The following is a 144,179-nucleotide window of genomic DNA, read 5'->3' as shown; positions in this document are numbered from 1 at the left end:
CTTTTTATTACATACAAAAGACCGTACACTTTCTAGAGAAAAAAATCGTTTGTTCTACCCAAATTTTTAAGCGCACTCCGTCGGAGTGTTTATTGAGCATGCTCATCAACCTAGCACAAAAGGGTCTATTCTGTTTTATAAAACGAATAAGCTTCATACCAATTTAATCATTTTTACCTGTTTCCAGCAAAACACGTGATATCATGTTACTGCGTAACAAATCAACCCGTAAAAAATTTAATGATAAATGATTAATATATCGGAAACATTTAATAATAATAATCAATCACAATGAATGATCAGACATGATTATCACTTCAAAATGGTTAATAATTTGAGTGATACGGTTTACTTTAAAATATATTGTATTATTCCTTTTGCAACTATTTCAGTGTTCCCACTATTATATCTTGTTATGAGATGCAATGAAAATGCACATGTAACTTTTGTGTCGCGTAATATTTTCTTTCAAATATTTACATTGAATTTTTGGAATGATTACTTGAATAAATTATTCTGATGGAAATATATTTAATGTCAATATAAACTTTGTGGACATGTAACAGTTGCGTAAATGATGAAGTAAATGCCTCTGTATAATTTACTTGTTTTATACTTATAAAAATTATTGTCTACAAATGAATAAATGCATATTTGAAAAAAAAAGACCAAAAAAAATGTCTGTGAGTCGTAAATTTGACAACAAAATCTAAAGTTCACATTAAAAGAAAAAAGTGCTTAGTACAGAATACACGACATGTCGAGCTCAATAAAATTGACAGGTTATGATAAAAACATAATAATTTGAAACAGCAATAAACCTATATCAGTAGACATGTTTCGGCTATTAAACACTGTTCATACATAAAGATGACATTACATTACGGATGTGGTTAAGTAAACACTGGTCATTTGAATAATGACCAATTTTAATAGACAGTGATCTATATATTGCTGTTTATTAGGAAACATTAAATGTCTAATGAAGTATAGAGATTTATCCGCACTCAGCGTTTCTTAACTCCAACGCCACACTTCATTACACCTACATCGTCGTATATGTGCACTATATATTGTAGTTTTAAATACCAGTTTATATAAAATTCAGACACTGCTTTTTGTGAGGTGATTCGTGGTGTAGAAAAAGCACACCGAACAAATGATGCTTTTTCTAATCAACATTTTTTTCGTAACGACAGTCCATTCTGTATTTGAGAAACTAAATATAAACTTCATATCCCACTAAAATCAACCAAATCAAACCAAATCAAGAACGACAACTCATGCAAAGTGCCGAATTCATACACAATCTTTATAACTTTTATCTTGAAAATGCAACTTTTAAATGAAACTTTTTGACTGTTTATGCAGTCTGTAATAATTAGAAATAGAAAAAAAATGTGAATTAGTAATATGTATGAAGCACCTCTGCCTGATGACATAAATACTGCTGTTTAATATATCATATTTATATTCAACGGTTGGATGGTTTTACAAACACACACACACATACACACACACACACAAACTAAAGAAGAAAAACGTCCATTGAAATTTTTAATATATCTTGGTAAATTTTGTAAATTCTTGATTGTTTTTCATGTCCGTGTACAATTCAAAAGCTCGTGTAACTAAATACGAACATAGGTAATCATTAAAATCCCGTCTTTATACAATTACATAAAAATGCAAATAAAAATATATAGAACATAAGTTTATATTTAACTGAAGTTTACTTATGAATACAGCAGGAAAATATAAACTCCTCAATTGTGTCTATTGATTAATATCATTAATTAGAAAATAAATGTTCTTGTTAAGTTATTTTAATAATTAATTCATCTATTTTAATCTTAGTTCACATCTTATTTGAATGCTCCAAAACATTTTTCTTTCATTTTGTAACTTTATTCCTAGATAACTTTACATTAATATTATTTTAAAATATACATTTCTATTTGTATACCTATATTCAACACACGTTAAAAAGAAATATTTAATAAAAGTTACTTTCGATTTTGATACTGATAATATCATGTGGAATATATAAACGAACACGAAAGTAATTATTATTATGTTAATCGGTTATCTATCAATGACATTTTTGATCATTTACTTTTAACAAAACTTCGACGTGACGTCATTTTCATTCAAACTCCAAAGAATGTTTGGTGACATCATAATCATTCCCAATGTTTTGACAAATAGTCATGTACAAATTGTATCTGTCGACAAGATAAAATAAAAAAAAAAAAAAAGATTGAATAAATATGACATTTGCTCATTAACTTATAATTTCAACCTGATAGCATATTTCGATATCGATGCTGAAGTTGTCTTCCTATGTTATTTTTTTAAGACTCTGAGTACTTTTTAATACCATTTATGTTTTTTTAATTCTTAATTTGGTTCTTATGCTGGTTATGAGAGGTTAATCTTTGAAAACATGTGTACAGCATTCCGAAATTTGCGATATTTATATGATATGTAAACAATAGCCAAAATGAAACCAACCGAAAAGAAACAAGTTGAATGCAAAAAAAAAAAAAAAAAAAAAATAGACAAAAACAAAGAAAATAATAAAACCAAAATAAATAAATAAAAATAAAAAAATAAATCAATCAATAGTAAAAATAATAATGATAATAGAGTAAACAAACAAACTAAAACAAAAACACAGACAAAAACAAAAACAAAAACATAATTTAAAAAACACACACACAAAAAGCCACTCACACACACACACAAACTGGCACAACATAAAACAAGCACCAGGTCTCGATTTCACAAAAAGTCGTAAGTGTAAAGTTGATCGTAAGTAATGACGTCATAAACTAAAATAATTTCACACTTACGACTTTTTTGTAAAACCGACGCCAGATGCTGAATGTAATCAGATAAAGCTATATGACATTTTCCTATTTCCTGTATAAAGTCGAACGGAAAATGATAACTTTAAATTCTGTGGTATATAATTCCGAAATAATTTGTTATCAGACGACTTCACAGCATTTGTTAACGACTTACTCTGCTTTTAAAATTAGATTCAATGCAATGAAGGTACAACTTAAGTATACACTTTTGCTCAACCTAAATATTTCTAGTCTAAATTTTTAATTTTTTTTTTATTCAAATTGAAACATAAGCCTTTCTTCTGCGAATGATTAGATATCCCAACATTTCACTTTTTTCTACTTTAGAGGGCTTACCCTACCGGTGCACCTGGTAAATGATCCCAGTTTTTAGTGGAGTATGAGTTGCTCATTGACCTGTTGCATTTTACGTATTATTTTGTTTATTTTCTTTGTTGTGTCTGTTCCCATGTCAGGTCTTTGTTCCTGAATCACACTCGTTTGATTTCTGCCAGGATCTTGATTCCCTTGACTACTCTTTCTATAGTTTGTATGTATATGTGTATATGGGGAGCAGTTCCCCTTCACCGAAGCCTGATTACATTCTGATAATTACCCAATTCCCTTCAGTATAACTACCATTCCTACTTGCAGGAAGATACGTATGTAGTTTCCCCAGAATTGTTTAAATATGATATGTATTCGTAATTTAAAATCAAGTAGAAGCTATCAGTAATCTTGTGTTCATACCGAGCATTGCATGCAAGGCTAACGATAGACAGACAACCCGACAGGCCCTCAGAAATGGTTCAGGTAAGTTAAATTAAAGTGCAAGTAACCTTTCAGTTGATTTAAAATTAAAATATGCAAATAAAAACCAAGAAAAAATAAGAGTAATATTTACAATATATAGATCTGGTACGTCGAAAATAGGCTAGGCTGTACCATACTCATATAAGCGTGTTCATGTATGAATTGGACAATACCTCTCTTAGCTTCGACTTGCATATAATCCACTACTTATATCATTCTTGAACAATACAAGATGCTGCCACATATTGTTGTCTTCAATACCGTACACTATTGTAACTGTACTCTACCTACCTGAGTACGAGCCTCATCTACATGGATAGCACAAATAACTAATCCAACAACACAGAGAAGAAAAGTCAAACTCCGCATTTTCACAGGAAATGGCAAGCCTTGACTTTTTCTAATCGAGTCGTCCCAACAGAGTGAATTCAATAATGCTAACTCTATTGTTTTATATGAAGTATCTTATCAATATGCGAATGTTTATGGCCATAGTGTTTGGTATTGACAGATTCATGGTCATTTTGTTATAATTTTGTATATAATTGACACTTTCTATGGCTTGCTAGACAGAAAATAGGTAAATTGGTAAAAAAAACTTTTGCCTTAGTTTCCGCTTTGTATAATGGATTGGTATACAATAAAAGTAATATCATTAATCTATAAAAATATGCTAACAGTGTCTGTTTTAGACAGATTGAACAAAGATAATAAATTAGGTGTCCTTAACATTCCTTTTTTTTAAATTTCACCATCAGATGTTGAGGGATTTTGTTTTCATCAATGATCAAGTCCTTCTAGACAAAAATAAAAAATAAAAATATACAAGTCTTTGTAAGAATGAATTTACACAATGGGAAAATCTGAAACACTCATATCGGTAACCTTTCAATTAGACAGTGTTATTATACTTAATTACTACTATAAGCTTGGTTATCTGTTATGAACAACGTGTTTTCAGAATATTAGAAAATTAAGTAGCTGTCCTTGTAAAAATCATGCAAAATCTGAAATATGAGATACACCCCAAAAAAGGCTACATATTTGTATTTCTGTAATTAAGTTGTTTTATGGGTCTATACTATGAAATGAGTAATTATTCATTCAAATCTGCCTGCTCTTAGGAGAAAATCAACATTGAAAATCCGGTAGATTTTATTGTATTTGAGCGTCATTTACAGAGTTATCTCCCTTAATTTTGAAATCTATAGTGCATACTGTATATTTTGTATCTCCTAAGAGCACGGGTAATATAAAAAAACCACATGTTGTTTTCTGTTTACTATGACATTTCAAACAAAACATCAAAAATAAAAATATGTAGGCTTTTTACCCATGAATGACATTTTGCATGATCCTTAGCTGGAGTGCTACATAAGGTTTGCTACTGACTTGTCTGTCTTATATGTGTTCATTTGCAGTGTTTTTCAATGGAAGAATAACTATAAATATCACGAAAATTAATAAATATATATATATATTAATATTACAAGTTGCGTTTCAATTAACTAACAACATTTTTTTCTATATCACTGATGCGGAGAATGGAATAAAAGATCACAAATGCACAAAAAATTGACGCTTTAAGGAGGTAAACATAGAGTAAGGGACATAACTCTTGAAATCAGTGATATGTTTGTATAATATTCAATTTCATCAAGGCTTAGCAAGCTTTCATTTGAAACACAAGGAAATAAATCCAAGTTATTTTGATGCATACATGATATTGGTGTAATATGGTGAACACAAGCTTTCCAATGATTTGTTAGAGTTAAGTCCCTTATCGTAGGTCTAACTCCTCAGCAAAAAAACCTGACCGCAAACCATAGTGGTGCACCGTGTTGGGAAAGATGTCACGTTCCTCGCACTTTAAAGAACCCTACTGTGGTATTCTCCCGGAGTAGGAACCATAGGGTTCCGCCACAGGAGGCTTAATTGCCCGACCCTATCCATCTCTCCCTATTTCCAGTGACAATCAAAATTTGTCGACCCCATTGTCCTTGTGTCCCATCCCTTTTTCATTCCATCATCATTTCATGTTCATTTTATCACCAATTTCATGTTCATCGTCCGAATATTGCTGAAATATTGCTGCTTGGACGTTAAACCCCAACAAACAAACAACAAACATAAATGATAGGAGGGAAAACTTTTTGAATTAATGCCGAAACTACTTTGATAATGCATTGTCACTATTAGATGTATTAACCATTCAAAGATTGGATTTGAGAGAAATCTTTCAATAGTCTGTCTTATTAAACACTGTGGATTTTTTTTCAAAAGAATGATATGCTGTTCCATCAAAGAACTATAGATTAAGGCCCAAAAGCTTTTGAAAATATTTATCCAACTTCAAAATGGAATGAATAAAGTGATATGTCTATTCTAGATATGGGTGTTTCTAGAAAAGCAGAGGACGCTTACCCTACCGATGCACCTGGTCCATGCTCCCAGTTTTTAGTGGAGTCCGAATTGCTCATTTGTGTTTGTTACTTTGGATGTATGATTTTAGTTACTTCATGTTCTTTGTTGTGTATGTCTGTTTTCCAAGTCTGGTCTTTTAGATTCCTGGATTACATTCTTTTGATTGCCGCTATAACCTTGGTTCCTTTGATTATTCTTCCATTCACTGTGTTATCGGCTCTAAACTCTCCGCTCTCTTCAAATGAGTAATGTAGGGAACCAAGGTTATAGCAGTAATCAAAAGAATGTAATCCAGGACACGGTATTCAGAAATACACAACAAAGAACATAAGGTAACTAATATCATACATACAAAGTAAGAAAAGCAAATGAGCAACTCGTACTCCACTAAACACTGGGAGCATGGACCAGGTGCACCGGTAGTGTAAGCATCCTCTGCTGTTCTAGAAATACCCGCCGAGTTGGTCATAAAAAGTCAACCGGGGTAGACGAAAGAGGAAAAGAAAACTATGGCACGTTCAACAAATCTGTTGAGACCCAAATCTCATCGCAAATTATTCAATAAAAATAGAACAAATGAGACAAACTTACATCTGCACTTAATGGCCACTATTTGAGCGGGATGTTAGGCTAGTCACATAAAAGTGATTTTACTTCGAATGACTTACCCAAATTAATAGCAAAGTACCTAGATTAATTTTGTATCCTTTATTTGGCCATTTTCATGATAATTAAGCTTTTGTCACTTTTGCCTTAAAATTGCAACATACATTGTGCAATGTAATTTTGTTCAATTCAACAGCTCTTTTCCAAAGTAAAAGCCAAAATATTGTCAAACAAGATGAAACAGTAATTTAATTAAACAAAAACCATGAATAATAACGAAATTACTGTACCTTTAATGTATTTTATTGCATTAACCGACCTTTTCGGTAACCTGTTTCCTAAAATATCCTTGAACGGGTTGTTACATAACCTAAAAATAAATACACGATCAAATTTGTAATGCAAATGGTGTGCAAAATACTCACCTTATGGGGTCAGGTTTTGGACTTCCGTGTTATCAGATATATCGGAACCCATGAATTATTTATAATGTTCGTTTCCTTGTATTGGGTCTTACTTAATTACACCTGGTAACCTCGTTTAGTGATAAAATAAGAGCCTCGTTTTGGTCCCTTTTCAGTTACAGTGTTATATATAGTTATTAACACAAGTTTGTATAAATGATGTAAATTATATTTCCAAATTTAAACCAATTTGAAATGTTTTATATCAGCCTGCAATTTTGCAACAGGGCATAAACGTTTGGAGTGGTAGATAAGAATAAAGCTCTCGTATCAAGTGAACTCGATGATGTTACATGTTAGAAATTATATGAAATTGAAAAACAGTAAAATGCAGAATACCCGCTCTGTAAACATCAATATCCAATGCCACCTTAGTGTTGACGGCTTTTTACGAAGTTTCCGTGAATAAATCAAAGAGAATGACGATAAAAATGGAAAGGTATTTTTTTACTTTGATTTGTTACATTATTATGAATCATTATGACAAGAGCAACAGAAAATGATGTCAATATAACATATAATTTACTCTTACTTTTAATACAGAAAAAGTCGTTGAACATATTACTGGTCTAAGGTTTACTTTGTTGTTGTATTTTTAGATAAAATGATATAGATTGTAGACATCAGTTTGTAAAATGAACATTATACACACCGTTATATTCTCCATTATAAACCAATGATATTTTAGGTAGAGTAAAAGTAGTTGTAGGTAAAATTGTGTATCGCTTTTTTAAAATGTTTTTGTAAATCTTGCATTTTTGTTTATTTAACAGCATATTTAACAAAATATTCAAATTTTCAGTTCTTATCTCCATAGTATGCCATGTCACTACTAATCATATTCAGAAGTTACTCATAATGCTGTTCGCAAAAAACATCGTGTAAACATTTACACATATTAAAAATAGGAATCTTGCCAAAAGTTCTGGTATTCGGTTTGTTAAGTCTAAATACAATTTTATTTTAGCAATTAATCGATTGCAGAAAATAAAAAAAATAAAAAACAACAAACAAACAAACAAACAAACAAAACTAAACAAAACCACAAAAAAAAACTAAAAAAAAACTTATAGAAAGGATATTTTCCTATATGCAACCAAGGATGACCACGATGAAAACTGTCAAATGCAGAATACCCGCTCTTTAAACATCAATATCCAATGCCACCTTTGTGTTGACGGCTTTTTACGAAGTTTCCGTAAATAAGTCAAAGAAATGACGATAAAAAAGGAAAGATTGACATTGTATGTTTTTGCTTTGATTTGTTACATTATTATGAATTATTATAACAAGGGCAACAGATGTAAATCAATAGCAATTAGCCAGAAGTCATTATTTCTATAATTAAACATATTCGACACTAACCTTTAATAATACAAAGACCTGTCTGAACCAGACAATTTTTAAAGTTACTTTATATCATTTCAATGTTTTTTTTTACTTATCTTTACCGAAAACCAGTCTAAACCAGACTGATTCAAAGGTCAAACAGAGTTAAAAGACAAATGGAGTTCGGTTTTGACAGTTATACGTAAAACACCGAGACTTCCTTCCTTGCATTGCATATGGTAGGACCTCTCGGTGATGTATTTGGCTTTCTCTTTCGATAGATTCCGTTATGAGTACTTCTTGTATACAACTAACATTTTGATTATAATCTTCCTACATATTTGATTTCAATGCTGCTGATGAGAGGTTACTCCTTAAAGAACGTCTAATGTCGGCTTGGAAAGGTTAGGAATTTGGTATACACACATTAAGTTTACACTCAATTTGTCTATCACCTTCCTGTCGTAGTTACATTTTTACGTGTTTCTCAGCAATTCATTATTGAATTATGTATTATAAATGAGATTATTTCAAACTTGGTTTGAGATTTCAGTTTGATAAATATCATTATGAGGATGGGAAATCAAAGAAACAGGGACTCGAATGATAGTAATAATAAACATATAATCCAATGATAAAAAGACCAAAAAGAACAAACGAACTCATAAAGAGAAACAACAGTCAATGAGAAACCCAAATTACACTTAAGGAGGTAGACCTGGGGTAAGAGGCATAAATCTTAAAATTAGTGATATGTTTGTATCACATTCAATTTTACCTAAGCCTGTCAAGCTTTCATTTGAAACAGAATTAAATCAATCCAAATTACTTTGATGTTTACATGCGATTGATATAAAGATCCAGAATACAAACGTTCCAACGATTTTAAAGAGTTGTGTCCCTTACCTTAGGTCTACTTCCTTAAAACTGGAAGCACGGATCAGGTGTTTAAGCGTCCTCAATTGTGTAGGCTAGTGATTTATATATATCTTGTTTGAAGTCATTTGAATATGAGGAATTGTTTTATTCAAGTCGTACAGTTGTAGTTCATGAAAAACAAGAATGGCAGTTAGAATTTTGCCGGTGGAATTGTATTTTAGATGAAATTGATGATGCGGTAGAATTTATCAGAGTTTTATACAAAAACATGGCACAGAAAAATCCAGGGGTGTGGGAGAGTAATCAAGGGAACCAATATTCTAGAGGAAATCAAACGAATGTAATCCAGAGAAAAAGAACATACATGGAATTAGATAAATACAAAAAAGAACAGAAAATAACCAAAATAATACATACAAAGTAACAAAAGTAAATGCGCAAGTCGGTCTCCACTAAAAACTGGTAGCAAGGACCAGGTGCGTTATTTTGGGAACTTTATTGTTAGTTGAATGGATGCAGAGCTGACAAATTGACTCAATTTTCATTTTTGTTTGTGTTTAGGTCATAAAATTTAGGGATATGGTACATATAAGAGTGTATGTTAAGACAAAGAAAACAAAACAAAACAAAACAAAAACAAACAAAAATACAAACAAAAAAACAAATGGTTCAAGCTCTAGTTGAATTGACACTAACAGCATATACAGCCGGGGAAAACATGGTGTGTAGCAAAACAACCCTCATTACGAAATAACCGACACGTGTATTTAGTTAAAAATAGTAAACTGACGGAATTTTTTTATATAAATTTTTGATTATATCACATTTTATTCTGTTAATTAAGTTTTTAGAAAAGTATGTTATTAATTTAGAATTGATATGGTTGTATATCTAACATTTTGGTTTAATAGTTATCATGACCAAGGCATCATAACGGAGGGACATTTCCGAAACATCCGTATCCAAAGACATGTCCAAAAGTAGAAAACAAGATACAGACGGTCGATCTACATACACAATAAATTTCAATTTCATATACATCAAAACAACAAGATACGACAAACTATCCTAATAATTTACAATATGGAATCCCTCACAAAGATGGAGTGACAACAATGTTTCCGTAAGCGAGCGGTACTAGTCAATATTAAATTTGCAAGTGGGTAAACCCTCTAAATTTGGTGGGTTGTTAATCAGGTACGATATAAATATAAATGAAACTATTTTGTCTCATCTGTTTACCTATATTAATATAAACTTTATATCGGTAAATCAAATTGTGGTAACGGCCATAGTCAACAATTAACATAGGCTGAATATACCCATGTTTAGGAGAATATTCTAATAAGAATAAGTATCAGCGTTCTAATAAGAGGTTCAGCGTAACTGTACATGCATTTGAGTGACAGATCCATTATGGAATGTATACTTTGAGATGTGTTGGTAAACAAAAGGCGTTCATAAGTGAAAAGCCAAAATCTGTACGTTTGTCATTTGAAGGTCTAGATACATTTTCTGAAGAAGGAAAAACATGTATCAGTGGTCTGTTTTTTTTTTCAAACTCACTTGAGTAGATGAGTAGATTTTGAAATGTAACCTTATCCAATCAAGGTAAAACACATGTGACTTATAAAAACAAAGTATTGATTAACAAAAAAAAAATGAATTTGAATTTAAATGCAACAAATTCATTTCAAAATTTTTCTGGATAACTATAAATGCTTTGTTGTTCCAATTATCTAATATCATATTATATCTGTGATATTTATAAATGGAAAACTCCTAGAACAAAGCTTCAAAAAGGAAATTTGAACGTGTACACAGATGTTTACATCTGTCTTATTAGAATCGTTGTTATAAGTTCTATCCCCACTTTTGTATGTTGTAGGAATGATTTACCATGAGAGCTTCTATAGACGCACCTGGTATACTTACAGTACAAGGTAACAGTCCGGGAATCCCCTCATATAAAACGAAACACGACTAACGTTGAAATTTATCTTTCATTTTTATTCTCCATCTGTCATTTATAGTGATTAACTGTTACAATGTCTATTTAACCTGATGGACAGGTCTATGAATGCATCACACTCTAAGGGAACCATAACACGCTAAATGTAATGTGGTTTATCAGTTAGATCCGTAGGTACTTTTTAATGTGATACAGGTACATGTACATGCACTACATATCATATTTTTGAACATCTAATAACAATTAATTTACAGATGTTTTATTTTTGTTGTAAACAATGGTTCTGTTTAGAGAAATTTGAAATTGAAACAGGTGTAAGACAAAAATGCCATCTTTCAGTCTTTTTTTTTCCGTCTGGCAACACATTTTTTTTGGCAATGAATATTACATGTATTGATGAAAAAAAAAAAGAACATATCGGGGATCAAGATTATAAGGTGTAGTGAAGAGATAAGATCAAAACGTTAGAATAAGCCTAAGACAAAACTTGTTTTGTCATTAACAATGATATGTAGTGAAGTAAATGATGCAATACTTTAGGCATCAAAGTCCATCTGAAAAGCAGAGGCTGTATTGTTCAGTGGAGATGAATTTAAGGAGGTAGGCATAGATAAGGAACATAACTCTTGAAATTAGCGATTTGTTTGTATCATATTCAATTTCATAAAAACCACCAAGCTTTCGTTTGAAATAAAATGAAACAAGTCCGAGTTTCTTTACTTTGATGCTTTTATGAAATTGATGTAAAATGCAGAATACAAATGATTTGTAAGATAAGTATCCCTTACCCTAGGTGTACCTCCTTAAGATGATTGTTAACTCAATAGATTGATCAATGCGACTACATAACTTTACATGTTTTTTAATACTATGATGTGCGCAAACTATAAAGACCTTGATAATGTATAGATCAATTTTGTTGGCATGAAAGACGACTATCTCTATTTGATAAAGTTATTACATGCATTTTGAAATTTTAAACAATATCAAACTTATCAACGGAATATTATAATATAACATGAATGAATATGGACTAAATTTGTAACATGACAAAATTAAGAATTATTAATATTATTATCTTTGGTCCTTCAAAAATGAAATAAAAAAGTCATTCAGGGACTTCATGTATTAGAGCATAGAAATCTCCTACAATATCTGAACTATACACATCAAATGATTGCCTTAAGTATTATAAGTTTTGATGTTTTAAGTCCAAGTCTAAGAACCTGCCAAGTTCAGCTCACTCGTGAAATCTAAGCATTCTTCGGCACTCGTGGTAATATTTTGGTTATTTATTCTTTCTTATTAATTATCCTATTATTATTGAGAAATATATAAAGTAAAACCAATGAGAAAATTATCTTCTTCTCGTGTTCTTTGTTGTGTTTTTTTCTGATTTCCATGTCTTAGAAGGAATACTAAGTCAATAGGATATGCAAGTCATGATAAAAATGTTAAGGAAAGCATAAAATAGAAGATTTTGCATCGTGATGCAGCGTTTCGATTTCCCGGAAGTAAACAATAAAATACAGATCGGTCTTCGGATTTCCATACGTTTTACATCGGAAATTGGGGAAGGGAAACTGAAACTAGAACGAGACTTACAAACCCTATGGCAGATATTAAAGAGTCACATGACTTTCATAATTATGAATTACTGTACACAAATTTATTTTCGCAAGCGGCCTATTTTCACCGTTTTTATGAACTATACAAAAATGGCAAAGACCAAATGCTGCGAAAAAGCTTAAGCCTTTTTTGTGATGGAATAGATGAATGTAAGTCGCAAAAATAGATCAACAAGCGACATTGGTTCAATTCCGCGCAAATATGCTGATCTACATTCGGATTTGTTTAAAAGAACCTATTTATTCCAACCACTTGTCAATAGGATTGGTTTACAATGCGTGTATATTCCACAGTTTTACAGTATCTGTATATTCAGACCACTTATCATATGGAAAGATGTTGTTAGACCCTGTGATAATGTTGCAGTTACTTATTTATATAATAATGTGTAGATTACATGTAGCTCTCTCATCTAATTTGTTTTCATTCACTGAAAAAGCTTGTTGGTTTCGGCAATTCGATCTTAGTCCTGGTTTATTAGGATAAGAATATAAATATTATTATTTTAACAAGCCTTGACATGATTTGTCTTTTGACAGTACAAGTACTTTTCTCTAAAGGTCACATCAACATTGATCAAATATGATATACTTAACAACTTACTTTGACATCGTTCACCAAATAAAATACAAGAAATGACATGAAATTGCTCAGATCATCGTCCGAGATGTATCACAGAAAATAGACATCGTCCATCAACCAAACTAGCTTACAACATTCCAAATATATATAAAGACACAAACAAAATTTGGAAAAAAATTCATTTGAAATGGAGATAATTGAACGAAATATGTAAACAATCTTCCCGTTTGGAACCGGGAGAATTGCAACGAAATTTTAAGAGAATGACAAGGTGACACCAACGCGTAAATTTGGAGTATCAAAATTCAGAAATTGAATTCATAATATCCAATTGATTTTTTTCTTTTAGATCCAAAATAAAACTATGTTCTACCCTATAAAATGTTTGCCCAAAACTTCCAAAATTGATACATAATTTAATTACTTCCATTTTCTGGCCAGTTAAATCAAGTCCCATATCCCTTGTCGCTTTTGCATTTGCTCCATATCAATTTTAGTGTATTAAAACAGACGACTCGCACTTTTATATACTGTATAAGCAAATTTTGATCATGTAAAAATGTTCAGAAAGGCTTGATCTTTTTTCAATAACATTTTTTGTATAGTGTAGTTGTTTTTTTGTTTTATTCCTGATTAAGCCGTTAGTGCCCTGCAATTTTCAATGTATCTTAGATACTATTTTAAAAAGCTGTGAGTACTTTGTTGCTTACTATACCTCCATTGTGTTTCGCAAAGAATTGTGCATGTGATTCATGCATACCTCACTCCATAATACAGTTGTGACTCATCAAAAGTTATAGCATATATATTGTTTTCAAAAATGGAAGTCTCAGAGAAGGTGTTAGCTACATTTGAGTTGAGTTTCACTACAGAAAAATTTCTGCTAAAATTTTTAACATTTTAGCCAGAAATACTTCTTCTCATTTCAAAGGTAAAAACAATACAATGATAAAGTCAAGGTTCTTGAAATAGCTCAACGCTAATTAAATCAAATAACAAATGGTGAGGAATCATCCTGCTTTTGTGAAAGAACAAAACAAAACCTCATTTTTGGAGTATTTTGATTGTTAATCAGGTATGACAATATATATATATGTATTGATCGGGTGTTCTATGAAATCTGAAGGAAGTTCTTGATCGAAATTGTTGGCATTGATATTGATTTCTATTCAGAACTATGCCATTGTTTTTAATTTGTTGTCGTCACTATATTCTCAACCAATGTAAGTGCGTTATTATGTCACAATTTGATAATGTCGAACACAACATTATTCATTTGTTTACATATTCACACAGGGGCATTTTACATATATTTTAAACCTAAAAATGGAAAGCGGCAACTTAAGGAGGTAGACCTAGGGTTAGGGACACAACTCTTACAAATCAGTGGAACGTTTCTATTCGCCATTTTACTTCAATCTCATGTAAGAATCAATCTAACTTGGACTCAATTTTATTCTGTTTCAAAGGACAGCTTGAAAGGCTTTGGTGGAATTAGGTATGATACAAACATATCACTGATTTCAAGAGTTATGTCCCCTTACCGTAGGTGTACCTTTTTAAAACAATGTCACATATACATCATAGCTTAAAGCGACAATATACATCTATTTCTTGTGAACATACTTTTAATGCACTTTGTGTGGTTAGATAAAACAATATTTATCACATGCCTTGCCATATCGTGATGTGATTCATGCATACCTCACTCCTTAATACAGTTTTGACTCATCAAAAGTTATAGCATATATATTGTTTTCAAAAATGGAAGTCTCAGAGAAGGTGTCAGCTACATTTGAGTTGAGTTTCACTACTGAAAAATTCCTGCTAAAAGTTTTAACATTTTAGCCAGAAATACTTCCTCTCATTTCAAAGGTAAAAAAACAATACAATGATAAAGTCAAGGTTCTTGAAACAGCTCAACGCTAATTAAATCAAATAACAAATGGTGAGGAATCATCCTGCTTTTGTGAAAGAACAAAACAAAACCTCATTTTTGGAGTATTTTAATTGTTAATCAGGTATGACAATATGTCACTGATTTCAAGAGTTATGTCCCCTTACCGTAGGTGTACCTTTTTAAAACAATATCAAATATACACCATAGCTTAAAGCGACAATATACATTTATTTCTTGTGAACATACTGTTAATGCACTTTGTGTGGTTAGATATAACAATATTTATCACATGCCCTTGCCATACCGTGTTTACATTTCCCAATATCAACATAATCGCCATAAAAATAAATCCAAGCTGAACCACAACCAAAAACATACAACGGAACATTGTATATTTGTGAATAAAAGAATTGCTGTTGTAATACTGTAATAATGAAACTAACACCTACATACAATGTTACCACGGAAGCTATACATACATTAGCATTTATCCTCTTTGGAATATTGGATGTTATCTCATGTAATATTGCATAATTCGAGTATACATCGATTGTGGCTAACAGTTTTACAATGTTATTTTAGACATTTCCTGTACTTAACTATATACAGGAATAAACATGATAACTTAAACTGGGTGATACATATTAATGATTAAATGAATCATAGCTGAAATTGAAAGAAAATGTAATATTTGCCTTTAGAGGCCTACAATGTATTTTTCCTATTGAAAGTAACGAGGGACAACATGCATATGCAAATCATTTAATCCTGACATATGAAACTCTTCAGAAGATATAGTTTGAAAGTGCAATCAAGGGAACCAAGATTATAGTGGTAATCAAAGAGTAATCAAGGGAACCAAGATTCTAGCAGAAATCAAAAGAATGTAATCCAGGGAAAAAGATCAGACATGGAAGAGTAATCAAGGGAACCAAGATTCTAACAGAAATCAAAAGAATGTAATCCAGGGACAAAGACCAGACATGGAAGAGTAATCAAGGGAACCAATATTCTAGCAGAAATCAAAATAATGTAATCCAGGGACAAAGACCAGACATGGAAGAGTAATCAAGGGAACCAAGGTTATAGCGGTAATCAAAAGAATGTAATCCAGGGAAAAAGACTCACATGAAAAACAGACAAACATAACAAAGAACATAAAGCACCTAAAATAATACATACAAATTAACAAAAGCCAATGAGAAACTCGGACTCCACTAAAAACTAGGAGAATGGACCAGGTGCACCGATATGGTAAGCATAAACGTCATATTTTGATTTTTTAAAACTACAAAGGTCTTACAAATATAAATGTTTACTAAATGAAAAACTAAACGAACCTAAACAAGTGGTCACGACCTGTAAAAGTGGTCACCATATTACTGTATTTTGTTCTTTTTGTAAATGCAATGCAATTATAGCACTCAAATGTGTGAAATGTATGGCATTCATTCCATAAATCATTCAAGCAACGGTATAGTCGCTATTCAATACTTAAATGCCTCTTCTTTGCTTGGTTATTTGTTCTGAATCCTTATATACTGCATTACAATATTCTAGTGTTCCATTTATACAGCCTTGTTATATCGAACGCCTTTTGTTAAGAAGGTCTTAAATACAATTTCTGGATACAACAATGTAGAAATGAGCTTTGCTTCACGTCGTCGAAAACTACTGCAATTGTTCAAATATTAACGGCAAGAAGTATCAATATATGAAAAAAATAACTAAAATAAAGATAAATGTGCTAATTAGTAGAGGAAAATATAAGATACTAGCAAAAACGGTTATGAAGGAAATAAGAAAAGAAGAAGTTAACACTCATGCTACTTCAAATGCACCGAAAGAAGGAGTCATTATTACACCAATATTCGTATGAAAGACTTAAATATGAAACTACTAGACAAGCCACCAACCTTAAATATGTGACCGCCACACACCAAGATCATGTCACAGACACATAAGATAAACCATAAACTATAATTCTGACATTGATATTTGAATGTCCAATCGAAACCGAGGCAAACTAACATTGAATAGTGTCAGTAATACAGTAAATGTCAGAAAGCACCTTTAAATTAATACGTCACAATCCCTCAACTTCCAGCTGATATTTAATGGAACAAATTTTTAAAGTGTTCGTCCCATGAAAAGGTGGCATTGATCAAGCATATACGTGACATTGATGGGTTTACCGACACTATTAGTGTGATTTATACGGGTGACCAATAGTCAAAAGACTTGTTTTGTCTCAAACATGACTGTGACATATATGTAGGCTAATGGATATCATACAAAATGAATAAATTGTTCTGTTTTATATGGTAAATTTTATCTTTTCTAACGAACTTAAAAATAGGTAACAACGATATTGTAAAGAAGGCGTTGCAAAATTGTTTCATTACTAATAAGACAACAGTTAATAGCACCATAATAGTCACAACTAATTTTGGTAAAGATCGTTCGATATACGTGAAATTGTAAGTAGGACATGCTATAAATTTTATTGCTCTGCTTGTCGGTGACTGATTTGGATTCGAGGTATGATGTATTGGAGTAGAGGGGTTTTGAAATTTAATTTATATTTGAAACTGTTTGTTCAAAATTAATCTTTTAAATATTTGAATTATCCCTCTAAGAAAACTTTACTTTAGTTGTACACTATGTATGGTATCTGTCAGCTCAAATGATTAATACTTATGAAGGATATATTGTTCATCGTTCATGCTATAATGTACACAGCCAAATATGACACATAATCGTATGGGGCTTCATTAATATGGTAATCATTGAACAATCATATGATTCATATATTGTGTTAATTTTGACTAAGAAACATATGATAATCATACTGTCGTGAATAAAAATGATTATCATATGTTAGTCATGTGCAAATCAAAATAATGTATACCAATACATTTGGTATATTGTGCTCGATCCCTATGATAACCACATGATTCTCACATGTGGCACTTTTGTCTTTGTCATCTAATTATGCCGGTTTTACACGGGCATTCATATTGCGTCAAAACTTTAAGATAACGCTTGTTCTGTTCAGATGTGAAAATTAATTTCAGTGATAGAAAACCCTAAACAGTAATATGGTGAACTCATGACTTTGGTAACTACAATTTTGTTCTTTTTAAACATTTTAAAGAAATATCGGTCTTATATATATATGTGTACTATAGTGTTTCTAGACATATTAGGTCAACAACAGATTTACCTAAAAACCTTGCATAATGGTACAAAATAAAATTTATTAATTACCTTTGCGTTGCGGAACTATATATTGCTTGACTAGACCCTTTACTGTGACAAAATAATGTGGAATTTTCATCTAAAAAACTCATACACATTTTTAATCAAAACCACTGAAAACTCATCCTATGATATAAAGCATTTCAAGGTCAACAAATATCAGAAGAAGCATTAAAGGAAGAATTATTACACATGGTAAAATTAAATTGTCTACTGTATGATTTTTTGATGGAACAGTACTTTTATTTAAAACAAGAAACAGAAGAGAGATAACTACCTTAGTTCTTTTTTTACAAATCTAACAATTCCTGGTGTAAGTTCACGTTATGGTCAATGACTGTCAGAAATGGCGATTAATATTTTCTCGCGTATAGCGTACTTCACACAATAAAACACAATACCATCTGTTGGATTTAGGATCTCTGGTATACTTCTCTGAGTAATGACACTTTGAGAATTCCTTTGAATTGTGTCATGACATATAAACTTTACTATTCAATAGTGGTCAAAATATACGTCAGTGTTGTCGTGACTAAAACATTTTATATTTTTAAGATGACATCTGAACCAAACAAACGTATAAATTTTATTATAATAAAACCTACAGATATTTGTATGCTGGTGATAATACAATGAATGAAAATAAAGGTTCAGTGATTGTTCAACTGAAACATAAGTCGTATGAAATATAAAATTTTCTGTGATATATGAATATCGTTCAAATTTATTTAGAATTGTACTAATTCCTGGAATCTACAAGTTAATGTTATATACTTGTCACAAGATAGTCTTGATTCACTGTTCAAATCTTTGAATATTTATTGTAAGAACAGCTATGCACATAAAGTAATAGACAGAAGCAAAATGAACACAGTTATATTGCCTTAAAGTATCTTAATCTAGTCAAAGTAATTTGAGAGTGGAAGCTGCTTCGGAGTCTTGCTCTTGCCACATACAATATACTTCCTTCTTCATTATCATAATCGAATTCGTCGAGGCATTAATTGCGTAAACTGTTGAAAATAATACCATGTAAAAAAAAAACTACCTTGACTGGATGTTGCTATGAAAATATCGTGTATACAACTTAGCAGTGTCAAAAACACAACATTGGATATGTAGGTCAAGTCAGGGGTGAGATGACATTTTATGACGAAGCCGTAAAAAGTTTTAATCTTTGTATGTTGGACGGACAAATATGAAACATGTTATATGCCAAATGAAGTTACAAGTTAAGAAGATGTATTGTTAAGGTTATAGTTCGAATTGAAATAGAAGTTCCAAAACAATACCCATTCACTATTTATAAAATAATGATTATTAAGAAATAAATTACGAAAACTACATAATATCATTGCTTTATCACGGGCTGACTGACTATTTATGACGCATTGCGTTATCCCAAGCGAAAGGGAGGGGTTAAATAACGATATAAAACATTTGTGGTAAAACAATGATTAAATGGAGTTTTTGTGATTCGTTTTGATTCTAAAAGGGCTAGTTTCTTCAGATTTTTAAGTAGACACAGTCTATGTGTTGCACGGAATGGTGATTGCTATGGAGTAACATTGATGTGCTAAAAATAATTCTCATTCACATGTGCATTGAATCCGCTGAAATAAGAAACGAAACAAAATATTACTGTTAAAATAGTTTACAGGTCATACAAACTTTAGGTAAAATAGAGAAAAAAAAACAAATTTATACATTCGGTTATCTTGTTCGCATTATCACATTTTGTTTTCAGAAATATTTATTAAAATTTTTGATTGATTTCTCCTCAACGACAGTCCACATACATATATTGAATATTTTAAAAAAGGCGTCATATTTATGGCAGGCATTTTTCCTAATTTGCGACTGCATAGAAGGCAGTGAATTTTATATGGACGCGGACAAGCTCTTTTTAAAATTACACAAGTCTAGATCCATGGAAATGTTTGACCATATGTGCAGAATATAACGTAAGTCTCTTTCAAAAAACACGTCTGTGCATTAAAACAAAAGGTAAATTTTTTGCATTGAGTAAGCTAAACCGTGAAGTACAATTGTAACGTGGAAAATCGAATAAGAAAAACAGGAAAGCCGAAACCAGTGATAAAACAAAGAAAACAAAAGAAAAAACAAAACAAAATAAATCTAAAACAAAAACAAACAAACAAACAAAAACGGAGATTTGAATGATAACATAGTGCACTAACAAAAATATAATGATCCAGAACTGCGCGAGAATCATATTTTTTTTAATATCTTTACTCATTGAGTGAAAACCAAAAACTATAGCAGGTCTAAAATAACGGAATAAAACTTTTAAAACATTGTAAATGCATTATTTCTTGAATATTCAGTCAAAAGCGCAACGATATTGAATAAAACTCATTCATAATAGGATAATTTTTTAACCGTTGATTTAATCATTAAGATATTGCTAAAATGTACTTTATGACGTCATGATCAATGTTCTAAGAGACATTATTTAATACCTTTCTTCAAATATTCACATGGATACAAAGGCTGTGACTTTTGATTGCCAAATGAGATTGATATACTCTTAGGTCACATTGACTTTTAAAATTAAAAAAAAAATTATACTTCATAAAAGGATATTTTATTTCCCTGCATCTTAGATAAAGCCCGACTTTACGTACTAAACGTAAAATATTTTTTTTATTTTATACTTTGACCAATCTAGTGGATATAACTTGATTTGGAATCATATGCCAAATTGCCATCTCTCAGTACAAACCACTATAAGGGCACTATGACAAATGTAGTCATTGTCATCTCTCAGTACAAACCACTATAAGGGCACTATGACAAATGTAATCATTGTCATCTCTTAGTACAACCCACTATAAGGGCACTATGACAAATGTAGTCAGTACAAACCACTATAAGGGCACTATGATAAATGTAATCATTGTCATCTCTTAGTACAACCCACTATAAGGGCACTATGACAAATGTAGTCAGTACAAACCACTATAAGGGCACTATGACAAATGTAGTCAGTACAACCCACTATAAGGGCACTATGACAAATGTAGTCAGTACAAACCACTATAAGGGCACTATGACAAATGTAGTCATTAAGTCTTCAAAACATATAGTAATCAAATAATTAGTAATTCATTCAAACTAAGTGGACGTTTGAATTTTTTTACGCTTACCCTACCGGTGCACCTGGTCCATTCTCCCAGTGTTTAGTGGAGTCCGAGTTGCTCATTTACTTTTGTTACTTTGTATGTATGATTTTAGTTACTTTATGTTCTTTGTTGTGTATATCTGTTTTCCATGTCTGGTCTTTGTCCCTGTATTACATTCTTTTGATTACCGCTATAACCTTGGTTCCTTTGATTACTCTATTTAATAAATTGGGGAACAGAACGGTGGTCTTCTGTACTGTGCAGTGCACTGCATTATCAAATTCTGATGCTAGCTTCTTAAAAGAGTATTCATAATGTTCATAAGCAATGATATACAGGTTATTCTTTTTAAAAAATGCTTACATTTGAAGTCTATATTATTCTTTTAACGATAGAATATTACGGCCTCGATTTTCATAACCTTAAAATTGTTCATATCCCAAAAACCGAGTTTAGAGGTAAACCTAGGGTAAGGACACAACTCTTACAAATTATCATTAGAACGTTTGTATTCAACGTTTTACAACAATATCATGTAAGCATCAAAATAACTTGGATTCATTTTACTCTGTTTCATTTGAAAGATTGATAGGCTTTGGTGAAATTGAATATGATACAAACATATAACCGATTTTAAGAGTTATATCCCTTGCCCATAGGTCTAGCTCCTTATACAACTTTGTTTTTATGTGTAAAATGACTATTATAGTATTGTGCAAACATATGTATAATTGTCTGATGCTTTGTTCTCAGTTCTATGGAAAGGACTAATATAACCTGCATAGGAGCCAAATTCAATTTATAATGAATGAAAACGTTTAATGATTAAAATTAGTCAAGCAATATTTTCAGTGGTTTCCTGATTGAAGAAGGGTAACAACAAAATTTCTGAACACTAATCCGATCTATAATCAAGTCAAGTCCAAAACAAATTTGGCAAAATAGATGTTATTCCACCCTAGCAGCTGGTACCACAATGATCATTACTTGCTACAAACGTTTCAAACGAAATGATGGGTTAAATCTAGGTTTTCAAAAACGCTAATTGTCCCTCTGCCATTATGGTGTGAATAAACCAGTGGTGATTAAATAGCATTTGCATGTTTTTGCGTCATCATCGGTAAATAAGCGGTCAAATCAGCACAAAGAACAATTTCAAAAAAAATCATTACTCATACTTTTAGAAGAAACTTTATATGTGTCAACCAAGGACTGATATCTAAAAATGAGACGCATTTCCTAATAGATAATTGTTAATTTACACTACATAAACTTATTCCTAAACATTAAAACTTCTAAAATTGAAGAATAAGATATGAATAATAAGCTTAGTTATTTAATAGTGTTATGATTCAAATAAATCACGACTCATCAATGAAGTTTTATGTAGAATAAAACAACAAATACTCATAGGCGGGAAAAAATTTAAAAGCTTATGGTTCCTTGGTAAAGTCTAGACTCTTTGGTAACAATATTCATAGACGAGAAATGGACAAAAGATTATTTTAAAGAAACTATTGTGCACCGTCTTTCTTGAAGTCGTTTTCAACATAAAAAAAAACTATTATCTCCCTTGGTTTTGGACTTAACAATTGTGTCAAATAATCACAGTATAGCATTACCTATTTCATTAGACAAACAAGTCATTAATGTTTTATTGAAACAAGAGGGTCAGTATATATATGAAAAAAAAATATGTTTTCAACCTATCGAACATTCAACTGTGGATTGAAAGTAGGCGTGTAGCTACGTAGTTTTTTGTCATACGAATTCATCGTAAATGCCTTATATTGCTCGTCAATAAACACGAGCATATTGGAATTTAATGAGCGACACTATTAGTGAAATAGAAAATATACCTTAAACACCAAGGTCAATACTTATTCTTTCTTTAAAACATTTAATAATATAAACTTAAAGATGTATAAAAAAATAATAACGACCGTTAACTCAGACGTACAATGTGCTATATAGAAACTCTCGTAGATTCCTGTTGGTCGTGACATCAGCGATATAACAATGAAGCGGTGAATTTTCAAGAGAGTCAATTTATTTAGACAACACATAGCTATCTCCCTCGTAGGCAAAACCTAAAGCCACACTTTATATATCGGAAATGGTGTACTATTTCTTGTAATGACTACAAAGTTTTTTTCAGTGCAATGATTTTCGATGGGATAAATACACTAACTGAACATATTTAGATATGGTTAAATCTATGCCAGATATTAATTTACAATATTTTATGCTCGTTATGGTACTTCTCTATACAAGCAGGTCACTTGTATTACAATGGGGATTAATTATGCTCACCTCATGGCGAAGTTGTTCCTTTACTGTTACGAAAAACGGTTCATGGATAAACAATATAAAGATCCTTCAAAAAAACATGACATAATGCGTGAATTCGATAAAACTTTTAGATATCTTGATTGTTTTATTTTGTCGTAGAAAACCGAACACAATGTTCTAGATATCTACAAAAAAGAACTTGAGATAACCATGTCTAACATTTCTTGATTAAGACATAACACTAGTCAACAAATGGGAGCCTTCATACAAAATTTATGAAAAACGAGACGATTTTGGTTTTCCCATTGTTAATTTTCCATTCAAAATGGGAATATTCCCGAACCGTCCTCCTATGGTATTTATATTTCACAAACGGCCCATTTTACTCGTTCTTGTAACAAAATCTCGAAGAAAAAGTTTTTGCACCAGGTGTACCGATTTAATAAACTTCTAAAAAGCATTTGCTAACTTTTCTGTAGATACAAAAGTTTGATACATAAATATAACAGCACATGTAAGTTCTTAATTAAAAAAGATTTTGTTCACCCAGTTTTTAATGGAAATATAGTATGTTCTTCTGGTTCATTTTTAACCTTACATTATAGGGGATGGTTAAGACCTATCAGTCTATTCAACCCTACCGCAGACTTGCGCCTGTCCACAGTCTGGAGATGTTGGTCATCAACAAGTTTTCATGTCGTTATGTAGTCATATTCGACAGGAACTCTTTATATATATTTTAATTGAACATAGAATGCACAACATTGGGACATTATATCCATCGTCCTTTGCTCAGTAAGGTTTTACTCTAATAGAAAAAGTCGAGTGTACAAGTTTTTTTTTCTAATTCATTTGATAATGGCTAGACATAATCAGGTTTGGAATTAAATAAATGCTTTGATACTAAAATTGAATTATAGAGGATGACTGTTATTATTTTTTTATTTGAAATAACCTCAATACTCATTGTTTGCACTTGAAAAAACCTGTCATGCAAGAGGTCATTTCTTTATAGACCAAAATATATATATATATATATATATATACATATATATATATATATATATATATATATATATATATATATATATATATATATAAAACTTTCATTCCTTATGATTTAGTTCTAGTAACAAAACTCAATGAGTAAATCATTTTTTAAAAAAAGGTGATGACTACACAGTCACATTGCAAAATTTGGTCTTTAGATGATTGACACAATTGTTTATCCAATCAGAAAGAGTGTTACTTCTGAAATTAAATTGTTCTCCTATAACACCAACGTAAATTACCCTGGCTTTCAAGAAGATTGACTACTAAAACACGGGAACTAAAGTCATATAACAGAAGCTTGTCGCTCCCTTACGTTTCATCAGAAATTACGTGTTGAATATGTTTTTTTTTTTTTTTTGCCATACAATATATGTATATATGTCCTATATCAAATCGAAGTTGTGGCTTGAGTGATAGTAACGTTTGACAATGATATTTTTTTTGAACTAGTGACCCGGTCAGTGAGTTATGTTACCTGTAAAACATTAAATATAGCACACTTACACTGGTAGAATATTAAGTATCATTTTCCTTTTCTTTACGGCCACAGAAAAATATACATACTTGTTTCTGCTTCTATGAAACTTAATTCACTGGGTTTTGAAAGCGATGAACCATGTTTCGGACGCTAATCAAAAGAATTTAATCCAAGTATTACGAATGGACAGGGAATCGACACTCAACTAAAAATATGAAATGACCAACTTAACATGAAAGTAAACAACCGATACTCAAGTAAAAAAACTAGAAGAATGGACCAGGTGAAGCAGTGGGGTATCAGACATAAATTTGACTCAATGGTACTTTTAAAATATCCTGGCGTATACTTGAGATATCGTGAGATTTACTGTCGACATAATGATCTCTTCGATTGTAATAGTGTGTCCATCTCACTTCTTCACGATGTCGTATTTTTTTCCTTAGGAGGTATACCTAGTTTAAAGGACATAATTCTTGATATCAGTGACATGTTTGTATTATACTCAATTTCACCAAAACCTTTCAAGCTTTTCTCTGAAACAGAATGAAATCAGTCCAAGTCACTTTGATGCTTACATGATATTGATGTAAAATAATGAATACAAACGTTCCAATGATTTCTAAGAGTTGTGTCCCCTATCCTAGGTCTACCTCGTTAAGGTTTTATTCTGAATAAGATATACAAGAACTCAGTGTGCTATTTATTGACAGTGGTTCGTATACCATATTTACAAAAAAACCGACGTGGAAACGATATACATTTTTTACGTTTTATTGCCTTAAGGAGAAATGATTTTTTACATCACATAGAAAACGAAATCGAGAAAGGACTTTTTTGTTATATATTGCAATTTAAAAGTATAAACGACGAGAAACGAGAATTTGTATTCATATATCTTAAAGTAGATTTGCTTTTCTTAATATATTAACAAAGTCGATGGCATTACAGGTTTACTAGAGGTATCGATGGTATCTCCAAGACCAGTAGTCAGACTTGAAGAACATGAAATATAGACTATTAACCTACATTTACAGTATCACAAAGTCAAAAACTCAAAAATAGCGAGGGGCACTCTTTCGTATAACACACATTTGAACTTTTCCTAAATGGATTTGGTTTATTGGTTTCAATTATATTGGTAATATTTACGTGTATTATACAATTCATTTTTTAATTCTCGATCCCTCTCTGACACACGTGCATTGCAACACGTGTATATTTTTCAGAATTCAAATAAGACTAATATTTCGTATTGTAATGTACATACCAATCGAAGCTTGCTTTTTTCACGAAAAGTCAGCCTACATTAACAACTGAGAATATGACAAATTACCAGGATTCTTGAATCTTAACAATGCCATACGAATTACAGTTTGATCGAAACACAAGATGATAGTTTTTATTAATGTAGAGATATAAACCTCCTTACAAAAGTTTACAAGATTAGTGTTTATCAATCATTGTACAGAGAATGATGTCAATTCAACTGTCGTAAAACTCCAGAAGAAAAAAAGATTTACTGCATCTGGTCGACACGTCATGTCATAAATATCCTACTTATCAACTCTGAATATTTCGTCATTTGAGGATTTATAATAGCGTATGTTGGGACTATTTTACGCTGTACTGGTATCTTTGCAACAAATTGATTCGATAATGGGAGGTATAAAGGTACCTGAAAATCACTATGAAGTTGTTGAGTGGGGGAAGCACGGTGGATCCTCCCAGTCCATTGACTATATCTTGCTTTGAAACGTCCTGTTAGAAAATACAGGGTAATACAAAACAACTCCAGACAATAGTTAAAAGTAGCGATTAAAAAAAAGAAATCCATATACAATTGTAAATAATGGTAAAGGAAAAATTGCTGCCCAATATTCCTCACGGTACAGATATTTCCAAAAATATAGCTTTAATTTTTGTCAAATGTCTTATGATGATATCATTTAGAATACCAGAAAACAATGTTGAATGTCCCATCAGTATATTAGGAAACACTCAGTTTTACATGCTTTATATCTATCATTTATGAATCCTACGTTTTTTACGTGTTGAAAACTAAAACTTACACAATATTAACATATAACATTTTCCTATATAACTATTTTCTGTTAATGTCAAGACGGTGGTTTAACTGTTGTGTTCATGTTTATATGCATATTTTCAATCTAAAAATATTGTGTTGATTTTATGGTGCGTTGGCCTGAATATGGTACTTTTCATTGCTGTGCACGTTTTTATAGTATTCTGATTTTCCATCTGCACAATGAAAACTTATTTATTCAACGGGTCATAGATTTCCTTTCCTCGTTTGTCTACCCCGGAGTGACTTGACTTTTTATGAGCAACTCGGCGGGTGTTTCTAGAAAAGCAGAGGACGCTTACCCTACCGGTGCACCTGGTCAATGCTCCCAGTCTTTAGTGGAGTCCCGAGTTGCTCATTTGCTTCTGTTACTTTGTATGTATTATTTTAGTTACTTAATGATCTCTGTTTTGTATGTCTGTTTTCCATGTTTGGTCTTTGTGCCTGGACTACTTTCTTTTACCGCTATAACCTTGATTCCCTTAATTACTCCTTTAAACTGATATATAATGGAGATGGACGTATATAATAAATGCCATAAGTGAAAAGAACGGTTTGTTCTATACATTTTACATACTAATTGTCTATCAACTTCGAACAATACCATCACTGACGTAGAAAATAATGATGTGGCATTAAGAAGATACATTGATAAATCAACAATAGGATATCATTATCATTACAATAAAACTTTGATTTGATTTGTAATAATTCTTCTGATTGCTTGGGTCCCTTTCTTTAGGAAAAAATGCAAAATTTTGCATTTCAGGCAGCCAATCAAAGCATTCACGGTATATCTGTCAATCCAATGTATGGATCAAATTCTTAATGAAAAAGCGAGTTCAGTACTGGTTCACACCAGACTCTGATTGGTTACATAGACTTCCTTTTCATTGAGGTCGGAGGTTTGTGTCAGTGTAATGATACAAAGTAATTTGTAAAATCTTTGAATACATATTAAAACGCAGTAAATAGACAATCAATATCCCATAATTCTCTATATATATTCGAATAAATATAATAAAAATGACAGATTGCGTCATGTGTACAATAAAACATATTAATCAAAATTCATTTTAGTGAATTCCGGCAGTTATGAATATAAATCATTTCTTTACTTCCTCGGTCACGAGTGGTTGTGTTTGACTGAAGTCGGATCATTCCGTTAAATTGCAGATGAATACTGTTAACGTATTGATTTTCGCGGTTGCTAATTTTCGCGGATTCTGTCAAAAGAGCATTTTTGCGGGCAATAATTTTCGCGGATTCAAAAGAAAATGATATGCGTTATAAAGTGTTAGATTTTTCGCGGTTTTTGGTCAACCGCGAAAATAGCGAAAATTAGTACGTTTACAATATATCTTCAATCAGGGGACGCCAGTTACTGTTCCCGTTGGCAGAGTAGCATTCGTTGTAACTTTTAGAAAATAGATTATTCAAGCTTTCATAAAAATGAAAAATAAATATATAAATAAATGAAAAAAAAATTCACTTCAATTTCTTGTGTACATAAAAATCAGGCACTTGGTGGCACAAGACAAATTTTGTTTTAATTTTTTTTTTTTGTTTCGTTTATTGAAAATCGCAAATGTATCTGTTTCTCAAACTATGATGCTGGTTTTACATCACCTGCCATGGGTAAGGAGAATTCAACTGCATGTACATAAAAGCATTACAATTCATTGAAAAAGGGGTATAACTCTTTCTTCGGGAACTATAAAATCATTTTTTTTGAGCCATTCATCCTTGATCTAAAACCATACTATTTGACATACATATGATATACATTACAATGGAACATAGATTAAGTAGGATGAAATTTACCCTGTATCACCCGTATAACAGATTTCACATGGACAGCCAATTAAATAGATAAAATCTTCATTACAATTGTTAGTTTTTTTCAATCATTTCTTGCAGTTGCGAGATGAAAGCGGCTGTATCACTAGTGAGCCATCAATAAAACATTTCATATTTCCCTCCTGTTGGTATTCTTAACCCATTGAATATTGTGATTTTAGTCCTTGAAATTAATCTGAAATAGGCGTCAAGTACGTCGTATGATCCTTAATGTTACAAAAGTGCCTTTAATTAAAATATCTTGATCGTTATACATCTATACATATAGGGGAATATATGCACCATATAGAAACAATCTGCTTTTATTTTGTATTACATGTACAATGGTTTTTGTAGTTATTATATGATCTTACAATATTATTTGCTGTTGTTGTTACTTGTGAAACATCGATCTTCAATATGACTGTTAAAGATTATAAATGTAGGCGTCAGACAATGTCTCTAACTAGAGATCGTACATTGTTTGCTTATAGTAAAATACTGTATATCTAGAATTATCTGAATAGTGTGTGCAGTAGACGAGGTACGTAACATTTTAAAGATGAAGTATTTCCACCTGTTATTAATTAATTCTTCTATACATGTATGGGAATACATGCGTCATACAAAAACATGCTGTTTTGATTATCTGTTACATCTACAAATGTTTTTGTAGTTTTTATATAGCCTTAGAATGAGTTATGGGGTCTCTTACTAGAGATCGTGTGTTGTCTGTTTATAGTAAAATCTCATTGAGGGGAGGATTTTGGTCATGCCCAACCTTATTGCTCATTATACGCTTAATTCGAAGGATAGGGGATATGCTGTTAAACACTAATCCGTGTGTCTAAGTTTCCGTAACACTTTGTTCAATCAGTTTTTTTCAAAAGCTACTCATCACACTGCTAGCAATTTTGGCCATGCATAATTGATTGTAGCGTGGGCTCTGTAATGTTGTAAAAAATTCAGGAAACAATTCAGGAATACAAAAAGAATTTAATTCGTATGTTCTTAAATTTTACTATGAAAGGTAAAGGTTAAGCAACTTGTAAATACACAAACGTGCACATATCAACAATTAACATGAGCTCTGAAGAGCTTTTAAACCGACGGCTAGATTTACGACTGTTTGGCTTATATGAGGTTCTTGCGTGGTCGACATGTTAGTGGTGGAGGAAAGCACGATATTCCAGGTTGGAAAATCAGTAAAATTCCCAGGGTTAGGATAAGTGTCTGGAAATCTAGACTCATGTGGGACTTGAACTCACATTGTTGTCGACTTCAATATGCAGTTGCAATCACTTCTAACTTCTCTTCAATCCTGTAAGGATTCGCCGTCACAAAACTGTTCTAAACTGTCAGGATCTGTTCTGACCCGCGACACACCTTGTCAGGGTCTGTCAGGGCTTTGAACAAGCTCTGTCATAATCGGGCATGCGTCCTGACACCCTCTTGTCAGGAACTGTTCTAGGTAGAAGAGATACGTAGATTAGAAGAGTTGCTGACAGATTCTGGCAGTCATTAGCTCGAAAATACTTCTCTGACTGAATTACATACAGAACATATCCGTGATTTCGGAATCCCGACTTGTACGACGGGAGGGAAGCCTTGCTATGTTTAAATTTCATCATACAATGGATATGTTTTTTTTTTGGCATACAATATATGTATACATGTCCTATATCAAATCGAAGTTGTGGCTTGAGTGATAGTAACGTTTGACAATGATACTTTTTTTGAACTAGTGACCCGGTCAGTGAGTTATGTTACCTGTAAAACATTAAATATAGCACACTTACACTGCTAGAATATTAAATATCATTGTCTTTTTCTTTACGGCCACAGAAAAATATACATACTTGTCTCTGCTTCTATGAAACTTAATTCACTCAGTTTTGAAACCGATGAACCATGATTTAGATGCTAATCAGAAGACTAATATCAAGGATTACGAATAGACAGGGAAAATACACGCAACAAAAAATATAAAATAACCGAACTAACATGTACAAAGCCACAAAAGAAAATAAACAGGCAATATTCAACTAAAAAGACTAGAAGAATGGACCAGGTTCAGCAGTGGGGTATCAGACTTAAATTTGACTCAATGGTACTTTTAAAATATCCTGGCATATACTTGAGATATCGTGAGATTTACTGTCGACATAATGATCTCTTCTATTGTAATAGTGTGTCCATCTCACTTCTTCACGATGTCATATTTTTTTCCTAATGAGGTATACCTAGTTTAAAGGACATAACTCTTGAAATCAGTGACATGTTTGTATTATACTCAATTTCACCAAATCCTTTCAAGCTTTTATCTGAAACAGAATGAAATCAGTCCAAGTCACTTTGATGCTTGCATGATATTGATGTAAAATAATGAATACAAACGTTGCAATGATTTCTAAGATTTGTGTCCCTTATCCTAGGTCTACCTCGTTAAGCTTTTATTCTGAATAAGATATACTAGAACTCAGTGTGCTATTTATTGTCAGTGATTCGTATATCATATTTACAAAAAACCGACGTGGAAACGATAAATATTTTTTAGGTTTTATTGCCTTAAGGAGAAATGATTTTTTACATCACATAGAAAACAAAATCGAGAAACGGACTTTTTTGTTATATATTGCAATTTAAAAGTATAAACGACGAGAAACGAGAATTTGTATTCATATATCTTAAAGTAGATATGCTTTTTCTTAATATATTAGCAAAGTCGATGGCATTACAGGTTTACTAGAGGTATCGATGGTATCTCCAAGACCAGTAGTCAGACTTGAAGAACATGAAATATAGACTGTTAATCTACATTTACAGTATCACAAAGTCAAAAACTCTAAAATAGCGAGGGGCACTCTTTCGTATAACACACATTTGAACTTTTCCTAAATGGATTTGGTTTAATATTTACATGTAGTATACAATTCTTTTTTTAATTCTCGATCCCTCTCTGACACACGTGCATTGTAACACGTGTATATTTTTCAGAATTCAAATAAGATTAATATTTTGTATTTTAATGTACATACCAATCGAAGCTTGCATTTGTCACGAGAAGTTAGTCTACATTAACAACTGAGAATTTGACAAATTACCAGGATTCTTGAATCTTAACAATGCCATACGAATTACAGTTTGATCGAAAAACAAGATGATAGTTTTTATTAATGAAGAGATATAAACCTCCTTACAAAAGTTTACAAGATTAGTGTTTATCAATCATTGTACAGAGAATGATGTCAATTTAACTGTCGTAAAACTCCAAAAGAAAAAAAGATTTACTGCATCTGGTTGACACGTCATGTCATGAATATCCTGCTTATCAACTCTGAATATTTCGTCGTTTGAGGATTTGTAATAGCGTATGTTGGAACTATTTTACGCTGTATTGGTATCTTTGCGACAAATTGATTCGGTAATGGGAGGTATAAAGGTACCTGAAAATCACTATGAAGTTGTTGAGTGGGGGAAGCACGGTGGACCCTCCCAGTCCATTGACTATATCTTGTTTTGAAACGTCCTGTTAGAAAATACAGGGTAATACAAAACAACTCCAGGCAATAGTTAAAAGTAGCGATTAAAAAAAGGAAATCCATATATAATTGTAAATAATGGTAATGGAAAAACTGCTGCCCAATATTCCTCACGGTACAGATATTTTCAAAAAATACCTTTAATTTTTGTCAAATGTCTTATAATGATATCATTTAGAATACCAGAAAACAATGCTGAATGTCCCATAAGTATATTAGGAAACACTCAGTTTTACTGCATATTTGTGGCTTTTTATCTATCATTTATGAATCCTACGTTTTGTACGTGTTGAAAACTAAAACTTATACAATATTAACGTATAACATGTTCCTATATAACAATTTTCCACTTATTTTCCGCTAATGTCAAGACAGTGGTTTAACTGTTGTGTTCATGTTTATATGCATATTTTCAATCTAAAAAAAATGTGTTGATTTTATGGTGCGTTGGCCTGAATATGGTACTTTTCATTGCTGTGCACGTTTTTATAGTATTCTGATTTTCCATCTGCACAATGAAAACTTATTTATTCAACGGGTCATAGATTTCCTTTCCTCGTTTGTCTACCCCGGAGTGACTTGACTTTTTATGAGCAACTCGGCGGGTGTTTCTAGAAAAGCAGAGGACGCTTACCCTACCGGTGCACCTGGTCAATGCTCCCAGTCTTTAGTGGAGTTCCGAGTTGCTCATTTGCTTCTGTTACTTTGTATGTATTATTTTAGTTACTTAATGATCTCTGTTTTGTATGTCTGTTTTCCATGTTTGGTCTTTGTGCCTGGACTACTTTCTTTTACCGCTATAACCTTGATTCCCTTAATTACTCCTTTAAACTGATATATAATGGAGATGGACGTATATAATAAATGCCATAAGTGATAAGAACGGTTTGTTCTATACATCTTTCATACTAATTGTCTATCAACTTCGAACAATACCATCACTGACGTAGAAAATAATGATGTTGCATTAAGAAGATGCATTAATAAATCAACAATAGGATATTATTATCATTACAATAAAACCTTGATTTGATTTGTAATAATTCTTCTGATTGCTTGGGTCCCTTTCTTTAGGAAAAAATGCAAAATTTTGCATTTCAGGCAGCCAATCAAAGCATTCACGGGATATATGTCAATCCAATGTATGGATCAAATTCTTAATGAAAAAGCGAATTCAGTACTGGTTCACACCAGACTCTGATTGGTTACATAGACTTCCTTTTCATTGAGGTCGGAGGTTTGTGTCAGTGTAATGATACAAAGTAATTTGTAAAATGTTTGAATACATATTAAAACGCAATAAATAGACAATCAATATCCCATAATTCTCTATATATATTTGAATAAATATAATAAAAATGACAGATTGCATCATGTGTACAATAAAACATATTAATCAAAATTAATTTTAGTGAATTCCGGTAGTTATGAATATAAATCATTTTTTACTTCCTCGGTCACGAGTGGTTGTGTTTGACTGAAGTCGGATCATTCCGTTAAATTGCAGATGAATACTGTTAACGTTTTGATTTTCGCGGTTGCTAATTTTGCGGATTCTGTCAAAAGAGCATTTTTGCGGGTAATAATTTTCGCGGATTCAAAAGAACATAATATGCGTTATAAAGTGTTAGATTTTTCGCAGTTTTCGGTCAACCGCGAAAATGGCGAAAATTAGTACGTTTACAATATATCTTCAATCAGGGGACGCCAGTTACTGTTCCCGTTGGCAGAGTAGCATTCGTTGTAACTTTTAGAAAGTAGATTATTCAAGCATTCATAAAAATGAAAAATATATATATAAATAAATGAAAAAAAAATTCACTTCAATTTCTTATTCTTAATAGGTGTGCACATAAAAATCAGGCACTTGGTGGCACAAGACAAGTTTTGTTTTAAATTTTTTTTTCGTTTATTGCATATCGCAAATGTATCTGTTTCTCAAACTTTGATGCTGGTTTTACATCACCTGCCATGGGTAAGGAGAATTCAACTGCATTTACATAAAAGCATTACAATTCATTGAAAAAGGGGGATAACTCTTTCTTCGGGAACTGTAAAATCATTTTTTGAGCCATTCATCCTTGATCTAAAACCATACTAATTGACATACATATGATATACATTACAATGGAACATAGATTAAGTAGGATGAAATTTACCCTGTATCACCCGTATAATAGATTTCACATGGACAGCCAATTAAATAGATAAAATCTTCATTACAATTGTTAGTTTTTTCAATCATTTCTTGCAGTTGCGAGATGAAAGCGGCTGTATCACAAGTGAGCCATCAATAAAATATTTCATATTTCCCTCCTGTTGTTATTCTTAGCCCATTGAATATTGTGATTTTAGTCCTTGAAATTAATCTGAAATAGGCGTCAAGTACGTCGTATGATCCTTAATGTTACAAAAGTGCCTTTAATTGAAAAATCTTGATCGTTATACATCTACACATATAGGGGAATATATGCACCATATAGAAACATGCTGCTTTTATTTTGTATTACATGTACAATGGTTTTTGTAGTTATTATATAATCTTACAATATTATTTGCTGTTGTTGTTACTTGTGAAACATCGATCTTCAATATGACTGTTAAAAGTTATAAATGTAGGCGTCAGACAATGTCGCTAACTAGAGATCGTACATTGTTTGCTTATAGTAAAATACTGTAGATCTAGAATTATCTGAATAGTGTGTGCAGTAGACGAGGTACATAACATTTTAAAGATGAAGTATTTCCACCTGTTATTAATTAATTCTTCTATACATGTATGGGAATACATGCGTCATACAAAAACATGCTGTTTTGATTATCTGTTACATCTACAAATGTTTTTGTAGTTTTTATATAGCCTTAGAATGACTTATGGGGTCTCTTACTAGAGATCGTGTGTTGTTTGTTTATAGTAAAATCTCATTGAGGGGAGGATTTTGGTCATACCAAACCTTATTGCTCATTATACGCTTGCTTCGAAGGATAGGGGGTATACTGTTAAACACTAATCCGTGTGTCTAAATTTCCGTAACACTTTGTTCAATCAGTTTTTTTTAAAAGCTATTCATCACACTGCTGGCAATTTTGGCCATGCATAATTGATTGTAGCGTGGGCTCTGTTATGTTTCAAAAAGTTCAGGAAATAATTCAGGAATACAGTAAGAATTTAATTCGTATGTCCTTAACTTTTAATATGAAAGGTAAAGGTAAAGCAACTTTGTAAATACACAAACGTGCACATATCAACAATTAACATGAGCTCTGAAGAGCTTTTAAACCGACGGCTAGATTTACGACTGTTTGGCTTATATGAGGTTCTTGCGTGGTCGACATGTTAGTGTTGGAGGAAAGCACGATATTCCAGGTTGGAAAATCAGTAAAATTCCCAGGGTTAGGACAAGTGTCTGGAAATCTAGACTCATGTGGGACTCGAACTCACATTGTTATCGACTTCAATATATAGTTGCAATCACTTCTAACCTCTCTTCAATCCTGTAAGGATTCGCCGTCATAGAACAGTTCTAAACTGTCAGGTTCTGTTCTGACCCGCGACACACCTTGTCAGGGTCTGTCAGGGCTTTGAACAAGCTCTGTCATAATCTGTCATACGTCCTGACACCCTCTTGTCAGAAACTGTTCTAGGTAGAAGAGATACGTAGATTAGAAGAGTTCCTGGCAGATTCTGACAGTCATTCGCTCGATAATACTTCTCTGACTGAATTACATATAGTACATATCCGTGATTTCGGAAAAAAAGTGTAGCACCCGAATCCCGACTCGTACGACGGGAGAGAAGCCTTGCTATGTTTAAATTTCATCATACAATGGAAGCTTTCCGTTCTCTTACATTTCATTACAAATTACGTGTTGAATATGTTTTTCTTTTGGCCATACAATATATGTATACATGTCCTATATCAAATCGAAGTTGTGGCTTGAGTGATAGTAACGTTTGACAATGATAATTTTTTGAACTAGTGACCCGGTCAGTGAGTTATGTTACCTGTAAAACATTAAATATAGCACACTTACACTGCTAGAATGTTAAGTATCATTTCCTTTTCTTTACGGCCACAGAAAAATATACATACTTTTTTTCTGCTACTATGAAACTTAATTCACTCAGTTTTGAGACCGATGAACCATGATTTGGACGCTAATCAGAAGACTAATATCAAGGATTACGAATAGACAGGGAAAATACACGCAATAAAAAATATAAAATAACCAAACTAACACGTACAAAGCCACAAAAGAAAATAAACAGGCGATACTCAACTAAACAAACTAGAAGAATGGACCAGGTGAAGCAGTGGGGTATCAGACATAAATTTGACTCAATGGTACTTTTAAAATATCCTGGCATATACTTGAGATATCGTGAGATTTACTGTCGACATTATGATCTCCTTGATTTTAATGGTGTGTCCATCACACTTCTTCACGATGTCGTATTTTTTTTCTTAAGGAGAAAGACCTAGTTTAAAGGACATAACTCTTGAAATCAGTGATATGTTTGTAACACATTCAATTTCACCAAAACCTTTCAAGCTTTTCTCTGAAACAGAATAAAATCAGTTTGTTTCTTTGTTTGTTTGTTGGGGTTTAACGTCCGAGCAGCCATATTTCAGCTATATTCAGACGATGAACATGAAATTGATGATAAAATGAACATGAAATGAGGATGAAATGAAAAAGGGATGGGACACAAGGATAATGGGAGTCGAGAAATTTTTGATTATAGCCTGACAATCCCAGCATGCATCACGCCAGGGGTACCCCATTCCACCATCTGGAGCACACAACCCAGTTGCTCTGTGGGCAGAGCGCCCTAGCCCCCGGCTAGGGTTCTGAGCACTATTTAGTCGCCTTTTACGACAAGCTTAGTGCTGCTGCAGGCCTATTCTTTTGACACCCGGACCTGCACGGGTGGAATGAAATCGGTCCAAGTCACTTTGATGCTTACATGATATTGATGTGAAATAATGAATACAAACCTTACAATTATTTCTAAGAGATGTGTCCCTTACCCTAGGTCTACCTCCTTAAGGTTTTATTCTGAATATGATGTACAAGCAAGTCAGTGTGCTATTTATTGTCAGTGGTTCGTATTTAAAAAAAACGATATGAAAACGATGTTTTTTTACGCTTTATTGCCTTAAGGAGAAATACTTTTTACATCACATAGAAAAAAATCGAGAGACGGACGTTTTCCTTATATATTGCAACTTAAATGTACAAACGACGATAAAGGAGAATTTGTATCCATATATCTTAAAGTAGATCTGCTTTTCTTAATACATTAACAAAGTCGATGGCACTACAAGTTTACTACAGTACTGGTATCTCCCAGACCAGTAGTCAAACTTGAAATATATGCTGATAACCGACATTTGTAGTATCACAAAGTTAAAACCCCTGAAATAGCGAGGCACACTCTTTCTTATAACACACAGTTGAACTTTTTGGAGTTCATATTGCTGGTTGCAATTATATTGGTAATAATTACTTAGTAGTATACTATTCATTTTTTAATTCTCGATCCCTCTCTGACACACGTGCATTGTAACACGTGTATATTTTTCAGAATTCAAATAAGATTAATATTTTGTATTTTAATGTACCTACCAATCAAAGCTTGCATTTGTCACAAAAAGTGATTCGAAATTAACATCTAAAAATATGACAAATTACCACGATTCATGAATTCTTACAATGCCATTCGAATTACAGTTTGATCGAAACACAAAATGATAGTTTTTTTTCATTTATGAAAAGATATAAACCTACTAACAAAAGTGTACAAGATTAGTGTTTATCAATCATTGTAAAGAGAATGGTGTCAATTCAGCTGTCTCAAAACTCCAAAAGAAGAAAGATTTACAGTATCTGGTCGACACGACCTGTCATAAATATCCAACTTATCAACTCTGAATATTTCGTCATTTGAGGATTTGTGATAGCGTATGTTGAGACTATTTTACGCTGTACACAGGCGAAATTATTTCACATGATTCTCACCTGAATTGAGCAAATAAACTAAGTGAAATGTTTAGTGAATTTCACATGAAAATCATGTTAATTTTTGAATTTCACATTAATTTCACGTGAAGCTCGATTAACATGAATTTCACGTGAAAAATATTTGCCTGTGTATTGGTATCTTTGCGACAAATTGATTCGGTAATGGGAGATATAAAGGTACCTGAAAATCACTATGAAGTTGTTGAGTGGGGGAAGCACGGTGGACCCTCTTAGTCCATGGGCTATATCTTGTTTTGAAACGTCTTGTTAGAAAATACAGGGTAATACAAAACAACTCCAGGCAATAGTTAAAGCAGTGATTTAAAAAATAAAGAAAATACATATACAATTGTAAATAATGGTAATGGAGAAACTGATGCCCAATGTTCTTGTCGTTACAAGTATTTTCAGAAAACACCTTTAATTTTTGTCAAATGTCTTATGATGATATCATTTAGAATACAAGGAAAGAATGTTGAATTTTCCATCTGTATATTAGGAAACACTCAGTTTTACTGCACACTTGTAGCTTTATATCTATCATTTGTGAATCTCACTTTTTTTACGTTTTGAAAACTAAAACTTGTACAAATTAACGTATAACAAGTACATATATACTATTTTCCACTTATTTTCCGTTAATATCAAGACAATAAGACAATGTTTTCACTGTTGTGTACATGTGTATATGCATAATTTCAATATAAAAAAAAACATTTTTTTTATTTTATGGTGCATTGGCTCGGTACTTTTCATTGCTGTTTACATATTTTTTTAAATAGAATTCTCATTTTAAACTGATAGATAAAAGAGATGGATAAATACAATAAGCGATAAGAATGGTTTGTTCTATATATCTTTCATGCTTAGTCTATTTACTTCGAACAATACCATCACTGGCTTGAAAATAATGATGTGGCATTAAGAAGACACATTGTTAAATCAACAATAGCATATTAATATCATTACAATAAAACTTTGATTTGATTTGTAATAATTCTTCTGATTGCTTGGGTCCCTTTCTTTAGGAAACATATAACAAATGCAAAATTTTGCATTTCAGGCAGCCAATCAAAGCATTCACGGGATATATATCAATCCAATGTATGGATCAAATTCTTAATGAAAAAGCGAGTTCAGTACTGGTTCACACCAGACTCTGATTGGTTACATAGACTTCCCTCTAATTAAGGTCGGAGGTTTGTGTCAGTGTAATAATACCAAGTAATTTGTAAAATGTTTGAATACATATAACGCAGTAAATAAACAATCAATATCCCATAATTCTCTATATATATTTGACTAATAAAGTAAAAATGACAAATTGCATCATGTGCAACATAAAACATATTAATCAAAATTAACTTTGGTGAATTCCGGCAGTAAATTATTTTTTTTACTTCCTTGATCACGAATGGTTGTGTCTGACTGAAGTCAGATCATTCCGTGCAGATGAATACTGTTAACGTATTGATTTTTACGGTTGCTAATTTTCGCGGATTAAAAAAAAAATATTTGCGTTGTAATGTGTAAAAGAATCAATTTTGCGTGTACTGTTTTAGCGGTTTTCTGTCAACCGCGAAAATAGCAAAAAATAGTACCAATGTACATTTACAATATATCTTCATTCTTGGGACACCCATCACTGTTCTCTATGGCACAGAGTAGCATTCGTTGTAACTATTAGAAAGTAGATTATTCAAGCATGCATAAAAATGAAAAATAAAATAAATAAATGAAAAAAAAATTATTTATTGCGTATCGCAAATACATCCGTTTTTCAAAGTGTGAAGCTGGTTTCAAATTTAATTTTACACTAGGTCTACCTTCTTAAATCTTGTGATTTCTTTGTGCTGTATTTTACTTCTTCTAATTCATTATGTATTTATGCTGCTAATTTTGGGTAAAGAGAATTAAACCAGAGAGAATTATTACAATTCATTGAAAAGGGACATAACTCTTTCTTCGGGAACTATAAAGTCATTTTCTGAGCCATTCATCCTTCAACCAACTAGGTACTATTTGACATACATATGAAACACATTACAATGGAACATAGATTAGGTAGGATGAAATTTACCCTGTATCACCTGTATCATAGATTTCATATGGACAACCAATTAAATAGTTAAAATCTTCATTACATTTTTTAGTTTTTCAATCATTTCTTGCAGCTGCGAGATGAAAGCGGATATATCACTAGTGATCCATCACTAACAAAATTCATATTGGCCGTGTGTTGTTATTCTTAGCCCATTGAATATTGGGATTTTAGTCCTTGAAATTAATCTGAAATAGGCGTCAAGTACGTCGTTTGATCCTGAATGTTACAAAATTGCCTTAAATTGAAAAATCTGGATCGTTATACATCTATACATATAGGGGAATATATACATCATATAGAAACATTCTGCTTCGATTTTGTATTACATGTACAATGGTTTTTGTAGTTATTATATAATCGTACAATTTCTGTTTGTTGTTGTTGTTACTTGTGAAACATCGATCTTCAATATGACTGTTAAAGATTATAAATGTAGGCGTCAGACAATGTCTCTAACTAGAGATCGTACATTGTCTGCTTATAGTAAAATACTGTAGATCTAGAATTATCTTAATAATGTGTCCAATAGACGAGGTACAAAAACGTGCACGTAACAGTTAAAAGATGAAATATTTCCACCCGTTTTAATTTATAAATTAAGCATCACATATTGTTTGTCTATTAGCTTGTTGGTCTAGCGAAAATCGGGTTACAGATCTCATCTCGCTTTAAGGAGGTAGACCTAGGGTAAGGGACATACAGTACTTCTTGAAATCAGTGATATGTTTGTATCATATCCAATTTTACCAAAACCTTTCAAGCTTTTCTTTGAAACAGAATGAAATTCGTCCAAGTTACTTTGATGCTTACAGGAGATTGTTGTAAAATGCTGAATACAAACGTTCCAATAATTTGTAAGAGTTGTGTTCCTTACACTAGGTCTACCTTCTTAAATCTTGAGAATTCTTTGCGCTGTATTTTGCTTCTTCTAATTCATTATGTATTTATGTTGCTAATTTTAGGTGAAATTACAAATGTGCAGTATACCAAAGTTTGTAACATTAATATGAGATTTATATATGATCCTAATATATTTCAGATTCAAAGTGAGTTTGCTTCCTTTTGATATGTTCACCATTTCAACTATTTGGGTTAAGCTACACGTTTAACCTGCCAGCACTAATTGTTGCTACCTTTTTAACAGTTATAGGATAACATAATTTGGTGTTTCTTAAATACGATATCAGGCTCAGTGTCGGATCCAGGTTTTGGTAAGGGGGAAGGGGGCAAAAATAAATTCTTGACATGGTTACCGGTGAGGATCACGAAGTGAGTGTTTTTCATGTCATTGATTTAACACACACAATTTTTCAACATTTTTGTAAGGCCCCCCCCCTCCCCCTTTGGATCCGCCACTGAAACCCCACCTCTAACCTTCGTTATTTATCTAATTTAATACTTATTAACAAGAAGAATAATTTGAGACATAAATAAGACCACGAAACTTTTGTTTATAAAAAAAATCAGATGGTTGAAAATATGAGGCTCGGGATACCTTGATTTTTGTGGGAGTTCATATTGCTTGTGCTTTATGCCAGCAATGCTAGAGGTTGCCTAGCAAGCTATTTTCTGACTTGGGCCATCCTAACCTTTAGCATCTGACATGTTGAAAGCCACCGCAAATGTTAATTAGCTAAACATGTGTTTTAAAATACTTTATGTCTTTCATTTACATAAAAGAAGTTTAACATACCGGAAATCGAACGATCAAACTCCTAAATATTTGTTAAATACCTAGAAAACATTTGTAATGAAGACAGTTCAAAATGACCAGCAATTTTGAATTAGATCACTAATTTTACGGAATACATAATATTTTTGACAAAACGGCGTTAAAGTTTGTAAAGGCAATTCGTTGGTTAATTTGATATGTTCGTTTCGCAAATTTTAAAATCCGTAATTTTATCAACCGGAATTACACACTCAAAAAGCTAAAATCCAAATATGAAGTTTATTTTAACTGCTTTTACAAAGGATTTCCAGGATTGCTGGATTTTCTCACTCATCAGTTAGGTCAATGCTTTTCTTTAGTTTAGTCACCTTCTCACGTGTAATGGTAAAGAAACTGTATAAAACGTTTTAAATGGAAAATAGTTTACTATAATTCTGCCGATTTCAAGGAACGGCGGATTGAGCGTTATGCAATATGACGCCCGGAAGTAAGAGGTTGGGGTATGGACGAAAGGAATTCCAATCTCTTACATTGTAGGAGTACTTGTGCTTTAGTTTTGTGTGTAATTTCTGTTTTTCCTTATCTTCAGTTTTAATTTCATTCTTTTTGCTACATCGTGTATGTATATGGTCTTTGTCTACTGTTTTTACTTTCAGGTCATACTTTTGGATTTTGACCTATTTAAATGATCGATCCCATCGCTGACGAGGTAATTTTTAATTGAGGTACATTTCAATCGAAATTTATTCTTGTTACTGATAAGAAGGTAGACTTAGGGTAAAGGACATAACTCTTGACATCAGTGATATGTTTGTATCTTATTCAATTTCATCAAAGCTTATCAGGCTTTCATTTGAAACAGAATGAAATTAGTCCAAATTACTTTGACATTTACATGCACGAGAAAGATGTAAAATGCTGAATACAGACGTTCAAATGATTTGTTAGAGTTGGGTCCCTTGCCCTAGGTCTACCTCCTTAAGTTACCATGAATTTTCTCTCCACTAATAATCCAATTTCAATAATTCCGTTTGATATTGAATACATCTTATTTTTAAATTGTTATGATAATAAAAACAAATAATCTTTGTCCGTCATTTTGTCCGATTAAATGTTGAAAAAAACCTCCGAAACTCCAAATTGAATGGCAATTCACTTGATATTCTAAATACATGGCATTCAGAATATCAATCCTCTGATCATACAATCTAAAATGAACTGCATGTATTTAGAACAATATTAGTAGTATTATATATACTGAATATTACATTTCAAAATCTGTATCGTATGCTGTACCAACCCGAGACTCCTCCAAGGGGTTGAATAGCGACATAAATAGCCAGCCCATTGTAAATCGATGATAAACTGGAGTTTATGTGTATTATTACGATTCTAATAGGACTAGTGAATAGACGCAGCCTTTGGGTTGCAACGAAACATTGGTCATGTTTTTACTATGGCTGATGTCTTAAGAGCTTTGATGCATGTCATAATAGAATAGTATTTTACATGTAGATATGAGTTTCGTGATATTTTTTAATAGAGGCAGCCTACATGTATGTGTTGCACGAAATGTTGGTCGTGTGTTTATCACTTTTTTACCACGTCTGTGGTCTAAAAAGATTTGAAGTACGTCATATTAGAATACCAATTTAGATATGAAGACATCAAATCTGTAACAGATAAAGATTGCAGTGAAGTACGGCGTTTGATGCGCAAAAGAAAAAAAAATGATTTGTGTCTGTTACTTTAGTTTAAAATTCCTTATCGTTATAAAAGTATTTAATGTGCATAGGGATGATAAATACATGCATCATGTAGAAACATGCCGTTTTGATTATGTATTGCATGTACAAATGTTTTTGCAGTTATGATATAATCTTACTATTTTGTTCGCTGTTGATGACACTTGTGACACATCGATCTCCAATATGTTTGTTAAAGGTTATAAAGAAGGCGTCAGATACATGTCTGAATTACGAAGATTATTTTGTGATTTATCTAACTAAATATCGTGCAGTATCTTTTATAGTAAAACATCATAAGCCATGTGGTATATCATTTACAAAGAGCCCTTGCGAAATAGATCCTATGTGATAAAGTTTTAGTATCCAGGGTACAAAATGACTCGTCTACTTGACAAGTAGTAAGAGCCTATCTAGATTTAAGTTCATGAATTGTTTGGCATTTTGGTTAATTACATTTGTAGAAATTAAAGAAAAAAACTATTCAGAACAAAAACAGTGACCGATCCAGGGGGCTGCGGTGGGCCGCCCCCTTCGAAAATTGCAATTTTGAGATTTAATATTTCAAAATTTTCTTAGGGGGGGGGGCATGCCCCCAAACCCCCTATCAAATTTGTCGTGATTTTCACCGGTGATCCTGTCAAGAAATTTTTTGCCCCCCCCCCCCTTACCTGAAACTCTGGATCCGCCACTGAAAAATAATTCTACCACCTAATATTTTCATAGATTTCAATGGGCTTCTCTTGATTATGACTCTCTAGATTTTGATTTCTTTACCATTAAAAGACCCAACGGTGCAATGTTTGTTTTTCTTTATTTGAAGTTAATTGAAAATTATTAAGTTGCTGAAAATATTTTATCATTGGAATATCATGATATGCATACATTGCAGTACTAATGTACTGCATCGATCTTATACATCCAAGTCAATGAAGCTTTTCATCCCCATGAACGATCAAGCGTTCTTTTACACATGTTACCGCCTTTCGTGATTGCCACAGAGCAAAGTCGTCACTGATGTCGAGAAAAACAAATTGATTTCATATAAAATGTCAATTGAAAATCAACTTTTATTGCGACTTAACTATAATTAATTATATGATTGTAAACATGCAAATAAGGAAGAGTACATTTTCTTTATGTACTGATAATTTCATGAGAACAGGTTGTATAATAATTCAATGATACATGGACCAATGAATTTCTACAAACAGCATCTCTTGACTATTTCTGGGTTTGTTATGTAGAGAGATAATAATCATGACTACATGTACATGTATTATTAAAAGTATCAAAGATCTATTCTGATATGACACAGACCATTTTTATCCTGAAAGGATTTTTTGGGGGCAGGGGGCTGGAATTGATGTCAGAAAAATGAAACAATTTTTTTTTTATTTACAAATTTCAGCTACAACCGAAATTAATATTTTTATTTAAAAAATCTGTGGTATTAAGTATGGGGAAAATAAGAGAAAGATGAGCATTTTTTTTCTCTAAAATCTAAAACATTTTTTAAAAAGATCCCAAGCCTTCCCTCGGGGGTGACTAAGGAGCTCACATAACTGATATTAAACATATTTATTTCTTATTTACGTAAAAATTAATTCTTACGCGACGTAGTTAGCTGGCTCATTCCTGCCTTGGCCGCTTAAACCGCTTTAAAACACCAACTCTTAGTCCTTAACCCTGGCTTAATACTAAATGCATTTTTTAACCATATTGTTTCTGTAAAATTGTCTTATTGTAAGACTACTCAACTCAGAGGGCTATGTGTTTGATTACACCCAAAGATACATGAATTAATTGTGAAACTTTCCTTCTCTTAGTAGACTACACCAACATCTCCAGCCAGTGAATATTCATTTCACTGTCGGTCCATTACTGACGTGCCTGTGATTTACATAAAGACATCGTTTGTAGATCATGGATCTGTTTTTTTCTTTTTTTTTTGTTTTGTTTTTTGTTTTTGTTTTTTTTGTTTTTGTTTTTTGTTTGTTTGTTTTTTGTCCAATGTACTTCGATTTGATGACTCTACATCATCCTTCTTTTTGATTCTTCTGTATTTTTGCAGATATGCATTATATACATGTATGTTACATTGTAACACATGCCACTTTGAAGAAGTAATTACTTATGTTCTTATTATACCTGTAGGAAAAAAAAACATAGTAAACCACCGTGTGTGCATGCTTTTGTGCTAGGATATGATTAAAGTTTCTTCAACCCCCATCCCCTTTTTTTTTTAAATAAATATCGGCCAAAAAATATCGATGCGTCAATGATAAAACACTCCATGGCCAGATACGTCAAAATGCAGTTCACAAGTCAAAAAGTGAAACCTAGAAAAATACACGTACAAGTTTTTCAAATAAAAAAAAAACTCGCTAACCGATATCATTTCTATATTTTGAAGTTAAGAATTTTTCCAGTCTGCTGAAAGTTCATGTAACAAAATCATATTTTATACTTAGTGAATGGGTATGTGGGGGAAGAGTAATTGTATCTACCCCGCAAATTTTTATAAAGAAAAAAAGTATACTGAGGTACAAAAAATTAAAAGATAACGCTATTGAAGGGTTTGAGGGTATTCACAACTTATATATTCCATGAAACCAAGTTTGCATTGTTGGACAATAAATTCGGCTTTCACAAATAAGTCAAACAAAGGCCTTTAAAAAGCATGGCAGAAAAGAGTTTGATAAAACTTTCACAAAATCTTTATTACATGATGCCATTTTGCACTTGTTACAATGTACAATGTATTTCGTATTTCCATCTGGATGACTTTTGTAGGGTTTCTTTAATGCAACACATGGTATACATGTCATTGGTCTGCATCCACAATTTTTTAGCAGGTAACGTCATTATGGACCTCTTATTTGGTTTCGGGGAAAGTGATGGGCAATCTCCGAAACAGAGGTTGGTAGCTCCTTCGTCCCTGAGATACAAGGACCTCTGTTTCGGAGATTGTTGGAGAGGTATCATCAAGAAAGCACGCTATGCTCACAGTTTTACGCGTATAATTTGTTTAAATAAATTAAGACTTACACCCGAAGACAGTTTATTGATTTACATGAATTTTGTGCATTTGTAAGGCAAATATTGTATGCACTTCGGGACTTCGAAGTAAGCACGCTACCCTGAGACCATCGAGGTGTATCCTCTTATAGGGGAAAATCAAGTATTATGATAGAAGATGAATATCGGGCAGACCTTCTTGATAGCATTTCATGTTTGTAAATGCATCCCCTTTTAAATTAAGAAAAATGATCAGGACCGTTATTCACCATGCATTATTTTGTTATGCACATTTGATTGATAGTTTTTAAGCAAAGAATAAATGTTATAATCACTCAATGACCATTTCTGTAATTTTCCGACAGTTTTCTTTTCAGCTGAGCATCTTAATTGAGAATACAAGAGGTGAACGGAAAATGCGACTTGCAGCCACTCCGCGTTAAGAAAGTCATGAAAAGACAGGGAAACCAGCATTGTACAAGACAAGAAAAAATGTTCATTTTGTTCAACCGTCTTCTAACGTTGTGAAAGTATGATAATGAAATCCACTTTGAATTCGTAAGCAGGACAGTGTAGAGTCAGCCTGACCACGTGATCACATCACTGATTGTTGTGCCAATATGATTCTTTGGAAGTCAAAGATTTGCTGCTTGTTGACATTTAACCGCATTTATAATTGGTGATATAATGCACTAGCCATACATTATAAACTGCTTCTGGTTTAGCTATATAATCATGATAATGTAGAATGAAGTGAATCTAATGCTCAACGATCTCGATCGGTGAGCAATCATGGTACAAAATGTAATCTACATATACACAATTCGGCGAACAAAATCGTTTAATTAAAATTATTTAAAAATTCAATAAAATGAGAAATGGCGTTGTCAAAGCAAGACAAGACAAGACAAGAAATGGCAAGACGGTACAAACCACCAAGAAGTAAAGTAGCTAAGGTAGGCGTTTCACAAGTAACAGCGATAACGAAAGTTCCTCCGAAAATTATTGGATGATCAGGGAGCCCGATCCTCCAATACGTTAGGCCACGTGTAAATAAGTCATCCTGGTAACAGAGAACTAAGCATTCCGACTGGTACCAGTCGTGAATTTTGTTAATCGGCCGCTCTGATAACAGATAAAGCCTTATTTAAACCCATCTTCCCATCGTACATATACAATGTATGTGTCACAGACAGGTATAACACAAAATGGTCTTACTCAGAATTGTAGACGCCCTCTCATCTTGCCATAATGGGTACGTCCAAACGTAGTCGTCCCCAAAAGCGCGGAAAAAGAGAGAGAGATACACCTTTCGCAAAGAAATTTTCGAGTTTTTGTTCTGCTGCTACAAAATATATTTCTTAGTAAAGCATTAAAATCTAGGCTGCTTATTTGAAGCATACTGCTTAGCTTGTTTCCATATTTCATATTGCATTTATATTTGATATTCATATACTGGGCCGGATTCAGACCAAAAGAAGGGGTGCCAGTCGAGGTTCCTCAGAAAAGGGGGTGCTATTTGCTACTTTTTTTGTCATTTTACACATGAAAATGACAAATTTGCCAAAAAAAATGGGGATGACATCCCCTTACACTTACTCTGAATCCGCAACTGCATTAACAACCGAGTATTTTTTTTTTTTTAGTTTTCTTTACTACATGTCATGTGCAGCGACAGTATACGGAGATAAAGTCAAAACTGTGAGAATATTGCATGATTTTCATATATAATTTTCTTTTGGAAAGGGTCTTTTTACAGGTCCCTGTTGAATGCTAGAAAAATCCATTCCTTTACGCACCTCTTCTAACATACATGTACATTTTTACATGCATATATTAGAAAACCTCCATAAAAAATCTCGTAAAATGTTTGTACAATTAAAGAGTAATCAAGGAAACAAACATTCTAACGGAAATCAAAAGAATTTTAAGACATGGAAAACAGACACACACAACAACGAAACATAAAACAATCAAAATAATACATAAAAAGCAACAAAAGTAAATAAGCAACTCAGACTCCACTAAAACTGGGAGTATGATTCAAGTGCACCAGAAGGGTAGGCGTTCCTTGCTTTTCTAGAAACACCCGCCGAGTTGTTCATGAAAAGACAAGTCCGGTGTTTACGAAAGAGGAAATAGAAACTATGATACGCTGAACAAATCGGTTCTGATGGTGCAGATGGATACATGTATACCGCAACGACCCACGAGTTTAAAACTTCTGTATCGATGACTTCAATCTTCAAGCAGGATACATGTAACACTGTTCTACTGTTCCAGAAGCCTACACACGCAACTGCTGAAACATGCAAATCCTCACGCATCATACTGTAATAATATTCCTCAACTTCTTACATATTGTGTCGAACTTTGCATCTACAGAAACAGAATTCGACCATACAAGAATAACTATGGATTATCTAGCTTTGTAAGAGAAGTAACTCAGCAACTCAGGATTTTACGATGGGGAGGCGTAATTACGGGAATCAGTATAAAAGAAAACCATATTATGACATGTTTAATGAATGAATATGATAAATTGCCACATTCGATACAATATTTAGCACATTACGATGCAACTGCAGAAATTTAGGTTTCAATTGTCATACTCTCGTACTGTTTCGTACACGTACATGTACATAACTGATCCCTCCAAAAATTTGGGGAGGTACATGTAACGATTAAAGTAGTTGATTTAAAACTTAGCCTGATGGGATACATCTTATTGTAAATGAGTGTAATTCAATGTATTCGGAATATTTCAGTCTCCTTCATAATGTTTTCTCTTCCAACCGTAAACTGGTAAAATAAAGGAATTAAATAAAGGAATTAACTATCATGTATCAGATAGTCTTGTATATCATCAGCAAGTTTTATGAACAGAACTGACAAAGAATCCACAAGATGACCCTTTTTAGAGCTCGAGCTTGAATCTTCGTTGGCTGGTTCAGAATGAGGGATCAGTCGATGATGTTACGCGCTCTCCTTTCACGAACCACCTTACTTTTCTCCTTTTGAGAATTCCGTGTTGTTCAAGTTAAAAATGTTGCACTGGAATGCCTTTCATTTTTTAGAACCGTTCGCAATTTATGAACGCTGAAAATGACGTAACAGATGAATGACGTATATATATTATAATACATGAGTTGAATTTTCATTGACCTCGCTTCGTCGTTTACCCGATATAACCAGTACTTATATTTAAAAACTGAAGATAAGGAAGACAAGACATCACACAGAAAACTGAAGCACTTTACATATGATCTCCCACAAAACAAAACTGACATCAGGTCCTCCGGAACGGTATGACAGTCCTGCTCCGCCAGTGGTACCAGTCATAGCGGAAGTGAGTAAGCACGGTAAGAGTCTAATTTACAGTAACTCGCAGACATACAAAACAGCATAAAAGACGGATACTACAATTTTGAAGTACACGAGGTTTTTTACATCAACTGAAACAAAAGTATTTTACTCACTTATGCAAAAGAACAAAGGTCAAGACACTCTACTTACGTATGACAAGTTTGAATGATATAACCAACATATGGATCAACTTTTAATGTGATGCAATGTAAAGTGTGGTGTACGTACTTGTATAGGTTGGCAGGGGTTCGCTTTGTTGATAGGCACATACTTTATAGTAGATATTGAATAAGTTAATACAAGATATATCTTACATAACTCGGTTATAGATGAAGATCGAGGATGAAATTTGATACTTTGATAACTTTAATGCATCAATCAGACCATCTGTTTTGTCTCGTATCTCTTTTGTGCAATTAATTGAACATAAACTGACTCACAAGTACCTTTCCAGCGTGCGACGTATCCTTTGTCGCAATAAAAAAAAATCTGTTGAGTTCGGTTCGATAAGCTCTACACAGGGAGTGTTGTATAGCAGGTATATAAAAGCTTAATTGATTTGAAATGATGCATACACATACATGTACTTGTTGAAGAGGCTTTTGCAATGGTTGTAACACACTTTATATTAATTTTATTTATCCTGAATCTCTTTGGAACTGATGCTGGCCTCGGTAAGTTTTATACAATATTTGTGAATAAGTTTATGAAGAAATCATTTCTGGTAGCTATTTTTTAAAGGAAGAATATTTCTCCGTAATTTTCATCAAAATGTCTTATTCATTTTCAGTCTAGGTAGGGTTCATCCTTCATTTTTTAGTTTAATTTTCATTTTCATGTAAATACAGCTAATTATTTCTGAATGGTGTGTTGGTTTTGAACAAATTTATTATCAAATGAATTTAATTATCAAAAGGTCAGAATGTAAACAAGGGAAGTATTTCATTCATGTGTGTGTTAACAATACCGCGAAGCTCATGCATTGTACGATCATATAGTGTTCTCTAACTTTCCATTAGAGACTGGAATTAAAAATTTGACAGAAAATTTTTTGTCTCATAAATTTTAAGGGAAACCTAAAGTGTCGTTTTATATGTCAAATTTGTAATAGTTATGTCGTCTGAACGAGCAAATGCTATACTGATTTTTTGTTTTGTTTTGTTTTGTTTTGGGTGTGTGTGTGGGGGGGCGGGGTAACTTGTGTTCCTCACCTGCATCGAATCAAATTGGTTATTTGCATTAAGTAAAAGCATTAAGTTAGGATAAGAGCGGTTTGAAAGGATTCAAAAGAATTTTCCCTGTCTTCAAAATCAAAATACTTATTTTCAAATAGGTCAAAATGTTTGTTTATAAATTTTTCCATGTCCCCCTTCCCCAACTCTAAATCCAATAGTTGTTCCCATAGTAACGTGTTCATTCCCTGTTGTTTTCTTCCTGCTGATGACAAAGTTCTGTCCACGGATTTCTGTTGGTTTAGAACTTCCGTATCTTTCATTTCTTTTTAAAACCGTCTCCTTTTGGTGTTCATGGCTGAGTTTTATTCTCGTATGGTCTCTCCTATTTAACTTCGTTTTTTTTTTCGTCTGCTTCCTCTAGATAGAGAAACTTTAGAAATATGAAGGTAATTTCAATATTCAAATATAGGGAAATTACTAGTTTCTGCATCGTATTTATAATATAATATCCCTAAACCATTTCTGTAACGTATTAACAATCATTATACATGTACATGTATCCCCTAAACAATTATATTGTATCAAAGAGGTACAGTTAGAACGTCTACAATAACAGTAAGAAAATCATATACTTTTGGATCAATTTTACAAAAAAATAAAGGAAATTTCCAACAAATTGAGGATTCAGACCCCCGAAAATCCCGGCCCTGTAATGCAATCATATCTTCAGGTGTTTTGTGGTATACCTTGTATGATGATTGTTTTAGTCAACTGAGACCCCTACATTTACGAACATACTCTGCATGATGATATGTGTAGTAGAATTATCAAATAGCTGATTTGTTAAAATAGCCACAGATACCTTTAATTTTCTTACAAGATGTCTAAGTCTGAAGTACTTATCTTACATAATGTACAGTATATGCCCTCGTTTATAAAGGTGATATACACTTGGATTTAAAACTTATTCAAAGGGTAATCAACGGGAAATAGACACACACAGAAAAGAACTTAAAATAACCAAAATTATACATACAACTAGAAGCATGGACAAAGTGCACCGCTGGGTAAGCGTCCTCTGCCACCCGCCGAGTTGCTCATAAAAAGTCAAGTCCAGGGTAGGCAAAAAATGAAAGGAAAACTATGACGCGTAGAATAAATCAGTTTTCATGGTGCAGATGGATACACCGTAACGATCCACGAGTTCATGATGACGAACATAAAATTTCTAAGAGAAGATACTTCACATACTTGTGGAGAAACTAATTAAATACGCGTTTTTGCAAACAATTTTCAGCCATAGAAAAAAGATCTGCGAAAGAGTTCCAAGCTGCAACGGAATGCTCGTCCGACATCAAAGAATACTGCAAAAAATTGGGATGTAGAGCTGTTTTAAGTTTGCTACCGCAATCCTGTGATTGCGTTTGCTCGGACGGACAAAGTGTAAGTATATAAGTATGTAGGACTTTAAACTTGTCAGTATTCACCCAAGCTGCAGTTTTAAGGGAAGGGGATACCGTTTTTTTTTAACATTTTAATTATACGCAAATATAAAATGATGATCTGAAATCTCCCTTTGAATAACTCTCTAGATCGAAACCTCCCACTTTTAAATTGTTCTGGTCCCAAAGACTTCTGGCTGTCAATCTATGACTTGGTATTTTTCACTTGTCTTTTTTTATTAAATCATGACTGTAGGATATGGTGTTAGATGCAATGTACATGTTCACTATGGGCTGTCATGTCGTCAATGAAGGCAAAATACAGAGAATATAGCTCAGGGTCGGATCCATAGATTTTGAAAAGGAGGATTCCAGAAAAAAGCGGGTTTCAAGGCTGTTATTTGGTAAATGTACCCCTACTTGCGCACGAAAATAACAAACGTTTAAAAAAAATGGGGGTTTCAACCGCCGGACCCTGTGTCTGTTGAGGAGGGGAAGAAGGTTTGTGCATGGACATAACGTACTTTACTTATTCTATTTTGTTTTATATTCTGTTTACTTTAATGATTTTCAAACGTAATAAATGCATTGTTATTTAATTATGTATATAATTGTATTAAATTTTATTTCAGTCTCAAGTGATAGGAAAGAAACTGGTGGGAAGATAAAGTCTATTTCACACTTGCATACATCCTTGATTTCCTTAAGTTTATATCTGTTTTTCGGTTCTTCGGGACGCATTCACGTATCTTGGGAACATTCGGAATTATTTGTAATGCTCAAATCATCCTTAGATTATTTTTTTGAAGGATCTGTCTGTGGTTGACTAAAAATATTTGTTAGAATTCAGAATTACATGTATCTGTAATAATCATTCACTTCGTCTTTACAACATTTTCGGAATAGGTTGTCAATGTTTGTTGGGACGCATCCTTTGGGAAATTTATAAATTTGATGATTTTTTGTGAATATTTCCAAATGTGATGATTAAATGTTAGAAAAACATTTAAAAACATGAATGCATTCAGTTAATTCTGTTGTAATATAATGTTAACTATAAAATAATGACTTAAATGTACTTTTTATTGCTTTCTGAGCTTTTGTTTGCAATGTTTTAAGTACAAATCCAGATAAAATTCAGACACTGTTAATGGTAAAGTGATTCATGGTGTTAAAAAAGCCACCAATAAACGATGCTTTTTCAGTCTGCACATGCTATACTTTCACATAATGACAATAATTTCTGCATTCAGATCTGCACTTTTTAGAAAATCATACATTCATCTACCTCTAAAATCAACCAAATGAAATCAAATCAAGAACAATAACTCGTGTGCAAAAACAAAAACGAAAACTGAGACTGGTCATGTGATCAGTAACTGTTTCTGAACAAGAAATAAAACAGAATTTGGTGGGTTTTTGACATGCATGAATCAGTTTCTGTCTGCTTTTTACAACGACTGCTACTTAAAAGTAAAAATATAACGGAACATTGAAAAAAAAACTGTTCAAGGTTATATAGTGGTCAGGCCACCTCCTTCCCATTAAGGATCCGCATATAAAAGTCTCGAACATGTATTTCAAATCCCTGTCAGATGTCTGATAAACCAAAAATTACATTATTTAGAGTAAGCGGGAAATATGTTGTATGTAAGAAATTAAAAAAATGTACATGTAACAGCTAAATGCATGAGAACAAGGTGAGTTATATAAAAATCTAAAAAAATACATGTACAATTTACATGTTGTTTATTTCCATTGTTTCTCAATTTACACTTTTCCAATACATCTAGAAAACAACCGAAAAGCTACTTAAATTAATCCTGAAGGATCCGTGACTAATATTTCTTTTTAGTGCTTGTACCGGGAAAAAGTGCGAGAAAATTTTCCCACCATTTCTCTAGAGTGCATTTCAACTAGATTTGACTATCTTAAAAGCCAAACTTTACAAAAACATGAATGGATATTTCAGGTGTTATGACAGTTATGAGGTTCATGTATACATACTTGCAAAAGGCAATAAAACTTCTGCTTTTTTTCTTCATGCAAGTGTGTAACACAAGTTTTACACATTTTGATTGATCCTTAGACAGACCTGTACTGAAGAGGGTGCATGTTCACACAAAAAAAAGGAAAAAAACAAAAAAAACGGGAAGTGGGTGGCACATGGCAATTTTTCTCATGAAATTTTCATCCATTTCATAACAAAAATGCTTGCTATGTTAGGGGAATTGATATTCATTTTGAGCAAACTATTTTCGATTAACAAAATTCTTTATATTATCTGACATACCCGTGATGAAACATCACATAGCAACAAGCTATTCAGAGGAAATACATTCATGTTATGTAACCCATATTATAGATTTGTCTGATTTGTTTCATAGACAGTGAACGTCGACGGTACCGGAGAGTAGCATAATATTTCTTTTCGCTGATGGTGTGTTTTGTAAGATGTAGCTTACCAATAATAAGAAAGTTTGACCTAATTTTAATTAATAATACGAAGTCCGTATAGGACCCCCTTGGACTTTCTTCCAGGGCTAGCCGAAACTTTTGTGCCGTACTAAATTTTATAATTGGGCGTATAGAACAAGGTTATGCTGCCGCATGCTTAAAGTCATCACTATACAAATTTTATAGTCGTCGTCATGATTGATTCATTGGTGGGGTTTAACACACGAGCAGCAATATTTCAGCTATATCCAGGCGATGAACATGAAACGGATGATAAAATGAACATGAAATGGTGATGAAATGAAAATGGGATATGACACAAAAACAATAGGGTCGACGGGTTTTGATTGCCACTGGAAAAAGGGAGAAGTGGGTAGGATCAGGCAATTTAGCCTCCTGTGGCGTAGCGCAATTTGGAAGGTTCCTACAGCGATAGAATACCACAGCAGGTGGGAACGTGGCATCTTTCCCAACACGTTGCACCACTATGGTTTGCGGGTCAGGTTTTCCGTATTATGGTCTGACAAGCCCAGCATGTAGCATGCTAGGGGTACCTCATTCTATCACCTGGGGCACACTCACGAGATTGAAACCACCTTGTCCGCCAGTCATTCAATCCGATTATCTCTGTTCCCAATGGGTGGGTATGTTTCAAAATTGGCGAGGCTTTATATAGATGGGGCATACGCTGTAAGTTCTTTTGTTTGATCAACGGTTCAATTGCAGTAAAAAAACCAAAGACAAACAATCAATTGGGAAAATGAGGTACATGCTAGCAAAGGCTTATGTATTTAGATGAATACATGTTCACTATTTCTTGAACTCGTGTAATTTCTTGTCTTGCACTAAACTAGGGTATTTTAGCATTTCAGATTAATATGTTACTGTAAATGTTTTAATTATTATGATAACCAGTACATGTAACAGCATAAGAGAAAAAAAAACTTCTTGGCGTTAAGCCCATCCAGCCAAGCAAATTAAAATATATATATAATTGATTGACAAAATGACTGGTGAACTACAAAAAAAACTTTCCTTTATGAACCTTCCATTTTTTGCCTCTAAATGTCACGTTTCGTCGTCACAAAGGCCTTGCTACTGTGACGCCAAGAAAACAACATGTTTTTGACGGGGCCGATGCATCGGCCCTCTGGCACTGAAAGGAGTACTACTTTGGGCTGATGATCGGCCCTATGGCACAGAACGTTAAAATACGTTATTTTGTATTTAGTATATGATAATATTAATTGGACTAAACTTAAATTTACAGAAATACAACATTCGTAACACATGCGTAACACATTCTGGTAAGAAATCTATTTCGATGAATTCATATATGCATAAACATCGGTAAACGACATGTGTGGGAATAGACACACACAAAAAAAGGACAAAAACAAGTACATTCTGGCAAAATAAAATAAAATGAACTATTATCAGCACTTAGCAACTAAAACCAAGAAATAATTGCTACATTGTACTGTACAGCCACCACATGATGGTAAATATACCTCTATAGCACTGTATCATCAAAGCTGACCTTGCTTGTAATATATGAACATCCCAGCAACAACGTTCATTTAAATGTAGTTTTTACTGTCATTTTATTTTTATGTTGCTCGCGTCAGTTTCACAAAAAGTCGTAAGTGTAAACTTGATCGTAAGTTATGACGTAACAATGCTATTTTCGGTTATGACGTCATTACTTACGATCAATTTTACACTTACGACTTTTTGTGAAACTGGTGCCTGATACAATTTTGTAGGGCAACTCTTTCATTGTACCTGTGTATAATGTTGTTTTGAGGCCTGCTCTGTGGTGTGAGTGTTTCCTTGTCATTCATTAAAGACCAAAGCGTGGCCTTGGGCTGACATTTCCATCCAGGTGGGGTTGTCATCTTTTTGACATATTCACCATATCTATTCTGGTTACATGTATATTTAGACAAAAATGCAAAATCGGGGTAAAATAATACGACAGAAATGCCTAGTTCATGGCAAAACAAAAAACAAAAAACAAACAAACAAACAAAAACAAAAACAAAAAACAAACATTGCATTCATTAATTTTAGACACTTATGGAATTTAACACTTTGAGTGCCAAGGCTTTTCCTTTATTTTGCCAAGGAAGCATTTGAAGATTCAAATTCAACTGTCCTGCATATCACGTCGACAATAACGTAACGTCATAAGAAAGGGCATAATGGCGGGGTGATCGAACGAAGAAAGAAATAGACATAAAATATTCCTCACTTGGATGTTTTTGAATATATTTTATGATGTCAAGTTGTCAACTTAGTACATATACGTATTGACCTACTTACGTACATAATAATATACCCAAAAACAGAAAAGAAAAAAAAGTAAAAAAAGAACGTGAAAAGAATATAATTAGTCATTTCACGAGAAGTGTTTCCAACTTATCGATATTCTAAATAAATCTTATTTACTATATTAAACCTTTTTAATACTTAAAAACCCATTGTTAGCACACAAAAAGATTTCACAAGCCGCTATATTTACACTGATATTTATTTAAAAATAATATAATATGATATAATAAGCTATTACAACAACTAAGAAGAAGTAATTTGAATTTCATATCCATTCTCTTTAAATAGGTACAGTTTAAAAAAACAAACAGAAGTAAAAACGATTGTACTTAAAAAATAAACAACTTAATTATTTGAGTTCGACCTACGTGTATTTTTATGACAAATCCTATCACAGACTTTACTCATTACTTTCATGTATCCAAACTAGTGGAACTTTGCATGAAATGACACCGTCTGCGTTCCGAACCTAAAAAAATAGGAGCAGTTTCTTTTTTTTATACTATGTAGCTTGCAATGTTGTATTAAGTTAAATGGTTTGTTTATGTTAGCAGTTATATAGTTAATAATCTAATTTTGACATAGTCACATGTATTGATTTTAAATTTTATTTCGTGTTAGCAGGAGGAGGTGAATCTTTCATAGTACAATTCTCTCAGAATCTCATTTTTGATTTTGAAATTTATGAATTACGCTTATTATTTGGGACATTGAAAGGAATCCTAAAAAATTTGGTAAAACCTCTAGGAATAAATAAATTACCTTCATGCCAATGTTCATTTTTTTCCCTAATTAGTGAATACTTGGCGCCAGTAGATGTGAGAAGATTAATTTTCATAATCATATGTTCAGCTGACAAAATGTTCCGTGCAATCCATTTCAACCTAATTGAAATCATTGTGCAACATTTGCGATTTTATCAATAATAAATACATTTACATAATGTATCGTTGAAATTATATGTTTATATAGTTTAAAATTTATCATTACAATGTATTTGTTTCTGTTTTTTTTTTTTATTTGTTATTTCTTTTACACGTTTTTCTATTTTTGTCCCATGTACGAAATTCATGAAGAGCAGGTTGATTTAAGTATATTGCACTGAAGGTAAAAATAAAGAGAAGTAAATAAAAGGTGAATATTTGATCAATAGATAACGACGTGTAGAAATAAGACGTTGTTTTAATATGCACAGTCTACCCTGTAAAGCACCCCACACATCATCACGTTCAAAACTGTGACGTCAATGACATCATTGCAGAACAATCGACTTGCTGAATGTGTAGACAACAGTTGCTTAGCCTATATATAGGCTCTTGGCAAAATACGCGAGTATGAAAAGCCTATTTATAGGCTCTTTGGCATAGTAAGCATTAAAAGTGCTCGCACTCATATCTTTTGGAAAAATATGTCAATTTTTAGAACTTGACTGGAATATACATGTGTATGTCACAGTTACTAGTGTAATTACTTATATTGACACTTTTTACAATAATTTTCGACCCTTATGGAAACTCAAAGTGCTCGCAATAATAAAATTTTGCAAGAAAATGTCATATTTACATTATTTTGACTGAAATATTTTTGTCGCAGTCGCCAGTATCATACATTGTAGTTATATTTAAAAAATGAACATTTAACCGTGGCAGATCCAGAGTTTTAGATAAGGGACCCCCAAAATAATTTTCTTTACAGGATCACCGGTTAGGATCACGAAGTGAGTTTTTTTCACAATTTTTCAACAATTTTTTTTCTAATGGGGGCCCGGCCCCCCTGCCCCCCGGATCCATCACTGTTTAATTCAATAATTTAATACCCTTATGGAAATAAAAAAAATGCTCGCACTCAAGACATAAACATTTTGCAAAAGTATGTCAATTTTTAGAATTTGACTGAAATTCAAATGTGTATATTTCGCATTTATTCACATTATAGTTACATTTAAATTTAAGGAATTTCATTTTATTAAATAATTTTAGATCCTTAAGAAAATTAAAAATGCTTGCACTCATACATTTTGCAAAAAATAATTTATATATATTTTTTTGAAAATTTCGATTGAATTATACATGTAGGTGTCACTAAAATGATACCAAAATTTACCATTTTTACATTTTCCACCTTGAATTTAGACCCTTACTTGTGGGTATAAAATTTAAAATGCTCACACTCAAACATTTTGAATAAAATAAGTCAATTCTTTCGAATTTTGATTGAAATATCACTGAATATATATGTCCCAGCTACCAATTACTAATATTGACAATTTAATATTTTATACAATGATTATAGACTTAAATGTAAATTAGAAGTATCAGCACTCACGAATTACTTTAATCTTGAACTTCGTGAAAAATTACTGATTTTTTACACTTTGAACTGAATCATAGACCTGTAACTGAATAAATCTAAATACATAAATTCAATTACATGTCTATGACAGAATGTATAAAATTATACATATAAACAATGATTTTAAACAATGTGTAATTGATCCACGAGCGCCGGATTTTGCAATTAGAAATGAACCACGAGTGATTCTACATGTATGATGATGAACTTGAGCGTTCCGAATATTTGATAAACAGGGCATACATGTATGTGAAGTCATCACTGCCGAAGAGTAATGTTTCTAAATATTTTCTCCAGGTTCTTGATATGAAGGATATTCAATAACATTGTAGATAATGGACAGCGTCTTCATATAGGTGACCACAATTGTATGAAGTGTTAAAATAACTAAGACCTTATAACAAAATTAAAAACAAAAACTTGGATGTAAAATGATTGTCTTATGATTGTCTTATGATTGGAAAGGAGGTACACATAAAATCTTTGGGAAAGAAATTACAAAAAGATCCTAGGAACATCTGGTTATGTCACACTTACTGTGTACGAGAATATAATACATATAAAACAAATAAAGAGTATTTCCATCTTTTCATTGATGACATTAATAAAATTGCCCTTAGAAAATCCAAAACATTCTGACAGTCCCTGAATAATAAGAAAAACTGAGTCTCCATACACAGTTATATAAACGGAGTTGACCCAACTTCAGGGACACCTTACATGTAAGTAATACTCCTCCCCTTTAGACTCCCCTTTTAATTGTAATGAGGTTAAAATTGGCATTAAAAGGCTAATAAATTGTAAAAAAAGATACAGACTCAATTCTAAAAGAGTAATCAAGGGAACCAAGGCTATAGCGGCAATCAAAAGAATGTAATCAAGGGACAAAGACCAGACATGGGAAACAGACATACACAACAAAGAACATAATGTAACTTAAATCATACATATAAAGTAACAAAAGCAAATGAGCAACTCGGACTCCACTAAAAAATGGGAGCATGGACCAGGTGCACCGGTAGGATAAGCGTCCTATTTAAACTGAGGCGTCTGTTCCATGCATTTTCATTTAAATAAGTTTATCGAAGCAGGAAACTCAACTTAAATAACAATACATTATACTTATTGTTTGTTGTCCCTCATAATAGTACTTTAAATTATTTTTCTTTACTCTAGAAAGTTGTGGGAAAGTGGTAGGTATTTTTAAAACAAATAGCTACATTTTTATTTAACGTCAGCACAGTTGCAATGGCTTTAATTCTCTTAAAATACTATAAACGACGAAGTAAGTTATTTAACTTTGGTGCCTTTTATTTTTTTAAAGTCGACACATCTCAATAACAGATAGAAAATGCATGGAACAGACGCCTCAGCGGTCCTCTTAATAATATGCAAGGAAGCAAAAGCCCTCCCCACTTTGGTGTACTATTCGTCTTATAGTGAAATTAAAGTTTTCATTTTCATTAAGTTATAAAAAGTGGGAGTATTTAATGTGCGTGTTTGCAATTTTGACCAACTTTTCGATTGTCATGATAAATTATGATGTCACGGGTTCAAATGAATAATACGATGATACGTGAAAGTGGACAAAGAAAAAGAAGTATTTTGTTGTAGTATAAAAAATCATTTTCTATATTTACTTTAGAATCTTATTTTTTACATTAAAACATCGGTTTCTTATGATGAAAATTCTTGTCAATAATAAAGGAAAATAGCTGTATTCAAAAGGGGTGGACCGGGTTCATGTCTGGCAGTTGACGAAGGATCTTTTGAATATTAGAAAAAAATAATTCATACTCAGTCTGACATTAAAAAAAGATTGTTTATTTTTTTTAAGTATTGGAAATTATTTTTCTTATATTCAAAGCTCCTCCTTCAGGAGCAAATCCAGACATTTTGAACCCAATATAATCATTCTTTTATATTTTATGAATATAAAATTATTAAGATTACATTAAGTCTGAAAAAATGACATATACATGTACTGTGTGTGTGGATCAGTTGTCGTTTCAAAAAGGGCGTTCAAAATGATAATGATGAATAAAGATTGAGGTTTTCAGGGCAATTGGACAGCTGAAGATTGGACACCTAAGAGGTCTAACGTCAACGTTACCCCTTTTCTAATACTTTATATCATACACGAAATGTAGATTCATGGTCATTATAAGAGCTTAAAGAAAACAGATGGAAACAATCAGACCCCAAAGAAGGTACACATATAGATTCAAACGTATAATTGCAAAATGAGCAGCATTTGCCTATTCAAAATTTAATAGAACTTATGACAGAATCGGTTTTACATAATGATCCACCAAATTGATGATTATTGCCATGATGACTTCAAAACTTGATAGACTATTCTTTATCCATGCAATGGAAAGTATATCAGACTCTTTCAAAGACAGTTGAAGGAATATGTTGCATAAATAGATTTTTCCAAAAGCTTATAATTCAGATTGACTATGGAACTCGCTAAATTTGTAATTCCGAGATCACTGTAAGAAACAATACAAAATGCGACATATCAAATCGGGGGAAAAAAATCTGCTTTTGAGTGTTTATCATGATCATGGTCACTGCTGGTATTATACATTTAAAAAAAAAGAATCATCTCGCAGTAAAGCCAAATTTCAAGACTTGCAACTTTTTTTTATAATTGAATACAATCTGAAGAAAGGACAGTTTATTTAAAAATATTCCGGAATTATCCGACATTAGTTCTATAATTAACGTTTTTATTCAGCTTCCTGTGTGAAATCCGAAAAAATAGTTTGGGAAGAAAATTAAGTGCCATTTTAAGGAAATGCTTAGATATTAAACAAACAAAAAACAAGTTTAAAATAATGCAAACTATCAAACATTTAAAACGAGTCAGCATATTGGGTTTGACTGTTTGTGCTGGGTGTTCATTACAATGGATGAAAAAAGAGTGCCGGGTTGTTGCCTCTGAATCTGATGAAATATCATTAGAAAAGGAAGGAAGTAGTCATCTGCGACTAAAACATGTACAAATACTATTCAGGCACGGAGCAAGGACTCCTCTTCATCTCACTCCAGGTGTTGATCAGGTAACTTTTCATAGACATTACTTTTTGGTTCATGGAGCATGAAAATCAAAAGAAAAAATAATAATAATTTCACATGTACAATAAAATGTACAGTCATGTAGTTTGACAAATATTGGAACACACATGAGGTTCAAAATTTCTGTGTATCATATGTCAGTTATATCTGATCAGTGTCATTCCAGAAAATTACAGAAACAGGGTTCGACACTTAACAGTGATCAGGTAGTCCTGTGCCCAACAAATTTGTAAGAGGACTACCTTGAGATTTAACATGTATCAGTGGGTAGTCCTTTGGGCAACTACTTTTAGTTCTTAAAATTTCACTAGTCTTAGTTATGAACATGTCCACAAAATAATTTTGAGGATTACCTAATTATCTGTCACATGTTATGTATTGGGTTAATTATGGATCAGTAAATAGTAAATGGTAATTAGCTAGATCAGGATTAAGATTAATGTTAAGGTGTAAAATCACTATTAAAATCTCATGACTTTCAATGTTGAATTAAGCAGTTTTCAAGGTCCCAATCGCTTTTAAAGTTTGTTAAAATGAACTTTAACAGGTGTTGTCATAGAGGGGACCCTTTAAAGACTCTCTCATAAAATTTGCAGTATACCTTTAATGGCTTCTAAGAAAGAATGGTGAAGTGAAAGTAGGCAGGTACTAAAAATACTACTTTCCTTCTGGAAACTTTGAAAATAATGCAAGGATCCTTTTGAAATTTACGTATTGTGATATAATGTGGCTTAAATATGGTCATTATTTATTTGAAAACTAATCAAGAAATAGATGAAATGAAATGAAAAGAAGACACGTACTTACCTGTGTATCCGTTATTGTTATTTTTTTTCCAACGTTAAAGTATTTTTAACCCAGGTGAATGTCCTGTCGGCAGTCTTCGGAAGTAACAGCGGAAAAATAATTAGATCAAAGCTATATAGATCTTCCCTGATTAAAAAAAAACAACATAGTTTTCAGAATACTTTACAAGTATTATCCACATTTATTGCTTCAATTGCATTACTACACACTTATTTCATTGAATCAGCGAAATTCAGTAGAATCAAAAACAACTTTGGCAGCTAATGCAGCTTTAAAGTTAAAGAATGTAACTACATGTAATATCTAATACATATACATGTATGTACATGTAATAAAGTTCACAACCTTGTTTATTGATCACATAATAAGAAAATTTTGTATCCAATATAAAATAAAAACCATAGCATTTTTTCTTACTGTATAAATGGTTATACTAAATTATACAGTACTGTATATTTATATTTATCACAATTTTATAAGACCGCAAAAAAAAAAATAGGTTGTATATATTGGTATGGTGCTGTCATTGTCTGTAGTCATTCTCAGGCACTTAGTTTTTGTGTGATAACTTAAGTTGTGGTTGACCGATTGTTTTGAAATTTTTATATGATTTTACTTTCATGAAAGAAAGGTTCCTATTTAATTTGGATTTATTGCACCTACCATTTTAGAAAAAAGGACAAAAAAGGGTAAAAATAGCAGTTTTGAAAAAATCCATGTACAGTAAAATATTTGTTTTTCTTCCGATTTTGGCAATTTTCTTTTCTATTTCTATTTCTTTATTTTATTCTGTTAAGTAAAGGTATTAGCAGAATTTATGTGTTTTGGACTGTTTTCAGGTTATAAGGGTTAAAGGGCTACGACCCAAAAAATTTGATTTCAAATTTTTTTTTATTACATTTTTTATCAAAATCCCTGCCTGCATTTTTCAGTCAGATAACAGATATGTATCATTGTTTTCTAGTTATCAGGTGTCGAAGGGGCCACACCTGAATAATTGACTTTTTTATTTTTGGTGTGATTTTGAAAATTTTGAAAATTTTGATTTTGTGCAATACACAATGTAATGTCCAAATTGGCTAGTTTCCATTTTGCCTTAGCTCTCAAATTTGGTACATAAATTATTCCCATTTAGCTTTAGTGAGATTGGGAGTGAACTAAGGCGACATGGGAACTTGTGTAAACGTAATTATTGGTGCAAGTTGTGTTTTAGAGCACTTTAACCTAATTAGCAAGTTGTGTCCATAATGAATTGTATATCCCTGTGCTTAAGTGTGTCAAAAACTTATATTGTGTCCACACTTGCCCCAACTGTTCAGGGTTTGACTACTGCGGTCGTATCATGCTGTACTCTGTGAAGCTTTTTATTGAGAATTTTTGTGTTATTTTAAATTCATTCTACTTGCTTTCCTTACTCGCAGGCAGTGTACCCAGTGGAGCATCTGATCAGAGAAGTCCCTCACACCATTGTTGATCTAAAGTTTGTTAACTTTGATGGAGAAGAATTAAAACCATCCAGGTTCGATCAGCATTATCAAAAAACGAAACTGAAAGTAAGTTTTATATTGCAAATAAAAAAAAAGAAAAACTCATCTGGCTTTACTTTTTCAGCTGAAATCTTTTGAGAATTCTTAATACAATAATTAATTATTTTACTTCACAGTGTGAATGTGATGAGTTTCTAACCATTATTTTGCCCCAGAATTTTGGCCCCATTCCCATTGAGAAATATGCTTTAAAATTACCCAATTGTCATTAGACATTGTCTCAAGTTTGTGTTGTTTTGTAGTATCATATAATTTTATTTACAAACCTCGTATTGTTCAGGTGTGGAAGCTATTCTTATTCTTTCAGTGTTTTTATGTTTGCATTGCAATCTATCCAATTGTATGTCATCGTTGCACTAAAGTTAAAAAGTATTAAAGGAAAAATGGTACCTACAATAAATTCTCCCACTATACTAAAATACCCCCTCATACCACAATATTTCGTAATTCAAAATACTATTAAAAATCCTATGTTCTACGGCAACAGCAGAGTAAATTTTTTTGTCTGATAAATGACATCTGTACAAACATTTCCAGCAGACTACCAGGCAACACAGAAAAAAATTAGACTGTCAGAGGGAAAAGATCATCTGTCTTACATGGAACTTGAAATCTATAGAAATCAACATGAAAAAAAATAGTTACAATTTTAAATGATTGAGAATTCATACATGTACATGTATGTGTCGTTAATATTAATTTGAAACTAATGTGAAATAAACATATATTTAAATGAGTAAACAGGGTTTTTTCCAGGATTTTGAAAGCTTCATTCACTTTTGCGTGAGAAAATGAGGACCTTTTTAATGGTATATTTTTTTTTTAAAGTACGGTAGTATTGGCATCTGACATTAAATAAAACTTAAATGTACATGTACATTGCATATGAATAAAGTACATAATTTTTTTCCACTATCATGCAAGCATGTTTTCCAGAGAATCCAAATAGCATGCCTGAGATTTAATTAAAAAAGAAACTCCCCAGCTTTTAAGAATCATCAAAAATAGAAATCCCTTTACACTCTTATACATTAATCAGGGACATACAAGTGTACATCCCTGGCATAGTTTCAAATGTACATTTATTTCATAGAGAAAATGGTGTTTTCTGCATTGTCACACTTAGTAGAAACACAAAAATACATCTAGTACAGTGTAGATATAGAACTGCCTTAACATGCACTAATGCTACATTGGACAGATATAAATATTTTCAAATAGGTATTTCCCTATTGCTACCTCATGAGATTCTATTTTTAGCACAATTTTCAACTGTGCTTTTGGAAACCAGACCGAATTAATGGCAAATATATGTCATTATTTTTCAGTTATATTCAGTATTGGTCTTTGAGGAATTCATTGATAGCATAAATGATATCTTCAAGATGGTAAATATTGTTGACATGCAACTACAAATGTAGTGACACCAGGATAGTGACAAAATTACCCACATTAGATTACACTCAAGTTTGATGTGCAAAAGCACCCATGCAGGTCCGGGTGTAATAAGAATAGACCTGCAGCAGCGCTAAGCTTGTCGTAAAAGGCAACTAGATAGTGCTCACAGAGATGGGATATGTGCCCCAGATGGTGGAATGGGGTACCCCTGGCATGTTACATACTGGGGTTGTCAGGCTATAATATGGAAAACCTGACCGCAAACCATAGTGGTGCACTGTGCTGGGAAAGATGCCAGGTTCCTTGCACCTTAAAGAACCCTACTGTGGTATTCTCCCGGAACAGGAACCATAGGGCTCTGCCACAGGAGGCCAAATTGCCCAACCCTACCCACCTCTTCCTATTCCCAGTGACAATCAAAATTTGTCGACCCCATTGTCCTTGTGTCCCATCCCTTTTTCATTTCATCATCATTTCATGTTCATTTTAACATCAATTTCATTGTGTTCTTTGCTGTGTATGTCTGTTTTCCATGTCTGGTCTTTGTCCCTGGATTACATTCTTTTCATAACCGCTATAAAGTTGGTTCCCTTGATTACTCTTTCGTGTTCATCGTCTGAATATAGCTGAAATATTGCTGCTTGGACGTTAAACCCCAACAAACAAAAAAAAACATTGATGTACAAAAATAAATGATAAATTACTTTTTATGCCATTTTGAGTTAATGATAAGTAAAGGAATTTTCAAAGAAGGAATTGTTACTGGCATTTGAACTTTCACGCTTGAGTGGTCAGAGATCAACATTTACTCCACATGCGGTGCCTGATTAGTGTAATAGGCAAATTAGGTGATTGTTTACACACAATTTTGACACCTGTTCACAGTTGTAATTACGTTGGGGTAATTAAATTGTCACTTTTGCCACTTTCACCAATGTTGGGCTTACAGCTCTTAATGTTTTTTGTACTTTCAAAGATTTCAGGTGACGAAATGAGACTCAATTATTTTCGTCATTCTGAAAAGAAAAATCACTGGTGTATATGATGTAATATTTTTACTCCTTTTATCCATATTGTCATTTAAGGAGGTAGACCTAGGGTAAGGGACATAACTCATGAAATCAGTAATATGTTTGTTTCATATTTGATTTCACCATAGCCATTCAAGCTTTTGTTTGAAATAGAATAAAATGAATCCAAGTTAATAAGAGGCTTACATAAGATTGATATAAAATGCTGAATACAAATGTTCTAATGATTTTTAAGAGTTGTGTCCCTTACCCTAGGTCTACCTCCTTAAAGTATGATGACAAACCTGATGACTTTTCATTCAGAATTGTCAACTTTCCTATCATCTGTGGCAACATCCCTTCGGCTCCTGCGTATGGAGTGTTCCAATCACAACTCATACGTTACGCCAGAGCTTGCTGAAACTACGCAGACTTTTTGTATGGCGCTAGAACTCTAACAAATAGGCTTCTGGAAGAGAGTTATGTTGCTACAAGATTGAAATCATTACTGCAGAAGTTTTATGGTTGTCATCATGAACTCATGGATCGTTATGGTGTATCCATCAGCACCATGAAAACTGATTTATTCAACGGGTCATAGTTTTCCTTTCCTTGTTTGTCTACCCTGGACTTGACTTTTTATGAGCAACTCGGCGGGTGTTTCTAGAAAAGCAGAGGACGCTTACCCTACCGGTGCACCTGGTCCATGCTCCCAGTTTTTAGTGGAGTCTGAGTTGCTCATTTGCTTTTGTTACTTTGTATGTATGATTTTAGTTACATTATGTTCTATGTTGTGTATGTCTGTTTTCCATGTCTGGTCTTTGTCCTTGGATTACATTCTTATGATTACCGCTATAACCTTGGTTCCCTTGATTACTCTTTCAGTACAAAGGAAATTGTGATGTCCTTAATATATACAGTGTACATACAATGTATTTTCCCAAATTTACATGTATCTGTATGATAATAATACGTGTAGATAATTTTTCATTGTTAAAAATATATCTTGCGTGAACTGTTTTCTTTCAAGATTTAAGTGAATGATGAATGAATAATATTCATGGGATAGAGAACTAGAACTGGTGAAAGGGAAGTAAGTCAATTCATTTCAAGATTTTTTAATAACCGGTTTCTCAGTGAAATTGCCATACATGTAATGTACAATATCACAAAAGAAAGGTTGGAAAAGATTGTATCAAGTTAATCAGTGCAGGAATTACGGGCCAAAAAGGTCCTGGATAAACAAACAAGTTAAGTGAATTTCTTACGTGAAAATTTCTCAGGCCAAATGAAAAATAGGTGTAGTTTCAGTCGCCCAACTGACCCTAGTCTTTACTGTTGACCCTTGACTCGATCTTGCCCAAATAAGGAAAAAAAAAAGAAAAAGAAAAAAAACTGAACCTACCCATTTCTGGTAATCCAGATTTGTTTTTGTTTTTTCTTTAGACCAGATTTAGTATTTACAAAAGTTATTAACAATGGCTGAAACCAGAAAACAAGTGTAAATTAAAAGCCTGTTGATGTTTCATTCCTATTTGTACCGATTGTCTAGTGATCAATTGTTGTAATTAATGTTTTCATTGAACACTTACCATTTTTTTTTTCAGCTTTAAAGCAATTTTAAGCTGACCTCACAAGTTGTTTGAAAAAAAAGAAATAATTTTCCAACCTACAATGTACCTACACATGTATTTTTTTTTCAAAGTGGTGACTAGAACTCCACAATTTGTTTTTTTTTTGGTCTCATTAACATTAGTAATCAGTGTATGAAACATCTATATTTACAGGGAGGATGTACTGGGGGGCTATTAACTGCCTATGGACAGGACCAAATGTTCCTTCTTGGAAAGAGATTGAAGAAAGATTATATGGAAAATGTCAGCTTCTTAGAGAAATTTGATCCACACTTGGTAAAGTATGTTAACTTTCATTGGCTGGTAGTCATTTCTTACAGATCCTTTCACATGGTTTTAAAATGTCCCAGAAATTGATGATAGGTACAATGATATATAATCTTCCTTCAAGCATTATGATAATAGCATGCAAATGCTTTTTAATCACCACTGGTATAGTCACACCGCATTGGAAGAGGGAGGTTTAGCACGCTGTAAAATCTATATTTAACCCACCACTTTGGTTGAACTGCCAGTACCAAGTCAGGACCATTGCAGTATCACCTGCTCTGGTGGTTTAATATCTATCTTGCCAGATTTATTTAAGACTTGACTTGATTATGGATTGGATTAGTGTTCAGTAATTTTGATGTTACCCTTATTCAGAAGGATTATATGAAAACAAAACCAGTAAAAACTGTTCTTTATTTTTATCTAAAAGCCTCAGTTTCAGCTCTACTTTGATTTTGATGTACTTAAATTGAGATGTTAAACTTGTACCAAGAAATAGCCAAATTCCAATCATAGTTAATTAAAAAACATATAGAGAGTGTTATCAATATTTTGTTTAGAGAGTAATCAAGGGAACCAAGATTCTAGCAAAAATCAAATGAATGTAATCCAGGAACAAAGACCAGACAAGGATAGCATACATAAATAGGCATACTGTAAACATATTAATTTTCATGGATTTTGACAAGTAAATATATTTGCAAGTATCAGTTTTCACAGTATTAAAAAAAAGAATGATTAGGACTATGTAGTGTTAAAATCAATTTCATGGGTATTATTTTTCAGTTTTCTATCCACTGCCAAATTAGCGCAAATTAGTACTTGAAAAAAATTATTGTATAAAATGATATACTGTGTATAATATGATTTTATGCTGTGCCTATGATGGATGGAGCTCAATGTGTGCCCTTAAACTACAAGTAAGCTGTACATTTTATATTTGGGTGTAAGCTGTACACATTATATTTAGGTGTAAGCTGGATACTTTGTTTTTAGGTGTAAGCTGGACACATAATACACTCCTTGAAACGTTCACATTTCCTATTTATCGTTCATGTATCGTTTATCGTGAATTTACACATCGTTTTGTGTTCGTGAGCATTCATTTAAACACACGATAGAAGTGTTTGTTTAAACATATGATAGGAGCATTCGTTCAAACACATGTTAGGAGCATTTGTTTAAACACACAATAGATATTAACATTTTTCATCATTTGTCTATTGTGCTTTTAAACACATGCTCTGAGTGTTCGTCTAACATATATTAAAACGCACGCTAGGAGCGTTCGTTTGTCTTGTGTTCAAACGCACACTGGAAATGTTTGTTTATCGTGTGTTTAAATGCACGATAGGAGCGTTCATTTGAAAGCACAATACAAATGTTCGTTTGGTGAGCGTTTAGCATGTGTATAGGTATTTTGTGTGCGTGAAACCTAAACGTCTCAAGGTGTTTATTTAGGTGTGAGCTGAACACATTATATTTGGGTGTAAGGTGAACACATTATATTCAGTTGTAAGGTGAACACATTATATTCAGTTGTAAGGTGAACACATTATATTCAGTTGTTAGGTGAACACATTATATTCAGTTGTAAGGTGAACACATTATGTTTGGGTGTAAGGTGAACACATTATATTCAGTTGTAAGATGAACACATTATGTTTGGGTGTAAGGTGAACACATTATATTCAGTTGTAAGGTGAACACATTATGTTTGGGTGTAAGGTGAACACATTATATTCAGTTGTAAGGTGAACACATTATATTCAGTTGTAAGGTGAACACATTATGTTTGGGTGTAAGGTGAACACATTATGTTTGGGTGTAAGGTGTGCATGTTATATTTTGGTTGCCTTTCTGTCACTATTAAACATTTAGCTTTGATTTGTTTGCTATTAACTGTTTAAACATACCAGTACATTTTATTCAAAAATATATCCTGAAAAATTACAAATCACAAAGTGTTGTGAATTTACATGTATCATCTTTAAACCTTTTTTGTATTAACCTTTTCTGGACAGCCTGCTAAATCTTTGTTTTCATGCACAGTCATATTGCTATGGGCAAAGTCTCATTCGGTGAGGAGAATGTGCGAGACTTTCTTTTGGGAAAGCTTTTACATTTCTACACAGCCAATAATTTTCAAATTATTATTTAATAAATAAAAAGTATAAAATTGTATGCATCTAAGTATTAAAATAGAGAATAGTGTCTCCATACTTGTGCAATCATCAAATTCTGTGTTGACAAATTTCATCTCTTCTGTCAGAAAATTGTTAAGCCATTCATAGTTTCAGTCTGTCTTACATTCTACATTTATATGAACATTTCAACCATATAAAGACAATAATGATAATCACTCCTTTCCTCCTTTCAGACTGAAGACTACTCACATGAAGAGAACAAAGGAATCCTTGAGATGTGTTCTAGCTGGTTTTTTTGGTGCTGAGAATCTAAGGAAACATGGTAAGCATTGTTATAGGAATCCACATTTAAATACTTATTTACATTTACATGTACACAACAGGAGTGAAGGTTTTTTGAAGAAGTCATCTTTGTTTATAAGTTTGATTTTTATCTTCAGTTGTTCTTTATTGTATGGTACACAATAACATTGACATATTCTACTAATGCAGGGATGTCATTCATATTTTCAGAAGCAGGAAAAAAAAAGAAAAAAAGTAGTAGGTAAACTGATAAAAATTAAGTAAGAGTTCACCCAATTTTGAAACTAGAGTAGCCATCAAAAGATGAGCGAGTAGCCGTCTAATTTCGCCCGTTGAGGGCCTCTTTTGAAATCCTTGCTTATGGTTCACCTGCTACATCAATCCTTTTTCTGCCTTTTTATGACTTGTAGTATTTTTTTATTCATACATGTATTATTGCATGGTTTTAGACTTACAGAAGTGATAGCAACATGTACATGTATTTATTGGCATCAGTTTTCCTTGTTTGTTTAAAATTACATTGTTTGCTTAAAATTACATTGTAGTTTCTTTTATTGGAATTTTAAATTTAATTGATTTGTTTATTGTCTAAGTTTTTACGTAATTTAATAATCATTGGAAATTTTCATGATTAAACTAATCAACTTTTGATATTTCTCAAACAGTACTGGTGAAAAATTTACATTTACTTGTAGTTATTGCACAGTATATAATACATGTAGTTCTGTGCTACAGGGACTTAAGCTTAACCCTTTTTCAATTTTCCAGGCCAAATAACTGTAGAATCGAATCATACCAATGATGAAATACTGGTTCCCTGTCCAAACATATGCCCAGTTTTTAGACAGATAAATCACTCAGCCATGATACATGGATCAGATCTACCGGAGTTTAAAGAGGATCGTGGATTATTTGAAGAAACAATTGGTAATACATGCACACTGAAACCTTTGTAAACAGAATTCCTTTTAGATTTAAGTGTCAGTCCCTGTAAGAATCAGGCAGAAGGTGAAACATGGTATGAAAAAAAACATAATTTTGATAGTGTAATTTGACTATTTGCACCACCAGAATCAAAGAAAACAGACAAGATTTTCCATATCATGCTGGACCACTGAGTTACAAATTCGTTGGAATGCACTGAAAATGAATATTTCAAGGGCAGATAACACTGTCAAAAACCTCATTTTTCTAAGATTCTATTGAAAAATTTCTGAGTAAAGCCAGTGATGCAGAGATCAAATAATGGTCTTTTCAAATAGAGAAAGCATACTTGAGTAATATTTTATTGTCAGATCAGTGGGATTTTGTCATGTATGTTTCTGATTTTTCCAATTTTGCGTGATTCTTACAAACACTTACACTTTAACATTTTTTGGTTCAAACAGGTGTTCCCTTTGCCAAGGTTCAAAATACAATTACAGTAAATTGGTATGAAAAGACTTGGAATATATTTGGTTTAGACAGGTGTTCAGTTTATTCAGGGTCCAGTTTAAGCAGTTTTACACTATATACTAAGTACCATATTTTCCGGACTATAAGTCAAATTGTCTAATTTTGACCAAAATCGACGAAAAAAACATAGATAAGTTGAATTTGGCAGATAAGTCGAGGCTCATATGTGTGCATTTATTTGGTAAGTGTCAGCAGAGATCTGAGTTGAGCGATTATTTTCAACAGCATATAATTGCAGTGATGTTACTATGTATAATATTTCTGAATTAAATTAATATTTGTGTTTTTGTTTAAGGTACTTTGTCCGTGAGTTCAATTATTTTTAACGAATTGCGTTTCAATGGCTCTGAAGCCTTAGATTATCAGGTGTACGAAATCGTAAACATGTCAAGGGTGGGCATCCATGCTTGAAATAAGTGGGAAATTTGTTAGATGAATTGGTCATAATTACAAGTGGTAATTAATAAACAATGTTAGCTGGTATTACGAAATGCAATAAAAAATCATTCTTAACTGCAAATTTGGTTGCAATTAGCCATTTAGATAACACCTTACCAAATTATAATTTGAGCCATGGTGAATGTGTTATGACATATTGTAAATTGGTATAAATTTGCATATTATATGACTGATAACTCTAGAACACTTGATATTGGCTTTCCAGTTAAAAAAGAAATTTGTAAATGTATCTTGTAGAGTTTGTTCATATATTTTAATGGTTTCAAAGTTTTTATTAACATCGTTGTATTCATTCATAAAGGATAGCGGCAATGATCAATAATATTCTAATTCAAACGCTGGTTTGACTGTTAGAGTGACAGCTTTAGTTGATTGCAGTTTACCCAAAATATTTAAGTGAAGGAATCAAAAGTGAACTAAACAAATCGAATGAAATGCATTGTATATGTACAATTTTTCTTGAAAAATCCTTATATGAGTCAAAGTGGACTATAAGTCGAGGCTGACACTTTGCAGAAAAAAAATATCGACTTCTAGTCTGGAAAATATGGTACATTTATTTCAGAAATGATGCAAGTTCTTGGTAAGAAAAAAAAAGCTGTATTTGACCTTGAATTTAATTCCATTCTTTGTGATTTTAACATTGATATTGCATATAATTATGCATTTTATAGTTAATATAAGTGTACAGCAGTTAACAATATATACAAATAGAAGAAAAAAGGTGTACATGTTTTTAGGCCCCCCCCCCCCCCAAAAAAAAAAAAAAAAAAAAAAATACAAACAGTAAACAGGAAGTTTATGTTTAAAGACAAAATTCTCATAAACTTTATTACTTATTACGCTGCTTATCTTACTTAAACTCTGCAAAACATTTCCAAAGTTGTGTAGACTTACATTTATATACATAAGGGCTGTTCCATGTAAAGATATGAGGTACCCTAGGAAGGAACTTTTTCAGCAGGGGAGCCACCTATAGACGTTCTTATGATGTTTTATATTAAACTTGATATTTTTTCAAGAGACCTCAACACTCACCAAAATACAAGAAATAAAAGTGCCTCCCCCACCCCATATCTCTCATATGTTTTACTGGAACATCCCTTAGTACAAGCACCAGAAAAACTATGCTTCTGACACACTATTACTTAAAAGGCCTGATCAGATATGTACAAACGTTCCCGTACAATCAAGTGCTAAACCCTTAAAGGCCTGATCAGATATGTACGCACATTCACGTACAATCAAGTGCTAAACCCTTAAAGGCCTGATCAGATATGTACAAACATTCACGTACAATCAAGTGCTAAACCCTTAAAGGCCTGATCAGATATGTACAAACATTCCTGTACAATCAACAAAGCAGTCATTAGTATGTAGTATAATTCAAACACTGAAATTAAAAATGTTAGAGTAGAAATGGTTGGTAGGAGGGAGGTGGTTGAAATTCTCACTTCCTTCCCCTATTTTCAAACTATCTTCGCTAAATCAGTACCCTAAATGCTGCAACCTGATCCCATCTCTACCTCTCCCCCTTATTACCCAGAACCATCCCCTGTCCTCCAGCCAAATATGATGGTAGTGTTTTCAAAACTTTACAGTTTTTATAAATACTGGTTAATTATTTTAGGTAAAGAGCATTTTAAGCAAAGAGCAGTACAGTTCATTGATGTCAGAGATGATTTGGTTGCTAGAAAGGTTTGTATGGTATCTTAAATAGTCAATAACTGTGTGAAAATATCCGTTCTGTCACACTTGTGACCCAACTCCTTGGAAACTGCTTGATGGATATTGTTCAAATTTTGTACCATTTATTGTGGATCATACTGCACCACCATTTTGATTCGACAAATTTTACTTAATATTTGGACTTAAGCACATCAACTTTTTTGTGGCATTGGGGGACATATGACATATTGATGATAAAGTTTATGTGCTGAATATTTGTTGAAAGTGCTCTGCTATGAAATAAACATATTTCTTGTTTTACCTCTTAATCAACTTTTACATGTCTTTTGCAGGCACATGGCTTGCCTTTTCCGTCCAAGATAACACAAAAGATGTTCTCAATGGTAGATAGGAATGCCACTAGAGTTATGTATTATGCCCAGTGTGGACAACATCAGTAAGCTTTGTTTCATGAATATATTCTGAAATTCTTAATTTTTGTTCTACACATAGCACACATCGAGCCCATCAGAAAGCAACCATCAGTTGCATGGTTGTTCATGTTAAAACAACATAAAATATAAATATAAACATAATTTTTGGTCAGCCATTTGCAACACTAATCAACCCATGCCTAAAAGGGAGCATGAAATTTATTATTATCTTTTTGTTATTTAACTAACTTTAGTTCTTAGCTAGGACAGCCTGACTTATCCAATTATGAGTAGGGTTCAGTTAAATAAGGCATTTTTTTTACACATTTTTTAAAAAGCAAAAATGTTAATAAAAAATAAAAAAAATGGAAAAGTATTTATCATTTATTTACTTATAAAAAATTATTTCAAATTTTTACCATCGGTGGTCTTAGGGTAGCATACTTGCCACAGAGTGCAGAATGTAGACCACACTGTACATTTCAAAGAAAATTTAGGTAATCGCAACACAGACGTGCATATATTTTACATAGACTCAGTCCGTAGGTCTACTGTTAATTTCTTTCACTTTTCAAAATGATTTATATTATTTTTAAACCTGACATGCAAAATTTATTCTCAAGTGTATTTGATATATCTATTATTTCTTGTAGGGCAGAAAGAATTCTAGCTACACGATTGTCAGTGGGAAGACTGATTGATAGGTTTCTGCACAATATCAAGAATGCTGCAGCCGATAAGAGGTATGACTCGGCATTTCTGAAATTAAGTCTTTGTGAATCTTATATTTTTCCATCATAGGCTACGGCATTGATACCCAAAGTATTGGCAATTTCAAAGTTACATTATTTGGCAGTTTTTACACTGTGTTATCTTCTATATTATGAATACTTGTACCAACTATAAAATCATTGAATGTACTTGTATGGCTGTCATACATTCTAAGAGGTGCAATTTGATGTACCCTTTCCTGTCTGACCTGGACTTGACTTGTTATGAGGAACTTGGCAGGTGTTTGTAGAAAAGTTGAGGACACTTACCCTACCAGTGCACCTACATCATGCTGCAAGTTGTTAGTGGAGTCCGAGTAAATCATTTACTTTTGTCACTTTATAATTATTTTAGTTATTTTATGTTCTTTGTTGTGTTTGTCTGTTTTCCATGTCTGGTCTTTGTCTCTGGATTACATTCTTTTGATTTCAACTAGAATCTTCCTTCCCTTGATTACTCTTATAGTTAATTTTAGGTTCAGGTGCACAACAGGACCTGCACTGAGGTCATGCCAGAATCTTAGACACTTTTTTTTTGTTAAAAGAAACCTTTTTTCTAGAAATTTGTTATGAGAATATATGTCCTGTCTACACCAAACCCTGAATAAGGTCAAAACCTTTGCATTCCAGACACTTTTTAAGTCGCTAATATTCTTCTTGCATTTCAGTACTTAATATTCACATATGATTGCATAAATATGTAGTTATGCGCCACATAATGCTGCAGATCCTCATGTTTACTGCCATAGCGCCTAGTTCTAGCTTCATACAAGATAAAAATGTACCTCTCAAGTCTCATACATGTGTCTGTTCTATGTGTGCTTCTTGCTTGTATGAGAACAGGAAGTTTACATGAAATGATTGGTTAGCTTTGAACATTACCCAGTTTCCGATTTAGGCACTGAGGCTCGTTACAAGACTATATAGGTCATATACATTAGCATGCCTCAATATTTATGAATTTTCATTGCCAGCTGCTTAATCTTGTCCATAAACATGTCTATGTGTGTGTTTTGCTTGTATTAGAACGTAAAGTTTACATTAAAAGATAAAATGATCGGTTAGCATTGAATTTATGTCATATTACACAGTTTCTGATTCAAACACAGGCATTTGATAAAATTGATTATATAAAGGTCATATATCAGGACTCCTGTATCTATATAGCCATTGCCAGTTGTTTAATCTGGTTCCAGATGATTGAAAACATTCAGGTCATAACGGTTACGAAAGGGTACGCAATAATATCAAGGGAACCAAGATTTTAGCGGAAATCATCCGATTTTAGAGTATATCACATTTGTACCATTTCGGATGTTGAAAGTAAGCTAAAATCAGCGACAGTGAATATTTGACGATCTTTTTCTTTTCATTTCAGTTTGAATGTAGTTTTAACATTGGTAAACTGTTTGCCTGTCAATATTGGACAAATTTACTGTCCAGAACGGGTGTGACGAAGGTGGATATAGCTTGATTTTATGTCATTACAATTAATTATTTTATTTTTAGTGAAGTAAAAATGCATATGTATTCAGCCCATGATTCCACAGTGTTACCAGCCCTGGAATCTTTAGGACTCGATACTACAGAGTGGCCTCCCTTTGCAGCTGATCTAATTTTAGAACTCTATGAAGATAATGAAAAGAATCATTTCATTAGAGTCAGATACATTGGAAAAGTAAGTTATTTTATACATTGGAAATATTTGAAGTGTAAACTCGGTATTAAATTCAAGCAAGAGATAACAGTAAGAATTTTGAGCTATGTTTGATGCATCTTATGTTGAATTATAATGATATGAAATCAGGGCAACCACATTAAAAAGTCTGTTTTATTCCCTAGCAATAAGAAATGCTGTTCATATGAAAGTGATTTTTATTTTGATGTATTGATATAATATAAATTTATATGAGAATAAATTCATCAGGTGTGTTTTTTTTTTTTATTATTTTTTTATTTTTATGCAAAGTATCTATATCAAATCAACATGAATTCCTTTTTGACCTTTTGACTTCAATTTTGTGCCTTAATTAGCTTAGCTTATACACCCATAAATATTTGTTGCTAAAAGAGATTAGCATATTGTGTCATTCTAAGCTTACTCATTTTGGAGATGCCTCCATAAAAAATGCTATTTTGCCTGCACCTAAAGTGTTCCTACAAGTAGATTATAATGTTCAGTTTTTGTGTGATTTCTCAAAAATTTCTAATGTGTATAAATTTGAGTCATCATTTACGTTTCAAACAAGTCCTGTTTCGTATTTGTTTTAATCAGAAAGCTGTTATTCCTGACTATTATTGTAGACACAGGTTGTGAGAGGATGCGAAACAGAGTTATGCCCCTTAGACAAGTTTCTGACAGCAGTATCACCATATGCTATAGATCAGAAGGAGTTTGAAGATGTCTGTCATTCTAATATACTAGAGGAAATAGCCAAAGGTAGGAAAAATTGAAACTTCATAATAGTAAGGGGTGTTTGTTGTTCTCTTTTTAGTTCACCTGGCCAAAAAGGCCAGTTGAGCTTATGCCATCACTTGGTGTCCATTGTCGTCGTTGTCATCGTTGTGGACAAATTTTTAAAAATCTTCTCCTCTGAAACTACTCGACTGACAGGTTTTAAACTTTGCATGATTCCTTAGGGTGTTCTGCACAAAATGACAGTTGGGATTTTTGATCCATGAAAAAGCATGGCCACAATTAATAAAAATAGAACATAGGGGTCAGATTGCAGTTTTTTGCAAATAACTCAAAAACCGTTGCCTTTACCAAATTTCTGGCATTTGATAAAATTGTTAAGCATCATGAGAAAGACCTATGTTGAAATTTTCAAAACCATTAATTGACAAATGTAGGAGTTATGCCCCCTGAAACAGGTTTATTGTTGTTATGTTTTTCACATGTACAACTTCGAAAATCTTCTTCTCTAAAACCATTTAAGATCATTGAATGACAATTAGCATAATAGTTCTTTAGTGTATTTTGCTCAAAATGACTGTTGTGATTTTTAATCCGTGAATGGATATGGCTGCCTGTACTAAAAATGGAACTTAGGGGTCATAAGACAGGTGTTTGAGAAAAAATCAATAATTGTTGCCATTAGCAAAATTCTGGTTTAGGTCCTGAAAATGCTATGAAAAGTATTTCCTGCATTTGACAATTTAGTTGATTTTAACTTAGCCTGTCTCATTCCTCAAGTTCTTCAAATAAACAAATGGTTAACCAGGTGAGCGATTCAGGCGCTCTTGAGCCTCTAGTTTTTCTATCCAATTACTGCTGGCCAAAACTTGAAAAAAATTGGAATCTTGGCATTCATATTCTTGTCTTTATCTAAAGTATAAGCAAAGGGACAAGCACAGTATTTATAATTAGTTTTCAAAATGGTTTAAAAAATTATCTTTGAATTATTGTAAACTAAAAATGGTAATGTTACAAATATTGACTCTAAAGAGCATCTTTTCAAGAGTAAGATAATTGACAAGAAAATATTTAAAAAAAATCAATGGGAAATAAAACGGATAAAAAGTTGATGACGCCTACTTTTCTTTTAAAATAAGTAAAGAATGTCATATTTTAAAGAAATTCTGCAGATAACCTTTTTTTAATAGTTTGCCTAATAGGCAAACTTCTCCTTTATAAACTGTATTCAATCTTGTAAGAAATCCCCAACTTTAAGAAAATAAAACTTGCCTGGTGACAAAGGTTTTAAAATTAAAATTCTTCAATATGTACATCAAACATCTTCCTTGAGAAAAATCAGTTAAAGCTATAGACACAATATTCAGTATGATCTACTTAAAATAAATCATATTCAAGAAACAATTTAAAGTTGGTCTTTACATCTATTTATATTTCCCCCCAAAGTCTCTAAACCTATATGAAATCATTAACTGTGCCGCAGGATCATTATGTAACCAGCTGCTGGTGTTATATCTATTCTGCCAGATTTATTTCAGACTTGACTTGATTATGGATTGAATATGTTCTGTAATTTTGTTCTTACCCTTATTGACATTTCTGTTTAGAAATGCTGGAACAAGAAGTTGGAGAGATAGAAGACCAGGAGAGTAAAGAAAGATCAGATATGCCCGCAGGATTTTAACGAAAATGATGGTTAGGGATTTTTAATTAGATTATTATTGTAATTTAATACTTTAATTCAATAGATGTATTTATTTTCAGTTTGAGGTTTATCATAGTTCTGTTGGTTCCATCAATCTGACAGTGTTAGAAAAGATAATTCTTTGCATCACTGGCTTTCCATACAAAATTTTCAATATTATTTTAGAAAAGTGGTTTTTGACAGAGTTATCTGCCCTTGAAATGTTCATTTTCAGTGCATTTTAATGAAAGTGTAACTAAATTGTCCAGCATGATTTGGAAAATCTTTTCTGTTTTCTTGATTCTGCAAATAGTCAAATTACACTATCAAAATGATGGGTTTTTTTCACACCATGTTTCACCCACTGCCTGATTCTGACAGGGACTGACACTTAATTGTTTAAAGAAACTAAAATAATAACAGTAGTTGGTACCCAATGTACATTAATATTTCTTCCATTGTATAAATTCAAATCATTGTCTCTCATGCACAATAATCTAAATTATCGGAATTTTTTCTATTTTTCCCATGATGTTTCTGGATGGTATTTTTTCTTAAATATTTTTACCTGGTTGCATCGCAAAAATATTTGGCAAAACAATATGACTTAAGGAGGTAGACCTAGGGTAAGGGAAATAACTTATGAAGTCAGTGATATGTTTGTGCCATCATGACTAAGGGGGTTATTAAGTTTTCCTTGCATTTTGTTAACCAACTCCCCCTTAGCCCTGATCGCATGACTTATGCTCCTTATGACCTTCTCTGGTGTTAGGTATAAACTGAGTGTTTAGGGTGATAAATCACTGCTGATGCAGTTTACTGTAATCACATTATTTACTGTAATAAAAGTAATTTTAATTAAAAATAATCTCCACTAATCTTTCAGTTTATGTGAGAGATTCTAAATATTTCGGTTTTTTTTTTTTGGTGGGAAAATTAACATGTATGCACAAGGGCACTACTCATTACAGATCTATGAAGCTGTTTCGGTTGAACTGTACTAATTTGCGTAAACAGATGGGTTTGAATACTGAGTGTGGCAGAGGTGTAATGCTTTGAAATAGCAAATATACCCTCTGCACATGATATAGAGGCTAACAATAGGAGAACTGTTGGTAACTTATGTTGCAATATAAAAATATGGGATTTAATTTTGTGTTCAACTATGAATTTTATCATAAATTAAAATTGTTATATTGTTAAAATTGTGAAACTTTTTCTACTGCTACAAATTTTCGAATGGAATAAAAAAAACAAAATGATTATAACAATGTAGTGGTTGTTTGATAGTGTTGTTTTCAGCTTTTATCGCATACATGTAATTCAGACTTTAACATCATCCAGAAATATTTTGAAACAAGAAGGATTCTATACACTTGCTATGAACCCCAGATGTGCCAGGTTTAATTTCTCAAAAACTAAAATGATACATAGGCATTGAAGTGTTTTTGTTTCTCAGCATTCATCTCAAAACAAGGGTCCTACTAAAACAGAGGAAAAATACTTCCCCTTGGATTTTGTTTTATATGAACTATATTTTTCTTCACATATCTTAATGAATACAAGCGTTAAATTGAAATACGCTGAACACTTAACATAGCAAAACCCAAAACGATATGAATTTTCACGCAAAAGTCCGGTTTTCAATTGTCGCATTTTGTAGAAAGAGTAATCAAGGGAACCAGGATTAAAGTAAAAGAATAGAATTAAGATTTAAGGGAGAATAAAAAAAACTGTTGTGATGACAGAATGCTGCATAAATGTGTCAACTGGTTAACAGGAATGCAATTATTATGGTCGTCATCATGAACTCGTGGATCGTTATGGTGTATCCATCAGCACCATGAAAACTGATTTATTCAATGGGTCATATATTTCCTTTCCTCGTTTGTCTACCCCGGACTTGACTTTTTATGAGCAACTCGGCGGGTGTTTCTAGAAAAGCAGAGGACGCTTACCCTACCGGTGCACCTGGTCCATGCTCCCAGTTTTTAGTGGAGTCTGAATTGCTCATTTGCTTTTGTTACTTTGTATGTATGATTTTAGTTACTTAATGTTCTTTGTTGTGTATGTCTGTTTTCCATGTCTGGTCTTTGTCCCTGGATTACATTCTTTTGATTACCGCTATAACCTTGGTTCCCTTGATTACTCTTCCAATGATAAAGACTAGGTAGGGAAAATAGACCCACACAGCAAAGAACATGAAATAACTGAAATATCGCGTACAAAGAATCAAATGTTAAAGAGCAAGCCGGATTCCACTTAACACGGCGCATGGACTAGGTGCTCCGGTAAGGTACGGTATTTTCATGCGCAAAATAAAGCCGCTGCTAGATGACTCTATTAAAACTGGGTAAGAATTTAGCTTTTCTTTCAATTATTGCAAATACATGTAGTTTAGTAACTAATGGTAACAAGTCACATTGCCTTACCTTAAATAAAGCGAAGTTTCACAAGAAAAAATAACATTGTGGTGTCATCTGTTTTCCTAATATGACTGAACAACAGTATCAAGATGAATTGAGGTTGACTTACAAAAATAGGAAGCATTATGGAATTATACCGTTGTACATCTATCTAAAACTATGAATATTTAATATTTTTCTGGTAACACAGGAGTGAATTTTAGTACAACTGCCATAAAAAAAGATCGTTGCACGTGTACAGTTACATGTACTTACAATCAAAATCATACTATGTACCCCAAAACATGCAGTTGACCAGAGGCACTACACGGGAAAATTGCAATTAGCCACTTTTTCTGACTCGGTTTAGGGATTTTAAAGGGAAATGGTGGGTAAAACCAGGATTTAAGAATAGCCAAACCTGCTTCCACGGTGGCCATAGTTATGTTGTGCACCCAGGAGTAAAATAAGTAATCATTGATGAAAGGCATTATATCGTTTGCCCAAGATTTATTTGGACACCAGTTATCTTTAATTCTACAGGAGGTATTTATACAAATGCATCTCAAATAATTAACTGATCTCTTAGCAATAATATTGTTCAACATGATTTATCTCATGTCCACGGAATAACAGAAATACATTTTTTTTCAAATGATCAATTTTTAAGAAAAAAAATCTTTTGTGGACACTATTACTAATGAAAATTTGCCTCAAGAATGTGACAATACTGGAATCATCTTGTCCATCTGTCTACCTTTCATTACATTTCTTATCGTTCTCATTTTTTTAAGACTGAATGTACATGTACAACACGTTTTTAAGTCATTATCAACCATTTTCAACGGTTCATTACACTTATAGATAAAGATGAGGGTGTTTGTTGAAGACAACAAAATCTAGATTAAGGCAGGGTACAAAAAATGACCATGTTATCCGTCACTCTTTTTATACATCGTCAAATGAAGGAGAAAAAAAATCACACAGTCTTTCTGTCCGTTCGTCTGTCCACATTTGTGTCGGGGCAGCTCCCCCCACGAATGAATGGATTTTTAAGAAATGTTATATTTAGATGGATATGAAGGAATACATTTATTGTCAGCGGAATCAAAGTAAAATAATCTACATTGCGGAATTTTATATTTATTATCTAACTCCATTTTTATGAGCTTTCTTGCAGTAATTCAAGTTTCTTTTTCCAATTTTTGTCCATTTCTTCACAAACACATACATTGTGCAATAAAGCTTCAACTTCGATAAATGGTTCATTTTTGATTAACTGTTCATGAATAAACGTTTCTCTGAACTCCAAATGTTAAATATGAGGATACCTGTGATGTTCAGATTGACACACTCTATAGTTTTCCTTTGAACAAAGCATTGTTTAATACTACTGTTCTTGCGTTGTATAATTATAACAGTATCAATGTACTTAAATATATTCCGTGAATCATATGCATTTTTATTATATTATTGTACCTTGAAAAGTTCAAGTTTAGATATGATTGACATACTTACTTTTATGTCATCCATTATGAATGAATAATAAGTTTAATGATGTAAAACTGTAACACATCACAAGCATCCATAAACTAAACTACTATGTGTGTCATTTTAGTATAAGTTTTGTACGAATCAGGCCAAACGGTAAAAAAAAACATCAAACTGACAGTATAATTTCACTCCATGATGATTTCTCTATTTGAAAAACACTACTACACGATTTCTGCGTAATTGGCATTATTCAGAAATTTGTCAATAGAATATTAAAAAAAGAGGATTTTGACAGAGTTACATACCCTTGAAATATTCATTTCCAGCGCATTTCAATGGAATTATAACCGAATTTACAAGAATATGAAAAACAGCCTTTTTTATTCTGATGATGCAAATAGTGAGATAACGTTTTCAAAATGATGACGTCTTTATACCATGTTTCATCCATCGCCTGATTTTAACAGAGACTGACACATTAGTGTAGAAATATCCGTTATATACAGTGTACTGTTAGGCCGCTCGTAAACTTTTATTCATCAAATTTGTTACCTTCTATATTGTTTAGCTTTTCTGTGTTTTTCATCGTCATGCATTTAAGATGAAAATCAACAAGAAAAAGAAATATAACCTAAAATATATAAACTTATATTGATTCTGGGTTTTATAAATAATTTTGATACAGGTTTTTTAAGTTTCGTTGAAGAAAATAAATTATTTTATTTTCGCTATATAAGGGTTTTTTGTAATCACGGTATATGCACAAACAAAATTATTTCACATGAGTTTCACTTGAATTGTTCATGTGAAAAACTAATGTGTCGTTCGATTATCGTGAACAACAGTTTCCTATTTACCATATATACGTACAATGTACAAGGAAGATATAGGGATTAATAAATAATAATGTAAATTAATGTCAATGGAGTTTCCACCCAAAAGTGCTTGTACGGTATATGCTGTGTTCTGTTTATGATTTTTGCCAATTTTGATTCGTGGCAACTTGATGCTGCCCATTTGTATTGAAATATACCGGAAATAATGGACTGTAATGGAAAAGGGAGGTTAAGCGCACTATTAAACCTGGTTTCGCCTATCTTAATTTTTGAAATATCTGTACCAAGTCAGGACCATTGGTTTTCCACTATTCCGGTTTTTGCCCTGATATTGGCATTTATTATACGGACGTTCCTTTAAAACTTTTCCTGTTGATTACTACCTAGAATTTATTAATTCATTACTTTTGTTATTACTCTTTATTTACATGAACTAGTTTATACTACTGCATATAATATACTCACAATCGTATAGAAATAATTGCCTTATCTCTAAAACGTATTTCCTCATTGAGGAGGACTATCAATTTCGATTCAATGTCTCGGTACCTATTTCACCTGCTCCAAATATTTATTCACGATTGTAAGTTGAATATGTGGAGAGATGTAATTTTAACCTAATACTGTAGTAACTTATAATATCATTTTTTAGTTTGATCTTAATTATGTCGCGTTTATTTTTGCAGCCGTTATTTTTCCATGACCGGCGACTTTATACGTTTGAAAAAATAACAATATTAAGCAAAACAAGTGCAAATGTACTGCTATATCGGTTGAGAATCCAAAAATTCTTGCAAACTTCCATCTACATCATGCAGACAATTTTAAGATGTTTTCTGAACGTACATCTTCAAGTCACAGATTCATTATTGATGATTTAATTTTTGTACATAAACCCATTTTTTGTCAGTTCTGCGAAGACTTATCATTATACTATGATACTTAACTTTACGAAAAGAAAAAGTGCACGTGTACAGCGCTCGACATTAATAATTTAGCTGCTTATTATTGATGCATGTTTAAAAACAACATAATAGAAACAAAAATAAAACAAAACAAAAAATGAAAAAAAGGTGTCAAATCTTAAAATGAATTGTATATGACCGAGTTTATAAAGATTAAGTTCAAAATATACGAGAATATGTATGGTGAATATGCCAAAGATACAACAACCCCAACGTTATGAAAATTTCAGCCGAAGACCACAAAGTGGTCTTCAATGAAAGACGAGGAACCTGTCAGCAGCTGGCCCCAAAACATCACATATGCAGGTACAGCTAATTGTATTCACATTCAAGTGCAAATTTTAAAACTAAATTACTTAAATAAATGAAAGTCGAAGATACTTCTCATTAGAGAAAAGTGTCATTTTACGTCATTTACTGTTATCAATTATAACAATTATTATCAATTTAAGTACACAAATGTCATTATGACCCAGTTGATTGATGGCATCAGAAAGTGAAATGGAATTAAGACAACATTTACAAGGAATTTTTAACAATTACGATAAGTCACTTTGTAAATCTTAATTTTTAATACCACAACACGTTCCATTGATAACGCTTTTATGATTACATGTGTACCAGCACTTTTCAATGGTAGTTGTACACTCTCTCAACAATAAATTAAAAAAAAACATATACTGAATAACTAACAAAACGATATGAACCATCCTTACGATTCCAAGCCAATTCCGTGTTATGTCAACGTAGATGTAAGGACAAAAACGTATGGAGAACGACATGGCATCATCTAAATCTTGAAACAGTTTACCATCCAGTATACAAATTGAACAGTCATTTGAACGTTATGAGAAACATATTAAGACACATCTGTTCAAACTGGCATATGACTGACATCCATTTTACATTTAACAGAAAGTTGTTTTTCATTATCGGACTATACATCACTCCTGTCATGCAACACCTAGTATTTATTAAGTTTTCATCACTGATATTGTGATTTTATTTTTTTATCTCTGCTAATTGACAGTATTTTAATTCAATTCGTATTGATTTTCTTATGGTCTAAATTTTTAATATACTTAACGATTAGATTTATAGACTTTGTAAAAATTATCATTTTCCTTTTTCATTTGTATGTCATGATTATTTTTATTTTCTGTGTCTGAAATGTTTAATTTCCGAATTGGATTTTGTTTTGATAGTTCTTGACAATATCATTTTACTTATGGTATGTGTTGTATAATGTTTTAATTTAATGTTTATGTAAAGCGCCTGGAGTAATATTTTAGTATTGGTGTTACACAAAAGTTGTAAATAAAATTATGATAAAAACCGAGTGGTAGCATCATTTAATTAATGCACAAAAAGCCTTTCTTCCTTTGAATAACAACAAAGACTCCAATGATTTTTTTTTTGTTTTTTACTTGAAATTTAACCCCTTGTTAATTTCAATTTATATTTGTTAGCACATGCACTGCTGTTTCATTCTTAGTTTTGTGTTGTATAATTCAATTGTTTATGTATATTGTTTGGGATTTTTTATATTTATATACTTTTAAGAGGGTGTCCAAGCAAATACCAGGCAGTAGGTGGCACCTGACAAATTTTGTTCTCAATATAACTTTCATCCATTTCATATTACAAGTGCATCCTTTCTCGAAGTTGAATGGTGGTTTTTGATTAATTGTTTCGATTGAAGAGGAATAAATATCATAGAAAGCATTAAAATTCATTGAAAAAAGTGAGATAACTCATTAATTAATCAAAATGTGGTTGCTTCATGAAACTGAACAACCATTTTCTGAGGCATCTGTTGTCGGCTTAAACCAAACTTTATAATATTTCATACATATAATATATGCATTACTTCGGAACAAAAAAACAGTGGGATAAAATTTATCCTGTGCCAACCAAATCATAGAATCTGCCTGATTTTTATAGCGACAGCCTCTTAATGTTTTGTTTTACATTTCATTAAATTTGGTTCCTCCTTTAACCTTTGTCATCCTTTGTGTCACTTCATTTGGAATATACATTATGTTAGATTATGCATGGACAAATTAAATACAGGGTGTATTTGTAATAGGAATCACTGGGTAGATGCCACTGCAGACGGACGGACCACAATCCTCGAGAATATTCACTAGTCTAGACTTGTCTGACACGAATTCTATTAGATCATTAACACAAATGTGCAATATCACAAAAGTCAAAATTCCTAAAACCGCCCAGACTTCATTCCTATACAATTTATTACAAGGATATCGTAATTACAAATATTAATAGAGTATTATTCTTGTATTAACAGTATGCAAAATAAAAACAAAACAAAACATTTACTACAGGTTTAAAAAGAAATCAGACATGTGAAGTTTTGATTTCCATTTATTTCAATACATTAGTAACAACAAATACATAAATTGTCACATGAATTTGCAAAACGCAATTTTGATGTAGTTTCTCCCGTTTTAGGCCGGTGATTGTAAATGCATGCGCCTTTTTAATCACCAGACATTGATTAATTTTCTGCGAGAGCTTTCCCGCCATTATGGTTTGGTTCCCCACATTTAGTACAAAAATTCCCAATCTACAATAATTATTATTATTATTATATTATTATTATACATATCCAAGTTTTCAGTAGATTTTATAGGAGAAACAGGTTCTCCTCCAGTGCTCAAGGGAATACACTAATCTCAAAATCTTCTTCTTTCTCAAATCTCGATCGTTATTTTTTTTTTATTTAACCATCTCGAGTGGAAAAATTTTGAAACCATCTCGAGGCTGAAGGAGAATCTATCTATATTTATATATATATTAACGTTTCATGAACAATATCTCCCAATAGAGAATTACACATCTTTGATGAAATGTACCTTATCAACAATAGTAAGTATAAACATCTTATGTTTAACCAATGAAATGACCCTGAATTGCCCCATTATTACCACAATTGAATTTAAACACCACTTTTGACATTTGTTCGATGAAATTCATGAAGATTGTCTCTCTTTAACTAATATTAAAGTTTGGATGTAATGTAAGGGTATGTTGTCAATGGTAATTATTCTAATGTATCCTGAAATGTCGAAAGCACTCTCGTTTACGGATACGTTTTTTCCCGTTTGTTTTAAATTTAAGAGTACGTACGGATGTTTAATTACAATTTGAAATCAATAACTTTTTCCTGAAATCCATAAAACAGAATGAAGGAGGATACAAGGAAAAATATTCCACCTATACAATTATTTTTCTCATTATTAGAATGACACCATTCATAACTTTAAAAAATATATGTTATATGTTGGCAGTTTTAAAAAGGTATTAAAATGTATTTGGGATTTATATTTTACGAGTGTTTAAGAAGGCATTCTCATTTCGTTTTAGTCTAACGGTGCATTGATTTCGACAGCTGTTAGCTTTACTCACAACAAAGGTGGATAATGACGGCCTTGAACGATGACTTACAGCTGTAGAATAGTATAAACTTCCCACTGACACCAGTATACAGTCCTCCAAAAAAATCCCCATTGCATTTGTTATCAAATTTTACATTTTTAAATTGTATTTTATATTTTTATATTCGTCAACATTAAATCAGTTATTCCTTACTTGCAATGTATTTTTCGTATATATACTAATCAATACTTTAAAATACTAATTTCCCCATTTTCCCTATTCAAAATCCCAATTCACTAAGTACACTATTGCAATTCCCAATCCCCAATATACCGAAGAAGGTGAATTTTTCCCATACAAGTACTGTAATTTATCGGAAGCTAAGGCCACTCTTATCAATTGACTTCTTTATCAAATTCGCTCGTTGGTGAAAATTAACTGAACAATTTCACATATTTTGCTTTCATATTTTCCCTTTAGTTAAAAGAGCAACGATCACTGTCTTTTACATTTTTTCGTGATCGTTTGTTTAAATTAAACAAAAATAGCTAAAATTGGTCCACGCATGCTCAGAAACAGCTTTATTTTCATTTTAGTTCCGCACAAATCATTTTGCGTTTACAAACAGTCAGAGATATAATTTACAGTTATATATGTCATGTCTAATGTAAAAACATCAAACGAAATTACTTTTAGTGCCTTTATCAATAACCAAAATTGTAAAGGCTTAATAACCAATGTAATTACATGTTAATGAAGGTTCAATATCTTAGTTTACTGGACCAACTTGGTCTGACGTTGCTTAAAGACACTACCGTTAAACCGATTTTCGTAACCAGTTGTCGTTATGATTGGTAAATAAATCTACATCTCAATGACAAAAAGTGTCATTATCGTTAATGCTGAATGAGGTACAAATATATATGTAAAACATTATCATCTTGCTACCAAAGGGACGGACGCAAGTCTTGTCTTGAGATAATTAAAACATTGTAATAAATTATCAACTGGTCTATAAAACAATAAATAATTAAGTGACCCAAGTAAAAACGTAAATACTTGAATGTTTTATGAGCATAAGTTCTCCCGTCCAAATTTCGGGACCATTTCTCATTCTTTAGTCCCGGTTAGCGAGATCTCTCGATTGATTTATTACCGAGTATATCAGCTCGCCCTTCTAGGACGAAAGGCTCGTTTATAGTGCTCATGGCAAGAAAACATCTCCGTCATTTAAAGTCTTTATGCTGAACATGATTTTGCACGAAACCCAATTTTTGTCCTCTCTTCGAAATGAACATAAACGCCATCTTTTGGCACTAACATTGGTCTAAGAGCAGTTGGTAAGGGATCCTACAAATCATAAATTGTATCGATATAATCAAACGTTGATTTAACATAACCACCAATGTATTAAAAACAAATTTTTAAAAAGTATTCATGAATAATGTTTGTTAATATTACCAAATTGCAAGTATATGTGATTGCTGTAATGTTTTTTAAAAGCCGATAAAAACAGCTGTACGTTCAAATATATAGAGTTTAAACTATTTTGAGTATGTGGTTATTCTTGTCAAAATAATAACGCATATTATACCCTTAATTATACCCTTAATGTTAAATGATTCTGTCTTAGTTTCTTTTAATCAGAAACGTAATTCTATCCGTAAATAGATTAGTAAAAAGCGTTCATCGAGACGTTGAGAATATCACAGAAGTCAGAGTAACAAGAGGATTTGTACCATAGTTCGTTCTTGACCTCGTTTCCTCAAATCTACTTACCATTGTTTTTGAGCATGCCTTTATCGTGTATTTCTGTAACAGTTTGACCACGGCGACTTTGACTTGAAGGTCAGAAAATTTAAGACCAGGGCACATACGAGGACCTTGTCCATAAGGAAGAAAACTAAATGCGTGTCTTTTTTCAACCTGTTCTGGAGAAAATCTGGAACAAGAAGAGACAGAATTACTTACCTAAGATAAAATATGCAATAAATAACAATGAAAAACACATGGCGTTTCCACCCTTTGTGAGCAATAGCAATAGACTTATAAATGATTGACAGCCTTTGCAAAGGGGGTTGGGGGGGATAATATAGATGTGATATTGTATTTTATTTTATTGATTTGTGTCCACTCTCCTCCTCTATTCTCCCATGATGTGTTTACTATCAAGTCAATGTCTTATTCATAATTTATTTCCTAATATTCATTTCGTTCTTATCAAAACCGATAATTTTAATAGTACATAAGTACATGGCAATATGTATCCAAGGTTTCATGTCAGAAGGACAGTGTCAGGCAAGGTCACGTATATTAAGGTGTAGGCGAGGTTGTTTTGTAAATACCAGAACCTCGTAAAGTTGACCTGTTAGAGATTAACAACAATTCTCTAAAGAGTACATCACGATTTAAGTAGCAATCCTTATAAGACTCATGCAAATTCTGTAATATGTGATACACGCCAAGAAAAGGTACACATATCTTTTTTTATTATGAAGTCGTTTTTGTTGGTCTATATGATGTTATTTATAATCATTCATTCTTATCTGTCTGCTCTTAGGAGATAATTCAAATTGAAAATTCAATAGTTTCCATTGTGTTTCATTTTCATTTACAGAGTCGTCTCCCTCAATTTTGAATTCTACAGTATATTCTTTACACTGTAAATCTCCTATGAATAGGGGTTGAATGAAAAGCCACCTGTTAATGTATGTTAACTACAAAATTTTAAACAAAATATCAAAAATAAAAATATGTAGGCTTTCAAACCATGAATCAAATTTTTCATGATTCTAAGATGAAAAACTACAACTTAAATATACAACAAATTTTGTAAACTTTGAACTGAAAATGATATCTCGATCCTAATTTGTGTTGTACCTTTTGCAAAGTGAACATGATATAAACCAATCAAAAAGTTTTTTTTTCTGTTGTTGCATTATTTCATCTACATTTACATATGGTAAAAATGGTAATAAAAAAAACTCACCTTTCTGGAAGAAATTTATCAGGCTCTGGGAAATATTTCTCATCGTTATATATTGTGCTGGTCATAATTCTGACAACGACATCTTTTTTAATGTCTACGCCATTGATAGTGCAGTCTTGTGTGCATGTTCTTGTTACCCTGAAAACGAAGAGTACACTTTTAACAGCAACTTCAACAATTTTTAAATTTTCTTACTCTCTCATTTACGACAGCGATTTACAGGTAAATATAAGAAAACAAGAGCAGAAAATCAAATTTCGCCCTGTTGGGCTCGCTGTGATACATACCAAATCGACTATATAACGGTCTTATTCTTTATATACAAAATGTCAAAAAAATGTGATCATAAAACTACAGTGTCTATGTTAATTGAATATAAAAAATACCTAAATTAATGAGACATTAAAGAAACATGTGATCCTCTATAAAGTCTTTATGACATGTCTAACAACCTTTTGTTTGTTTGTTTGTTTGTTTTTTTTTTGTTATTTCACAAAAATCACGAATTCGTCTAAGTGATCTACTGGATAACAAGCTCAATATTCGGCTTTATTCTTTATATGATTGGCTCTTGTTTATAATAAAATGTACAATGTGGGATATTGATGATGTAGTAGAAATCGTTTAAGTGAAAATGGGTGTAGTTAATTTGGTGACCTACCCTGGAGCGCATGGAAGCATTCTCAAAGTTTCATACATAACCATCTGTAGATAGTCCATTTTCTTGATGTCTTCGTATGTAGGTGATTTCTAAGAGTAAACACATAAAAACATTTAAAACATACAACAGAAAAACATCCCTTTCTGATTAAAAAAATATCACATTTTATGCTTCTTCTTAGATCGGTCCATTGTTAATTATCAATATTCGTTTTCAGTGTAAAAAATATATAATGAATGGTTAGAGTAATAGTTTTCTTTTTGATCAAGTATCGGCTTGCCACATTAAGATTCTTAGAAGCTAGGTCCTTGTTGCACATTAGAGTTCTGTATTTCAAATGATTGCACTTACATTTTAAAGTCAATATCAAGTTTTATTCAAAATTAAAAAAAAAAAATAAACACACGAATCAACAATACTCACGTCATAGCCGCATATTTTCACAATTTCCTGGACGGCTTTTTGTTGCTCTGTTGGATTCATGGCAAGCATATGTATTACAAATGATAAACAGGCATTTAGAGTCCCGATACCACCACCAATCAGCGAGTTTAAATGCCCTATTATCTCGGAATCTTTCAACTGGCGTCGTCTGTATATACCATACTCATCCCGATCGAAAAATGATCCGTTTATCATTTGTCCAAGGAAGTTTTTCTGCTCCTCTTTTGGAGATTGTGCATACTTAAATGAAAAAAAAATGTATTTAAAAGAAAGTATCTATTACGTTTGTATGTTAGTAAATTTCAGCTAATAAATTTGCTACATTTTTTTAGAAATGAATCAGCAATAAATATAATTAATAAGTGATGGTTTGAGTTCTTTATATTAAGTATGATTATGATTATATAATTTCTATCTAATCTTCAAACTTTATGAAGAAGTTCTAACTACAATTAAAGCATAGAAGAGATTTGTAAAGAATAAAGCAGGAGCGTAGCTGCTTATACGCAAATACGCAATTGCGTACTTTCGGAAAAAGTAACAAAACTAAAAACACACATTTTAAAGATGAAATAAAGGTTTTATGCATTGACTCACTGGGGGCCTTGAGCGATCCCCCCACCCCCCCCCCCACCCAAGACCCCTCGCCGTAATTTTGCGTACAAATAAAACAGGCCTAGCTACGCCCCTGTAAAGAGAATTTATCAATCAAAACAGAATTCTCACCTCTTTTCGTTTCTTTGCAATGTGTTTTCTAATCTCATCAAGGTTCTCTTTATGGACTTGCTTGTGTTTGTAGTCGAAAAGTTGGAGAAAAGGAGTAAGGCCGGGATACACACCTAAAATGGACAATTATTATCGTTAAGTCACAGGCATATGTTGCTACTATTACGCTTTTTATCTTCATGAAGATTAAAGAACACTTTTTGATGAAGATACGTTTTCGTGTACACAATACGAATCTTTTGTACATGTTTGATAAATGTTAACCTCAAAGAAACTATAGCGATGGTATAAAAACATAAAGACCAGACCTGTAGCATGAATTAGAGGGGATTTCGAGGGTGTACATGTATCTAGACATTATCCCCAATGTTAAAGGTGCTTAAACAACTTTAAGCTCGTTTTTTTTTTTAAACTTTAACATTTTTTTTCTTTTGCTTCCATTGATGGGGACGCCGTAGTCCCTTCGCCCCCTAGTTACGCTCGTCCTTTAAAGCCATTTAATGAAACGTGTATCGTATTCAAAACATGTACTTTTGATTCATATTTACGCTCATTTGTTTTCGAACGATCCATTATTGCAACTTAAACTTCTGGTTTCAATGACCTCTACGTGCATAGAAAAAAAATGTACCAATCTGTCCTTAATTTGCTATCATTAACCATTAAAACAACCACTTCATATGTCAAGCAATTAACTACATGTATGCTACGATGTAGAGTATTGTGAGAATATACATCAATTTCTTTCTTTGTGGGGTCTTTAGAAAAAGCACATCCTAAAATTTGGTCTAGACTGCAAGAATGGAAAATATAGACATGGCTGCTAGGGTACCATTTCAAACTGTCTTTTGAACAATCTATGTGTAGATGTTGATGTCATACATGTACTATGGTTAAGATACCCGAAAAAACGCAACTTTGAACTCTACATTCAACTGCGAAAGTTATCTTAATTTATTAAGAATATAATACGGTATGGTCAAATATAATATCCAAACTAACGACGAGACCATGTTTTACTATGTGCCGACCAACTGTAAGGTCCTGTAGTCATTCCTAAATCCTAATTATTTGCGACTTGTATTTTCATAATGAAACATGTATTATATATACTAGATGACTAATTATGTTCTTGTACCAGGTTTGCACATGTTGATAAATAATAGTAGGTCCAGGATAGGAAAGGTCACAAGTACTTTTAAATTCAACACTTCCAAAGTTATTTTCTATTATTTTGAGATATATCTATTAGTTGTTTAATATTGGTGTACCTGCACATGTACATATACAAAATAATTATCATTTTAGTGATAATACATGTACATGTATTTTTCAGTTTTGTTTGAACAGCAAGAAACAGATTGACGAAAATTTTGAAATATGTGACAATAAAAAGATTATTATATAGATATCAGTGATTTGTCGAATGTTCCCAGGGTGAATTTTTCGATAATTCACACTGTGAAATAAATTCGATAATTCCACTCTCGCACTTTTTCCCGCCAAAACACGAAAATCAATCCGCCGTTCACAAAATTTTAAAATTATGTTAAAAATATCAACGAATAATAGAGAAAATCTATACAATATATATGATAATTAATTCGTTATTGTGAATAACCAAAATATGATCACTCGTGTCAAGAACGCATTAAGATTTAATTCGAGCTCGGAACAAGTTCCGCACACTCGTTAAATCTAGGCGTTCTTAGGCACTTGTAGTTATTCACTCTTTCAAACTAATTATCCTATTATTATTTATGATACATACGAGCTAAGCCTGCAGCTGGATTGTCGGCAGCAGCAGAGTGATTAAACTCCTTCATAAATCTGTAAAGCAGAGCCTCGTTGTCGTCTAAACTTCCGGCTTGATAATCAAAACAAGCGTCAGCAAAAGCATCTAAGGAATATCTATCTACCAAACTCGTAATGTCAAATCCATCCGGGTTTTTCTTGTTTTGTGCTGCCACTTTCTCATAGAATTTATCCCCAGTTCTATTCACTCTTTCTGTCATCTGTAAATAATTTATATGTTTTTGTTAAAAACAATGACAAACGTCATGAGTGAAATCTAACATAAAAAACGTAAAAATGAAAAATCTGAAATTTCCAATAAATTTTTAAAGCTCTTACAAGATTACTGAATTTAACAATGAAAGCTTCTGCAAAACATTTGTTTTTCATAAAGGGATATATTAATTGGTGGTTTCCACCCATGTTGCTGAACTCAGGATATGTATTATACATATATCTAGCAGATAGTTCGGTATCTGAAACCTTTCATAATTAAAACACTTACTAATTTCATAGAGACCGAATTGAAAGCCGTGGCTACAATTGATCTTTGCCTTTTCCATTCTAAACCAGAGGTATTCAGTAAACTGCTTTCGTCGGGTGTATACACGAAAGGATTGCAGAGCTGTGGAAGTAAAAATATTGTCTTTACATACAAACTATTTAATGAGATTGTAGCGAAATAATTTTGTTAGGCATGAAAATATTTTATGTAGGGTAGACGTCGTGGTGTTCATAAGTACTACAACTGAGGACTTGTATAAACCTGATCCTGAGTTATCAGAAAACCTGCCAAACTCGATCCCTTTACATCAATGAAAAAATGTATTTAGAACTTTAGTAAACTGAACACTTGTATAAACTGCACACCTGAATAAACCAAACCAAACCGAACACATTTGAAAGTCCAACAAGTGCTCGGCTTAATCAGTTTTCACTGTAGACATTTGCCCATGTACATGTATTCATGTGATTTATAACTATATACAATAAGTTTATTTATAGCTTTAATGACAATGAAAAGGATCAAAAAACGCTATTTAGTGTTATTTATTGATGTACGTAATTGGAGAGTGCATATCTTTATTTTGATGTTTATTATTATATATACGTAGCCGTTCCTTCATATTCTTTTCATACTTAAAGTCATACATGACTTATGGGAGTACTTTCTAGAAAACATCGCTATTTGTCACGATTTTCACGTCATCATAAATTTGAAGTGAAAGACGATTTATTGTAATTAGGTATGATGTCATTATCATTAACATCAGATAAATCGATGGTGGTGAATTTTCAGATATGATATCTCTTGCTAATTAGGCACATTTGAAAAGAACTCCCAACATTCATTCGTTTAATGTTCACGCGTTTATAATTCACGCGTATTTTCGTTGTACTAAAGCATTTTTTTCTGTCCACGTTAAATGAAAACTAAATATATTTGAATTTAGACTGTTGAAAATATACCAAAAATCCAGTCGACCCGACATACAATCGGGCAAAAGTATGTCGTTCGTTAACTTGTCGGTTTCGACTATTCTTGTGTATATCGCTCGACAGCCCCTCACGGGATTCACTCAGTAGTTAGCCGTGGTCACCAACTATTGTTGGTGGAGGGGTCCAGCCTTCGGAACACCCGACCGATGAACTCTGTCCGACTATCAAATGGACTGCCAATTGTACGTTTACGCTACCAAGCCCCACGTGGGTTTAGAAGCATAACCTAACATTATCTGCGTGAAATACACCAACCAAAGAATATTAGCTTCTTTACTTTAAATATACCTTACATGTATACATGTATACATGTATTTGGTACATGCAGTTGTTTTGAACAATTTAAGAACACAGAAATTAAAATATCGGTATATCTTGTAATACCTACCGGTCGCACATGAAACTTGTCAAAGTGCTTTACAAGAATTTGTTTCCCCATTTCTGGACAATTTACGACAAGACTAGGAGTAAAACCTTCAAAAAAGCTGAAATTAAAAGAAACTTGTCAACAAAGATGATAAAAGTATACATGTACTTTCTTTGATAGTAAAGTATATATGTACTTTCTTTGATAGTATGAAAACCTTGACCTTGATCTGTTAGCCGATTTTTCATATGTTTCAATGTTCTAAAAAAAAAAACAATAGATAAAGTCATAAAATCATGTCATTGCAGTGCACCTGACATAAGTGCAAAATTTTAAGTACAATTTGCAGTACATGTAGGTCAAGAACAAGTATAATTTGAAACCTAATTTTAATATATAAGAATATAATATATTTGAGCTTACCCGAAAATGTTTCCGTATTTTTGTTGCCATTGCTTGAAGACATCTAAAGGATTCTGAAAAACAGATTTATCCATGTAGTCAGTCCGTAAAATGCATTTCTGTAATATATATATATATTTTTTGGAAAATATTGCTACTGAAAAAAATGTTTTACAATTGAAAATTTCAGCACATCTGAACAAATAATTGTCATGATATAATGTAATGGCGGTCCAGGAATCGTAAGTTCATTACGTTGACCTGTACATACTATTGTTTACTTTGAACTTTTCCTAATGTTGTTAAATTGAACTGACAGCCAAAGCATTATTGTTTATAAATAGCTACTTTCCTACCTTATCTCGAAACTCTCCAATACTACCGAATACCATGATAGGCTTTGGACCTGGTATGTTCAGTTTCTCAAAAAGTTTGTAATCTGCCTTCAATTTACTGCAAAAAGAAGAGAAAAAGTATTCACTAGTACCAATGGCATTTGTTGTTTATCTGTTTTATTGCTCTTTATTTGACAAAAAAAAAGACAAAAAACAAAACAAAAAAACAAAAACAAACAAACAAACAAATAAAAAAAACAACAACACGAAATGTCTCAATTGTCAGTTTAATAAAATTAAATTCTTATTTTTCTTCTCTACTAAACTAAGAAGTCCCATTAATATTAATTGTGATAAATATTTTATTATAATTTTTTTGTAATTTTTTTTCACTGCAGAGATGCTGAAATGTGTGTTATACTTACGCAATATAAATCAACATGAGCACAATGAGAAGCAAGGCAACAAAAGGGTTTAAGGTGAAGGTCACCGGAAAAGGAAGTACCGCCATTTTTATACTATCTATTTGTCTATAGTTGAAACTGTGTCGTTTGTATCCACCTCACGGTGTCGTCTATCTAAAAAATCAAAAAAAATCAATAAAAACTAGTTAATCAAAAAGAAAAAAGGCATGGAAGCGATTGAAATTCTAGATAAAAAAAAACTACATAAACGTTCATACAAAACAAAACTGACAAATCTTATCTTAAAGTTAACCAAATATTTGAGTTGGGCCAATGTTATGATCTTCATATTTCAGGTTTTTTAGTCAACTTTAGCTCCCTACAAAAGTAAAAACGAAGGTGGACTCAAAATCCTGACATGGAGGATGGTTTATTTTTAGAAACATCTAAGCGTGAAGTTAACATAAAAATACAAAAACAAAAAAAAAGTTTTATGGAATCTTTAGTTTGAGATTTTAACTTATGATCATTCAGACAATTTAAAATAGAAGTTTGACATAGACCTGAATTACATGTTTCTATTTCCTTATACAACATTCTAAACATTCTATTTATAGTGCTTTAAAAATTATAAGAATGATCGGTATACATTGTCTGTATATCAATCAGAAAGTTTCAATAGTTTTTGTTGGTTATTCCATTAAAATTCAAATTTGTGGTTTAAAAATATCACAAACGATTACGTGCTGGGGCGGATCCATGATTTTAGATTGGGGGGGGGTGGGGGGTTGCACAGTTAAAATTTGGCGAAGCGTGGCAAACAAATTTTGAGGTTAATTTTTAAAATATATCCTAGAGTGAGTGCAGATATCTTTTGCGGTAAAATTAGCCAGAAATTAAAATTTCAACCTAAAGCCGCCTAAATCTACCCCTGCACGCTCGCCACGACCCCCCACCCCCCCCCCACCTCGCGTGACGTGTCTTTCTATTCGTTTCCGCAAATACTCACTTTCCTTTCTTGTAAAATAATCAGTATGTCAATTAAATGGTCAACCACTAACAAATATAATCGTGTTATTTTCAAGTTATTTGCACAGCCATCATATTGATGGGTATAGTTTTTTCTTACCAGTATGAATTTTACAACAATCGTAGTAAACAAATATTGCTGTATCAAATCATAAATAAGTATTTTTTATAACGATTTAACGGTTAAATATAATTCAATCATCACGTGACTACTTACGTGACGACATCGGAAACTTTGGACTAGAATTTAAATGTACCATAAAATACGACTATGTCCCAATTTAAGGTGACCTCGAAATATTTGATAGAAAGTTATCTATGCTAACGATTGTCCTTTATAGGCCACTTAAAAATCATGCACATACAATATGTCGAAAAAAAATATTTACAGTCCAGATGGTTGAAACATTTACTTCAAATAGATTTAATATCAACTCTGCTAGCATTTGATTTCGTCCACAATCACATATCACACCCATGCATGATTGAAATGTTAAAATGTCACTGAATCTGGAAGTTAAAAATATTAAAAAGTTACCGAGACTGTAACAGGTGTGATGTTGGAAATTTACATCCTAAGTCAACGCTGACTTCGGACGAATTGTATCAGAGTTAAGGTGTCAAGGGTATGTGTAAACATTAGATAATGTTGTACATTCACTAGATTTTTGTGCATCGTTGAATTACAGTGTGAGGTCCGTTGATGTTGTATTAAGTTCAGAAAGGGCAACAAAGAGAGATCTATCGTAGAAAAAGAATAATTTGATTTCTTACATATAACAGCATGTAATGGAGAGGAGCTTTTAACAGCAAGATAATGCAAGGGCTTCGTTTGCTATCCAGTATTCCTTTTAACGAACTTAGAATATTGATAATAAGAACATTTGGTTAATAGATAGATATAAAAAAAACTAATTACATGATGATTAAATTAAACTGAATTAAACTAGTAAGTAAATAATGGTAGCGTTCACCAGGGTATGATTGAGGTTGTACCTCGTGACACCAACTTGGTATTTTTTCAGTTGCTACATGTAACTATAAACGGAGGTTAACACAATTCTGAGGCCTTGTTTTATCTCTCGAGCCAATACAGGGTGATCCAATTGAACGCTTACACTACAAATATAAATTCATCGATCCAAGCTCTTCAATGCAAAGTCACAACGCCGCGGAGGTCTTCTATTACTCAAATGTAACAGTGAAGGTCATATTGAAGGTGAAAACGTTCAGGGAGAAATCAATGAATAGTACATTATTTTCTTTCTTTTCAATTCGTCCACGGCATCGTTGTTTCATGAGGTTAAGCTAAAAGTTAAATCGATTTTGGAAAATATTGGATTTCCGTGTTTTTATTGTTAAAATATGTTAAAAACATTAACAATACATTAATACGTGCATTAAGAGTTTATGTACTTTTACACTTCAACGTTAGAATAATACGATCATATACAAAAGACCAAAGCTCTACGAATTCAACACAAATTTAATTCGATCTGGAGAAACTGTATCAGTGGGCGATTTGTACTTCTGTAGGTGCATAAACAACATGAACGCTGAGCAGCAAAAACTGCAGTACTTATAATCTTTATTGAAAGTCAACCAAATTTTGTATTACACGGGTCTTGTGCAGTTTAAAATGTTTACAAGGTGGAAAGGTTATAAGACTCACGGGATCTTACAGGATTTCTTGAGAAAAAATATGATGTCCAATGGAGGGGGTGGGGGGTGCACACTCATTGTACTACGGCTAGTTATAAGATTGTATACCTGTGAAAGATATTGCAACTAATACACATGTGCATGTAATAGTGCATGAAAACTCGGCACATGAATTGAAAGAGTCCATGTAAAAAAAAATCCGTTTTTGTCTCCTTTTATCAACGCTCACTAACCAAACGTTTAGCTTTTCAAAAAAAAAAGCCATTAGAGTGCATCAAAGGTACTTAAAAAAAACGTTTTCACTGCATGTAAATAGCAAATCCGTTCTATATCGGGCTAACGTCTGTCAATTCGTGTTATTTATATTTCACGAAGTTACGGTATATAATTATCTTGTAAGATCTCTTAATTTAAGGAGATAGAACGTCGGGTTTATAGTCTTTGTTTGATGTACAAATCCAACAACACGAGTGAACCAAAGGTCTATACCGTGTTCGCCCTGAGGTCGAATAAAATTACCGAGCATCTTACGCAGACACGTCTTTTGATATTTTCGGAAACTATTCGAATCAAACGACCTTTGACAATCAAATAACTCGCTCGCGTAAAATCATTCATTTTTAATCGACTTTGCAATATTCTTGCATTTTCTGAGAGGGCTGGTGGTGGCGTCTATAGTGGACGTTGTTTGGAGCTTGAAAAATTTTTTTTCCACACAGCAATCAGGGGCCACCACAAAGGAGGAAGCAAAATATATGTATTTCTCTTATGTCATATCGGACAATTTTACATTGTTGGCATGGAATATTTGAAAATGAAACTTATATATTCTAATGCTAGGTGGCAACATACGAAAAAAAAAAAAACAGAAACAAAACAAAATAAAAAAACATAAAAAAACCTGTTTTCAAAAGCAGTTAAGTAATTCGATAACTGCCTACTATTTATAAATACTTGTAGTTACATTTAGTAACATATGTACCGACTTCCACGCATTTTATTTTTCCATGTTAAACATTTGGTGGTCTATAGGTTTTATCTTAACCACCGATATTTCTTGATAATTTGTGTAATTGATTGTATAGATGGCCATCCAAGTGTACACACATTCTAATTTTTAAGAGCTAAAAGTACCAAACTTTCTGTCAAGTCACAGGGAAGTAAAGGCATTACGATCTAACGGTGCTGTAACATCTTGATGTGGGGAGGAAAAGGAGAAATTATCTCAAATATTGTCATTTTCCACCGCCTACACATCGTTGTTTGTGATCGTTTACATGTACGTATAAACTTATATTCGAATATTTGAATAAAGAAAATAAAAAAATAAATAAATAAAACATCTGAAAACACCTATGCTTTTTGCGTCAACACCTACAGTTTTATGTTTTAAAAAGTATTGGACTACAAATATATAATAAAAAAGCAACTACCGATATTGATTGCGTGTTTGCACACATCCTGAAGAATGTTTTCTGAAATCCCGTAGTTAGAGGTTCTGTAAACCCGTCTTTTAAAGGACAAATTGTACACCGATGTCCGTCTGTCTTAACGTTCACCACACATCTTACAATAACGCAATCTAATGCTTTTTGAAATTTATCAATTTTAAACTGTATATAACTGAACTATAATGGAAAGGCTTTTCTTTCGTTTAAATAGTATTTCTGTTTTATGTTTTAACATTAGAGATTTGGTACGTGCGTTTTGTGTCCTCAGTTGCAACTTATTATTTTAATGTTTTGCAATCTCAATTGTTATCCATCGAAAGAGATACTTTTTCGCGGAAGTGTATATTGAGCATGCTCACCAACTTACCACAAAAGGGTCTATTTAAGTATAGTTAAGTTAGTGTTAAATTTGAGAGATGCTGCCTATTAGTTTTTTTTTTTTTGTGAATTAAAAATGACATATGAGAGGAGGGGTTACACGCCATATACAATGTAAAATGGGTCTGCACCAGTTTTGAAAAAACAAACCGTGGTCAACTTTTACATGTTTGATGTAAAATTTTAAGTAAAACCGTCTAACAGATTGCTAATTTTTTGTTCTTAAAAATAAACAATTTTAATTGAGGAATTGGATGGATTTTTATTTCAAAGAGCAGTCTTGTACATCTGTCTAATATACTATGTTTCAAAAAATGTATTTAGTTTCTTCTTTTTTCACTTATTTATTGTTTATATTTTCTTTCCTGTTTTGACTTCTGATTTTTCCAAATTTCTTCGATAGCAATTTTATGCTGCCCGTTATGGTTGTACATGTACATGTAATATACCAGAAACATTTTAAATCCGCCATGGACGCGGGAGGTTTAGCGCATTGTTTAACATTTCCATCGGGATTGCCTGTACATAGTTATTACTATTACGGTGGTAATAAAATACATCAGTCAGTCGAATCATACGGGTAAAGGTGCATTAGCTAAATATGTACATAAACATGCACAAGAAAAAAAAGTATACACATATCAATTTACAAAAGTTGTGGTCTCCATTGGCGAAAGCGTTGCCTTTCTAAGTTGTATTTTATTATTTTGGAAGAGGGAGAGTGTATAACGTGTGTAACATGTAGACATGATTTTTGGTAACCAGTGTGTTTTTGTTAATTATTTTTATTGAATTCGAATTTCTTGTCGAATATTTATTCAATATGCTCTTGAGCACGATTTTCTGGGTTCAAAATGGAGGAATCAGACTTGGGAACCCAAACTTGGTTTGTTGTGACCGTTTGATTTCACATATGATAATTTTCCGAAAACTGGATTATACTCTGAGGGATTATAAAATCGAATGCAGTTTGACTGTAACCAGACGGTCTAAAACACCTTCTGAGAAGCTAATAAAGACCAAGACAATACTATCATTCGAATGTATGTTTGATAGTGGCAACAAGTCCTTGTACATGTACACATTGTATTTAGTCCGTACTATGAAGACTAAGGTTAAGGTCAATTGTAGTTTATTAAGTACAGGACACAATGTAGCGAGGTCTTTGGTTCTCTGTTCCGTGATTTACCGTTATCGGTTAACAAGCCGTAAAGTCTGTCAGTTGTTGAACTGTCATTACATGTACAATACATGTACATGTACGTGGGTGAAAAATCTTTAATTCACGATATCATGATATACCGAGGCAAAGTAAAAAATCATGAAACCAGAAAACGAAAGTTTGTAATCGAAAATAAAAATTTAACATCAGAAATTATTACACGCGAGCTATAGACACGTATTTAACTGCAATAATCAAAACCCGCGTTTCGTTTATGAATACAAATTTATATGTACGAGATTTTAGAAAGTCAGTACACACGATATTCCTGATTTAATCTTTTCAGACAATCTTCATGTACATGTCTTTATATTTCACAATAGAAATCTGAAATACATGTACATGCATGACAAAAAAAATACAAAAAGTTCGTTAATTGTGTCACTTACATGTATGCTATCTCCGAACGAGGAAGTCCATGTGTTCCGTAAAATTCATCTTAAATCTCATTCCCTTTCATAAAGTGAAATGCTTTAGAAATATGAGTTCTAGCACAAGAGCCGATCAAGTACATAATACGGTGGATTTTCTTGTTTCTTTTAAAAGTTTAGGTTTTTCACAAATCAAGATATTACGTGACAAATCTAGAAATCTTCACAAACATTAAGCGGTAGTCTTAAATCCTAACATAACTAAAGAAATCAATGCATGTGAGTTGTAAAAATCATAGTAATCACCAAAACAATTTGAAATGTTTTCTTTATATCAAAATAATACAAAAGAAGAGGCAAAATTCATCATGCTGCACAAATATAGTCATATGTGCCAACACTTGCGAGTTTACAGTTCCCGTTCTTTTTTTCTGCTAATTGTACAAATCGTTATAATTCAGATGTTCATGCGATTACTTTACCTAGTTATTATAATTTCCAGAAAGGAGTTAAAATATGAAATGCATCGGTACATGTAACTATTTACACATAACAATTTCATTTGCTTTTTACACATGAACATGTGTACAATGTATGTGCACCTGTACATGTATGACCTGATTATTCGTATGTAACTCTAAATTTATTCTCATCGATTTCATCCGTTTATGCAGAACGGAAGTTTTTTTCACTTTGTTTTTTTAACTTCCCCATTTTGATAAACATGTCTCACTGAATATGAACGATGTAACATGTTTTCCTCCATGAGTAAAATTGATTTTAAAGAATTAGCTACATGTAATTAGACGAGTAAAGTTTTCTTGATTGATAGTAACAATACCACAATGCCATCGGGCGAGAATACAGAATGATTTTTTATACACTTGTATACTGTTTCAACGTTGTTCATCTGTCTGTCCGTGCATTTGTAGAACGATAGCATCGACATTTTTATCTCTTTGTAGAATATTTGTCTTGATGAAATTACTCCCATTTATATTTTAACGGGTTCTAATTGTCATTAAAGAGCCATGGAACTTTATATGACAAACGGAAAATGGGGTTTTGTGAATGGAACTGCTTATTTACATGAACAATGAACTTACGATAAAGAATAATCAATACATTTGCTACTAGATATCTACTATCCAATGATTTAAGATTGCACATCAACCACAATAATTCTCATTCTTGCTACATTCTGCAACCTTTATTTAGGTTTGGAGATTTTTTTTTAAATCATGGAGGATTCTAGATGAAATATGTACTTGTGTTATCAAAGGTATTTGACTACAAATGTATGACAGTCAATGTATACTCTTTAGTTATTTTACTGCTCTATATACATGTTCATTATTTAAATTAAGTCAACAATAATTCAGTATTTGCCAAAACACACATGTAAATATTTCCCAATACAACACTTCTTTTTAATTCTTACTATATGCATACATTTACAAGGTAATCACATCAGATTTACTATAGAATTCCTTAGGCTAATTCATGTTCGAATTAATATGTATAAATAATTTCATGCCTCAATGTTTTGTTTTCAGTATTAGTATTCTTCTTTACTTGCATAACCCAATAAAATCATCTTTAATATTGAAAATTTTCGAATTAAAGAGATCGCAATACATGTTATATTCATCATGCAAAGAGAGAGCACTATAACGCCCAAGATGTTCACATCTAAATTAAATTCTTACACATCTAAACTGAGTACTTAACAACGAATTTTCTTACCTTGTTCTAGTCTACGAATATACTTTAATGATCAAAAAAGTTGTACAGTATTTTATTCTGAAACTAGTATTAAATACCGTTATGTAGGCGTGGCTTGGTTGGTGAAAAACCCGCCCCTTTTTCTTCACCGTAAATATCGCGCTAAAGTACATATTACACTTAGCCATGTAATTGATTTATACTACGCTAGTTCGTTTTATCAATGGAACTTCAGTTGATGTACTCTTAAGCCTATTCATTCATAAAGTTATGACAATGAAAGGTAAATAAAAGCGACTTGGGCAATCAATAACATGATCGAGTTTAACATTGTCAGTAAAAGTAACGATAATACAAGATAAAGGTTTTCGCTGCACTTTATGTTTAAGTATACACTACATTATCATGCTCTGTAAAGGTCTTGACCGCTGAACTATTAAAAGACGATTTGTTTAGCATGACGCTAATTCTCTTTCAATTCGATCTATCAAATTTATGTTAGTTGATAAATAAGTGTTTTTTTTATCATAACAGTGTTTATGGACTTTTCCTTTCCTTGTACTTTTTTCATAGGGAAAAGTTATTGTTGTATCAGCTTACATTTTAAGTGTCAGTCTTTGTAAGTATCAGGTAGTGGGTGAAACATAGTGTGAAAAAAAAACATCATTTTGATCATGTAAATTGACTATTTGCAGAATCGGAATCAAGGAAAAAATCAATATTTTTCATATCATGTTGGTGCATTGAGTTATAATTTCATTTTAAGTGCTGATAACTCTGCCAAAAACCTCATTTTTCTAACATTCTATTGAAAAATTTATGAGCAAAGCCAGTAATGCAGAAATCAAATAATGGTCTTTTCAAATAGAGAAAGCGTGCTTGAGTAGTATTTTATTGTAAGATCGGTGGGATTTTGTCATGCATGTTTCTGATTTTTCCAATTTTGCCTGATTTTAACAAAACTTACACTTAAACTGGCTAATTTTCAATGTCTCTGTGTTAGTTGACAGTAGAATGAACTTCATTGAACAGAAACATCACATAAAGCTATATTTACGACACATACCCCATTGCCTAAGTTTCCATACCCCATAGTCCAACTCCCAATAACCCCATTGTCCAACTCGTCATTTCCGGTTCATGAATACTCAACTTCGTTTCAGATATAATAAACATGCAAATAAGGAAATTGATTTTTCATCAATATTTATTTAATACAATAGTTACAAATATTTCTAAAAAGCAAATACTGTTCCTCCCTTAATTCCCGATGTAAAGCGAGTATTATGAATCGAACGAGTCTAAAAGTATTAAGTGTTAATATTCTTGATTAGTTTGTAAGAAACCGTTATTTTCATGTAAATCGGATCGGTATTGTGACGTCATATGTTCAAAACATTTGAATTATATATATATAAATATTGCAATTCCAATGTACTGTACATGTACTTCCTCTCCCTGAAAAACAACATAAATCGCTGTGTTCATAAACAGCTTTGCGAGTCATAAAAAAAAACAAAATTAAAACAGGCCTCAAATGTTAGACCACAATACCGCGATAACACCAATACAATGACCATGAACTTTTACTTGTCTGAGTTTGATTTCAGGCACGAATCAAGTAAACAAAATTTCAAAAATAAGTTAGTGGTAAATAATGTCTTTTTAATACTTTCCAATAACAGCTATTGACACAACGGATGTTGTTATTGTATCTGAACAATGGTTAAGGGAAAGGCTAAGGAATTGTAATATTTTTAAAAGTAAGCGAAGTTGGTCTATATCACAAATGGAGTCTGCGTTAAATAGTAACTGCTAAAGACATATGTATAATCCCATGTTGAAGAAAATCGTTAGCGAATTTAATAGTATCATAATAAATTCTTTAGAGCATTTACTTTTATTTTTCGGTCGTCTTTTCATTTCATTTTGCAATCCACAAACGGATTTAAATTTCGACTATCCTATAACAGAATTAAACGTGGGTGCACAGAAGTTCTGGAAAAGTATATTTTATAGTAAATTTTCATGTAAGTTCAGATAGTCCACGTGACGCTCATGGTAAATGAATTTCATTTGAAAATCACGTTCATTGATGTGAAACTATATATATTAAGTAGGTAAACCTAGGGTAAGGGACATACCTCTTGAAATCAGTATTGAATATGTTGAATATGTTTGTATTATATTCAATTTCACCAAAGCCTATCAAGCTTTCATTTGAAATAGAATGAAATCTGTCCAGGTTACTTTGGTGCTTACATGAGATTGATGTAAAATACTAATACAAACGTTACAGATTTATAAGAGTAGTGTCCCTTACCCTAGGTCTACCTCCTTAATTCCAGTAAACACTATTTGCCTGTAAAAGACTCAATTGATATGTGTAAACTTCAGATTGAGATAATCAGACAACGTGTCTTGTGTTTTGAAACCTAGTGGACATATATTGATGTCTTTCATTTTGATGTTCAAAATTCAAGAATCCAAATCGAAAAAAACTGTAGTACAATGAAGCCAGTCTAATCCGAACCATATGGCATGATAGCATTTGTTCTTTTGTCTACCCCGGAGTTGAATTTTTATGAGCAACTCAGCGAGTGTTTCTAGAAAAGCAGAGGACGCTTACCCTACCGGTGCATGTTTAGTGGAGCCCAAGTTGCTTATTTAGTTTTGTTACTTTACATGTATTATTTTTGTTATTCTTTGGTGTGTTTGTTTTTCCATGTCTAGGCTTTGTCAATAGATTACATTCCTTTGATTTCCGCTAGAATCTTAGTTCCCTTGATTACTCTATCATTTGAGCAGTTGTTCGTTTTACTAAGGTTAAAAATACATTAAAATGAATACAAAACGACTTTAAAAAGTGTTCAGGGTTTGGCAGGGTTTGGCTAAGACAGGAAATACTGTATTTGAGTGATTCAAAATGGGAAAATATAATGACAGACATTACAAGGGAATTTGTTTTTGTAATGTTCAAATTGATCGTAGCTCTACGATGAAAATAAAAAGCGAGTTTTCTTAGCAGAAGTGCGTCAGTATCTACTTCTGAATTATGTATAATATATTTGCATTTGCATATAACGTTGGATATTACATTCATGTATAGTTACACTGTACGTCTTTATTCATTATGATATTTTCATATTCTTCTTTTTACATTCCTACAACTTTGGCGCAATTGATATGTCAATGGTTAGCTTTACAACTATGAATTATTATTTTAAATGAGGGTTTCTTATTGGCTGATATTGTATTTTGACGTACATGTAATTTATATCCATGCGAACTCGATCATTATATTTCACCTAAAGTTGGTTTTCTTTTTCTTAAACATTTCTGACGCATTTAGTCAACTTGAAAAAAAAGTATATATATATAATCAAATCTGTGCTACACCCTGACTCTAGAATCGATACAAGGTTGCAAATCTGCGATGGAAATTTTGTCGCTCCCGCAGCGGAATTAGAACCCCTCCACTTTTCTGACATCTATGGCAACACCAACTGCACTAAACCCAACGCTCTAAACCACTCGGCCAACTAGTCTACATAAAAAAATATAGCTTTCGTTAACCGAGTGATACTTCCTCGCAAGTAAATCGAGAGCGGGAACATTAGAACATGATGTAACTGAGTAGGAAAACCTCTAATGGTAAAGTATATATATATATACCCTAGCCGGCTGAGTGTTTTAGGGCGATTGATATAGATGCCATAGATGTCACAGCGGGCAGTTTTTAACATCGTTTTTATCTTTATCTCCCCTGTATCAAATTAAGATTCGATGGAGCAGTGTAGCAAATAGAGACGTATACAGAATTTTTAAAATGCGTTTTTTCATGGAAATTTGTAAAAATTGTGCCGAGTAGAGTGCCCATGACATAGTTACATGTGTTAACAAAGAAGTTTCCAAATTGTTTAGAAATTTGACCATTCCAAAAACCCAAAAGCTAAAAGCCAGAACAAATGAGGTATTAATCATTTCTCAGGTAGTAAATATAATTTTTCTCCATTTGTAGTATTCCATATTCAATTTAATCTATTTGGATTATATTTTTGTCAACTTTCATTTATACTTGTGAAAAAAGAAAATACATCAACCTGTATGATTTTAAGAAACTATGATTGAAATTGTATGCTACGTGATAAACTGCAACTTTTCGTTCCATTGCTTCTAAACTTCACGTAATGTGAGAATTTTTACAGTTATTATTGTTAACATAAATTTCCAAAGATCTCTTTTGGTAGTTAAAATGTTTACGTAGCATTCCAGCTAAGAATCATGCAAAATGTGATACATGGTTGGAAAGCCTACATATTTTTATTTTTGATATTTTGTTTAAAATGCTTCAGTAAACAGAAATTAACATTTAGTTTTTCATGTAACCCATGCTCATAGGAGATAAAAATTGTATAGAATGCACTGTAGAATTCAAAGTTAAGGGAGATAACTCTGTAAATGACACTCAAATACAATAGAATCTATTGGACTTTTAATGTTGATTATCTCTTAAGAGCAGGTAGATATGAATGAATAATTACACATTTCATAATATAGACCCATAAAACAACTTAATTACAAAAATAAAAATATGTAGTCTTTTTTGGGGTGTATCACATTTTTTGCATGATTCTTACAAAGACAGCTACTTCAATGTCAAAACAGGTTTGCTTTTATTAAATGCGCCTACAACTTTCATGAAACAAGAAAATCTGCAGTTAACGTATCCAAAATCAAACATTTGCTTTCGAATTGAACGAAAACGGATAGTGCACAGTTTGTTTTTACAGGCGCTTTACTCGTTTTCACATATTTAGCACAGTCCATTCATTTTCTTCGTCTGATTTAATTCGTGATTTTATTATCATTTTTGGTGGATTTGTTTTGTGTTGGGGGAGAGGGCTGTAGTATTTAGGCGACGGCTGGTACCAAATGTTCGTATCTCATAGGTGTTTCACACCATTATTTTTACATTAAATTTGAAAAGATGTTATGACAATATTTGCATCCAAGCCCTTTTCCGCCTTCATGGTCAGACCCGGTTTCTGGACTATGCCAAAATGCCGTCGAGGAAGGTGCTTATTTGTTGCATGTAGATCGTCTATCTGTAAAACTTCGTAATAACCTTACTTCTCTTTCCGTTGAGTGGGGCCATTTATGCTACTGCATAATTTGAGGAAGGTGAAACCGTGAATGTGTGTTTTGACCATCCCTTTATAGGAAAAGCTAAGATTCGATTTGAACTTAATCACCGAAGATAGCACAAGTTTTCCGAGACTGTGGTTATCAATTGCATTTACAGAGTATTTGAAAATGAAGGTGAAATGATGCTATTTTTAAGCTCCTGATTTTACCAGCACAAATCGGACATTGATGCTTTTTTTCTGGCTATTAGTAAATAAGACACAGTTTATAATACAATATTAACTCTCCCATTTGAATTAAGACATGTACTGTTACACTTCTGATTTAAATGTTCCATGCTGCCTGTAAATAGAAAGATAAGATTACTTTTGGTGTGTGTTTTTTTGCATTTTTTCTCGACTTTTCTAATAAAAGTCCAATAAAAAACGGAGAGCATGGATCAGGTGTACTGGTGGTGTAAGCGTCCTCTGTTTTTCTAGAAACAGCCGCCGAGCTGCTCATAAATAGTCGTCCGGGGTAGACGAAAGTTTACAAATCATCTTCCAACTATACAGAGGAAGATGTTCACAAAATATTTAATCGACAACATGTTTGTCCAATGTGGTGGACGTGTTTCTCAAAACAAACGGTCGGCATTCCAATGGGAACAAATTGTGCTCCTTTACTTGCTGACCTTTTCCTCCACTCTTATGAGGCTGATTTTATAGCTGATCTGATCCGAAATAAAGAACATCGTTTGACTTTAATCTCAGTTTCCGCTATACAGATGACGTATTATCTTTAAAAAAATTTCGGGGACTTGATACATCGCATCTACCCCCCAAAAAAAACGTGAGATAAAAGATACTATAGACACTGTGAAGTCAGCCTTATATCATGATCTACACTTAGAAATCGATGGTAAAGGAAAACTATTGACCAAACTTTACGACAAACGTGATAACTTTTCATGCAGCATTGTCAACTTTCCTTTCATCTGTGGCAACATCCCTTCAGCACCTGCGTATGGAGTGTTCATATCACAACTCATACGTTATGCCAGAGCTTGCTGAAACTACGCAGACTTTTTGTATCGCGCTAGAACTCTAACAAATAGGCTTCTGGAACAGGGTTATGTTGCTACAAGATTGAAGTCATCACTACAGAAGTTTTATGGTCGTCATCATGGACTCATGGATCGTTATGATGTATCCATCTGCACCATGAAAACTGATTTATTCAACGGGTCATAGTTTTCCTTTCCTCGTCTGACTATCCCGGACTTGACTTTTATGAGCAACTCTGCGTGTATTTCGAGAAAAGCAAAAACGCTTACCTTACCGGTGCACGTGGTCCATGCCCCCAGTTTTTAGTGGAGTCCGACTTGCTCATTTGCTTTAGTTGCTTTGTATGTATGATTTTAGTTACTTTATGTTCTTTGTTGTGTATGTCTGTTTTCCATGTCTGGTCTTTGTCCCTGGATTACATTCTTTTGATTGCCGCTATAGCCTTGGTTCCCTTGATTACTCTTACAAAGGAAAACTATGACCTTTGGAACAAATGGGTTATTATTGCCTGATTAATATACCGTTACAACCCATGAGTTCGTGATGACGACTATAAAACTTCTGTAGTGTTGACTTCAGTATAGGATAAAAGACCATTATATGATCTCTGTATCACTGGATTTGCTTAGAAATATTTCAATAGAATATTAAAATAATGAGGTTTCGGACAGAGTTATTTGCCCATTTTAAATACATTGCAATGAAATTATAATTCAGTTCACAAAAGTGATATTGAATAAGTCTTGTCTTTTTTATAATTAATTATCATGGTACTAGTAGTTAAATTAATCTTTCAAAATCGACATTTGTGTTTTTTTCCATACCCTGTTTCACCCACTGCCTTATTCTTACAGAGACTTACACTTAATACAACAAACACGAATATTGCGTATTCAAAGAGAATTCAGTTGAAACCAGATTCAAATATGACAAAAAATGAATATGACTAGACAAATTGAAATATAGTCACACAACAAAGAACTGGCAAATAGAAAGAAAAGTAAATGAACAATTTTGTGACAACAGAAACAAAGAGCATTGAGCAGTTCCTTAGGTTGGGTGTCCGTCCTCTGATTTATGACAAATATCCGATGAAAGCTCAAAGTATGCAAAAAATTTAGAATTTATATCGTTAAAGTAACAATTTGCTGGAAAATTCGAAAAAAAAGGATTCGAACAAAATTTAAACGACTTGAGAAGGGAAAAACATATTAAAAATAACATGTATATAAAAGCAAAAGTAAATGGGCAACCCACGGAAAACAGACACACACACAACAAAGAACACAAAGTAACTAAAATCACACATACAAAGTAAACAAAGCAAATGAACAACTCAGATTCTACTAAAAACAGAGAGCATGGACCAGGTGCACCGTTAGGGTAAGCGTCCTCTGCCTTTCTAGAAACACCAACCGAGTTGTTCATAAAAAGAAATCAGGATTCGAACAAAAATCAAACGACTTGAGAAGGGAAAAAAGACTATAAAAATCATCTGTATATAAAAGGAAAAGTAAATGGGCAACCGGGCTGTACTTTAAACGCTACGTGCAGGTCCGGGTGTTAAAAGAATAGGCCTGCAGCAGCGCTAAGCTTGTCGTATAAGGCGACTAAATAGTGCTCAGAAATCTAGCCGGGGGCTAGGCGCTCTGCCCACAGAGCAACTGGGATGTGTGCCCCAGGTGGTTAAATGGGGTACCCCTGGCGTGTTTCATGCTGGGGTTGTCAGGCTATAATACGGAAAACCTGACCGCCAACCATAGTGGTGCACCGTGTTGGGAAAGTTACCACGTTCCTCACACGTTAAAAAACCCTGCTGTGGTATTCGATAGGAGTAGGAACCTTTGCGCTCCGCCACAGGAGGCTAAATTGCCCGATCTTACCCATCCCCCCTTTTTCCAGTGGCAATCAAAATTTGTCGACCCTATTATCCTTGTGTCCCATCCTTTTGTTTTCATTTCATGTTCATTTTATTATCCATTTCATGTTCATCGTCTGAATATGGCTGAAATATTGCTGCTCGGACGTTAAACCCCAACAAACATGTACTTTAAACAAGAATACGTTCTCTACTGAAGTATATAAGAGGCACCCACCAATTGCTTAAAGCATACAACAACGTGAATTACTCTGCAGGCTATTATTTCTTACACTGATACGAATATGCCTCATAAATATGGAAACTTGTAAACATATAATAACTAACTATTATTACAATGTCTGTATACTTTGTTAATGTTGTCCATTTATTATCCGACAAAAAGGCCTTTTCTATTTGTATTTATTATTGCAGTGAATTATGATTTTCAACGTTGGCGTTACAGTGTGTGTAGGTTATAACACCAATATGTCAAACTAATAAACACTCGCGTTTCACCAACAATAGAGACTTCAGCTGCTTGATCAGGGATAATATCTACCGTAAAAACAATAGTGTATGCGTCCTTCACATTGTAAGAACTGTGGTAAGAAGAGGTGAATATATTTCTGAGAAAGGTCGAAACTAAAGGTACATATTATGTAAAGTACATTCATATGATGTGAGATTAAATGCATGTAGTTAGACAATTAAGTCTAAAAATAGCATGGAATAGGTTGGCCCAATTTCATACTATAATTAAACCTATACATTTTAGTGGTTGCCAATTTTCGCGGATTCTGTCAAGTGACTATATTCGCGGGCATCAATTAAACACACAAAAAAAACCAAAAACAAAAACAAAACAAAACAAAAACAAAAAAGAAAAAAAAAAGGAAAAAACAAAATATAGAAATAGAAGGACGATTCACAGACATCAGAATCTTTACAAAACTGTTCTCGGACTGTTCTAGAGCCAGCTCTTCTTACAGTTCTTGCACAGCTGACTCTACTAGTAGAATTATTTTGTAAGAACTGTCAGAAGTGCTGGCTATAGTAGCAGAATTTTTGTAGAGTCATTAGAGCTGGCTGTTCTATGACAGTTAGAACTATTACTAGAGCTGGCTCTTCTGACAGGACGTCCTGTTTCATTGGCGGCACTTGTAACATTGTAAAGTAGGTAAATCCGGTGAGTCACATGTTCGGAGACTTATATTATCCGCTAAGACGTGCAATCTTACAAGAATTATTTTCTGACTATGAGATCGAAACTTTATACCGTTCAATCAAATTTCTGTAGTGATGATATCAGTAACAGTTGAACAACCCGGTCTTGGAAGCTTATTTGACAGTACCATTGATCTGCTAAAATGTTAATATACAAACTATGTGCACGCCGATCAGCTGTGAAATGAATCATCTCGCAGGCAAAATTTTGTAATGACTGTGGCGTCATCAAACCCTTTTTAATGATTTACTCGTTGAATTTTGATACGTATATTTTATTTTAAGGAATGACTGTTATCCTTTTTGGTGGTCTATTTGAAATAACCTAAGGCCCGTGGTGCTCATTTTAAAATAATCTGCTACGTAGGTTATTTAGTGTGCACCAGGTGATTGAGGTTCTTTGTTCATAGACCGAGAAAATATGACAGTCATATGTTTAGTAATCAAAACATACAATAACAAAGCCTACACGAAAATATAACTAGAAAATGTTCTTATATATTGATACGGTGTTTAGTTACACTTTGTTAAAGGAAACAAATATGTAACAATGAAACAAAACAATACATCTTTTTTTACCAGGCATGAGAATTAAATATCATATTGAACGTTTCCCGGCCTTGAATCACACAAACAATTTATTCGGCAATTAAAAATCTGTAAACAAACACCGTCTACGCATGCTTAAAATTGAAAAAGATAAACGGGGACTGTATATACATTTTGTGCCCTTAACGTATTGTTACAACTTTTATCATTGGAATTTAGTTTCATTTACCCACCGTTAACAGTCAAACTGCCTCTTTTTACTGTTCATGATATCCTATGAAAATACTTCTATCGTAGATACAGACTTCCATGTTATTGACTCCCACTTTTGTACATGCTTCTGACCAACTTATTAGGTCAGATAATTGGTAAGAAAATTTGATTTTTGATTTCTTTGATTTGTCAAATCCGTCATCGAATTAAAGATACAGGATTTTTTTTCAAATGGTACAAAATTTCATAGTTGTATGTATTACTTTAGTTGCTTTATGTTCTTTGTTGTATTTATCTGTTTTCCATGTCTGGTTTTTGTCCCTGGATTACATTGTTTTGATTACCGCTAGAACCTTGATTCCCTTGATTACTTTTTCAAAACCCATGTTAACCACGGAAACTTAGCCCCAGAAACTTTATAATGTGACAGTACATTATTTTGATAAATTATGAAATCATAATTATTATTATACAATGCGCATTTTACATGCTCTCATATGATAAAATATATTTTATCCAACAAAATTGAGGTGCTTTATTTGTTTCATTGAAAAACGCTTTTTTAGTGTTCGAATATCTTGCTCTCTTTTTCTTATGTTGTGACTTTTAATTATCAAATATTCAGCACCTCATCTTTCGGGAGAACTTTCGTAATTTTATATGTTTATTGTATTGAATATGTGGAGCACACAATATGCATATATTACCGAGCATCGCATGCGAGTAACGATAGACTTTTAAAATCAAACCGGAATATGTATCAGACAGACCTGCAGAAATGGGTCAGGTAAGTTAGTGAATTCAAAGTGAAAGTAGCTTTCAGTTGATTTAAAATTAAAAACTGGATTTCAAAAACCAAGAAAAAAAAAGAATTATTCACATTGTTTTAAATTGCCAAACGTTTACCTATCCCGTCACTTTCAGCTATCGTCGCTTTTTAATGCCTTTTTAAATGTAAGAAAAATGTATAAGGCTGACGCTTGATTAAAAAAAAATTCCCTTCAGTACTTATATTTGGTGTCGGAATCATTCTTTTTCAAGTTTTAAAGGGTTTTTATGGAGAGTTTGGTCTTTTTGGGATTATGGTATTAGAAAACTAACAGCTATGTATTCCCTAAAGAAGTAGAACTAGGGCAAGGTACACAACTCTTCCAAGTCATTGAAACGTTTGTATTCACCATTTTTTATCCATCTCATGTTAGCATCAAAGATATTTGGACTGTTTTCATTCTGTTTAAAAGAAAAGTTTGAAACGCTTTGGTGAAATTGAATATGATACAATCGTTATATTGATTTCAAGAGTTACGTCCCTTACCCAAGGTCCTTAAATAATCGTGTAGTGAAATCTGTTGCAAAGAATCTGAAGGATCAAATTAATGATGCATGTCACAACAAATCAAAATTATCATCATTAATATGCATCATTAATTTGATCCTCTATCCTACATAATAACACCTAAATGAACTGTCCCGTACTACCATACATCATGTACTAAGTTACAGCCATAGATTAATCCTACGAGGAGGAATGACCCGGCCAGCGAAAGTTATATTTTTATAGCCTAGCTGGCCGAGTTCCGCGGAAGGAACGACAAAAAATTTGCATCGTAAAGTTGACAGTTCTAACATCGTTGGAAATTTTTCAGACCTTTCTATACGTTTATGTTATCTTCCCTGTATCACATTCTGAGACGTATGTATTCCCATACGTCATATCAGAAAGGTATGTTGTGCATGTTAATAAGTTTTGTTAAAACTATTTTGTCACTGGTTTTCTTTTTGTTTATTAATATAAGAACACGAAACATCTGAATGAGTTCCGAAGTGTACTAATTATTACATGTAATACATTTATAGGCTGTGATACGAAGCCAATAAATAATGATACCGTCAGTCTTTACGTAGGAAGAATACATACGTTCTCACCTCTTTCGCACATCGTCTCTTTTTAACATCATAATATCACATTTTTTGTTGCTAAACAATACAGAATTTTGCAATATAGAAACAACGAGTAACGTTTACGTCATTATCTATTCAAATGATTTTTGACAAACTCAACATGGTTTTCATGACAAAATAACAATGCCATGACGAAAACACTATTGATATATTCAATAGAAATATCCGCCGGCAAACTTAAACTTTATATATGTTCGCTGACACAGACAACTCACTTATTATTATTATTATTATTTCTAATACATTTATCAATAAAAATAAGTTATAGATAACATTTTTAGCCATCCTAAACAACGATAAATTTGATAAACAATAATGTTATGTTTGTTGTCATCTTCAGTCGTTGAATGGTTCGTGACGTATTTGTTTTCATCAAATCGGTCGATGTAATTTATCACAACGTTAATCACATTTTCGGGTAAATAGGCCACGCATGCACCAGTATTTAGATGGGATAGTAGAATCCTTAACCAGAAGATTGAAAAATGTATCAAAAGTAACGTATATGTATATTGTGAATTTAAAACGGCTGGAATTTATCAGGATCCGCGAAAAATAAAATTTATACAGTATGTGATCAAAAGTAACGAATATGTATATTGTGAATTTAAAACGACGGGAATTTATCAGAATCCGCGAAAAATTAAATTTGTACTGTATGTGATCAAGGCAAAATTAAACAAAATCCTGTTTAATGTTTGATTAATTTCTTACCAATTAGCTGACCTAATAAGTTGGTAGAAGCATGTACAGAAGTGGGAGTCAATACGTTTAGTAGAAACTAAGCGTCGGTGATTTATTATATATTCAAGGGGTCTGGAACGTGATTAGGTCAAAATCATTATTTCAAATTTGGTGTGTGTAAATCAAAAGTGGATTCAATGCAGCCGCAGAATGGTTGTTCCTGTAATTCTTGAAATTCTTGTTGGTTGAGAGAGTACAAGAGTAACAAACATATTTAAGAATTAAAATTAGTTTATAAGAATTGGCTATGATAAAAAGTTTGTCTATTGAAAAATAACATAAATTTTCCATGTGCATATTACTTATTGCGCGAAGTGCAATAAACAAAATATGCACATGGAAAATTAGTGTTATTTTTCAATAGACAAAATTTTTATCATAGCCAATTCTTATAAATTAATTTTAAAACATATTTTTATCTTTTAACATGAGAAAAATAGCTCTGAATTGAACTGAATAAAGGCGTATCAATATTTTTTATCCATTGAGATATAACAAGTTTATTTTAACCAATCAGATTACAGTATTTATCTCAAAATAATTTATACATGTATGATACAAATTTCGGTATGTAAACGCGTCTCAAACAGTAACCTCCAATCAGCAGTATTAGAACAATTTATATAGGAAGATCTAAATCCAAAAATTGATCGAAATGAAGCCACATTCATCATCAAGAAGTTGTACCATGTGCAAAGGAAAAATGAAGCCTCTGTGTTTTAGGAATTTTGAAATTTGTACTACTGCAAAATAGGATAAATATGATAAATTGAATCTGAAAGTAACGTTTTTTGAGAAGAAATAGTTCAGCCCTCTAAAGACAAATTTTTTGTCATATTTGTAGGATTTGGATTGGAAAACCTTTAAGATTGACATGGAAATGAATTCAATTACACCAACAATAAAACATATATTGATCCCATTTGAAAAAAAAATACTAAAATCCAGAAAAAATTTTTTTTTTAATATAAAAATTTCGTGATAAATTTGCTTTAAGAAGAGATTTTATTAACAACGACACGAACTAAGGGAAATTCTGTGCAAAGAAAACAGAGAACACCAAAACAGATCTGGAAGAACTAAAACTTTCAAATGGAAAAATGAACATAGAAACTCTGGAAGGCTGAGTAGTTCCAGCTTTTTGCAAGACTGCAGTCTACATGTAGCTGTTCGATAAAGCAAACATGAGAGTTGGAATAACTGATCATAATCTTAAAAGGAAACTAAATGTCCATTAGCCAGTATGGTCATGGTGATGACCATAGAATTTCATTCTTTGCAAATATACATGTACTTATTATGTTAAACTTAACTGTGATAACAAGGAGTCTTTTTATTTTCTTACGAAGTGTTCTCTTATGATCACCATATCCATACTCGTTACATTTTATGCTGTTAATATAGTCAATACATAAAAAATGCTGTATTGTCCTGTGGTTTTAATAAAATATAAGTGACATAATACAGTACTTTTAAAGGGTTCAATTTCACAGGGGGGATTTTAGATTTACACAACATCTTTTTCAACATTTTAACTCAAGTAAACAAATGGTTAACCGTCAATGGTTTAAGGAAATCTTTAAATGTCCGTTATTGTCGAATCATCATGAACATATTCATTCTTCCAGGTGGCTTCGTGTGATACAGATTATATCAAGCGTTTTATTGTCATGGGTAGTTAATTATTAAATACTTAAGGTGTGATATATCTGATATTAAACTCCACATGAAATGATATCATCGCCGATTAAAAACCATTTTAAAATCTCTTACTGAATACTATATGGATAATGTACTTTAACATTTATAGTGGTGCAGTGATTTCTTTTTAAAGTTCAAACAGTGTCAACATGCCATCTGGGGGTAAATGGTAATCAAATTCAGCATGTGTATAAGATTACTTTCCGTCGCAAAATTCCTTTGACAGTTACAATGTACTTTATTACATGTCAATCATTGTATTTGGAATATGTCGCCATCTTAAATAGCACATTTAAGTGCATGTGTTTTGTAACGATTTTTAATATTGCCATTTTTTTTTTTTGCTAAATCATGTTGTTATACGCACTTTAACGCACGTTCGAATTTATTTTTGTTTTATGTATTTGGTTCATTTTGCCTTTTTTTCTGTTCAAAAACAAACGTGTGAAGTGTATAAATCGAACTTCTATGAAATATGTAAGTTAAATTGGGTTAAACTGGCTTGTAAGACTAATACAGTGAATACCGTCTAAACCGAACCCTGAAAACCTGTCTATACCACAGCATATGCATTTAAGGAGGTAGACCTAGGGCAGGGGATACAACTCTTACAAATCATAAGAACGTTTGGGTCCAACATTTAACATTAATCTCATGTAAGCATCAAAATAACTTGGAATGAGCAAAAGTTAAATTGGTCAAACGACAACTGCACCAACAACGCAAGGGAACACAAACAAAGAGAAATGCTTTGACAAGACAATGGCAACATATGAAGGTAAAACCAGCGACAATGCGGGAGTGATTGCGCTTAGTATAAATTGCCCTATAAGTGAATTAGCTCTGTTTCTATTATCTGTACCATTGCATTTTGATTTTGGAGAAATAAAGATAGACATATAAGGGTTTTGACTGAACTTCTAGCCTCCAGCGCTTTTTATTTGAGGTGGATTGACTCGATATCTCATTTTATTTATCTATTTTTTGTTTGATTTGAATTTTAATTTTATGCCCTTAATTCTTGTTTTTTTTTCTAAAAAGAGACTATATCTTAAGAACATAAAACACGTGTACTTGTATTGTCAACAATAAAATGTTATATGGCTGGTCACAACATTACAAGTTAATAACACCTTTCAAGCTACATGATTATTGCTGTAAACATAGACCATTTCAATGACGTTATGTAAATTTGCACATGCGCAGTTATACTTGTGGTGATGACACATGTAGCTTAAAATACTTTATAACGAACAATGAATCGGAAACTAACTTCGATACGATATGCTTAACTCAACTGGAAATATTAAAATTTACTACCATCCACTATCATATACATGTACACAGGCAGTATAAATTTTGTTATTTTCGCTATTTTTGCGATGGACAGAAAAGCGCAAAAAAGTACCCGCTAATTTGAATTTAACACTTTATCCACGGCTTTGTAAAAATCTAGAAGTTCGATTGGTTGATGGTACGCGTTTAAAAAACCCATATGTATACCGAGTTTTGCTAACCAAAATACCCGGAAATTGCTATCTATTATCCCGGGAAAAGTCACGCGGGTGATTTCTACTCCATTTGCTGTTTGTTTTCTACAATAAATTAATTCTGAAGAAGAACTGATATGTCTGCTATTGAACTTCATCACTTATTTCTAATTTTATTCCATAAAACCCTGTAATATCCTCGTCTCATGTGCTTTGACGAAAATGTCACGCCGTCTTCATAAGTGAAATTCCTGACCTAATTATACAAATGACCCACGTCGAAGTTACACACTTGTGACGTTGCCGCGCGACGTTCTCCGCCAAATTAAAGTTGACCGATTTTTCTCATATTTAAAAATAAATTTTGAAAAGGTGTTCTAGGAAAGAAGCCTACACTGTAAAAGAATATCCAAATTTTTTCATATTTATTTTTACCAAGTGTAAGGAAAACGTCACTTTAACGTTACACACTTGTTTTCATTTTTCCTAAATACTACTGTTTGGGCAAAGACCAAGGGATAACATCGTTATCCACGTTAATATCCAGAAGGGCGTAATTGGGTATTTCAGAGAGTTAAAATCTCCATATATAAGGATATTAACTTACAATATAACTCTGCTGTTTTTTTTTAACTGAAAAAAATTGATACCCGCAAATATGTTCACGAGACATAATACGTTGTGATTTGCAACTGCGAGAATTAGTACAGTATTGCTCACGCGATTCTTTCGCTTCACTCGATATGCATATGAAATTTACTTTATACATGAATTTCTTGTGAAAAACAACACTCTCAGTGTTGAATAACTTAAGTTGTTAATACAATAATATAATGTCAATGTAAACGGAGCAATGATGTCTGATATGGAAGTTCATACCATTGAAGGAATTATTATGTATAAAGGAATGTGTGACGATAAAGTGCCGATTGTCCATGTCCCATGTCTTATTCCTAATCCCAATTAACCCTTTCTCCCTTTCTCCCACGTTGCACAATATCCAAATAGACATTCCTCCGTATGCAACTAACCATTGCCTTAAACAGAATCCTTGTCCATACCCATATAAGCATTGCCTTGTTATGGCAGAGTTCCCATACCCATACACGATTGCATGTAATCATCATTCCAAACATTGTTATCGACCTTCATGGATACTCTACTCAATAGATGACTTCAAATTCGCTATTTTTGTCGAATCTGGTGGTAGCTGGTTTACTGTTTCATACTAGACAAAGAAATGATATCGGATTCGAAGGCTACAAGAACAGAAATAGTTATGTGAAAACACGTCACCTAACTTAAAAAAATATTTGAAATGCTTCTATAATATTTGTTTCTTTAAAAAAAATCTATAAAGCAATCGAATAAAGTTTCTGCTCCTTGGCTCCCATTGCAATGCCACCCAACTTTACACCTGATGGGTGACACCAGTTGACCTCGATATACTTGATGATTTAATTTTTTTTTTGCTTTGGGTTTCGGATACATTTGTACTAGTATATGCAAGTATCATTTGAGGCTTATTCTATTTACAAGCGTTCTTCATATTTAAAATTCTTCTATAAAATGTATCAGAGGATAAAGTCCGAGTCATTCAAACAGAAGTACATGCATTATTTTGAATATCTTACTTTGAATAATAATATTAATATCTCGTCAATTTATCTAACAAGAAAATCCATAACATTCATTTTGATATCACGGTTAACAGTTTATAATGGCTTCCTTCCGTGGTCTACTTCAGTGTTGGCCATAAATATACTATCCACATATCGACCCTATATAATCCGTCGTGGGGTCTTTGATAATTTACTTGCAGTAAACTTACAGGTGTCAAAAAGTCATGTGGCATTTAACCTTTATATAAGAAAACACATGAACCTGTTGGTGTGTCAAAGCCAATTAAATATTTATCTAAGTCATAAGACATATTATCGATCGATTGATATCTATAATTACATATTCGAGTAGGTTTAATCCTTTAAAATTATTTTTGTATGCACTGAAAGAAACGTGTTTGAACGTCGCCTATAATATGCTGAAGGTACGGAGCCGGATCAAGAGTTTTCGAAAAAGGGATACCAGAGAAGTTCTAGGCTAATATCTCTAATTTGTTGCCCAAATTTTGTCGAAATTTCAAAAATTTCCAAGAAGCCGAGGTTCCGATCCCCGGAATCCACACGAATCCGCCACTTATTAGCTATTTCAAAACTATGACTCATCTTACAGAGTGGCCCTAGATTAAAAGTAGCACAAAAAAAGAATGTGTTATAAATTTTAAAGCATGAGTAGGAATGTAACTGTTTTGCAAAAAAACAAACAAACAAACAAACAAACAAAAAACAAATACTGTTGTTAGCATCTACATCTAAAGGAAAAAAGAACATCAGTAAAATATTAAACTGTACATTATACACATGATCACTAAATTCAATGTCATCTCTACATACGTACTTCATAGGATGTTTGACATCCCGGTGCAACTGTTCCATGTTTTTCATATCTGGTCTTTGTCCATAGAATACATTCTTTTGATTTCCGCAAGAATCTTGGTTCCCTTGCTTACTCTTTCAGCAACGTCGGAGGAGGCTCAATGTTTACAAGCAGAAACTCGATCGAGGTGTAGTAAAATCAAAGTTTTCTTTAATTTCGAAAATATAGAAATAAGATTCATCAATTAAAATCATCTCTTATTGTCTGTTTGCTCCTTTGTACCCGCAGTATTTTCAAAGTTGTCAATGCCAGTACAAGAATACTAAGAAAAATGTAAAAAAAAAAAAAAACAATGATTAACATGTAGATTCGTTTATGTTTTCCGAAGCTATGCAATATTTTCCTTATTCAATGTCAAGCATTTCATAACACTTACATGTGCAGGTATAGTTTGATCATCGACAAAAGTGTGATAACGCATACATGCACAGGTATAGTTTTATCATCGACAAAAGTGTGATAACGCATACATGCTCCGAAATTAACTTTTTTTTCTTGGATTGTACATTGTCGACTGAAATGTTACCAAAAAAATGTAATTACGACGTTACTAATGTGGCTTTGCTGTTTTGTAACAAGGATTTTTATGCTGTGCATGTACGTGTAGGTACTTGTACTCAGTTTCCATAAAACAAAATACTTGCCATAATGTATAATAGAACAATTAATTGGAGAGAGTGAATAACCAAAATATCACGAGTGCCGAAGTACGCCTGTCTTTATCGAGTGATCGGAACTGGTTCCGAGCACGAGTTAAATCTTCAAGAGTTCTTGGCACGAGTTCACGAATGGTCATATTTTGTTATTACCGATAACCAAATGATAATCCTATTTATTATTGAACTTTTTGTTCTTTATATTAGATATGATAAAAAATAGAAATATGATCAAAACTGCCAACATGATACAAAATACAAAAGTGCACCAATACGGGATCTACATTTGTAGCCGTCCAATACAGCTTTACCCATCCGAAATGTCATGTTGGCCTGGTTAAAATCCACATTGGCCTAGGCCAATATAACGCATTGAATTAGTTAGTCAATAACGGTATAATTGCGTAAGCTTTTTCCATATTGGCTGAGTTACATTTTGTATTGGTCCGAGGCTAGCAATACTGGATGATGGCTACGGCTATTGGTCCTCGGTAAGCAAAATTGAACCAAGCTTGCCAAGGACCAATAACTATATGTAAGTCAATACGGAAACTTAAGCCTTTGTATATTATATAGATTTTCTTCATAATTTATCGATATTTTTAACGTAAATTTTAAATTCTGTGAATGGCAGAATGATTTCAAAATTGTGACGTTTTGGCGGGTGAAAGTCCGAGAGTGAAAAATTACCGAATTTATTTCACAGTATGAATTATCGAAATTTATTACACTGGGGACATTGCTATCTTTATAATAAACTGAATCGTTCACATTGTACATGTGGCTCTAACCAATAGGACTTTTTTCGCTACTGGTTGTTATTAAATTTGAAATAAAATATTAAAATGTACAGTATGTTACTAGAATCTATAGTGTAAACAAATCCAGCTTAATTACATTACGCAAAAATATTAAGTCAGCACTTTGAACCTTGATCCCTAAACATTATACTTATGCTTTTAGTGTGACCGCCAGGTAACTAGAAATGTTTGTATTACATTGTAACACAGTGTACGTACAATTAACAATTCTCAGTGTTTATTTTTGTAAAATGCTGGCATGTACTACCCTTTTACATGACAAAAGATATGACTAATATTTCACACTATAATCCATCATTTTTTTTCCCATTTAAAGTACACATGAACTTTGAAAGAAACATAGACATGAATATTCATTTAGTATTTGTACTTTTAGTTTTATTAGTTTCCGTGGCCGCTGGCCTTTACGTGTTAGCCTAGCTATTATTGCATTACGAATTCTACAGTTACTGTAGTTGATCATTTGTTAAAAAAAAAGAGTAATAATATTGGGGTAAAGCATGTATTAGAAGAATTTTTTTCTGTTTGACCGTGATGTCATACATGCATATATATATACTGATCACCGCAAGAAACTAATACTAAATACGAATATTCTTCTGAAACTAAGTATATATAGCCATTGGCATTTTCACACGACTTGTCAGTGTCAATTGGAAGGATGTAAAAATTGGCAGAAAATGTTTGATAATATACTTTAAGGCCATTTGAAAAAAAAATCAAAGAACCGAATTTTGCGTTGATTGTGTAGTTAATATATAAAGCAAGTACATGTACGTGTCTAGAATAATATCTCTATTCCATGACTGCGTAATTATGTCTTCAGATGAAAAAGAGTTTCGACGAAAGTGTTAAGCTTTCAATTGCCCGATTATCGTAGGAATTTTTATATCAGATGTAATACTATATTGAACCAGTAATCAACTTAACTTTTAAAATTACTTCAGATCTTTTTACAGAAACGACAGCAAGTTGTTTAGTTCGAGTAAAGCATGGGACTTTACAAGTACATTGCGTAACATTATAAAAAAGGGAAAAATAAAGTTTGCAAAAGATTTGCAACCGGTTACGATGGTATATACATGTACAATGTACATGTATGTACATTTATATTAATGCAACTTCTGTGCAACTCGGCGGGCGTTGCAGAGGACGCTTACCTTACCGGTGCACCTTGTCCATTCTCCCAGTTTTTAGTGGAGTCCGAGTTGCTCATTTACTTTTGTTACTTTGTATGTATTATTTTAGTTACTTTATGTTCTTTGTTGTGTATGTCAGTTTTCCGTGTATGATCTTTGTATATGGATTACATTTTATGGATTTCCGCTAGAATCTTTGTTCCCTTGATTACTCTTTCTAGGGTGGAAGTGCACTATCTATATTGTAAATGCACTTCCGTTTCATTCTACCTTAACATCAGAAATAAAATGAAGTACGTTCGTCCTGCAGACTCGGATAGTTTTGCGTACATTCCTGCACAGATGTGTTCGTAATTATTTTTGTTTCATTTGACTGCTTTATGAGGTATTTGTTTTGTTCTGTTTTTAGAGTTGTTTTAGTGAACGGACTGTGTCCTGTCATAGTCATAATTTTTACACTTGTTGTCTCCGTGGCATAATTCTTATATTATTGTCTGTCTGTACCCTTTAAGATCCGGTCGTGTAAAGGGAGAACATGATCTATACCACGCGAGGTCGAACAAAAGACTGCTCGGTGAAAGTTTACTGACAATTAAATATGGGTTAAGGATTAATCCAACATACATGTGGCTAAGCTTTATGTACTTAAATGACTATTGAAAAATCCGTACACCCTTCAGTTTGGGAATACCGTCTTGCCTCACATAATGTAATTTCACAAGTTACACACATGTTTTTGTTTTAATAAAAATCAGAGGTTCTGGTTATGTGCAAAATTATGAGACTTTTGCAAAGAAACACTGCCATATAATACCAAAACTTGCATTCAAGTTATAAAAGTTACATTCAATGTAATGTACATTATATTATATTGCACGTACCTTTTGTACATATACATTTTTACATTGTATGTACATTATAACATTGTACGTATATGTATAATATACACGCACATCATTGTACATTATTACATAATGTACATGTACATGTAAGATGTACATTATAACATGCATGTACGAACGCATGTTTCCAGTTTATCAGAATATTTGTTAATTAAACAGTACATGATACTTATATGAATTCACAATCACCTTGTAAATAGATTATAAACGATTCTAACGAAGTATGGGATATTTGTTTAGAGTTTAAGTAGTACTCCAGCTAAGGATCATGCAAAATGTGATTCATGGGTAAAAAGCCTACATATTTTTATATTTGATATTTTGTTTGAAATATCATAGTAAACAGAAAATAAAATGTGGTTTTTCATATAACCCGTGCTCTTAGGAGATAAAAATAATATAGAATGCACATTAGATTTCAAAATTAAGGGAGATAACTCTGTAAATGACGCTCAAATACAATAGAATCTACTGGATTTTCAATGTTGATTATCTCCTAAGAGCAGGCAGCTTTGATTGAATAATTACTCATTTCATAGTATAGACCCATAAAACAACTTAATTATAAAATAAAAATATGTAGCCTTTTTTTGGGGTGTATCACATTTTTCAAATTTTGCATGATTCTTACAAAGACAGCTACTTAATGTTTAGACTGTTTAAATCATTAAATTGATTTAATTATCTTACATTGATAACATTGTCAGGCTTTTGATGTTAGATCATATCCCGGGGATCATAAACTTTGGTCCAATTTAATTTACTGCTGTTCAAAGACTGCACCTAATATCTATATCTATTGTTCTATAAAAGCCTTTTATGATAGTTTTTGATATGAATAGGCTTCTGATTGCATTTCAAAATGTCGAATGTCTCGACCTTTTATCGTTCTGACCCCTAATTGGATAAACTGATAGTCAATTAGAAATAATTCAATTGTAATCTGTTATATTCTAATTTTAGAATCCGAACTGATGTAATATTTTGAAGATGGGCTAATATTATACACTATCCACTATTTATTTGGAAGGGACTGTTTGTTTTGAAAGAACAAAAAAAAAACTAAAAAAAACAAAAAAAAACAAAAAAACAAACAAAACGAAAAAGAACGAAACAAATAAATAAAACAAAACAAAACATATACACACAAAAGAATACAAAAATACCCCGCCCAAAAAAAACAACACAAAAACAAAACAAAAAAAAAACAAAAAAAACAAAACAAAACAAAATAAACAAAACAAAAAACAAACAAACAAACAAAATAAAAACAAAAAACAAAAAACAAAACAAAACAAAAACAAAACAAAAAGAAACCAAAAAAAACCAAAAAAAAACTCAAGCTTGAAATATGGCAATCGATATTTAAAACATGCACGTGACAAAAGTCTAAGGTATATATCAAGTATTGTGGCACCGAGGTCTGTAACCATGTATCTGAAGCCACAGTCAGTTCGTAATCATGACCACTCCGATAGAAAGACGATAAAGAAAACTTTTGATCTTCAACATGGAATGTCTTTCAAAAAAATCAGAAAAAAAAACGGATAAGGTGAAAAGCAATATATGCAAAATCCAAAATAAAGGGATTAAGTACCGGTCTTTCTAAAAATCAGACAGAAGGTGATTCATGCATCATGATGTTAAAAACCAAATGAATTCAGTCTTATTTCTTGTTCAGAAACACTTACTGGTCACATAACCAGTCTTACTTTTTCATTACGTTGTCGCGCTTTTGAGATAAAAATGAAATAGTTTGTACATGAAATTGGCACTTTGGAAGAGTTATCGTTCTTGATTTAGGTTCATTTGGTTGAGTTCAGTGGGAGATGAATGTATGATTTTCTAAAAAGTGCAGATCTTAATGCAGAAAAGATGTTGTTAAGTGAAAGTATAGCATATACAGACTGAAAAAGCATCGTTTGTTTGGTGGGTTTTTCTGCTCCATGAATCACCTTACCATTGGCAGTGTCTGAATTTTATGTGGACTGGTACTTAAATTAATTCAGAGATCACCCACTAAAAGGCTTTAAACAAGTGTAAACACACCAATAAGCAAGCTCAATGCTCATTCCCATCGTGTATAAAACAGCTTTTACATTTACATGTAGATGTACACACATGTACATATATAAGCATGGTTTGTTGGACGCATTATTGTATACCTCTGTCCGTCCGTCTGCCTACTTATTTATGTACTTACCTAAGCATGTAGAGTAATAACAAAATTACCGAACTGATATATCTAGGCAATAGTCAAAAGGAATAGTCTTATAGGAAACCCCGCATAACAAATACTTTAGTAGCATATGGAGACCAAACAAGCATCGTGTGTTTGGTGGGTGGGTTTTCTTCATCATGACTCACCACAATCATTGGCAGTGTCTGAATTTTATATGGACTGGTACCAAATACTAGGTAGAGAGTTATCCTGTGCTCATTAAAAGTTCATAGTTTCAACGCATCTAATGTCGAAATAAAAATACACAATATATCATGTGCCAATTACCACTGAATTTTCACCCTGTTTAGTGACATCATGTTAAAAATAACTAATACTTCTGTCACGGCGAACCACCCACTATTTTCTGTACAAATAAAACCACGAAATTTCAATGAAATTAAAAGTCATTCCAGCTGAAAGGCAACATTGATTCAAGAGCTCTTCAGATAACGTTTGTATGGCTTTAAAATAATTCACATTTATATTTACTTAGTTTTGTCATTACGTTGGTGTAAGACACAATTGTTACACAATCTGTCAACATTGAAAAAGGCAAAAAATATGTTACAAGTTCATTAACCATCTAAACTATTTATATTACTTATCGCTGTGACTAAAAATATCCCATTTATTTTATCGGAGCATGCAATTGGAATTTCCAATTTTCTACGACATCTTCGATTAAAATTCACAATATACAAAGCCATGTATATACATGTAAGTTACAGTTGTGCTTCACAAGCGAACCATTTGTAAAAGGGGGAGATTTCAATACTTGTGTTAACAAAAAGGGGTTCACGGCAAGCATTTGCCTATTTGCCTTTTTCGCGGACATTGACACATTTTTCAAATAAAATGAAGTTTCCAATCCCGAAACCTCATTGTTCCACAAATGTAACCGGATCCATCACTGCTGTATTACGTACCTTATGATAAGTAAACAAGATGACGTATTACTACCAGAGGTGCAGCATCTATTTGTAGATATAAACATGCTAAATTTTGAGTATTATGAGCTAAAGCAAAGCATAATCGCCAAGCCCACTTTTATGTAATTATGAGCAAAAAATCCTAGGACCCCCTTTTTCTGGACCCCCTTTTCAAAATTCTCTATCAGCTACAATAAAGCATGCGCATGTTCTTCAAATCCTGTCCCATTTCTTGCCCTCTGAGATGCAAGTTTTGCTAATAAGGCGATATTCAATAATTATTAACATTTGACATTTAAGACATAGTCGTAACAAATTGAACAACAAATAATAAAAGTACATTACAGAGAAAGCGAAAGTTGTAAAACTGAACACGTGTACTTTTCTATAACCTTCAGAACCTAGGTCGGTAACCTTATAGTCTTTATTTTTATTATTAGTTTTAACCGCGAAACAAAACTGATACGAAACTAATGTTAAGTATATCTTACTCAAAGGGTTTATCCGCACGCACGCAAATAATCTGCAAAGCCAATAAACATGGTTAATTAGAAAATATATATACGTAACAGGAAGTATTAAACACCTACTGATTTTCTTTAATTCTCTGATCATGAGTGGATAGATAACTTCACTTATTAAAATACATGTACATATACTTAATGTACATTGTTCAATATTTTTTTCCAGTGGCCAGATTCAAAAGGGGGAAGGTTGTGTTCACGCAAAAGTACTTTAACCACTGCGCATTTTTTTTTGCACCAGTCCCAAGTCAGGAATTTCTTGCCTCTGTTTCGTTTTCACTTCCAGTGTACTTTATTTTGCTGGAGTATAAAGGGCAACTATTTCGCTGTACATGTGTATAATGTTGTTTTGGGGCCAGCTGCAGCCTGCCATTAAAGACCAATGGTGGCTTTGAGTTGACATTTTTTTTAATCCTTCGTTATTGTTGTCTCTTTGAAATATCTACCATATCAATTCTCATTATAAAAGTGTCTATCAAATAACAGACATGTGATTGGCAGTTTTAAGAGGGGGATTTCGCTCGAAAATTGATTTGATTAATTATAAAGTAATAATTGGAAATCTCAGAAGTGACCCCCTTTTTTTAGGTAAGTCAGCCCCCCTTCTTTTAGAATTTCTGTATCCGCCACTGCGTATAGATTTTAATAAGTCAATTGGGCGATGTTTGTTGATTGGTGGTTGTATTAAAATCGGTGCTTAGATATGTGTTTGAAATATAAATTCATAACTAGGTTTCAAGTTGAATCGAGAAGCAGCAGCAACAGGTTTAGGGGATTAAAAGCAATATATTTGATTCATATACATGTAATGCAAAAAAAAAAAAAAGGTAACTGAAGTTACTGGAAAAAGTAATAGCGGACTCATTAACATAACAGGAATGATCATAATTTGTATATTTATAACCAGTTACATGTATGAACTTACAAAACACCAATGAAGACTTAACATAATAATGAGCAAAGCTCACTGAAAGATACCCCCGCTCCCTATCCAGGAATTATATGCTAAAAAAAATCACTTTATCAAATTATTGCTTTATCAAGCCCCGCGATGTGAATTACCAATATAAAATGTCTGTGCAATGTCAAGCAGCTGAAGTACAGATATGTAGTTATTGTACGAAAAATTTAAGAAAAAGATTGTTGACGGATGAAAGGAAGGAGGCCCAAATACGATCATGGTCTACTACCCACCAAAGCCAGTTTAAAATCAACACCACAACTTCAAGGGTGTTGAAAGGTTTAAACCCAAAATAATTGCAAGAAGCATGCTTCCTTTAAACCCTCCATCGTTAAACCCCTCCTCTGTCATGTATATTTCAGTAATTTTTCAACCATTATACAAGTAATCTATATGACTTAGGAATTTATGGTCAAATAATCCGAACACCATTGTAGTACTTTTAAAATGACCTTCCATTTACAATTATAATATTTCAGAAGTGCAACATATTTATTACACTTATCATCAAAGGTCAGGCAGGCTACCACAATTGCGGTGAAGAACAATGTTCAATGTACTCTCAATCATAAACCATAGTGCATGTGTACAATCAGTTTGTGTTTGTTTTTTAATGGGAATTTATTAAATGATATGTTATGTCAATCTCCTTATTCTGACATACGCGTGTCTGCATGACATGAAAAGAAAAACATCTCATCCATACATATCCAGTCATTTTATAGCAGCTCGTCGAGTTTTTTTTTTTTTTTTTTTGTTAATGCTGAGGACGCATATCGTCTCTATATGATTCATTAACAACATGTAGCATTTTTCTTTTTCCGACGCTGGCGGTAAGTTTCGCTTTTTACCCTTTTACCTGAAGGACGCTCTTCTATGGAAACGCAAGTCACTGTTTCCCGATTGGCCAAATACGGATAACTAAGTGGCGTTCGAAAAAAAAATGGATTGAAAATTGAAATTGCGTGCCTTATGTTATTTTCTTGAACGAAATGTTTAAACTTATAAGTAAAAAGAACAAAATTTTACTGCGTCGGTTATCTTTTTTTAAAGATAGTACTTGTTTTTTTAATAATTAAGGGGTATACATGTAAATGACTCGTTTGTACTAACACGAAGATTACAAAACATGAACTTTCCATTAAGTAGATTACTATATGATTCTAAGGTTAACCTGTTCAAGTACCTTAGACATGACAGATTGTGCCTATCTCTCGTTAACGACTGTATTTAAATGTACAATTGGCCTTCGAAATAAAGTCACGTCAAATATTTCCTAAATTATGACAGAGTGAGAAGGATATTTCAGTTTAGATAATTAGGCATAATAAAACATAAATGAATGCAGAAATCTCCGCAAACAATACACCCCCAAAACAAATAAGCGGATTACTTTTGAACTTTGTTTATGACCTGTAAGAGTTTATATGAACTTTAGAGTTATCCAGTGACGTATGTATACGATATAGTAGAATATGACATTTAAATTACGTTTCATGATCTTTAACGAGAAGGTCAATTCATCGCCAAACCAAGTAAAAAGATCGGGACGACACGTTATGCCATTTCACTTAAAATGAGGATAGGCGGAATAGCTCAGCCATGTGACTTTAACATGCAGATATAACATATATACGTACAGGCTAATCATGATCATTCGCTCTATGCAGTCTATGGAGGACATGGGATAGGGTTCTGGTTCTTCGTAAGGTTGGGGCAAAGTGATTAGCATGAATTCAAGATCAACATAACCTTTTATTTTTTTTATTAGTTCTAATGAGGTACTAGCACAACTTTTTGGTGGTTAAGAAAGTTAGAACGTAATTACAGAAATTATTTGGTCCTTAAAAAAAGAAAAAAAACAGAAATAGGATTCTATGGAAGACATAAAGTGTCAGGTCAGAAATTGCAACAAACAGAAAAAAATAGATTAATTTGTGTGATATGTTTTAGCCCCCACTAAAAGCACGTACATTTGGCTGTTTTCAGGGATATAATAATTGTAATTAAATGATAAAAGCATTGGCCTAGGCATTTCAACACTGCGAAACATTTCAAACATTATATACGCGTATAAAATCTTCATCGGTTTAATCCGTTTCATTTTTACTTTTATACATACATTCATGCATGATACGAACTTAAAAAATAATTGAAAAAGCGAAGTCGTCTGTATGTGTCCCTGAGAGAGAGAGAGCCATGTAATACAATGACTTCTATCTTCATGTATGTACAAATGTACATTCAATCGAATAGTGTACTTATACATGTATGTTTAGTGTTACGGAAGATTAATTCTGCTCACTTTCTGACATGCGGACTGAATATAAAAGAACTAAAAGATAAATAATTGTAAGTACACACAATCTGTCCGATTTAACCGTAGATGTTACCTTCATGTTCTGTTGACAATGTCCTAAGCTAGTTCGTTGGGCACACTGATACATTTTAGCAGCAGAGAAAATAGAAATGCAGCAATCGGAACACCTCAGCTTCTCTAGTTACACAAAACCTCGGTGACAATAGGCAGATGGAGATATGTCCGGACTTTTGACCGATGCGATTCTAAAATTATAGTTAAGCTGATTGATTTTTTACCAATACTTTTTTTCTTAGCTTCTCGCTTCGCGCCAAAATTCTTGGAAGAATTGTTGTTCTTTATTTCTAGTGCTACATGTATCCAAATAAAATTTTAGCGCCACTTGTTGGATCGACTTACTTTAATTCGCGTATGACTACCATTCCAGCAAATTTTTCATGAAGACATTTCTGCATCCGAGGTTATATTTTAGTTTAGCGGAAATGTCCGGGGAGTTCCGATTGGTAAATGCAGAAAACCAGTTTTCGAAGGGTAATCAAAATAATATAATTCACGGATAATGACTATACCTGGAAAAGAGACACACACACACACACAAAAGCCCGAAAGAAGCAAAAGAACACACACAACGATACACAAGTAAATGTGCAACCCAGATTCCACTGAAAATTTTGTGCATAGAATAGGGGCAGCGGAAAGCGTTCAAAAAGTTTGGTGATCGAACATACCTTGTACATGTACCAACGTATCAAAAATTGTCGAAGAATAAAATGGCCACGACTGCTGAACCATGACTGCATGCATAAGTTTATTTACATGTAAAATACCTTAATAATCGAACTTGTTATGTATTACCTGGCCACTGAGTGTCAGATAAAACATGATATGAAATAGACCACCACTTGTACAGTATACATGGTATAATTGGATCAATTAAGGAATAAAGTATTGCAGATCTGTTGGTTTTCGACATGCGTGTTTCTGATTTTGTCCTATTCTTAAAGATACTTGTACTTACACTCCTTGAGACGTTTAGGTTTTCCGCACGCACGATACCCAAACGCACGATAAACGCTCACCAAACGCACGATAAACGAACGCTTTTATCGTGCGTTTAAACGAACGTTCCTATCGTGCGTTTAAACGAACGCTCCTATCGTGCGTTTAAACGCACGATAAACGAACATTTCTAGCGTGCGTTTAAACCATTTCAGCAAGTTATTCAAAGGGATGTAACCATAAATAAACGACAAGCTGGTTGACGTTCTCATTGGGGAAACATTTTCTCTGAAACTTAAAGTATTTGCCCTTCGGTAAGAACAGTCTGTAGCTAAATGGTTTAAAATAAATTACATGTATCTAAAAATACCCAACTACTTTCCGGAGTCAGTCAAATATTTCAATCTGAAATCTACTACAATCCATTACTCAAATCGGACAGTAAACTAATCTGTCGCATAGGAGAGTTACTCCCCTTTGTTCAAAATAAAAAAAAAGGACGTCAAAACCGTGAAAATGAAAAAAAGTAATTTGAATGACATCGTCTAAAAGTTAATTGTTTTTATAAGACCCCTTTGTGACTTGTGTTCGTGGGCTGCGTTATTGTTGCTAGACTATTACCGGATAATTTTCTCCTACAGTTTGACAGGTGCTGCTGACGTAGCAGAACATTCTTACCCCTTCAGAGTATCTACAAGTAATGTCATTCCCGGTTTTTTTAGGGAGTTACTAAAATGTATGTGTTGCATCTTTATATTCAGTTTTATATTTGATATATTTTATTCGATTCTCTACATGTACATCGTGAATGAATCGCATTTCTTTCCTATCCAGGTCGTGTACTTGGATTATGACGTATTTGAATTGCCCCATTATTGACATTTCTGTATTTTTTGCTGATATTTATGCAGAACATCATAAAATAAGAATGCTGGAAACCCTTAAAATTCTGAAATGGTAGTATTTGGAAATGGTTAGTTCTGTCATATAATACTTGAAATTGCTGATGTATGTACAAAGGGGCAGGGTCCAGGTTCGGGTTTCACCCCTTTTGCTGAAACGTTTTGTTAATATTGTGTAAGGTTTATTTAAAGATAAACAAGTATTTACCTGGAACATTCTTTTTTGGGAACCCTCTCTAACCAGTTTTTTTTCAAAATCTCTAGATCCGCCTCTGATACGTTTATCCTGAAATAAAACTCAGCGTTTTATCTGGACTAATTGTGACATTGTATACACTATAATAGTAGTCCAGTCATATAATATCCTCTACCAATAAACGCATTCAATATTTCTGACCTAGAATTTAGTGCCGACAAATCACAAATATAAACTGTTTTAGTATATATACATATTTGCCGACCAAATATGGTAAAAGTACAGAAAAGGTTGTCAAAAGTCACACATCAGAAATCATATTTAACAATAGTAATTAGGAGGCAATTTGTACTTTTTATTATACTGGTTAAAACTTTTTATTAAAGAAAAAAAATGTTATAAAAATATAGAGTAAAATATATGATTTTATGCAAGGTGCAAGCCTTTTTTCATGCGTTTGTTCATGTTTCCCAGTTAAGCTTTAGTTTATCGTGCGTTTACATATCGTTTTGCATCCGTTTAAATGAACGATAAAAGCACGATAACGTTCGTGTTAACACATGCCAGAAGCGTTTGTTTAAACAGACGATACACGCGTTCTTTTTTTTTGTACACTGTACATTCATTATTTCCATTATTTTACTGTAACAGTTTTTCTTATATTTTTTATTTAAAAAAATCTTTTTTGCTATTTTATTATAGTTCATGGACTGGGGTGGTCCACCATGCAGCCCAACTCGTCAATTTCATGGTGATTTTCAGGTACCTTTATACATCCCATTACCGAATCAATTTGTCGTCAAAGAATATTCTCGGAAGCCTACACATGTATTTATACCCCTCTTTGTCAAAAAGCCATGATTTTTGTGACACAGTTGTTCGGGCTTTTATGTCCTTATTGAACAGCAGTTGTGAAGAAACTCAATATACATAGGTATTATCAAGTAGCCTAACGTCTTGCTTTTTACAATAGTAACAAGAAAGTTGTGGTACATGTAATACTTAGGGTTTTGGAGTAAAATGAAAATAACGTACCGCTTCCCTCCGACAAGTCGCTTAAAATGACACACTTTTTAATGACAAATCCCCTCGGGTTTTTATACTTCGAAAGAATGGCTCAATCTTTTTTGGGTAATAAAAAAAAACTATTTAATCGTATAAGGATGAATTCCTTATATATCTCCTGTTTTTGTCTTTTTTTCAAAATACCATAGTTTAAAACAATCTTTTGTATTATACAGTACATTTTATGGTATCTTAGATTCCAAATGAGCCCAAGTAATAAATACTAGACCTTTTCCAGGTCAAGTAACTGAACGGTGAAAAAATGCCAAACCTACCCTTAAAAAATACCTCAACGTGAACAAAAATAATAATGTGTAGCTAATAAACAGTGTACAATAGACATGTTCGGTTTATTTTTTTTATCGATGTACCTAACATATTTGCTCATTACAGATGCATATTTTCCAGTTTCAATGTGACAGTAAGGAGTTTTTCATAAAAAGGGGAATTTTCGGAATTTCTTCCATATACCGGTAATATGGCCATTGTTTTCAATTACCGTACTTAAAACAAGTGTTTTTATGTTCAAACAAAATTATATAAAGTAGTAGCTTTCTTTTCAGGCCAAGTTATATATATTTGAACATTTCCAAGTCCAATGGGATGAAAAATTGCCACCTCTACCAATGAGAAAAATACCTCAACATGAACCCAAATGTTGATTTTTAGCATATCATAAATGTAGATGTATAAAAGACAAATTTGGTACTGGTGTTTTAGATATCGATGTATTTAACATATCTGCTTGTTTCAGGCGGGTATTTGCCAATAAAATTCTAGTTTGCTAGGGGTTAGGTAATATTTTTAATATTTTATGAAAAATCTTTCATGCTAAATAGTTTTTTCGTGGTAAATTTAAGGAATGACTGTTACATTTTGTCGATCTATGAAGAAATAACCTCAATCACGTGGTACACACACACGCACACACTCACAAAAAGAAAAAAAGAAAAAAAAATAACCAGTGGGTGGCCTTGATGTGACATTTTTCATTCCGGTGGAGTTGTTGTCTGTGATATTTTCACCATTTCATATATTGTTATATACATAAGTATTTGTCTACCTTTTCTTGAGATGTTAAACCCTTCATAGTTATAATTTCCGCACAAATTCACAGAAAGTTAAAGGAAACCTCTGGGCAGTAGTCAAAAAGTTTTTAAGGGAACCAAGATTTTAGAGCAAAACAAAAAAATGCAATCATTGAACAAATCAGTTTTCATGATGCAGAGAGATACACAGTAACGACCCACGATTTCATGACGACTACCATAAAACGTCTTTAGTGATGACATTATTTGCTTTTTTTTCTTCAAATTTTCACACGAAAATGAAATATTTTCCAATAAAAATGGGGATGCTAACTTCCTGCATCCCACCCTCCTCTGGATCTGACACTGTGAAGTAATGTTTATCCTTGTATAAATGATCGAAAATCCTGCCTCTCAGGAAACGTTGCTCTAAGAAGTCAGAGCAGTTCATATAATGTGCTATTAAGTTCAGAACGTGTCATTTCAAAAGTTTTAAAAATCTACCCACGATCAACTTGTGAGTTTTGTACCATAAATATATAAATAGCTGTTTCCTTCATAATTGAATCCAGAGTACACAATATTCATTTGTCATTCACACAATAATATAATTGTCATATTCTCTTTCATAAAATTCTTTTTTATTGCAAAATGGGTGTTACAAGCTTTGCGATATTAAAAATGTAAAAATTCTAAAATATAATCTATTGTCATTCCTAAAAATCATATATCAATAACGAACGCATTTGTAGCTAGTTGTCAATAAAATTTGCACGACTTTGACACTGTTTACACGTGGATACAATAGAATCACAATAAGGCTAAATTATTACAAACAGTCACCGATCCTGCTATTGTTCAATGTGAAGTTGTTTCTTTTCTTGGTATAGACAATCAATCATAGAGTTATTCATGTCTAATATGAAAATGGATTAAAAGGGTAACAAATATTACAAAGTACACTGGTTGGGTTCAATCAAGTGGATTTTGAGAAGGCTGAACCATGCATATGCAGAAAATATTCATGCAGTACAGCCCGTCCCGACCGAACCGTGAATAATCAGAAAGCCTGTCTTAACTAGACACATGTTCAAGTGCCAGTCCACATGGATTCAGACACTGCCAAATGTAAAGTTATTCATGGTGAAGAAAACCCCTTCAATAACGATGATTTTTAAATCTACATATGTTATACTTTCACATAATGATAATTAACCTGCACTTTTTAGAAAATCATACATTCATCTCCCACTAAAATCAACCAAAGCAAACCAAATTAAGAACGATAACTCATGCAAAGTTTAATTTCATGTACAATCTATATGATTTTAATCTCAAAATTGCAATAACCAAATAAAAAAAACTCGACTGTTTATGTGATCAGTAACTTTTCTGAATAAGAAATAAAACTGAATTATGTGGGCTTTTTTTTTACATGCATCGCCTTCCGTCTAAATTTAAGAAAGACTGCTACTTAAAATCACCTATCATAATTTTCATATGAATTCACTTTTAACCTTTGTAAAGAGGTTCGGTGTAGACATTTTGTTTGTGTATTTATTATTCTAGCACAGTGAAACCTGTTTAAACTGAACCATTAGAGATAAAGAAAGCTACATAAAACAATCTTTTTAAGTATCTGTCTTTTTAAGAATCATGCAAAATCTGAAAAATGTGATACACCCCAAAAAGGCTACATATTTTTATTTTTGTAATTAAGTCGTTTTATGGGTCTATACTATGAAATGTGTAATTATTCATTCATTCATTATGCTCTTAGGAGATAATCAACATTGAAAATTTAGTACATTCTATTGTATTTGAGCGTCATTTACAGAGTTATCTCCCTTAATTTTGAAATCTAATGTGCATTCTATACAATTTTTATCTCATGAGAGCACATGTTATATTTGCTGTTTATTTTTATATTCCATTTTTTAGTAGACAATGACAATAAAGGGTAAAGTACATTTTATTAATTATGAAGTAATCATATAGCTATTAGTGAGACTAAAATACTCTTTTTATGCTTTGTTCAAATATTTTCCATTTTGTATGTTAATTTAAATTAAATAGACACCCTTGACGTGTAGTAAGCGAAACTGTGATTCACTTTTAATGTAGGATTCTGCGTATTGTGTTTTCATTTCAAAACTCAGACATTATGCCAGGACTTGACTAAACTATGTGGACTCTTGTACCAAACTAAACTTCTTAAAGAGGTTTATGTTGCTACAAGACTGAATACCTCACTTCAATAGTTTTATGGTCGGCATCGTGAAGTCGTGGATCGATATCGCATATTCAACAAAACCAAGGAAGCCGCAGCATTGCTTTCGATTTTTGTGTTCCAGGCCAGAAAGTGAAATTGTATGAGCAATTCGATTTGTTGTATTTAGAATACAGAGGACACTTACCTCACCAGTGCACTTCGTTCATGCTCCTTATTGTTTATGGATTTATGCTACATGCTAATACACCATATATGATTATTTGATGTTCTGTTTGATTACCATTAAAATCATCGTTCCCTTGATTTCCCATATAATAACGACGATTCCTCAATCAAATTCAAATTAGAGTAATATG

The 144,179-nt window shown here is 32.6% G+C and overlaps 2 protein-coding genes and 2 long non-coding RNA genes across 5 annotated transcripts; 2 read left to right on the top strand and 2 right to left on the bottom strand.

Moving 5' to 3' along the window:
- Positions 1–50,222: 50,222 nt before the first annotated feature.
- Positions 50,223–51,285, bottom strand: LOC148597484 (uncharacterized). Its single transcript, XR_015919173.1, has 2 exons — positions 51,233–51,285; positions 50,223–50,815 (listed from the first exon to the last, which is right to left on the bottom strand). It is a non-coding gene; the product is annotated as an uncharacterized LOC148597484 (long non-coding RNA).
- Positions 51,286–51,596: 311 nt separating this feature from the next.
- On the top strand, positions 51,597–54,777 carry LOC148597483 (uncharacterized). Its single transcript, XR_015919172.1, has 3 exons — positions 51,597–51,756; positions 53,555–53,700; positions 54,332–54,777. It is a non-coding gene; the product is annotated as an uncharacterized LOC148597483 (long non-coding RNA).
- An 8,789-nt stretch (positions 54,778–63,566) lies between these two features.
- Positions 63,567–82,678, top strand: LOC148597482 (lysophosphatidic acid phosphatase type 6-like). Of its 2 annotated transcripts, XM_088564052.1 has the most exons (12): positions 63,567–63,910; positions 66,155–66,286; positions 70,476–70,603; positions 72,973–73,061; positions 73,253–73,279; positions 73,811–73,969; positions 76,587–76,654; positions 76,978–77,081; positions 77,712–77,801; positions 79,338–79,506; positions 80,133–80,268; positions 81,852–82,678. In XM_088564052.1, exons 1-12 carry the CDS (start codon positions 63,686–63,688, stop codon positions 81,926–81,928), a joined length of 1,404 nt encoding a protein of 467 aa, XP_088420178.1. In that variant the 5' UTR covers positions 63,567–63,685; the 3' UTR covers positions 81,929–82,678. The 2 variants fall into 2 exon arrangements, with proteins under 2 accessions (XP_088420178.1, XP_088420179.1); XM_088564053.1 differs by lacking the exon at positions 73,253–73,279 and having other exon boundaries at positions 63,569–63,910.
- Positions 82,679–89,998: 7,320 nt separating this feature from the next.
- Positions 89,999–108,572, bottom strand: LOC148597481 (cytochrome P450 3A8-like). Its single transcript, XM_088564051.1, has 13 exons — positions 108,512–108,572; positions 100,674–100,826; positions 100,270–100,366; positions 99,935–99,987; positions 99,533–99,629; positions 98,150–98,269; positions 97,622–97,865; positions 95,851–95,963; positions 95,104–95,364; positions 94,681–94,769; positions 94,020–94,157; positions 92,810–92,972; positions 89,999–92,380 (listed from the first exon to the last, which is right to left on the bottom strand). Exons 2-13 carry the CDS (start codon positions 100,757–100,759, stop codon positions 92,270–92,272), a joined length of 1,572 nt encoding a protein of 523 aa, XP_088420177.1. The 5' UTR covers positions 100,760–100,826; positions 108,512–108,572; the 3' UTR covers positions 89,999–92,269.
- Positions 108,573–144,179: the final 35,607 nt, after the last annotated feature.

Source organism: Perna viridis, chromosome 15 (assembly GCF_037379345.1).
Source record: "Perna viridis isolate PV_CMFRI_1.1 ecotype Kerala chromosome 15, ASM3737934v1, whole genome shotgun sequence".
NCBI classification, from domain to species: domain Eukaryota; kingdom Metazoa; phylum Mollusca; class Bivalvia; order Mytilida; family Mytilidae; genus Perna; species Perna viridis.
The sequence above is the reverse complement of the archived record's forward strand: the minus strand, read 5'-3'. Positions and strand labels throughout refer to the sequence as shown.

Bases quoted from the DNA above. Each gene is read 5' to 3' on its own strand.
- LOC148597482 (XM_088564052.1), top strand. From the start codon at position 63,686: ATGCAAACTATCAAACATTTAAAACGAGTCAGCATATTGGGTTTGACT. The intron at 73,062-73,252 runs GTAAGCATTGTT...TCATATTTTCAG, and splicing joins TGAGAATCTAAGGAAACATG to AAGCAGGAAAAAAAAAGAAA. The intron at 77,802-79,337 runs GTATGACTCGGC...TTTTATTTTTAG, and splicing joins AATGCTGCAGCCGATAAGAG to TGAAGTAAAAATGCATATGT.
- LOC148597481 (XM_088564051.1), bottom strand. From the start codon at position 100,759: ATGGCGGTACTTCCTTTTCCGGTGACCTTCACCTTAAACCCTTTTGTT. The intron at 99,630-99,934 runs GTAAGCTCAAAT...TTTTAATTTCAG, and splicing joins AAATACGGAAACATTTTCGG to CTTTTTTGAAGGTTTTACTC. The intron at 97,866-98,149 runs GTAAGTGTTTTA...AATTATTTACAG, and splicing joins ATTCGGTCTCTATGAAATTA to ATGACAGAAAGAGTGAATAG.